General features: G+C 39.1%; 2 protein-coding genes and 2 long non-coding RNA genes across 6 annotated transcripts; 3 read left to right on the forward strand and 1 right to left on the reverse strand.

Moving 5' to 3' along the window:
* Positions 1 to 2,636: 2,636 nt before the first annotated feature.
* On the reverse strand, positions 2,637 to 8,099 carry FOXA1 (forkhead box A1). Its single transcript, XM_051621575.1, has 2 exons — positions 7,703 to 8,099; positions 2,637 to 5,235 (listed from the first exon to the last, which is right to left on the reverse strand). The coding sequence occupies exons 1-2, from the start codon at positions 7,772 to 7,774 to the stop codon at positions 3,982 to 3,984; spliced, it is 1,326 nt and encodes a 441-aa protein (XP_051477535.1). The 5' UTR covers positions 7,775 to 8,099; the 3' UTR covers positions 2,637 to 3,981.
* A 6-nt stretch (positions 8,100 to 8,105) lies between these two features.
* Positions 8,106 to 9,944, forward strand: LOC127385653 (uncharacterized). Of its 2 annotated transcripts, XR_007889719.1 has the most exons (3): positions 8,106 to 8,305; positions 8,671 to 8,835; positions 9,724 to 9,944. It is a non-coding gene; the product is annotated as an uncharacterized LOC127385653 (long non-coding RNA). The 2 variants fall into 2 exon arrangements; XR_007889718.1 differs by having other exon boundaries at positions 8,671 to 9,944.
* A 248-nt stretch (positions 9,945 to 10,192) lies between these two features.
* On the forward strand, positions 10,193 to 19,053 carry LOC127385655 (uncharacterized). 2 transcript variants are annotated; one of them, XR_007889721.1, is made up of 2 exons: positions 10,193 to 10,427; positions 15,120 to 19,053. It is a non-coding gene; the product is annotated as an uncharacterized LOC127385655 (long non-coding RNA). The 2 variants fall into 2 exon arrangements; XR_007889720.1 differs by lacking the exon at positions 10,193 to 10,427 and adding an exon at positions 11,682 to 12,367.
* Positions 19,054 to 20,873: 1,820 nt separating this feature from the next.
* Positions 20,874 to 79,593, forward strand: TTC6 (tetratricopeptide repeat domain 6). Its single transcript, XM_051622026.1, has 30 exons — positions 20,874 to 21,683; positions 27,638 to 27,706; positions 32,053 to 32,183; positions 35,502 to 35,711; positions 42,351 to 42,510; positions 43,022 to 43,126; positions 46,173 to 46,271; positions 47,411 to 47,473; positions 49,547 to 49,977; positions 50,988 to 51,468; positions 53,815 to 53,944; positions 55,174 to 55,349; positions 55,755 to 55,891; positions 57,922 to 58,091; positions 58,526 to 58,646; positions 59,965 to 60,115; positions 60,540 to 60,622; positions 61,735 to 61,816; positions 62,644 to 62,802; positions 63,285 to 63,419; positions 64,532 to 64,681; positions 64,945 to 65,085; positions 65,679 to 65,792; positions 67,300 to 67,419; positions 70,259 to 70,332; positions 72,185 to 72,395; positions 74,003 to 74,155; positions 74,355 to 74,525; positions 76,812 to 77,037; positions 79,407 to 79,593. Exons 1-30 carry the CDS (start codon positions 20,874 to 20,876, stop codon positions 79,541 to 79,543), a joined length of 5,400 nt encoding a protein of 1,799 aa, XP_051477986.1. The 3' UTR covers positions 79,544 to 79,593.
* Positions 79,594 to 144,179: the final 64,586 nt, after the last annotated feature.

Genomic DNA, 144,179 nt, shown 5'->3' on the forward strand with positions numbered 1-144,179 from the left:
CCCAATAAATGTACACCTTCCGATTGTTTGCCGATGTAGATGTCATTGTTGTCCGTTCGAGTTCAGAAAACAACGCAGGAGATACTTGTGATTTTATTTCTCCCCCCCGCCCGCCGATGTGGGCGGCTGAAGTTGTTTTGATTCCATCGACTTTCCGGAGGAAAAGTGCTGTTCGCAGGTGCTCCTAGGAGGTGCCACGGGAGAGAGCCCCATCCTGCCCCCCTTGCCAGGGGCCGCAGGGCCACCAGTCTCCGTCGCACAGGAGGGCCACACTGTGCCAGGGCAGGGCAGGACCCGCCGCGGCTCCTCGCGCCCGGACCGCAGGGGCTGCCCATGCCCACCCCTACGGGGTGGCGGCCGCCCCGCTGCCCACCTTGACGGCCCCAGCGCCGCCGGTGCGTCCTAAAAACGCCCCAGACACCCCACCCTCTTCAGGCCGGGGGCCTCCTTACCGCCCAAACTCGGCATAAATCTTTACAGAGATACCCCTCCACTCTGAATTACTCCCCTCTTGTACTTAATTACGTTAAATGAGCCGTTTTCTCTCCCTCGCACGTGGCCGGTCGGAGATAATTGCCGTGTAGGAAAAGGCGAAGTTCCCCTATAAACTGAGGTGATGGCCGGAGCCTTCAGCACGCCGGGCCCCCGCTTTGCCCGTGTCTCCGACGCAGGGCTGAGATACCACCTCCTTCATGGGCAAAACTCCCGTACCTTCCAACTCCGTCTCTCCCTACACGGAGTGAGCCGTCCGGGTGGGAAGAGATGCTCTTAAGCTCCTTTATACAAATTGTGGGGCTGGTGGATGCACCCTAGTCGTATGGAGCCTACTTTTAGTGTATTTTTGCACTGTGGCTGGGGGCATCTTGGGCACAGGATTCAAGCAGCAGCAGGGCAACTAGGGGTGCGACACAAAGCAGGGGATTCTTCTCCCCTCTGTTAACTTCCGAGTCTTAAATTGATCACAGAAATCTGCACTCGCTGCAGCGGAGATCCGCATTTTTAACATAAGCCGCATCCCTGTTATGTCAGTGGATCATTGCCCACCGCAGCAACTATTTGCCTTCGAGACGAAAGGAAAGAAATATAATCTTGACGGCGAGTGGCGAAAGGGCATGGGCTGTATCCGTGACAGGCTCCACTCCTTATCTATGAGAGGTTTGGAGCCGCGTCGGTCCGCTTAAACCCTTTTATTACCCACGCCCCGAATATTTCCATTACACACGGTCTGTGCTCCTCAGCTGATACGTGAAACCTGCTGCCTTATCGCTGTAGGTCGATGGATATTTTCTGTGTACAAGCCCAAGGCATTAAATCAATGTCTCCACGCTGCAGTGGCATATTCTCTATAGACTAATCTGTGGGAGACAAGTGAAGTCCTGGTGAAAACGGGCTTCATCCTGTCTCGATTCGCAAGAAGCTCCTTTTGGCAGAAGAAGAGGGACTTTAAAGAGGATCCACCTGCCCGGACTTGGTGCCGAGCAACCCCGAGCTGCCCCGGGCTTCAGGGGATCTGTTGGTGTTTGCCAGCTCAGGAAACACAGCGCGTAGGGGCCGCACAGCCGGGGCAGGGGGTACACGGCCAAGCCCGGCGCCCCGGGCACGACTCCCCGCTCCCTCCCGCTACCGGACACTGCGGGCGGAACCCGCGGTAGATCTCCGCCCGGCCGAGCGCAGCCGCGTAGAACAACGCCGGAGCCGGCTCTGTCTCCGCGGGAGAGCCGTGCTCGCACCTCGGTCCCTCGCGGCCCCGCCGCCAGCCGCCCCACCTGCGAAGCCGGCGGCTCGGCGGCTCTCCCAGTATTTTTTCTTCCATTTTTCTCTGGGTGCTGGAGGAATTTGGTGAGATTTTTGGGACGCTGGTTTGGCTTTTCTTTTCTAAATCCACCCTAAAATTCAGTTTGTCGCAGCTGTCCTTAACCCGTCAGGGGGCAATTATGTGATAATTATGAGAATTACACAGTTCTTTTGTCCGGCGGCCGTGCACGAAGGGGGCTGAGCACAGCGAAATCTGTTCACGTTTAACACAAACACGCATATCCCCTCTGACGGTGCCGCTTGCTGGCTACCAGCGCGGCTACTGCTGTTACCGGGGTCTATCCGAGTCGGGGCTAGAAAGCGGGAGGTGGGCTGGCAGCTCGGTCCAGACTTTCCAGCGGCGCGGGGCGAGGTGGAGCAACGCTGGAGATGCTTCCCTCGGGTGTCCGCTGGAGGAAATCAAGTTTTAGCTGCCGCCGCCCCTGCAGCCCCGGCCACAGAGCACCCAGGACGTTATAACGCCTCGGGTGGCTTTTTTTATTCCCTCCCTCAACCTACCCCGGCACAGTGAATTAAAAAACAAAAACAAAAACAAAACCACCAAAACACAAACAAAACAATAAAAGAAAAGACACAACCACGTACACACCTGCACATCACACATCGGTGACATCGCAGCGCCCCGCAGATACCCCTCACAGGCGAGTCCCCTTCCCGCAGCAATGATGCCCTCCCCCACCCCAGCCCCGGGGCCCTCCGCACAAGCTTGGTCCTACAAATGGTTCTTCACATCCACCCTTTAGCTCTACTTTTGTTTTTCTGGCACATGGCTCCGTCCTCCCAACTCGCCCCTAAAATTTTAAAAGAAAATAGCAGAAGCCTTTCATTGTTAACACTTGATTTATTTAAATCCTTAACTGCAAATGATCAAAAACATACTTCACGCATTAAATTCTCAGTTATCGTTTTAAATCAAAATATTTTTCAATTACAATCACATTTATAAAATTAACAAAATTTCACGTGTAATTTTTTTTTTTAACTGTCATTTAAAGCAATTTCCAGCTGTAAAGAAAGAAAAATATAAACCATGCAATAAATTAAGAACATTGAGACAGCGAACAGGAATAATAATAAAACCCGTCTGGCTATGCTAACACCGTGTAAAACTGTGGAAAGTGCATTAACACTGGATGAAACAAGCTGACGATGGCGATAATTAAAGGGCCACAAAATAAAAAAATTGATGTGGAATTTATTAAACATGTTGGAAAAGGGGAGGGAGAAAGAGCTCTCCTCTTTTCCTTGCGTTGGTGTAATAGTCAACGTTTCCTGGGGAAGGTGGGAAATAACCTTGTTATACATACACAGTTCTAGCTGGTACACAATGAAGAGACACTTAAATTAAATAAGCAAGTCATCCACATGTTGATGAGAGTTCCTGATGAACGGCAATCTTTAGTAACAGATGGGAAGGAAAAAAAAATATATCCAACTGGCTGTGACCTCTTGTAACTTTATATTACATCCCAAGACAGGTAACACTTGGAAGAAAATCAGGGTCGCATCCTGCACTCCAAAGCTCCAGTTGGTCCCCTCGGGAGTGTAGGATCCGGCCCGCAGCATCTGGGTGTACGCGTGTTGTACTAGCCGAAGGTTTATTTTGCAAGTATCAAAAGGATGATCCAAGAAAGTAAATAGTCCTCTTGTTGCTTAGAGATTCTCTTAGTGTTTTGCTACTTCACAGCAGTATTGTCCTTCAAAGCCTTTTTAATTAAAAAAAGCCTTAAATGTCTACTCGCTTCTTCATCTCCGTATTGTTAAAGTATTGCCACATACCTGTAAACTTACATGAGATTATAGAGCACAGAAGGGAGAAGGACGAGGGGGCGGAAAGCACAAACAAGTAGTTTACAAGCTCAACAATTTTTTCTTCTTTTTTAGAAACACCCTGCAAAGGCTTGGGGCGATCTCCGGGAAGCGGGGCTGGGCGGCGGGGGCGCGGGGAGGGGTATGTACAAGTGGGACGCAGCCGGCTTTGCAGGAGGTCGTGGTGGTTTGTAACAACACACAACGCTTTGCGAGACAATCAGAAAGTAACAGTCCTTTGCACGCAGAGTGCGGAAACACTTCGGGTTTTGCAGGGAGAGGGAAAAAGAGAAGATAAGCCAGGAAAGGGGAAGGGAGGAGAGGAAGAGGGGGTCGGCCTCGGCGGGGGATGCAGAGCTAGGAGGTGTTTAGCACAGGTCTGGAATACACACCTTGGTAGTAGGAGGGCTCTAGGGCCGAGGGCTCGATGCTGCTCCGGCCCGCCATGGAGGCACTGCCCAGGGGCAGCCCGCCGGGGATGCTGGCCCCATAGGAGGAATATTGCAGCGCCTGCTCGTAGGCTTTAAAGTCCAGCTTGTGCTGCTGCTCCGAGGAGGACATGAGGTTGTTGATGGAAAAGGGGTGGTTGAAGGAGTAGTGGGGATCTCCCTTGAGGTGGAGCTGGGGTTCGTGGGCTAAGGAGTGAGGGGGGTGAGGGACAGAGGCCAAGGCGGGGACGGAGCTGATGGTGGAGGAAGCGGCCGAGGCCGAGGTCTTTAGCTCCGTGCTCGATCCGCTCTGGTCCATAGACTGGGGGCTGGTGGACGGGTTGGAGCTGGAGAGTGAAGTGGCGGTGTCCAGCTGCGAGGGTTTATTATGGCCTCTGTGCAGGGGGGAGTTGGAGCTGGAACTGGAGGCCCCAGCCTGATCTTTCCTGCCCTCCTGAGGGGCTTTGCTGTTAGCCGGCTTCTCGCACTTGAAGCGCTTTTGCCGGCGGAGGTAGCAGCCGTTTTCAAACATGTTGCCGGAGTCGGGATGCAGGGTCCAGTAGGAGCCCTTGCCGGGCTTGTCGGGGGAGCGGGCTACCTTGACGAAGCAGTCGTTGAAGGAGAGCGAGTGGCGGATGCTGTTCTGCCAGCGCTGCTGGTTCTGTCGGTAATAGGGGAAAAGGTCCATGATCCACTGGTAGATCTCGCTTAGCGTCAGCATCTTGCTGGGCGCCTGCTGGATGGCCATGGTGATGAGCGAGATGTAGGAGTAGGGTGGCTTGGCGTGGGGGTAGCTGCGCTTGAAGGTCTTGGCGTCCCGCGTTCTGCCGAGGTTGGACTGGGTGTAGGCCATGGGGCTCATGCAGGGGTTCATGCCGCCATAGGGGCTCAGCCCATTCATGGGGGCCGGCTGGGCCGACATGGCGTTGATGCCGCCAGGGCTCAGCGCCGTGCCCATGGCGGCCACGCCGGCTGGCATGCCGTTCACCGGCCCCGCAGAGCCCGCTGGCATGCCGGCCACGGCGCCGGGGCTCAGCCCGGCCCCCAGCCCCGTGTTGGCGTAGGACATGTTGAAGGAACTGGAGGTCATGTTGCCGCTCGTTGTCATGGTGTTCATGGTCATGTAGGTGTTCATGGAGCCCAGCCCCGAGTTCATGTTGCTCACGGGCACCGAGGAATAGACCTAGGACAGCGAGACGGAGAGAGGGGATTAGGGGAGATAGAAAGACAGGCAGGACCCCTGCGGGACCGGATCCGCCCGTCCTGCCCCTCCTGCCCAGCGAGCCGTGCAAACGTCCTGCCGCCGGACACCTTCCGCTTCCCCGACCCCGGGAAAGCACTTTCCAGAAGCCGCACGGAAAGGCCGCTGGCGCGATGAAAACGTCTAATTAATATACATACGTGTTTATAGATAGACATGGAGAGGGGCTGCTCGATCCCATTTTACCGGCGAGTATCGGCCTGCGCCTGCTACCGCGGGGCCCCCGGGGTTCGCGGAGCGACGGCCTTCCCGGGGCAGCACCGCAGAGCCGGGCTGAGGGCTTTATCTGCCCCGGGAGGAGGTTTCCTCCCGAAGCGTTCGCGAGCTTTTGCAGCTTTTGTGTCCCTCCTCGCTAGCTAAATATTTAAGTAATTAGTTCATTGAAATTTACTGATGTACAATGTCTGCGCCGAGGATAAATTAAACTTTTTTATAATGATCTCATGCATCTCTCCCACCTTGCACTGATTTAAATTTCTGTTCTTCCACAAGATGCGATAATGTCATAATGAGAAAAAAAAAAAAAAAAAGGTAAAAATAAACAGCTCACGTGGCCGCTTTTTATCTGTGGAAAGCTTGCTCCTTGCCTGCATTTTCTATCAAGTCAGTATTTAAACCAAAGGAAAAAAACCCAAATCAACCAACAAACAAACCAAAACAAGCAAAAAGAAAACTTTTCCAAAGTATGAAAAGCCTGAACTTTCCTGCCCGAGATTTTCTACAATTGCTCGACGTGAAAAAAATTGTAGCACCCAACCACATAACGCAACTCTTAAAGAAGACAGAATCGGAGAGCCTGAAATTGTGCTTTCCAGTACGGCATCTGAATTAACAGGAAGAAGGAAGACATTCCTGTTTACCTTGAAGAAAGGCAATACAGTGAAGAAAAGGATGTGTATGTGACAGGTAACTGTATACAACTCATTACTGTTCAGTACAAATTCCACGAGCTTATAAATGTGCTTTTAATGTAGAGGATCACATTAATTATTTGAAATGATAGAACGCGGATGGGTTTCCCACCTTGCAGCCATGCACTGATGTAAATTAAATAGCAGGGGAGGAGAAAACATTGAGGAAAAAACAAACAAACAAAACCAGAAAAAGCGAACATCCCTTAACTTTATGTTCGTGGGTAATGAATATGGGGAAGATAAATGAATGTGGAAACGGCTCATAATTAGGATGGCCCTAATTTGCCCTTAGCCGACTTTCCTCTGTTAAATAAGATGTCAGCAGGGTGACACGTATCTGCCTGTGCCCGCGTGTGTGCCAGCTCCGGGGTGGAGGGACGAGGCGTGAGGACTGTGGAGCCGTGTGTCCGGGTGTGCTGATGCAATGCCCGGGTGCGCACACCTAGGTGCCTGCCTCGCCAACATACTTCCTTAAAACGGCTCCTTCCCGGGCGGGAATCCCAGGGGCTGCTGGCGGGGCTGCTCTAGGCGCTGGCTTCTCTCACAGAACCCCCCTGCAGAGCCGTAGAGGCACAGTGCGAACTCCGGACCCCCGCAGGGCCGACGCGCCCCGCAGGCAGGGCTCCGGGCTCTTCCGTGCCCCTCTGCCGGAGTTGTTGGCGCTTCTTGGGTGGTTCTCTCCCCCTCGCTTCGCACCGTGTTTTCAAACAGGAGCGGGGAGCGGAAGGGCCTGCCAGGGAGCCTCGGGCCGGCAGGATCGGGCCGGTGAGGTGAGTCCGGTGCGGGCCGGGCAGCGGGGCCGGTGCGGGCCCCCTCCCGGCCTGGCTCCCCAGGCCGCTCCCGGCAGCGCCGCCCGCCGGCCCGCGGCAGCAGCGCACGCCGCGGCAGCCCCTCTTGGCAAAGTACGAACAAACGGCTATTTTTCACCCCCCTCCATTTTTTTTCGCCCGGATTTAATAGGTCAGGCCCCCGGCGACGGCGAGCAGAGAGGCCGGCGGCCCCGCCGAGGAGCCCGGGGAAAGCGCTGCCCCCGCCCCGGGAAGCGCCGGCCAGCGGCTCCCTCGTCCCTTGCCATCTGCCGGGAAGGAGCCCAGAGCCGGCAGCGCAGCTAGTCCTCTGCCCCAAGCCAAGAGTTTTCGGGGCACTTTTGTGGGCGCCGCAAGCGGAGATTACGCCTTTTAGATGAGATCAGGGGCTACCCCGGCTCCCCCCTCAGAGGGCCCGCAGACTCCCCGGGTCTCCCTCAAAAGCCGCCGGCGCTCTCTGAAGCCGTGTTTTTCTCGGGAAGCCTAGCCAGCTTCAGCGCCGGAGGGAGGGGGAAGGCACGTTTGCTCTGGCAGGACCTGGAGCATAAACCGATTCCTACGATTGCTGCCCCCGGCCAGATCCCCAGTCCCCCCCCTCCTCCCCACCGCCGACTCCCCCTCCCTCGTGGATAGGGACAGCAGCGGAGCCAGACCCCGGGATTTACTCACCTCCTGAGTGTCGGCGTAGTAGCTGTTCCAGTCGCTGGTTTCATGCCCTTCCATTTTCACAGTCCCTAACATTATGGAGCCAACCTGCCCGGTGTAACCATCCAGCCCTCTTGCAAGCAAGCGACGGGCAGCAGGAAAAGAGCCCGAAAGCCCGACCTAGCAGGAAGCCAGCTCTCGGGAGGGGCGGGGGGTGCTGAATCCTCCTCTATAACCAGCCAAAAAGCAGGCAGGGAGCGGTGTGGGGCGAGACAGTTGAGAAAGTGAGGAAGTGCCGGCTGGGATGTGAGTGGAGTTGAGCTGATGTGGATCTTACGTCGCAGAAGTACCCACCTCCTCCTCCTCCTCTCCCCATTTGTCCGTCGCACAAAGGCGTTCGCACCTACAAAGCTGGAGATGCACCTGCAAACAAGGCAGTTCCCCTTGCCTGCAACTCCCCCTGGGGCGGCACTTTATTTGCAAAGCGGTGTAATTGGTTTAAGCTTGTGGGGAAGGAAGGAGAGACAGAGATGGCAGAGGGGGGCAGACTAAGAAAAGGAGGGCGGGGAACCCCCCTTCCAGATGGACAGGACAAATGCTAGGAGGGATCGGTGGAAATTAAATGAGGTAGGTAAGGGAAGGGCAGCCCCCTCTGTTTGAAAGGAATGCAAAAGGCCATCCAGCCTTAAACCCCTGAGATTAAGGGCAGTATTTACTGAAGTCCAGTAGATACTCCTTTAACTCAGGACGTGCTCCAAAGTCCCGAGTCCTGCAGCCCACACGCTTCGCCCACTCCCTCCCTTAGCTTCAAAACTGTTTCCCGCGCAACTACCTCCGCGGCGCCCCCTGCCCCTGCCGCGGAGCCCCCCGCTCCCGGCGCCCTCGGGGAGGGGGATCACACTCGGTGCTGGGGCTGCCAGCAGGAGAGCTCGGCTCCGCTGTCCCCAAAGCCCTCCGACCCCCTCATGTACTGAACCTAGTCCTTCTAACAGGGCTGCTGTCCGATGTGGATGGTCATGATATTTTCTCTGGTGCCTTACGATTAGAAACCATGTGAGTCACCGCGCTGAGACATAACACTACCAGCCACCCAATAAATGCGGACAGAGGCTTGAATGCGGATCCACCGATATTAACCTCCACTTGGCAAACATCAGGTGAGTCACTGGAACCATTTTATATCTTTACTGTGGAAAGCCTCCAGTCCAGAAGGCTCCGTGGAAGCCTTCCCTGGTGCCAGGCGCCCAGGAGCAGCAATAATAAGTAGCGGGTATTTCGTTACCAACTTCTTGCTCACTAACCCGATTTTTCGCAAAGAACAGGGGAGGAGGAATCTACATGGGCTGGTAAAAGCTGAAAAGGGGCAACATTAGGGGAGAAAAAAGGAATAAAAAAGAAAAAAAAAAGGAAAAAAAAAAGGAAAAAAGGTCATTGAGCAACGTTCTTTATTATTATGGAGAGAACCTCTCAGTCTTTGTAGATGGATCGAACATTTTCTCTTTCTGCTCCTGCCCTGTCTTTGGCTCTTAATGTCAAAACCACAAACTTTTTTGGTTTTCTTTGGTCTACTCTGTAGTTTGTTACTATTCAGCTACTAGAACTTTTGTCACCTGGTATTAAAAAAAGAGGGGACCCCAGCAAATGCACCACCAAACAACCAAATAAAAACCCGCAAACCCAAATAACTTTCCAGGAAATAGGAATTGGAAAGGGAAATAAAGTTTCTTGGGATTTTGAAAAAAGACTCGAACATCACATCACAGAAACTAAAATACACATCTGGGTATGAGTTTCTGCCTGGAATGTTTATCGTTCAGCAGGATCACAATTGCTTCCACAGTGGTTTGTCCTCGAATGGTCTGCGAAAACGTCACCCTCAGAAACACGATTTTAATGGTTCTTATACAGAGACCCAGGATTCAAGTGACGAGATATAGCATATCTCCGACTCGACAAATATGTTCCAACTTGTCCTCTAAATGCGTTTTCTGTTATCCCTTTCTTTGTTCTTTCCCTCATCCTTCTTTCTTTAAATCTGGCAACAGAATTAAGTCAAATCCTCGAAACAAACAAAACTCTGGAATCAGCAGATGAGAACAAGAAAATGTGTATTGAAAGGAAGAAAATAGATAAAAGCACTGGATTAAAACCCTGCTTTCTCAAAAAGTCAAACTACACCCACGAATTCTAAGAGATACTACCACTGCGGTCTTCATCTCTACACGCTCCTTCTTTCACTAATAAAAGCGGTCTGTAAGTCTGAAAATAGAGACTCTTCGGTGGTGGCTTGCTCATTTCAGTACTTGAGGTCTGTGGGGTTCCCTACAGAGGTTCAGCTGCATGGGGAGGTGCTAGGAGGGGTGCAGCGGTCCCAGCGACCCCGCTGGCGGCACCTTCTCGCCGGGTGACCTAGGGCGGTGCTGCCCCGCTTCCCAGAGCCCAGCCCCCCGGGAGCAACACCCCCCGGGGCGTTGGGCAGCCCACGCAGGGGCTCACTTCGTACCTGGAAAAAAAAAGAGCACACTTCTCGGATGCTGCTACTAACGGCGGAGGCGTTTCTCCGGGCGGAGCAGACGTGGCGCCCAGCAAAGCCGCTGTCCGCGCCGGCCGCGCCCCGGGCCGCCCCCGCCGGGATGCACCGGGCCGGGCGGGGAGGTCAGGAGGGCTAGGCCGGGGGTTGTGCAAAGCCGCAGCGCCTCCTGTTGTCCGGCCGCTGCTCGGCTCCCTCGTTCTAAGGCTGCTCCTAGAGGTGAGAGCACAGACGGGTCCTCCTGTCTGTAATCTTCTTAGAGAGCGTTTCGGCTTGGTTTACAAATCAGCAAGCTCAAGGCAGAGTCAGTCGGTGTTGGAAATTCCCTTCAGGCCTCGTTGCGGGGTTTGCAGCCCTGGAGGAGGAAAGCCTTGTGTGAAGAAGCGGGTCACGGAGGCTCTGCCCACGACCCCAGAAAAAAGGAGGGTATTTCGGCAATTGCTCTTGCTCCGCAGTTGAGCCTCTGCGAAACCCTATGTGGGATGCTTCGAGAGTCCAGCGCGATTTGTCCTTACTCTTTGCAGCAAGTTCAGTGGGAAGGGAAGGACTCTCCTAGGATGGACGGCATGTGATGGCAGGGGGAAGCTCTCCACACGCCTCTAGCCACTTAAGGTTTTTCTGGAGTTCAGGGCTATAGCCCTGGCCCGATTTACACAGAGCCTTTCCTCAGCTTTCGTTAAAGTAGCACGAGTTTTTGATCAAGCTGTGCCTTGGAATTTTTTGTTCGCTTGTTTGTTTTTCTTTTTCTGGGGAAGCTGTTTGTGCAGTCTAGAGAAAAGAGCAGGCTAAGGTATGCGGGCTGTATTTTCCCCGTCTAAACTGGAGAAGGGTTTCAGCTCCTGGCTCCACTGGTGTGTGCTGCCAAGGAGGGAAACATAATAACTGACCTAAAAGAGGACTCTATGTATGGGTGGTTTGGGGGTGTGTGGAGCCGGGGGAGGACGTCCACTGGAACCCGTTTTACCGAAGTGAGAGTTGGGCCCCGCAAAGGCCACTCAGCAAGCGGCCGCTTTTTGGGAAGCGCATCGCAGCGGGATCCCTACTGTCAGGTTGGGCCGAGGGGCCTCACCCGTGGGCAGAGGCCAGCGGCAGCGGCGCGGGGAGCGGAGCCGGCAGGCGGGGGGCAGCCTCGGCCCAGTCTCCGGCCCCGTCCCTGGCCAGCGATCCTTGCCCGGCTCCGCTCGGGAGCGCCGCCCGCAGGCACCGTCCCAGCCGGGGCCGGGCAGCCGATGAAGTCAGCGCGGGCTTTAATTTTAACTGTGGGGTGTTGTTCAGTTCGTTCCATCGTAACAGCTCCTTTCCCCTACCAGGGGCAAAGCCTGCCGGCCACCCCTTCGGTTTAGTCTGCAGGTTTTTATTTGATTTTACCCAAATCTCATCGTCTCGTGGCAGGGAATCTCTCGACAGTGCTTGTGCAGGGCAGGTGTCTAGTTCGGGAAGGAGCTGCGAAGGTATTTTTGCATCAGGATGCCTTCCCGGCTCCTCACTGTACAGTCTTCTTTTCTTTTCCCTGGGTCTGTCTCCTGCAGAGGGTCGCTGGTACTCGGCTTTTCAGACGGGCCCAGCTCTCCGCAGCGTATGGCCTCAGACGTTGTGGGACTCCTCATCCTCTCCTACTATCTCCTTGTCCTTATTCATCCACCCCTCCCGATACTGGGAAATCCCTCTTCCCATCTGTTTCCAACCCGGAATCTTCCCCTAACTCAAGCGGGCGAACAGTAATCCCTGCCCAAAGCAGAATCCTTTGGACGGGGTGGGATCCCGGCCGGCCCTGGGGTCCCCCGCCAGAGCAGGGGTCGGTGACTGCCGGGAGGGGCTCTATCTCCATGGGGAGCCCGTCGACACGGCGTCGTAGTCGGGGTGCTTATTTTCCCACCCTCACACAGGCAGAGGAGCCCTGTCTCTGTGCTCCTGCCCTCAATGAGATGAGCCTTCGGCGTCCTCCCCACCCTCCCGGTCTCCCGCTGCCCGGAGGACCCCCCGGCGGGGCGGTCGCTCCCGTGTCTCCAGTTCCCGGCGTTCACTACCCAGTGCGTTGGGATCTGGTGATATTTACCTTCCTCTCGCACGGGGTCAGCCCCTGCTTTGGAGCCTTTGCTGCGTCAACTTGTCTTTTCTCCGTGACGACCAAGCGGCCCCCTTCCCCCTGCCGATCCGAGGTATGAGGGGGCACCCCCTTTTCTTCCTGCACTTCCCCCTCCCTAGGACCTGTGGGAATCCTCCTGGGTGGACTAAACATGCCCTCCAGCTGCCCCGTTCCTAGCAGGAAGGGCTGGGGGGATGCACCCCTCACGGCCGGGCCCTGCCTCCCCGCTACCTGCTTTTGGGCCGCGGGTTGTCCGACCCTTCAGCCGCCGCCGCCGGGAGTGGGGGGCTCCGGAGCGGCTGGGCAGAGGGCAGTGCCGGCCCGCTGCTAGAGGGAGCACGGCGGGTGGGCGCCCCTCCGGAGACCCAGTCTGGGCATCGGGAGCCCACCCTGGCTTATTTTATTTTATTATTAATTTTTATTATATTATTTTTTATGGCGCTTTTTAAAAAAAAAATTCTGTGCAATTCATTGCATTTCATTTTTTCTGGGCATCATTTCGTGTACATGTAGCGACTTAGCACCACTCCTGACATAAGAGATAATACTTCTCCCTTGAAAATACTAATGTATCACACTAGTTAATGGAGAAAGAAGGACAAGTAATGAAATAAAAAATTATTAATAATTAACATCCAGTGGTGGTAGGGATGAGGGCAAGGGAGCCTCTGGGTTTATTTTGTTTACTTTTTCTTTAGTGTAACAAAATAATTTTTAACTAGGTAAATCATGACCCACTGGATACAGACATTTTATTTTTGCTAATACAGTTAGATGTGTGGACACTGTTTGCAAAGCTCCAGTTGGCAGGATGCCCACACTGCAGTGTGTGGTTGGCCAAGTGTCTTTTATTTTCTTAATGTAAAAATAATATTTCTTATTTTATTTGAGAGCAGCCTTGTAGGTATTTATTTCAATTATTGGGTGTTTTATTTACTTATTATTTACTGAAACATACATGGAAATGGTTCTGGTTTTTATTTCAGTCAGTGTATCAATTCTAATGCAATTACTCTTTTTGAAATTTTGTTTAGTCTGTTTTGTTTTAAAAGGTGTTTTGTTTTAAAGTTTCTGCAGTAATATGGCATGAAAGAAACAGTGTCAGAGGAGATAAGAATTTGATTATGCACAGAGATAAACCTGAATGCATAAACGGCACCCACTTTGTAGAATCTCACCCAAACTGCAAAAATGGTATTTCAGGACATAAACAGATTTTTGCAATATGCATATAAGGAAGCAAGAAAGCAACTAAGACAGTGCGTGTGGTTAATCTATACAAACCATAATAAGCTTGGTAGGAGACACGCTTTCTCCTGAATTCTAGAATTTCTGGTTAAAGTTGCCCAGGTAATTTAATGGATCAAAATATGTCTTTTTCCCCTGCCCCAGCAATATCTGCCCATTGCACAAAGGGTATTTCCGTTCTCCATGAGTCTTGCTTCTCCAAAACCTGCAGTGAGTACTCTGAAAACATCTGTTTTACTCATGTAAACAAAACGTTGCTGTATTGGACAACAGATGCAGAACTGATCAACTTCTTGTGGTGTGCATGTCAATATAATACACCAGTTCTTCCGCAAACTGATCTTCCTTTGCAGAAGCTGGCCATGGTTTGGTAACTTCTATTCTTTCACTGCGCAGCATCATATTTTTAAACTGTTTGTGCTGTTCTTCTTTAGCTGCAAAGAATTATTCATTCCCCTGGCTCTGTCCCTACAGCAGTTTTAAAGAAAAGAATGGGAGAGAGCTGCATCCATCATAAATGGCTTTCCTGGCTGGTTTCAGCTCCAAAGAATCAAATGTACAAAATCAAGACTAGCTTATTTAAACTCCTCTCCAGGGAGCGGTTTCACAGTTTTACCCAGCTTGCAGTTCCTAGAGCGTAAATGAATTCAGGCTGCATTAACTGCATATTTTCTTGAGCTGTATTAACATGGACAGCCAGCAATTGAGGGATGTGTGGTAACATGAACACACATATTCCATCAGGGAACATACTTTAATCTGTGTATAGCAAAAATTATGGTTGTCCTGGAAAAGGGTGCCCAGAGGCCCTGTGTAACACATCCCATAGTTTTACAGTGAAATGTGAGAATGTGAGTATCAACTGGTAATACTCTAACATCATAAGCAAGACCTATAAAATAGCATAATCAACTAGTGTCGATGGGAAAGTAAAGGAAGGTCTGGATTTGGTAACATTTTAGGACTCTTCAGGGGCAGCAGCTGCTCAGAATTTTGGAGAGTGGTTGTTACTTCTAGCAGTTGGCCTAAGCTTCTGCTGCTGCTTTAAGGATTTCAAGGGTGAATCTCCCCACTGAGCAGATTTAAGGGAATGGCATCAGGAAGGTTACCTAGCTCACTGTGTGCCTTCCCTTTTGCTGTCATGTGAGCTTGATTCTCTGTGCGACTACTTGTGAGACAAGGAAGAACCACATAGAATTCACTTCTCCGCCACCCCTCCCCAGCCAACAAGGCAGCTGATGAAGTATTTCTACAGTGCACAGAAATTTCAGGTTTACTTCTTTTTAGGCAGTGATGTGAAGTGGGATGATTGGGTGGGAATCCAACACCTGACTTTTCCCTCAGTTCTCTAAAAGAGATAGATCCTCTCTTCCATCCCCAAAATTTCATAGCTCATCAGGTGGCTTTCCTATTAGCCATTAAATGAACAATCATCTTCCTCTTTTCAGGATCAGTATCTAGGAATATTCCCTCCACCATTCATCTTTTGCCAGAAATCCTTTAAGTCTTTTGTAACATTACCCTTAGAGGCAGCTGGAACTTCAGCCTCCACAGACATGTCTCCTCACCCTTTGCAGGGAATTTCCATTTGCTGAAGAAACTGATCAGATATGAAGATCTTTCCTGTGATTAAATGGGATTTCTGTGTCCTTCAACAGAGTCTTCAGCAGTGAAATCTATGAGATCTGCAAACATTCAGGTATATATCTACACCTATGTATCCACAGTCAAGCTGTTGGTTTAAGAGAAGAGAAGAGTTGGACTGGAATAACGGACTGGAAAATCTGCTGTATTAATTGAAAGACAACAGAGAGGAGAGATAATATGAACAAATTTTATAACTAAAGCAAGCAAAGGGCTGAGCCTAGCAATGGCTTTGGCAGGTGTTTAGCTGTAATTTCTTCACTGATTGCTTACATCCTTCTTCAAACCTAGGAGTGTCTCTGACCATGTGCCTGTACTAAAGGTTATGTGTGATGGGCTTCTAGAGGTAACTAATTTAATTCTCTTGGGTTGTATAATGAAATGGCACATATCTGGAAATATTATAGTTATGTCATACTAAAAAATGAATCTGGGATTCATGATCACTCAAAATGACTAAGTAATTTTTAAATTATAATGATTTTCTCATTATAAATATGGTTTTAAATAAAAGGGCTCCAACTTGTTTCCAACTTTTAATTTATTTTTATTTTGAATTATAAACCAGATACCATTATTTAAATAATACGTTTCGATTGGAAGTAAAAGAAGCAAAGCCTGAAATTATAGGAGGTAGAAAAAATTTAACTATTTCTGCTGGCATAGTACTGGCAAATACAGATATCTCACAATCATAATGGAGATTAGTAGAGCTGGATGTGCATATTTGTTATGGATCAAAGATAGGATATAGTGATTAGAAGAATGACAATACTTTCAACACTCACAAAGGGATTGAATGTGTAATTTATAATACTAATTCCACAAAACCTTTCTAGGGCTGCTTACTGCACACGGGATTCAATATGGATTGATCCCAGAAAAAAAAAATTCCTTCAGATCAGCTGGATCAAACCCTTGCAACCCACCAAAAAACTTTTTGGCATTGACACTGTGATTTAAGAGATTATTTCCCCCTCACCGGTTTACTCCATGTTTCTGCCACAGATAATGACCCCCAATGTGTCAGAGAAGTTTGTGTGCTACATGCCCAGTGGCCACGCTTTACAGTTCAGTATTTTAGCTTGTAATACATTGATTTTATCTGAGTACTTAAGGTTATTTTTTATATATGCATGGAATAAACATTAAAACAAAGATGCTGATGCTCTGAAAGAGCCAACAGTAGCCTGTAGCCTGTGGATACATACCTCTGATTTTCTATTTACTAGCAGTCAGAAGCACTGACTCAGTTACCAACCTGCCACTGGTTCTACTAGGGGACTTGGTAAAGTCATTCTAAGTCTCTTTGTTTTAGCTTCTGGACTTAAAATGAGGTAATGCTGCTTGGGCATCTTGGTGAAGCCATATTTGTAAATATACTCTTATCCTTGCTAGAACTATTGCATCGGTGCCTAGTTTTGAGCACGCATACTGACATTTTGAGGCAGAATAGACTAGTGTTTCAGCTGGAGACCAGCATCCCCCAACAGGGCTGGGGGGCTTTGGATGTTTTCATGTGAAAAGAGTTTCACAGCCAGCTGGAAAAGGATACCAACGCAAGTGACGAACTAGGCGTAAGCCACAGAAAAACTAGCAAAGTAGTTATCCTCTTATTTCTCTTTTTCTACAAGTGATTGCTATTGAGATTTCCAAGGACTCCTTCTGGCATTGCTGGAGGTCCATACAATTCTGCCATGATTCCTGATTGCCTAGATGAAGGTGAGCACTGGAGAGCACCATAACTCCTCCTAAATGTACTGCAGTTTCCTCCTAAAGCTGGCGGGCCATTATGTGCATCTCAATCTCATTCTAGCATCAACTTGGATCATATTAATGTGCACTGGGAGTGAGGCTTCCTCCAAGGCATGGACTCAGTCAATTTAGGAGAAAAGAAACTGCATTTTCAGATCTTCTCCAACTAACTGAACAATTTTTTAATGATCATTTTTCTTTCTAAGAAGAAAAACCCTTTATTGTAACATTAATAGACTAATACCTTAGATTATACAATTTATATGATATTAGAAAGCTTAGTCATCTGGTGAAACCTAATTAAGGAAAATAAATGTGTAGCCAGGGACTAAAACTGCACAGGATTTTCTGAGTCTAGATCCATTTGCTAAGTATAAGGATTCATCTAGCGATGAAATTTTGGAATTTGCAAACTACAGAGATGCGGCTTAACCTATTTAACTAAATACGTCACGTTAATAAAAAAAAACACCACACCACCTCCAGGCTTCAAGCATCACTGTGATCATTCAGCAAGGGGCACATGATGATAATAACAAGGGAAAGGGGAAAAAACTTTCTCTGTTTTCATGAGTATCAGAGACAGGAATCTCTGCACCTGTCATCTCCAGAGTTTAAGCTGAGGATCTAGAGGATATATCGTCAACACTTACTCCTGGAATGACTGCTAAGCAATGCATGTGGCTTAGCAGAAGAAATATGTAGCATTTGGGATTTAACTTGATATCAGCTCCCTTTGGGTACTTACTCCCTTTGCTTACTAGACCTAGAATCTAAATGCTGTAAAACAGGAAAAAGTTGGTGAAACAAGTCTTGAACCTTTCCTGCAACCTAGTTACTTAATCCAGGAGCCAGCCCCTGGTTTGCAGCAAGAAGACCTGGCACACAACAGGTGCCTTAAGAAAACACCAACATACTAATTTTCCACTTTACCACAACTATTAACCTAAGGAGGAAACACATGTCTAATGATTTTCCTTCTTCCTCATTTTTTTTTTTTTTTAAATGCAAATACTTCTTGCCATTCAGCAGCTTCTTACTGGAACTTCCTGATGCAAATAACTCTTCACATGCAGGGCCTTTTCTTCCACATCCCATTGTGACTCCTGCAGAGAGGGACTATTCTAGGTAAATTAAATTGTTGAAGCTTTACTTATTATTTAACTAGTTTGAAATGGATCTGCTTTCTAGGCTTACAACTACATTAAACTGCTAAGAGGATGCATCTTCAATGAGGCAATTGAACACTTCTAATGGCTTGGGCAGCTAATGGGAATCCTTCCATACAAATCAGCTGCTTCATATTCCACCCTCTGGTCCTCCAGCTACTCTGAGATTCCTGCTAAAGAGAGGGAGAAGCAAATTAGTCACCAAATAGATAGGCTTCCTAGGATGTATTACAGGGCTTTAATCAGATGTCTCACTGTCAGAAGAAGAAAAGCTGCTATTAATTGGGATGTAATATGACTGGCTAATAAGTTTTTCATTTTCAACAAGTTTTTAGGTGCATTAGCAAGCTAAAAGTTGGCCATCTAGCCTAGTGTAAGAAGCATTGTTTCCAAGAAGTACACTGGCTACCCCCTTGAACTCCAGGAATACAATTAGGTAGGAAAAAAAAGCTACAAAGCTGTAGCTGAAAGCTAGAAAGAAAGGAGAGGATAATAGAAGACATCTGCTTGTTAGATCAGTGGAGCCTTTCAATCAGTGGAGTGACATATTTGAATCCAATATATGCAGTTAGTGCCTGCAGTTCCTTGTTATCACACAGGTGTTTGGGGACCCAAACTGAAGGAAAAAAAAACACTTTATTTTTATCCACCATGAGAGACTTAAGTGAATTACAAACATAATGTTGTGAACTGTTGTGGTCCAGAGAGTCATAGAAATCCCAGTGCTTTGAGTTCAGATTATATGTGGGAAACTTTTTTTCCCTCTTAACGCTACAAGCTGCTCTGCTTTGCCTGTGCTTTCGACAGCCAGACTCCTTGGGGACCCAGTCAATGTGACCTTGTAGTTTTGTGCCATAGTTATGAATGTCTTGAAAGATTAACTTTGACTTTTGACATTGTGTTTTAATATATAAGTTCCTTTAAATAAAATTTCTTTCCTGAAGTTTGGTGATTTTTTAGTGTGTTATCGTCCCTGTATTTGTTGAACATAGAAATGGTCATACATTTTCTTTGTCTATTTATACTTCATGTGTGAAAAGAACTACTGTTAAAATTTAACTTTCACCAGACAGCTGTCCAATTTAATTGATACCTCTGTTCTCTGAAGGACAGGCTAATGAAACTGTAAGACACAGAGTCAGGACTCCTCCCAGAGAGCTGGTTTCAGATTTTTTGCTCATGTTCACACTGCAAAGTTTATTTAGGTCAGTTTATTGAGTCTGAGATGGAGTCTATCCTGTTGCAGGCAGTCCCTGGTATTGTAAATTACATCCTGAGGACAGAAACTTTATTGATGATGTTAAACGAGTCTCACAGCTTAAGTGGGCTTTCATCTCCACGCTGACTCTTTGATAATTAGGAAAATTAGTCTCACAGGAAAAATCCATCTGCAATTGCATCCAGGAAGCGGCTGCATTGCACTACACACAGATTCCCAGCGATGCCATTCTTACATTTGGTTTTCAGGGAAAAGTTTTACAGCCCGTGACTGACAGCAGAGGAAGGGCTGTCCTATGCAGAGGAGAAACCAGGCTGCGATGGTACAACCAGCCTCTCCGGCACCGTGGCCTTCGGAAACCCCTGGCTGAGCTCGGACGTTTCTCACGACGTCCTTGCATGGCGCCGAAGCTCGCCAGCCTTCAGATGCAACCCGTCTCAAGGCGGTACGTTCCCACCGACCCCCGCACGCCCCCGCCTCCTACGGGGACGGACGGGGGCGCGGGAGCCGCCTGCGGGGCACGGGGCGGCCCTCCCCGCCCACAGGGGGCGCGCGCGAGGCGCGGCAGCCGGAGCTGGGAGCCCCGTTGCTGGGTTACGGAGCGCGCGCTTCCTCGCCCGCCTGCTCGAGAGGAACCGGCGGCGGCTGCTCCCGGCGTTGCGGGCCCGGCTGCTCCCGTTGGGCCTCGCCCCGAGGCCGCCGGCGCCTGCGGCCGAGACCAGCAGCCCTCCTGCCCCGGGGTCTGTGTCGGTTGGCGGCGGGGGCGCTGCCCCGTGCCGTGCCTCTCCTGCCGGCGGCCCGGCGGTGGGGTCAGTCTGTGAGGGACGCCTCTGAGGGGAGGGAGGCCTTTTGCCTGCCCGAGGGGGAGGCGTGGAGCTCGGAGGAGCCCGAGGTCGCTAGTTTTTGTAGGTGGAAGGCTTTAGCAGTTACTTCGAGAAAGCTCTGGGCTTTATCCCTTCTCAATTTTCTTCTCTCTTGGGTGTTTCTGCCCAACTCTCAGTTTATGCTCCCAAAGATAGAAATGATTCCATTGTTTCCTCAGATAAAACGCTGGTAGCCAGTGCTGGTGCTTAATTATATGTGTTCAGACCAATCTTGTTAAAATCGATGGGGCACTTAGCAAAATGAAGTTGTCTTTGCAAGATTTGGTTCAGTGATGGTTTATTAAATCCAAAACCTCCTTTCTGTTTGAATTTACAGGGTGCATACAGTAGGAGAAAATTGCTGGAGAACATGAGCACTTTGGATGGAGTTATGTGAAAGAGCTGAATATGGTTAAGGGATGTGAGAATATATGCAGGAAATCTCAATGGGATAGTCTGAAGATCAAATAAGCAATAGTTGCTGCTCCTAGGAACGTGAGCAGTTAGCCCTTATTGGAAGATTTAACACCAGATCAATTGCATCGGTTAAGAACATTATCCTCTCCAGAGGTCAAAGATTCCACTTAAGCCTGTCATGAATATAAATAAAAATATTCCCAATTAATTCATTGGGTGTTCTGAACTTCACAGAAAGTAAAGGTATCTTCTGAACTAAGAGCCATGAAAAAACAAATCCCTGATCTCAGGGTGATGACTCAAATAAATAAATCTGTGGAAAAAGACAGTGCTGACAAAAATCAGAGAAGTTGCTCTGAGAAAGTTAACAGAGAAAATACCACTCGCAGTCATGAAAGTACCATTGTGAAACTACCGGTAATAGCATCATTTGCAGGTACCACTAAAAAAGCTGTAATGGCAAAGCGCCCAGCACCACCTCAGAAGCCAAGTTCCTGCAGATGTAATTCTGATGTATGTAGCTCCCCTACCTCCGTAGAAAAGACAAAACCTGTTAGTAAAGGAAAGGATAGAGTGTGTATGCTACAGATGGATGCCCAGAAATTAAAAAGAAGTAAAACTGAGGAAATAAAGACTGTGATTAAAAACAGTGATGAATTGAGCTCTACAGATTCTGATACAAGTAAAAGAGTTTCAAGAAAGGGAGAAATAACCAGGGAAAGCTGTACGAAGAGAAGCAAATCAATTTCAAAAGCAAAGCAAGAAGATTTAAATGTTGAATCAGGAAGAGTGCTGAGAAAAGGAAGCAAGCAGCCAAGTGTGAGGTCTGCTCAAGAACAGTTGGAAGAGGCAGGATATGTGACTAGACCAGACACTTCAAAAATATATAAGAACTTCCAGCAGAGCAAACCTGAAGAGCCTACTTCCACACCAGCATCGCCTGTGAAAGTGGTTGCAAGGTCTATTGATGAAATAATTGCTTCCCCGCAGTCTACTTCTCCATCTCCCTCAGACCAGATGATCAAAGAACTCCCGGAGAGTGTTCTTGGCCAGAACTACAACATAAAAATGGAAGTAGGTGAACCAGAACGAGAGCAATGTTTTTTTCTTGGGTAAATATTACTTTTATAAGAGTTGTATATTTTTTTTCCAGTTCCTACAATGTGTTACAACACAGAAGCCAGACAAAACAAATGGATAAAGGCACAAATGTATCATAGAATATTCTTCACTGTTTCTTCTGCCAGGTTTTTTGATGTCCCTTAAAAAAAGAAGAAGAAAAAAAAAAGAGCCAAAATCAAAATATATTAGAACATAAGCTCTTTTGGTGTGTTATTTTACTATATCGCTTATACATGTTTTTCTGTACTCTCCCTTCTTTAAAGAAGACATATTCCAGTCTGACAAATGAGAAAGTGCATTAGATACATTTGTGACATTGTTGGAAGTATTGCTTCTTTTAGTTATTGTTTAGCTTGTGAAGTTTCACTGAGACAAATTCTTTATTGTCACCGTTAGGCAGATTGTGTAAGCAGCTGCAAGAGAGTCTCTTCAATTAAATACAGCAGGAGATGCCAGTAATACTAGGCAGCAGGTAGATGCTACAGAAAACTTTCCTAGATCTTCACCAGAGGGTTGCTGATTAATTTAACTAGGCTAGTAACTTACTATCAGATGGCTCTTTGTCCTCTCTTAGCAAGACTGATAGTTTTGTTATGGTTCTAAGAGGGCTGACACTTTCATCACAAACATCACTTGGTGTTCATGCTGGTGCTTATTAGTGATGCCATGGAATGACTAGACCTATGGAAACTGAGCTACTTTTCAGCAGCAGCAGCTTCTGCAAAGAAGTTTGGAATACTGGTGAAAAGCATACAAACCTGTATTTTAGGAGATGAGAAAGAATGTTGTTTCCTCCAACTGTCAAATTACTTTTGTCAAGTCATTGACAGAAATGTCAAATGCTACCTTTTGTGATCATACAGTCTGTGTCATAGAATGCAAGTGGTAAGAAAGTAAGAATCCTGAATTGAGTTAATTTAAATATGTAAGTCCACAAGAAGCAGTAGTTTTAAATTGCATTTCCACTAGATGTATGCCCTCTGGTGAGATTTTCTTCTGAGAGCTATTTGTATCGTACAGGCATTCAGAGTCTCTCCCAGCTCTCTGTATATTTTCTGGTGTATTTCTCTTGGGATTGAAATCAGAGAAGACTTTCCTCCATGTGGCAGCTTTGAGGTGATCACTCTTCACTATTTGACTTGTATTTTAGGAATGTAATAATTTGGGACTGTTCCCTTTGTCTGGTTGAAATGAGTTACGTGGTTTTTCTTACTCTTTTATAAGCATGTCTTATGTTCTAGGTAAGATTATTAAAGATTTGCCTCTAGCAAGTCCTGAAATTCTAAAGTTGAAGAGGACTGATTTCCTTTTGTTTGTAGTGGAAGCTGCTGGGCTCCGAGCTTTGAAAATCTGACCTCTGGAGTACTGTGATATTTAATTCTGTATTTCCAAAACTTACATCAGTCGGGTTTTAAGTAAAATGAAAATTAGAACTTGCTGATGACATTCTGGTCCAGCTGCTTGTTGTTTAATGTGGTTTTTTTTTCGGTATGGACATATGGACATTAGTAAGGATGAATGAGAACCTTGCTGATGACATGTATGTATGTATTTATTTATTTATTTATTTACTTACTTACTTATTTATTTATTTATTTTTATATATTAAAGGCATTTGCAGCAAGTGTCTTTTGAACTTATGTGGCCTTTTAAAAGGGTGAAGATTCTAGCAATTCTTTATTATTTTTATACATGGTCTATTTACTTTGCATTGAGCTTCAAGGTCTGGCTTCTCTAATGAAGTAAGAAATGAATTCTTTTAAATGAAATAGAGGTACCTAGGAAAGGAACAGAGCTACTAAAATGAAAACAAGGTCTCAGAATTAAATGTATTTTTAATTTATTAAAAAATTAACAGCTCTGTTCTCTTTATCTTATTCTTGATCTTGCATTAATGACTGGTTACCATTTGTAGTTTATGATATTGCTGTGGAGGCTGAGTGCTGTTTTCCCTCCCACATCCAAAAGAGCATTATTTGGGAAATGGAATGCCAACTCTGTGGGATGTAAGTACTTAGGTCTGTTTTCTTGGAGGGAAATCACTTATGAGTAATGATTCGTATGACATTTTAAATTAAAAAATAGAATTTTTATTATAAGAATGATATATTTTCAATGCCTGGAGTAATTTTATTGCCTTGAGGTTTGTTGCTACTTCTGAAGTATATTCTGTGAATTTATATGTTGGATTTAGTATCCATAGGAGAGTTTTTATATTATTTTCAGAAATGCATTTTCTTGGTATGCAGCTTGATCTTCAGCTTTTTTGGTGATGAACCTCCAGCTCATCTTTTGTTAGTTACTGTTTTCAGCAGATCAGTTCTTTGGTACATCAGACAAGCTAGTGAGGGTGATAATTAAATGAACGACATTTTTGTTCTTGAAAAATAACATCAAATTTGAATACATCAAATTAAACAAGGACTATATAGGGCAGCATACTAATAGCAATCCAACATAAATATACTTTTATTAAAAAAAAAATATCTCTAGCTCTTCTCATCTACTCTTAATAGTGAGGCCTTGAGAGGATTTTCTTTGTAACATTTAAACACTCTCTCAAAACTGGTTTGATGGAGACTAATTATTGTGATATTATTATTGTTATTGAGGTAGACTTGTATTTCTTTTGTACCTATAAGTAAATACAATCAAGTATTTGCTTTTAACAACAGTATCTCAATTATTATTTGCTCTATATGTTCTTTTTATTTCAGCTGACATGAAAATATTATGTGGGGAAGAAGAAGAACCGTTTCAGACATCTTATTGAATTTTTAAAAATTATTATTAGTTTTATTTACTTTATTTTTTCCTCTTTAGGTGCTATAAGGTGTATTCTGAGTGTCATGGAAGTGAGCATTTAGTTCTCTTTAAGTAGGAAAATCCTAACTCATTCTGTTGTTTTTCTTATTTTCTGCTTACAGATGGCTCATGGAATGTTCTTCTCATGGTCTTAGCATCTATTAAAATGTGGCTACATCAACACTGATACTTTTTATTATGAGCTTGCTATTATGTTGTTAGTTCAGGAAGCTGTGCTCAATAAGGTCAATCATGGCAGAGAAAAGTGTATGGCACTTCCTGCCACTTGCTGAAGGGAAATGCCTAGTCTTTGAGGGGACACTGCCACTCTGGATACATGAACAGGTTTTTTCTAGAACAGTTCCCTCATTTTTATTTATTTATTTATTTATTTATTTATTTATTTATTTATTTATTTTAAAGGGTGCTTTCATATTGTTGGAAGAAGCTGCCTAGGGAGAGATGTTGGGTAGATGATGTACATGTGGGGACTTGCAAAATCTGTTTATTTCTTCAAAGTTAGCAGTGCAAGTAACTAAAACCAATCAAGTTGTCCAATTTGTTACATTTTGTCAACAACCACTTTCCAGCTTCTTGTGATCCTTAAGCCCACATCATTTATGCCTGTCTTAAAAATGCTACAGGCTTCAAGGGTCAAGGACCATCTTTTTTACCTTGAAGTCTGACAAAATGGAAGACTAATCCTCATTAGGCCAGTAAGCTGCTGTTATGTTAACAAATTGTTTTTAATAAGATAAATTGTAAACTCCCACAATTTCAAGCTTTGTCAAAGCTTTGTGGTGTAGGGTGATTAGCTATGCCTGTGTATAAATAATTTCTATAAATACACTATGTTAAAATAATGTTTTAAAATATTTGTATATCCACACATCTACATTGGTTTTGTTTTGTCACTTATCAGGGTCTTTTCTGCACTGGTGATAGAGACTTTTCTTGTCAAACAGAGAGGAAAATAACATATTTTAATAGTGTGTAAGTACCAAATGAGGAATCAAAGAAATATCACATGAAAATATTTAAGTAAGATAAAATTAAATATATTTTTTTTAAACAAACACCCTACCAACAACAAATTTTAATTTACTATATGTCAAGACTTATAATGAGTCTTTGCATCTACAGAGGATACCACAGACATACCAAAATGACTGAAAATGTCAAAATGTTTTCAAGTGAGTTATTGTGGTATCTGGGTACCTAAATAGTTTTCTACACCTGCATGAGGAAGGCTATGGCTAATAAAGCTGTTTTTTAAAGGTGTGGTGGAAGTTTCTATCTTAAGGTTAAAATTTCAGTGCAGGAAACAGCTTCCTCAAGAATGGGCAGAACACTCAAGAACAGATTCCCACAGGAATTAAGAGTAGCCAGAGTTCTCAACACTTCTGTTTCCCAAAGTTAGATCACACCTCTTTGGCCTTGTTTTTGTTAATGCAAACACACAGCCTGTAGTACATATATACACAGTACATATCTTTTTATTAAAATAACACAATAGCATTGTGCCTGTGATTCTCCCATGGGAAGTGGACAAAAGAGAAAACACCACACCCAGCAAAGGAAAGCAATCTTATTAGATGTACAGGTGTCTAAAATGAAATTAAGATAATATTTGCTCATATAATTATGTTGGTTTTGACAGAACAGGAAAATTAATATGTAAAATTATAATTTACGTATTATGTCATAGTTTAGTGATGTAACTTGAGCCAGTCTGGTTGAATGAAAGGTTTTGTGGAAAGTTCTCTTCTATTCCATACATTGGATAATAAATTGCATGGGGAAGAACTACAGTTGGCTAAGTTGGACTGTAATAATTAAAAGTCCATGGTGATCACCATGTTTGAATATATGGATGTGTTGCAAAAAAGAAGGTTATTTGGTGTATCTTGAGAAGATCCTGCTGAATCTCTTCCTTTTAGTCTGAGTTGTTACTACATTCATTAGTTCCTTACCCTCATGGTGATGAAAAAATATGTAACAGGAATTCTTTTTTCTTAAGCTGTCTTTTCTCTCAAAGGTGCATAAACTGCTGAGACTTTGGTTAAAAGCAAAACACTGGTGGGTGCAATCTTCTGCAAGGTCATAGCATTTTATTACTTTATAGTTCCGATTTTCTTAAGTGGTAAGATTAAATGTAGTGCTATGTGCAAAAATCCTAGGCATTAAAAAATTAAGATTTTTTGATTGCTCGGTGGACAGTACACTCAATGGAATAAAAATTCTACTGTATGGAAGATTCTTACATGCAAAGAGCAATGGACACTTGGCAGTGTCAGCAAAGAACTGTTTCGTAAAGTGGAAGACTGTTTCTATCACATATTCAGCTGAAAGCTTTAATGACACATTTAATGCATTCTGGCATCCATTTGTGGCTCTGGAATATTTTCCTCAGAAAAATTTGACATTTCTGTAGCATTTTTTGAGAACTGAATTCTAAACTTGATTGCAGTTTACATGAGGTACTTCTGTTTGTTCCTGTTATCTTAAAAGCTTGGTTCCTCAAGCCCGTATATGGCACAAAGGGAAAAGTATGTGTGTGCCGAGTTACATGCACATATGCTACCCTGGTGCTTAGAAAGCACACTGTCCTTAACACTTATTTCTGCTTTTCTTGGATGGATATACTGTAACCAAATGGGGACTTGTTGAACTGTTCCTTTGATGAGAAAGAATAGTTTGTCTGGGAAGAGAGAACAACTTTACATTTTGTACTAGCTTTTCTGCTAGTGGAGCAAGGATAATTTTCTCCTGTGAAGAAGATACCTAACTGAAAATTGCATTCAGTTTTTAAACTTCTCTACTATAAGCAGATCCATGGAGTAATTATTTATACTGAACAGATAAACACGTGCGTAAATGTCTGCAAAAGATGAGCCTAAGATCATTTGTCTTTCACAGTGCTTGTTGCTTTCAAATTACTTTGTGTAATGATGACCCAAACATTAATTTATGCATGTATATTGCTTTGATGTTGTTTTGTTCTGTAAGGTATATGAATAATTTTTTCTTTTTTCTTTTTTTTTATTTTTTTTTTTTTGGCATACTTGTTTGACATTAATTTTCTTCTCTTGCTTATACAGGCACCAATTGAACATGAGGAAATAAAAACTGAATGTCAAGCCCTGCCAAGTTTTCACCAAGCAAGCCTGGTAACATTCTGCATTATCTAGGAATGTTAAAATATAATAAGTTAATAATGCTTCTATTTACTTGCGGAGTTGTTAAGATAGTTCATATTTTAAACTGATAAAACTGGAAAGGAAACGAAATAGTCCTTGAAAACATTTTGGTGCTTCATAAATTATAAGTATACCTTTATTTTTCTCTTTTTCCCCTTTATGTTTCTTGTTAATTTCTTTTCATATGGGGGTTCATTCTCCAATTTCTGGATATGAAGAATTTCACTTGTGTTAAGTAGCATGCTGAATAGGGCAAGGGAATCATAAGACATTAATCTATATTCATATATATTAGTGCTCATCATTCTATGCCTTTCATTCACAATTTTTTAAAAATTTAAATATTTAAACTTAGATATGGTTGGGTGTGCAGAAAATTAGTCTTGGCCTAAAAGATCAGGTGAAGCAAGTAAGCAGGTTAGTATTATTGTGAGATAGTATTAGTTTTCCCATGCTTAAGGTTTTGATGCTTTAGAGAATGCAGAGATCTGCAAGCTGTTTCCTTACCACCTGCCCTTTGAAAGGTGATTTTCTATAAAACAAGTCTTCATACTGGTCTTGCAGCTTAAGGTTAGAGGGAAAGGCAAATTAGGTTCATTCGGTCAGATGTTGGGTTAGGCTTTTCTTTATGAGATTGGAAAGAAGATTACAAATGAAACAACATATAAATAGAATCCTAATCTACATTTAACAAGTGGATATCTTCCTGGAAAATGTTGTAATGTTCAGTATCCTTTTGGTTTTGTGATATTTCAAACATGGCAAAAACTGTCATTAGGATATCAACTCTACAAAGCTCATACTTTTAGTAGAGAACACATATCCAGTTTATAGAGACAGTACTACAGAGGACAAAATTGTTGCCGGGACCAAATGTTTTTTTCCCATACGTTCTCAGTTTCTAGGGAAGGACAACCTAGAATGGGATGTTTCCACTAGGCAGTGCTATGTAGAGAGATACCAAGTAGCCTTGGTCTGAACTTAAATAAATGAGATGAACACAAGGTTGGATAATTTACATGGGAATAATCTACATGCCACCTGTACTTGGCTAGAATGTTTTATATAATTAATATGAATAATGATCTGTTGGTTACTAAACTAATTACACTAAGTGATGTGTAAATAGTACACAGTACAATGTTGCTGATGGTAGTTTTTGTAATATTCAATAATATAATAAGATTATTTCTTGTTTCTGAATTATTGGATGTTTTCAAGGCCAGGCTGGATGGAGCTCTGAGCAACCTGGTCTGGTGGGAGGTGTCCCTGCCCATGCAGGAATGTTGGAATTAGATTATCTGTAAGGTCTTTTCCAACCCAAAACATTCTATGATGATTCTATGATATACTATTTGCCAACAGAACAGTTTCCCGTTTATTTAAACAGTACTGGGATACTGATTTGTTTTGAAACATTATTATTTTGGGCAGCATGCCACTTCTGTAATGCACTGATGGCATTGGTGCAGCAACAGTGTATGTTCACCGATTGTACAACACCAAGTAAATTGCAAGATTGGCACCTGAAAAGACAACATATATTTGGTTCTATTTAACATACATACTACATAATTTAAATATATTATTTAATTTGAAAGTGCAAGCTTTCAGTTTTACACATAGGAAAAGTAAAGGAGATACAACTTTAAAATGAGAAATAGTTTTCAGAACCCATATGTTTTGGCTAAATGCTCTATTGCATCCTTATGAGAACTATCTCTCTGCAGAGTAACGGCAATGTTCTGTATATTAGTATTTCTATAGAACACGTTTCACTGGCATGTTTTGGTGACATCTTATTTTTGAAATTATTTTCTTTTGTATAGTGGGCTGCAGGGCCCATGCAATTTCAAGATAAATTGATTGTTGTGCAGATGATCTCGCAAATTTTGGTATACAAAAATAGATGAAAACCCATGGATAGTTGCTTTAGTTATTAATTTTTTAATGTTACATCTCTAACTAAATTAAATTAATATTTTTATTAAAAAGTTGTATGCTAGTTAAATGGTATTTTTACAAAGAAAATGTACAAAAAATACAATATAATACAAAATAACATATGTACAACATGGTACAAAAATAAAATATGATATTATGCATTTTAAATATCCATCTAATGGTAAGTGTGTTGTCTCAGGTTCTCCGATTTTAGACTTAAAGGAACTCCCCTTGACTTAGTATAGTCTGCATTATTCATTAGCAAGAGTGTGCTGTACTGCTCCTTGATTCACAAAAAAAATGAGATCACAGAATTTAGTCTTATGATTTTTAAAAAGTAATTGCTGTAATTTTAGTTTTGGTGGTTTTCATTAGCCATATTGGTGTTTAAGATATCAACAGATGTTGAGTATCTTCTATTACTTCAGATATCACATTTTTCAAATTTCTTTTTTCAAATTATTTGAGTACCTGGGCATTCCAAAAGCTGGTGATGACAATGCATCCAATCAAGTTACATTCTGTCTTTATATTGGATGAGAGATTATGACAGGAACTTTTACCTGACATTCAAAAGCAACAAATAATAGTTGTATTTGGCTCATTTTAATGATACGTTTTCAGGTAGACTTCTTACTTGCAAACTTTTCTGCATTTCGTATTTTTGTTAGCCTATGTATTCTGTGTAGAATTTTGATTCACTTCTGGTTTCTCTGGTAAACACCAAATATCTGATTTTGGTCCTTCATATTTTTTCATATATGTGCAGATGTTGGTGTGTGTTGGTTTCAAAAATAAACTAGCAATATATGAAACCATTTTAGCCTTTTTAGAAGGCAGTGACTCATTTAGGTATCTTCTACAGTTCTCAGTATATTTTACTTGGTGGTTAATATACTTATTTATGAACTATAACCTTCCATATTCATTTCATGTGGTGATTTCTTCTAGAGAACGTAAATACTGCTGAAGTTATCAGCAGACAAAGACATTGTGTCCAGTTTTGTTCTGGGATAAACAAAGCAAATGAGTGGACTAATAAGAGTAAAATCCTATGCTTTTGTGGTTGATTTTACCAGATATGTGACTGAAAATCTTTATTAAAAAATTATTTAGCCAAGACAGTTGTGTTCCTTGGGTTCCTATAAGCTAAGCTAGCCAGCCTTACAGAAGTAATTACCATGATGTATCAGGAAGAGTTGGGCAAAAAGGTGGACTTTTCATATTGAGAGAGAAATTTTTCAAGACAAAGCACTTTAAAATTTGTTTTTCCCCACTGTGGTGTTCTGTTTCTGTCTTCACTATTTTATGATTGTGCCTCTTAATTTTCTTGAACATGTTTTGATGTGTTATGTGTGCATGTTTTAAAGTGGATTTCAGAAGAACCCTTTTTATTAATGGCACTGATAATCTGTTTTAAGTTTTTAATTTTTAAGTTTGTAGGAAACAGAATGGTGGAATGATTGAGGGTTTCTGGAGGAAAAAGCAGCACACGGGTATAGATTCTGAAGCTGTTTTATAAAAACACTTAAACACTTTAGCAGCAATGATTACTTCAGTAGGTTTGGTTGTTTTGGGTTTTTTTTGTGTTTTTTTTTGTTTTTGTTTTCTGTTTGCTATTGCTTCTGGATTACAGTGAGTGGCCCCTGACAAAATTTCTATGTTGGGACACTCTACAAAGGGAATTAGAATTCTGGATTAATTTCTGCCTTTCTTCCATGCTTATTTTTCACTATTTTTTCTAAAATGGATCCATTATCTGATCTATTTCACAGTGTGAAAAAATAATTTTTTTGCACAACTGAGAAGGTGGTGCTCTAATAAATAGGAATGAGCAGCTGTGGGTGGAAACAGTAGGAATTCCTTACATCTGTATTCCTGCTGAGTTTCCTGTACTTACTAAACATAGCCTTGAAGTCTTTTAAAAGCATCATCCTTTACACCATGTGTATCAGTTTTAATCTGCATAAGAAAATAATAAAAATGTTAAATGTGTTCATGGTCTTCTAAGTTGAGTAGTTCTGAATAGCAACAATATTATTATTTTTATGTTTGTTTTATCATTCTCTTCATACCCTATTGAAATACACTCATCTTACACACTGTCCAGAAATTCAATTTAGGTTGAGCTATTGGAAATTTTGTTTTATCATACTTACCTGCTTATTCTATATCTGGAATAGCTGTGGGTGTTTCTGTGATCTGTGAGAGTAGATAGGAGTTCTTAAGTACTGTGGTTTCATTGGATTACATTTCCGATGGTCAGAGTTGCTTGTGTGCCATTGCTCCTTGTTCAAGAGTGCATGTGAAAATATCCATATAATTTACCAGCTTGCAACACTGTCTTTATCTTCTGTCCATGAACATTTTAGGCTCTATCCTTGGATGTGCTACAGGTGGAAGGAAAAGCAATACCAAAAATTAAACAGGATGAAGTTCAGAAAGAGCAGCAAGAGGAACACAACACACAACGATCTTTGTCTCTTCAGGCTTCAAATGTCAAGTAATTTTAAAATTGTATTTTATTATTATAAGAAAACACCTGCAAATATATGAAGTTATTAGTGCATGGCATGGTATGTAAGTTTGGAGAAGAAATAATGTCATTCCCTCAGCTGTGGATCTGAACACTTGTAATTTCAGGTCTAAATTATCAAGTTTAGTTTGGTATCTCTAGTTTGCTATTTATCTCCTTGAAACAGTTTTGATTTATGGTTTTTAAAATCCAAAGGACCCCTATTCAGTCATCCTATATGCAGATGAAACTTCTCTTGACTGCAGCAGAAACTGAAGTTGCTTATATGGGGGTTGAATTTGTCCATACAATTCCAAGCATAATCTAATCAAAATAATTAAAAACAAACAATGGAAAATACCACAAATTTAATATAAGCAATGCCAGCTGCAAGTCATCATCTTTAAATAGAGAAGATGTATTAAAAATTCATTAAGTTGAATTTGTATTACAGTCAGTGCTTGTCTGAAATTCAGTAGATTTTACCTGGAGAGCTGTAATTTAAGGACAGCTGCTTATTTCCCTGCTCTTGTCATAGGTTGTATCTATCATTCTGTAGTAGGAGTGAAGATTACAAAAGTAGTACAGACCACATCCTGTCCATTCCATGTCAAGTGAGACTCTTCAATTTTATGGTTTGACTGCTAATAAGATCTTTATGGATGCTTTTGTTTAGATGTACCATAGGTTGCTTCTTCACTTCTCTATTGAGTTTAAAAAAAAGGGGGGGGGGGGGAAGAGAAGAAGCTTTAATTATTAGCTTTTGTTGTTCTTAGGGTCCTGAAAGGTCTATTGGATATAGAAGAGAGCCTTTTTATGGCAGGCCTGAAGTTTGTAAATGGATAATACTTTCAATTAAGTAGCTGAGAATAGTCATGGGAAAAGAATGCTTAAGTTTATGAAACAGTCAAATTGGCATTTAAGTGACCCTTTGCATGCCATTGCTTATCTGCATTGCTTAAAGATCATTTGGTTAGCAAGATTATATATTAAAACAAATAGTGTCAACAGACAATGAGTGTTTTACCTTCAATAAATACTTACTGTCAGATTATCAATGGTGCAGTAACTGCATGATTTTCTAAAAAACCTGTATTTAGTGCATTAAGTGAAGGTAATGTAGGCCACACACATGGTACTGTTTTTTCTTGTCCCCTTTTTTCAAAGAGTGATAAATAGTCTGTTTTAGGAGAGTGTGTGCTGTAAAAACATTCACCTTTACCTGCAGCATGCCCCAAATATTTCAGTTTGCAATGATAAAGCATTCAGTTAGTTCCTTCAATGAAAAGATAAACTTCTATACAAAAGCAGTAACTACAATAACAATGAAATTGTTTTTTATTTATTTAAATTATATCACAAAACTTTGAGAAAATGTTCCTAGAGAATTTAAAAATTACTTTCCTTGCCTTCATTTGCAGAAATCACTCAAAATGATGTAAGATCTAAGTTAAACTGCCCTCTATTTATTTATTTTTTAAAAACAGTGTAGTAATTGCATTGCGGAAGTAGTGAACTATTTTAGAGCATCCTCAGGTAAATAATACAAATATTTATGAAGATTAAATAATCTCTATTGAGTTAAAAAAAAAAAAAGGAGTGTGAAATATTTTTTTTTAATTTTAAATTAATGTGATCTGCTGGTTGAAAGACTGATCTCTGATTTCACATTCCAAAAGAGTTATTCATTTCCACATACACTGGAAATATATTGAATTAATTAAAAAAAAAAAAATCCTTTACAATAAATGGGGTTGCTGTAAGCATGCCTTAAACCCTAATCAGTCTTGTGTTTTGTGGGATTGAGTTGCTTTTCAAACATGAGATTTAATTTTTGTGTTTGACTTTCACATTTTATTTCATCACCTTGACCCTGTTCTCATTCAGGCAAAAATGCTACTGATTTCAGTAGAGACTTGGGATTGTAAGATCTGGTGAAAACTGTCTTGTTGAAGCATAAAGTAACTAGGCTTTTCTGTATATTAAAGTTTTATGACTTGACAAAAAGCATTTTGGGCAGTTTTAATTAAAAGAAAAAGACTTATTGACACTTTTTCGTGCTGGGTTTTCATGTGGCTATAAACTGAGGGACTCAAACTATATTAACATCATGGAGAAGTATCTCGTCTGTAGTCGATGTGTTAATTTCTTGACTGTGAGTAAAATTTCAATTATATTGCACTGATTTTACTTATTTTTTTCTTCATCTGTGTTGTTTTAATCTTGTACCTTTATGCTGTTGTTATTTTTCAGAAAACATAAGTAAATATAAAATATTATTTTTGTAACTTGAATATGTATTGCATGATAAACAAATCTTGTGTTTTTCCTTACTTAATTTTGTAGTTCTTGCTGATTTCCCCTGTGTAATATGTGTTTATATAGTTCTCAGTAAAACAAAAATCAAAGTTGTTTGAAGTGTCACTGTCTCAGGAGAACCTTAGAAAAATAGTTCAACCCAAAAGCTATTCAGCGTAATTCCAAAGTGGAATTTTAACAATTTTCATTTGGGATATTGTCTTAAGATATGAAGGCACTTATGAACTTTAATTTAAAATAGCATATATTTGGGGAGCCATTTCTGAGTTTTTCACATCTCGAACATTTTCCATATGCTGCTCTTCACATTACAACTCTCAGCACGTTAGACATTTATTAACTTTGTAGAGTTCGTACAGTAGCCGGGGACTGTTTTTAGAATCTGATCCATGGCTTGTGGAAGTCAATAGGTTTTCATCACCTTCAGGACGACAACTTAGAATGGTAGAATTTTTTAGTCATTAGCTTTTCAAAGGTAGTCAGAGACCCAGTGTTTCCTCTAAAATCAACGGCTGAATTTAAAAACTAAAGAAGTTCAAGTGTTAGCATATCAGAAAACTCATTCAGAGTTTTAAGGGTATTTACAAGGTACTCTGTCATGGAGGGAATTTGTGGATGAGTGTACATGTAACATTTTAACATAACATTAATTCACATAACCAGTTTAAACTGTTAATCAGCATTACTTAAGCTTTCAGTGCAGTATGTGAAAGCTCTGCTTAAGTTGAGAGTGGAACTGTGACCACTGCACTTAATTTTTACTTTAACATGATTGGCAAAATTTTAGCTTTTACCTGCTTTTCTTTTCTAAATAATACAATTTGTACTTTTAGTAGAAATTATCAGGCACTTTATGCAACGTATTTATGTTAGAAATTTATATCCTATGGTCTGATGTATATCATGATGTAGTACTAGCTAAAATGCATACTTTACAATACAGAGAATGGGAACTTAAATTATTAATTTATTTGTTTTGCTTTTTAGAGATCAACATTATCCAGACATTCATCAACTATGTACTGCTTCTCCTAGATTTGTAGTGCCTCCGTATTTACATCTGGTTTGCAGAGTTCATCATACTTTGGACAGAATAGGTGATAATATGTTATTTACAGCAGAGGACATGGACAATAAAGAGGAAGAATCAATGTATTCCAAATATAATTATTTGAAAGAGCAAGTTGAAAGAAAAAGGTATGAACTTACTCATTTTCAGAGTGAATATGATTTAATTAATTATGTAAGTTAGAGGATTATGTGTTGAGAAATAACTTGTATGGTGTTTCAGTATTTGGTAGTTTCAAAGAAGTGGCAAAGAAAAATTTGCCTTATTTGGTAGATATAATTAGAGATAATTAGAATAAGGGTACTAAAAGCCTTGTGTCTTGCTTATAATGTAAAATCTAGTTTATGTTTTAAAATAAGTTGCATTTTGTAGACATATTTGAAGTTATATATCACGATTTAGTTTATAAATATACGTATTTTTTTACTTCATCCTACTCACATCAGATGTACTACTGAAATAATAAAAATACTGAGCAAATAGAGTAGTCTTCCTGTGAATGTAAAATTCTGCAATACTAAAAGGTTTAAAGTGCACACGCACTGGCCCTTTATCACAGAGACAATCTTACCTCAATCCTCTTTCTACAAGCACTTAGGAACAAGCAAAACTTTTAAGTAACTCAGTGTAGTTCTGTTAAGCTCAATGCATGCACGAAGTTAAGAACATGCAGAACTGGGACCTAGAATAAACTTGTAGTCAAAAGTATTCACTGTATATCTAAAAGGTATTAATGTGATAACTGCAGGATCTGGCATCTTTGATGAATGAGGAGCTGAAGTAGAACAAAATGCATAAGTTAATTTTTCTGATATTGTTGCAGCATGTAAAAACAGATCTGTCAAAAATTTGTCCCGTAAGGAGTACTGAGGAAATGTAAATGGATTTTTAAATAAGCCTGCTCAGTTTTATCACGTTAGTATAGTGCCAGTTTTTATATTTGATGATAGTGAATTCCTACATCTTTGTTTAGTTTATTGGGTTGTTTTTGTTTTTTTTTTTTAATGCATTTTGCAGTAAAATAATGCGCATGTGAATGAATATGAGGAGTATTCTATTTTCATTGCTTATTACTTCAGTTACATTTTTGCTTTTTTTTTTTTGTGCCTTTCTAGTTCATGTAGTTATGTCAAGAAAGATCATAATTGGATGCTTAATACTTTAAAGTTTTTCCTCGTTTTTTTTTGGACTGGCGGTTTCCTAGTTACAGTTTCTGTATATTACCAGCTCCAGAAATATAAAATTAGTGTTTATAAAGTCTGTAGTGATCTAAAGAATGGTAGAGTGGTAAATTAGGATAAGGCTAGGCCAGTTTTACAGGGCAATTTGTGTAGCTTGTTAACTTGGGCTCACTTGAAAAACATGTGTTTTAGTACAGCCAAATGCAAGGTCATAAGGATAAGAATAGGGAATTAGGGTCACCCTTTGTAGGAAGGGAGATTGTATCCTGAAAAGCAGTAACTCTGAAAGGAGCTTTACAGTCTTGAAAGATAAGTAACAGTAGATGGCTGTGTAGTACTCTCTGAACTTTAAATTAAACATGTTTACCTTAAAATAAAGGAGGTGGGACATTAGCAATAATATAGAAAAAATGTTTTGGGATTAGAAATATTATACAGACCTTTATTTTTCATGTAAGCACTCTGACATAGTCATGTCACCACTTGTTCTCTCTCCTCTGCATGACTTCAACATTCTTTTCTGCTCAACAGCACAACTTCCTGTACCCAGAATGGTTAAATAATCTAATGGTGAGTGGGGTTTGAATCCTCAGATAAGTGATGAATTTCCTGGCTTTGTGCTTCAATAACTATTATCATAAAGCGATGGAAATCACCACTCTGCTTTTTTTTCTGTCTTATAAAATAATAGTAATAGTGATGATGATGATGATAACGATAACAATAATAATAATAACAATAATAATAACAATAACAATAACAATAATAATAATAATAATAATAATAATAATAATAATAATAATAATAACAACTCTTACCCTTCATTGAAAAAATGGATGCATTCACCCTTAGAAGAGGGCTTCATGTTCTGGATTTGAAATGGAGGGACATTTCTGCCTGCAGCCCCCAAAAATCTAAGTTCCAGAGGGTGGCAGCAGATTCCTGCTAGCTAAATCTGTGATGATTCTTCCATATGAAGGTCTGTAGGAATGTTGTGCGCTTAATGCACTTAACAGAGTGTTCCAAATACCATTCTAAGGGAGCAAGCAGAAGTGTCAATCCCTGTATACGATCTCTTTTTCTTGAATACCACTTCTGTATGAAGATATTTCAAAAGATCACTCTGTTGGTTTTACACACAAGATACGGAGTTGCTTTGAATATGTTAGCTGTAAGATTTTAATGTATAGCAATGAAAGTAGCAGCTTATGAAGTTATCCATTACTTATAGTCTTTAAATTGAAAGTGGATTTCTTTTTGAGGTGTATCCTGAGTTTCACCCAGCAAATTGTGAGCTTGATGCAGGAATGCCGATGACATTTTATTATCTGTATTAATTAGAATGTGAGGTTACATAATCATGATGCATCCCTCTGACCTTAAAATATGAATCCATAAAATGCTTTATGAAAGTTTTTAGGATTTTAATTATTTTGATGTATTCAATATTACCCTTACCATCAAGGATGGCATTATTTCAGAGTATAGGATGAGGCTCTCATTTCTCCTCTTGGTTTTTGTGAGCTCCTGCTTCAGTCAGGAATTTGGGTAGCTTATGCATATCATTCACGACCAAAATTGGAGTTTGCCTTAAAAGACTCTTTGTTTAGACTTATGTGGGGAAGAAGAAGAACCGTTTCCCACAGCTTTTGATTCAGCAACGCTTCTGTCTGTTGGACAGATACAGACAGAGAATATAAGAACTCATTGAGAATAAGGACACTGATAGGTGTTGTAAACAGGGGTTTTAGCATATTAGTCACCCAGCCATTAACTGTCCTGCAGGTCATGGTGGAAGAGAATTTAAGGAAATGCTGAGAGAATAAACTGATACGTGTAGTGAGCTTTTCTCAGATGTCAGAGGCAGCATGAGAATGGGAAAAAATATGTTCAACAAGGAAAAAAAAACACAAAGCAACCTTAGGAAGACAGTGATGGAGTAAGAAATCACAAAAGTAGTTGTTACTGCTTTACTGATTAAGGGATGACAAAAAAGGAAAGGCTGTGAAGGCTTTGAAAGCAGAGGAGCATCTCATATTTGAATGAGCTTCTCTTTTTCTGTTTCTTCAGAGAATGGGATAACACTCAAAACAAGCAACTATGATCTTTGCAGTAGGGCTTTAACTGAAGGTGAACGGAACAAAGTGATGCTTGTCTAGCTGAAGGAATGAATGAATGCCATAGCAAGTGAGATATGAAATTAGATACCAGACTTGGGCTTCGTAGAAAGATTAGAAAAATACTATAATTTTAAGAGTATTTTGAATTATACCTGTGTTCTGTGTCTGTGTGAATGATGGGATGCTAGCTATAGTGATGAAGAGAGCAAGTAGTGGGGAGGCCATGGAGGTTGAAAAGGTAAAGACTCATAGATTCTTACCTCTCAGCCTTGCTGAGCTAGCACTGGCAGCTTGACATCTCTAAGAGGAAGATGATCTGATATTTTTTGTTGATGGAGAACAGAGTGATGAATCACATTCTGATTCATTACCATGGAGAGGAAACCTGTACATGGTCTTTGGCTAGAACATTACCAGAAATAGAGTAGATGAAGAAGATCAGAGTGTAGCTGACAGAACCCCTTGAAATACCTAGGAAGCCGAAGGAATTAGATGAGAGTGGAACTAGGAGAGATTAATTATAGAAGCTATGGATAGGATCTGAAGAAGACAATGGCTTGGTTTTCAAGAAGTAGCAAATAGGTTGAGGAAATGAGTCTGAGTTTTATGAATAAGTAGAAATTTTTGGGAGGAAATTTTCACATTGAGCGTTACATTCCTGGGAGATGAAGATAATTAAAGTTTAAAAAGAAGCCTATACCAAAATTCTTTGCTGAATTCGTTTAATCCTTGAAATCTAGAAAACTAAATTCTTTGGAGCACTGCCATCTAGTGGCATCATCTATCATGTTCTGGTTTTAATTTTTTAAACTGGTTGCCTTATGTGAGCCTTGAAAGTCAAAGGTATCATTTACCTCACCGATTTAGGTTTGCTTAAGCTGTTCACATTTCATTATTGACCAATTCTCTGCATTTATCTATTTTCACAGATGTAAATGATCTGTGTGGGGATTAGCACAATTTCAGTGTAATGGAGAGTAAAATTCAAATTACTTTGTCAACTGTTTAAATAGCAATGCAATTTTTTTCTTTTTCTTTTTCTTTTTTTTTAACTAATTCTGAGTTCTGTGGAAGAATCTTGTTTGTAACAAAGCCCAAAGACACCTGTAGTGGTAGGATTTTATGGTAGTTCTGTTCAAGAAAATAATACTTTTCTTGCTTTAAAGGCTTGTCTTCACTATGAAAAGTATTCCCAGGCTTAAAAATATGCATAACTTTTCATTCCTTTCTACAAAAACATCTTGCAGAGCAGGGTGTATCAATTTGTCAAAATGTAAACTTCCCAAGCTCATCTGCAGCTCTCCCTGGGTTTAACTGTATAACGTTTATTCATCAGGTAGCAAAGGTGCCTTGCATTTGCTGTCCTGTTTAATCTTGGCATACTCTGCAGGCATCAGTTATCTGAGAGTTGAAAAAGCTACTTTTTTAGCCATGAAGTGTCAAGCTAAATATATTTTTATGAAGGTTATATGTGGATAGTCAAACCTGTTTCTGGCAGATATTCTACAAAAATTTTAACAGGGTTTGTGGCTTCTCTCTTCCAGAAGTGAAAAGTCTGAATATTGTTTCACATTAACTCACAGTTGATTACTTAGTATAAAGTCCTTGAATTGAAAAGCAGTTATAATAAAATTAACCTAAAAGAGGAACAGCTCTTTTTACATTGTTCACTTAGAACATTTCTAACTGCCATATGCTAAGGAATATTTTTATTGGTTTTATATCTTTTTTTAATCTTGTATAACTTCACTTGACATTCCTTTTGTGCAGATACTCACCTTAAAGGGTCAGAACCACCAAGTACTTAAATGTGAAGAAAAATTAGGAAGGCCAAACACCTGTCAAAAGTTAGGTTTTCTGTTCTTGTTTTTGTTCTCTTTAAGAAATAGGTCTTTTGACAAAGCTTCCACTTGAAGGAAGGAACATTCCAGAAAGAGTTCAAGAACTACTCCCGGCCTATAATCTTTCTGTGTAAGAACTACAACTTCTAGGCTAGTGCTGCATTTTAAAGATTCCTTTTTAACATCCAAATATACTTCAGAAGGCATTTGTTTGCTAAATCGGTGTCTGGTTCTCAGTTGTGTTGAGACCCCACCATTTACACAGTATTCTAATAACTTAAATAGGTCTTAAAATAGAAATACATAATCACAAATTAGAATCAAGTCCACTGTAGAAGATAAACGACTCAGACTGAAATTGCAAGTAACAGTTTACACACTGAAACTCAAGTTTACACATTTTAGTTCCATGAGTGCACAAAGGAACTTCATTATTAATTTAATGGTTGTAGAAAAACTACCCCAAACCTGACTAACACCAGTAGGTGTCAGTATTGGCATATACCAATGTGGCAACGCGTTGAGAAAAGTCGTGTTCTGTGTAATGTGCATTTTAATTTGCATACATATATGGATACCTAATTATATGAAAATGAGTGTTTGTCTTGTTTTGTGGGGTTTTTTTGTTTGTTTTGTTTTGTTTCTATGTTACTTATTTCAACTTTGCTTGTAATTGCTAGAAAATATGAACTATTGAGTGAGACCTTAAGTAATTAATGTACTGCAAAACAAGCTACAAGAATAGCAAAACGTCTAAGTGTAACTTCTACTCCCTGTTAAGTAAAAATATCTATTATAATTTTATATCTAAATCCTGTAAAATATCTGTTTAAGTGATATATATTAACAGCTTTTGCTACTAATCTCTAAAATAGTTTCAGTAGTAGTTGTAGAAGTAAAGTATTCTTAAAATCTGAATTTCCCTTTAGGGATGCCAGGAAAAAAGTAAATAGAACAGTTACTACAGGATTTTATATATATATGCATGTCCACATGCACATATAAACATACTTAGGAGTTTACATGTAAAAGTGTGGGTTTTTTTGGAAACTGAAACTGTAGATAGATAGGAATTTGGGATGTATAATTACTTCAGACTGCAGCTTCCCTAAGTGAAATGTTCCTTTTGCAAGGTATTTGCTATAGGTAGATTAATTGTAAAAAAGGACAAACAAAAAACTATCAGAATTCAACCCCCAAGTAATCACATAATGTGCTGTTCAAAACCAGCCAGACATTCCTGCTGAAATCAGTTCTCTTTGGCATTTAAGTGTATCTGACTGTAAGCACAGCACTTGAGTGGTGTATTTGCCATGCATGAAGTTATGCACGTAATGCATTTCATACTAATGTAGAGCTCAGTGTTGTAATTTTCCTGTGACTTGTATAACATGCACCAGGGACCTGATCCCTAAAAAATTACAAGTTTGGCACCAGGCTTCCATTTTATATTAAATAATTTCAAGCTTTAGTTTAGAAAAAAACCCCACAGTTTTATTCATAATCTATTTCCAATTTGTTTTAAATTTCATGCTATTTTCTTTGTATTTAACAACCCAGCTATTTCTGTGCTGGTAATACCTGACATAATCAGAGTAATTTATTCATCTTTTATATTGCTGCAGAATTTGTCATGAAACTGTGCCTATTTCAGAGCAATTCCAGAATAAGCAGAAAGATGGGATATACTTTCTTTCCTGTCATATGTCAAAAAGTCCAACTGAAGACCAGAAATTAGCTGGATATTGTCTTAAAAAGCCACAACTGCAACTGATTGGAGAGAAAGTAAGAAATAATTTTAATAAATGTGTGCTTTACATGCACAGTCCTACAAATTACAGAAATTCTGGGGAAGAAATGAAAAAAAAGATGTTTTTTAAAAAATATGTATTGTGTCATGCAACCAAAGAACAGAATACTTTGAAATAATGTTCTGTTTTGCTGATTTTTCAATGTTTGATACCATGCAATATAAAGATGTATATGGAGTTTTTAACTAACGGGGAGTGTTGTACAGAAACGTCATGTCTCAGTTCTTAATTCCTTCTCTGAGGTAATAAAATATGGTAACATGCTAATTAATAACAAACAAAAACACTAAAAGAGCAAACCAAGTAGTTAATTCAGACTGAGAAGCCCTGTACTTCTTAGGATTTTTTTGTATTTGATGGAGTTATTTTTGACAAAATCTTGTTTGGCAGAAAATAACAGTTTATCATCTAATAGTTCAGATTCAGTACAGACATTTATAAACTGGGTTTATGTTAGTTGGTAACTGAATTTCTTGGTTTTGAAGGTTTCCATGTATCCACAAGCTTTAAAAATGCTCTGGGCTCCAGCTCCACCAAAATTCTCTGCTCCAATTAGTTCATTAAATGAAATTTTATTTCCTAAATGTGAGGTAAGTATTTTAAAGGTATTTTTAGTTTTCCCTCCTCTTTTGCAGAAATATAAATATTTTTCTAACATTATATTTGTTAACTGTAATATTTGTATTTTATGCTGCTTATTAACATTTCTGTCTCTTGCAAGCACAGTATATAAGTGATAGTATAGTTTGTGGTACTATGTATAAAAAGTGTTGTTTAATTTTCTATAATAATAAAGTTTCAGGTAGTAATTATTCTTAATTACCACTTGCTATTGTATTATCTTGCTTATTGCCCTCATGTTTCTGTTGAAAGCTACTTTTGCTTAGTTTTTCTTCTGCTCTTTTATGCTGGCAATGATTTCTATTGAAATATAATAAAATATTTCTTAGATTTGAGAAAGTAAATTTCAGAAAATGCCAATGTTTTTTAAGTTTTGAAATGTTTTGAGTGTAAAATCTCTGCTGTGATTGCAGTATTTCAAGGTTTGAGCCATTCATGTAGAAGGGCATGCCTATTTTATGCTCTTATTTGCAGTACTTTGCAAATTCATATAGCAAATGTTACAGAGAATCTGTAATTTCCTGACCAGTTCACATTCCTGTGTAAGAGATAAAGCACAATTATGCATGGATTAATTGATAGCAGGAATAAACCTGACGTAGTTCCCCACATCCTAGCCTTGAGACCTGTGTTCTTGTTACTGTATGGCCTGCTGTGACCTGACATGATTTACCCAAGCTAAAGATAAAAACTTCAGAGAATCAGGTAGCAATTTGTTCAGCCTTGAGAAAAGAAGGCTTAGGGGAAACTTCATTACCATTTTCCAGTACTTAAAGGATGGCTACCAAAAGATGGAGATTCCCAATTTACAAGGAGTCACATGGAAAAAATGAGAGGTAATGGGCACAAGTTGCTCCTGGGGAGAGCCTGATAGGACACAAGAGGTAAATGTTTCACCATGAGGACAGTCAAACATTGGAATAGTCTCCCAAGGGAAGTGGTAGATTCCCCCACATTGGATAGTTTTAAGTCTCGGCTTGACAAGGTGCTGAACCTTCTCATATAAACTATAGTTAGTACCTGGAAAGATTGGACCAGATGATCCTTGAGGTCCCTTCCAACCTGGCATTCTATGATTCTGTGATTCTATGATATGATTCTGCCCTTTTTGCACCATGATTTCTTGATCTTGTGAAAGAACATGGTCCATCAGAAGCCTGGGATAAATGGCTTCTGTGATGTCAGTCTTGGTCATAATAATCTTTAGCTCAAATATGTAACAGGCTTTATTTAATCATAGAATCATAGAATCATCAAAGTTGGAAAAGACCTTCAAGATCATCAAGTCCAACCATCCAACATACAACCACTGACCACTAAACCATCTTGTGAAACACCATGTCTACCCTTGTTTTGAACATCTCCAGGGATGGAGCCTCCACCACCTCCCTGGGCAGCCTGCTCCAATGCCTCACCACTCTTTCTGTGAAGAAATTGTTCCTAATATCCAGTCTGAGCCTCCCCTGCTGCAACTTGGCCCCATTTCCTCTTGTCCTATTGATGATCACCAGGGAGAAGTGGCCAACACCTACCTCACTACAACCTCCTTTAAGGTAGCTGTAGAGGGCAATGAGGTCTCCCCTCAGCCTCCTCTTCTCCAGGCTGACCAGCCCCAGCTCCCTCAGCCTTTCCTTATAAGGCTGGTTCCCAAGACCCCTGATCAGCCTAGTTTCCCGTCTCTACACCCTCTCCAGTAACTCGATGTCTTTCCTATATTGTGGTGCCCAAAATTGCACACAGTGCTCAAGATGTGGCCTCACAAAGGCTAAGTACAGGGGCAGGATCACCTTCCTGGTCCTGTTAGCCACGCTATTCCTGATGCAGGCCAGGATGGTGCTGGCCTTCTTGGCCACCTGGGCACACTGCTGGCTCCTGTTCAGGCTGCTGTCATTCAGCACCCCCAGATCTCTCTCTGCTGGGCAGCTCTCCAGCCACTCCTCCCCAAGCCTGTAGCACTGTCAGGCGTTCTTGTGGCCAAAGTGCAGGACTCAACACTCGGCCTTATTGAAACTCGTGCCATTGGCCTTGGCCCAAAGGTCAAGCCTGTCCAGATCTTTCTGCAGAGCCCCCCTGCCCTCAAGCAGATCGACACTTCCACCCAGCTTAGTGTCATCTCCAAACTTACTGAGGATGCACTTGATCCCCTCATCCAAATCATCAATAAAGATGTTAAACAGGAGCAGCCCCAGCACTGAGCCCTGGGGAACACCACTCGTGACTGGTCACCAACTGGATTTAACTCTATTCAACACAACTCTTTGGACCCAGCCATCCAACCAGTTTTTTATCCAGCAAAGTGTGTGCACATCCAAGCCATGAACTGCCAGCTTCTCTAGGAGAATGGTCTGGGAAAACTTGTCAAAGGCCTTGCTAAAGTCAGGTTGGACAACATCCACAGCCCATCTCTCATCCAATTAGTGAGTCACCCTGTCATAGAAGGAGATGAGGTTAGCCAGACAGGACCTACCTTTCATGAACCCATGCTGACTGGGCCTGATCACCTGGATGTTCTGCGTGCACCACAGGATCCACTCAGGATGACCTGCTCCATCCATCCATCAGCTTCTCTGGTACTGAAGCCAAACAAATAGGCCTATAATTTCCCAGATCATCCTTCTGTCCTTTCTTGTATATGGGGGCAATGCTGGCTGATTTCCAGTCTGCTGGTACATCTCCAGTCAGCCAGGACTGCTGATAAATGATAGAAAGTGGCTTGGTGAGCATCCCCACCAGCTCTTTCAGCACTCTTGGGTGGATTCCATCCAGCCAGCCCTATAGATTTGTGCATGTCTATGTGATGCAGCAGGTCACTGACCTCCTCCTCCTGGATTGTGGGGGGATCACTCTGCTTCCGGTCCCTGTCCCCTAGCTTAGGAAGTTTGATTCCCTCAATATAACTGTGGAGGGAGTAACAGTTTTGTTCCCTCAATATAATCACCTGTTACTATGTTACAATGGCTGACTAAAATAATAATATTGCACATATTCAGATATGTAAATATATTAATATTTCAGAGAAATGTTATTGAAGATGATGTATTTGAAGACTTTTTCATTGATGATGAAGAGTTAGAAGCTGAGCAAGATGATAGTATCTTGCAGGATTATGGACTGGTGAGTATTATGATACAGGGTTTTTTGTGTAACTCTTAAGGTTATCAAAACAATTCATAGTTTGAAGATCTAGTCAGAAGACAAATTATTTCTGCATATTTTAGAGATGCTTCTTATTTTGCATTATTATAGCACTTGGTGATGATTTAGGAGAGGGCCTGTCATATAAAGAAAAGGTTTTGAGTAATATGACAGATCTCAAAGGAGCAGTTTATTGGATGTTCCACTATGCCCAGACATCTGAAAAACTGCAGGAGGCAAGAAGCAGAATAGGGGAAAAGAGATGTTTCTAAGTGTGTGAATTTTTTATCTAAAATTTCTCTGAATGGCTGTATATGTAACTATAAACTGCCTTGGAATTATCTAGCAGTTATGAAGAATGCTGATAGTCCCTTGTCTACAGGTTGACTGGGCAGTTTAGATGTTATAATTGGAATTAATAAAGTCCGCAGTTACTAAAATACTAGATTTTAATCTGTGTTTACTTGTGAACCTATTGAGAACCTCTCTTTTACTGAAAGACTGTTACAAGTAGGTCTTATAACAACAATTAAAAACAGATGAAGCACAGATAAATTATCAGGAAAAAGTAACATTCTCATTGGAAATTATGATTGTAGTGATGTTATGTAGCCATTTTTTTGTCTGGGATTCCCAAGACAGGAATATATGTGTGATGTAATTTTATATGAAGTGAATATGACACAAGAAGTGTCCAGCTTAAAATATGTTAATTGGAAAGACAGCTCCATACACTTGGTAAATTCATTAGATGATTGACAGTGTGGCATATCTACAGTATGTTCTGAGATTGAAGCATCTACAGCTCATGCATAGAGCATGTCCACTGGCTGCTTGCTCTTTAGCAATAATCTGCACATGCACCGTGAACGTATCTCAGATTTTTGGACATCTGGCAGTGGAAAGCCTTTTAGACATCCAGAGATCCAGACAAATGCAGTCCTTACTTCACTCTGGCAAAAGTGGAATTCTTTTTTATTGGTGCAAATACATATTTCTTCAGACATTAGCTCTATTTTTGGCAGTATCTACTTTTAAAAGCAAAACGTATCTGAAAGGTCTATTACTATGAGGCTTGGACTTATTCAGACTTATTTTTCTTTTTGTTTTATCTATAGGCAAAAGGTTTTCTGAGAAGATGCCAATCCTTGCCTGATTTTCCTCAGAGTGAGAGCTCAGAGGTATTATTTTATATTTACTTGTAGTTCCTGAAGGGTGATTTTGTGTAAAAAATTCTTCCACTGAACTGATTCAAACTTAGTATTTTCCTATTAGATGCAAAAGTGAGTCCCAAAAGACTTTTTTAGGTGGATTGGTTACATTAAATAGGAGAACACAACTCTGAAATGAGAACCCTTGTTAACTTTACAGGCACTTGGACAGAGATAAGTATGAGTAGTCTGTGCTCTGGCTAACCTGAAATGAATGGATCAACATATCTGAGTGAAGATTTGCAGTACCGGGGCCTTGGATTTCAGACGTATCAAGGCATCAATGTTGTCAAATTTCCAATCTGTAAAGTCCTATGTACTTTTATGGCTATTGAAGTTATGTTAGCTGTTTCACTAAATACACCAAGCAGCAATAAACTGTGCAAATTTTAAATTTGTGCAAAGATGACCTCGATAGTATTATATAAGTAATATTTTAAACAAATTTGATTTTGGACAAGCACTTGAGGACTGTATATATGTATTTAAACTTCTATATACTCCATAAAGACCTGTTTAAAATGTTATGACCGTGTTATTTTAAATATGAAGTATGGCAGCAGTTTGTATGCAATGATAAAGAAAACATCAGATTTGCAGTTTTATCTAAGCATTGGTGCTGATTTTTGGCAGTATTATGTTCATATTCAAATAGACACAGTCTTGTTGAATTAAGCTAGCAAAACTGTGTAGTTCATTGCAAGAATTTATCAAGTAACAAATATTTATCCTATTTAAATTCAAACTACTTGATTTGGGGTTAAATGACAGCAAATGATAGATACATATGGTGATAAATGATAGCTTTGCATTGACTTTCAGCTTTTTAATCAGTGTAAAGCTTAGCTTTTTATAAAGAAGTATAATTTTACTAAAGAAAATCAGCACACTTGTTACACTGAAATTTTTAAAAAATCTTTTCAAAACTTCAAAAGGTATAATACATGACCACTAATCAGGAATGAAAAGTATTTAGTTAGTTCAGTGGAAGGCTTTAAATTATTAAAATAAACTAAAGGCTGATGCAGTGTCTTTCTAATAGATACATAAATTACATAATTCTTAGTAAATGTAACCGAGCACTGAAAAAGTGCTTCTTTGAGTCTAGTTAATTTTTTTTTCAAAATTACTCAACTTAAGCTTTTTTTCATTTATTTTATTTATTACTAACGAGTGTTTCCATCTGTAAGTTTCATGCAGTCTACATGAAATTACATTTTAATTTCTTTGACAAAAATGTGTTATGCCTAGTATTATAGTGCAAGTCAGTGAACTGAAATTAACAAAAAGATTGAGAAGTAATACATTTGTTATTGCAAAGAGCAATTCATTATTGCTTAATAACGAATAACAATTAAACACCAAAGAAAAACAGTTATTCTTTTAGGTTTTATTTCATCAGGTGGTTTAACAATGGGGGCATAAAGTATGAGGGTGTATAATTCCATTCATTAACTGTGTTTCCATGTAATACAGTTGTGGTTCCAAATATTATACTGTGTCATCTTGTCTTTTCTTCTGAGTTCATGAATATACCTGAGTTCATCTTTTTCTAAATGTCACCTCCAGTGACTTACATTTTTTATTTAAAAATATAACTTTCCTACAAGGACTGTGGGTATTTAATTCAAATTTCTATGTTACTCTTCAGAGAAAATTGATTTTAACCCTTTTTGAGCTTCACATAACTTTGAATTAATGTTTCAGATCTCTTTGCTTTGATGGATATCCTGAGGTATGCAGATCTTTTTTCCCCATTAAATGCTACATATATATATATATGTATATATATATGTGTATATATATATGTATATATATGTATATATATATATGTGTGTATATATATGTATATATATGTATATATATGTATATATATGTATATGCATGTATATATATATTTGACAGTGTAGTCCCTATATTGCTATTTTTGTTCTTTACAGATTCTGTAAAATAAAATCCAGTCCATTAAACCTAAGAAAATTTGATATATAAATCTGACTTGAAATGAACTTCTAAATAAATTAGGTTTCCTTTTTTTAACAGATGAGTTTGATGAAAAGATCAGTCTCAGCTCTGGAGATGACTGCGTTCAAAGATAAAGCTACATTAACTATGTCAGCTAGTTTCAAAACCAGCATGAGAGAGTTGAAGATTATGAAGCAACGGAGAGCTGAGCCAGAGGCTGAGGCAGAGATCAAGAAAAGCTCCCCTACCAAGCACTTGTTGAATCAAATCTGTGCTGTTACTCAGTCAATGCAGACAGACATACCAGCAGAAAAAATGCCTACTTTGACTGGGCAAGAGGATAGTGGGAATGACGTTCTTGTGGAGCAACCTCAAAAATCTAGGGTTAAACACACTGGTTTCCAAAGAAGAAGGAAAAGGAAAAAAAAGAAATCAAAGAAAAGAATAAACACTAGACAATTAGAAGCTGTGATTAAGAGATTAAATCTACCTCCAAAGATTCTTAAAAGGTTCTCTTTAATTAATGTATATTACCTTTTTAAAGAATGTTTTAGTTTGTAGCTATATTATCTTATTATAGGTTTTAACTTTTAAAATATTAAGTATTGCTCTGAAATGAGGTAATAATAGTCTAGTTATTTAGGAATAATATATTTATTTTTAATGCAAAGAAAAATATATACTGCTCAGGTATTTTTAGGACATTTAGTATGCACTGCACTTTAGCTGGGATCCATGTTGCTTCATGCCACAACAGAAAAAGTATAAATGCCTGATTAAGTGGTCAGACTTCTTTCTTCTGAAAGTCAAGAGGGAAATTCTGAGTTCTTAGGAAACTGAAAAGCTAGGCTATACTAATGTCCTTTTTATCATGAACCTTGTAGATTCCATCAATTAGTTTGCTTTTTGCTTTTTGTTCTCATGTATCATTCTAAATACTTTTCCATTGAATGCTTATTATTTACTTACTTCAGTCTATATAAATGAAAAAAAGAAAATAAATTAATGTTTTTGCTAGTTTTTTAATATTTCTTAAATAATCTTGAAGTGTGATCTGCAAAATGTACTTGTAAATGCAAGTGCCTTTTTGGCACTGGGTGGTGCTGCTTCTGCTTATATTCTCATGGCCTCCTCCTAATAGCATTGGAATCTTTCGTTGGCATATTTATCCACTAGGATTGATCATCATTTAGCCAGGCTGCTAATTGTCCAATCTGAAATATTGTCCTTTCTTAGGTTTAGCATTGTCCTTGTAAACCTAATTAGAAGCTTTTGGAGGAAATAAGGATGCAACTGTGACTAAGTGCTGAGTGTTGCAGGAACATGAATTATTCAGAACAGTTCTGCTTACCTGCTGCTTCAGTAATGGTTTTTTGATAAATGGCTGATGAGTTAAAAATTTATCATTAACAAGAGAGCTAACAATAGGATTTTAAGTAGTTGCTGACCGGGAGATTGCAATTTGATATAATTAATTAATCTGTGAATCTTTAATTAATTTTAATACATTTTTCCTCAGGTCTGTGTCTCTGGGAAGGCTTCCTATTCATGATAAATTCAGTATCAAGGTGTCTTCAGCAATCAAACAATATCAGAGCCCCAGCATCCCTCTTTTGCTAGATTTTGAAAAGTTTGCAAAAGTGAGGGGTGGAATTCCAAAAGAAACTTCTACTCGCATGTGGGTCAGTGAGATATGGAACTGCTGGTTGGATGAAACTTTCCCTTCTTGTGGGACTGCTTCTGAGGATAAGGATGCTGAATTACTAAAAGGAACTGAGCCAGCAGACTCTCAAGAAGCAAATTTACAAATAGAACTAGTTGACTCAATACAGCCTGTTCTTCCTGAAGGTACAACAGTTAGTATTGAAGATTTAGAAAAAGAAGTAAGACAACTGACTGAGCTAATTGAAGAGCATCCTTCAGCTTTTCACTATTGCAGACGTGGAGCAATACAAAGAAAGTTAGGCAAGTTAAAATCAGCTATGGATGATTTGGAAAAAGTAAGTTTAATGCCAGATTTTACTCCATCAAGCCTGCTTTTCTTTTTAATTTTTTTTTTAGCTGAGTTCTTCAACAGGTGAAGAACTAGAAGCAGGAGAGCTGATAATTAGCTGAACACAGCCACCTTTTATCTTTGTATGACAGCACAACCCAAGTTTAGTCCAGCAAGAATGAAGATGCAGGCTCTTAATAAACTATCATTATTTACCCTAGTGTTCTCCAAGCAGCATAGTGTTTCTTTGGAGACCCTTGCTTGGGATACAACACTCGTAAGTGGAGCTGGAGACAGAATAGACAAAAAGCACAGAAAGTCTTTTGCTTCATGTTTTGCTGCTGGCAAATCTGACAAATATATTTTTAATTTTTGCTAAGGGATAGTGAGCAAATACATTGAAAAGTCATGTATTTCCTGTGTATAATTAAACTATCATCTGACACTAAGATTTTATACAATATTATCAGTGTTCTTCTGTGTAGTGTTATTTTATCAACACTTTAAATTTTGCCTTATAATGCTACAAACCTGACATTATTTCTGCCCAAGACCCTGCACAACTAGAAAGACATAATGAAAAGAGAATAAAAACATTGCTGAAAAAAGCAAACAAACAAAAATTAAAAGAAAATTGATAAAGTCTATAATTTAGAAGTAGGTGCTGTAAAAGCTTTCAAAGGCATTCTTTAAGCAATGGCATACTTCTGTATGTTTCTGAAACTTGGGTAGAGACACAGTTTGTGCTTTGGGTATAGTATTTTCATTGTCATTTAACATCTATATTACACACAGCTAGGCCTAACCAAGCTGGAACCCACAGTACTTAATTATATGTTTAATGTCATACAGCAAAATATGTCCTTTCCTTAACCAACATCTCACCACTTAACACAGCATTTGGAATTTGGAGGAGTAATCCTCAGCAGATGCTTTGAGGTTCATGATCCTTTTACTGGAGTGCTTAATAATGCCAGATTTTGTGTCGGTATTGTTTTGTGGCAGTAGAACACGAGCAGTCTGCCATTGTCCCTGAAAACAGTCTTAACAATAGGCACCTTTAAATAATGTAAGTAGCATTTACTTTTATAAAGTGCAAAGCTCAGCTGGAATATTTGGAAATGTGCAAAGGAACAAAGCAATGAAGTACAAAAGGTCTTCATATTGGTTTCTGCATTCCTTTCAGCTTTTCAGTCTCAAGCCATAATAAATCTTAAAGACGCTCACAGTATGTCTTATGAAATCCACCCTTCTGATTTGTCTTTATTTCTAGAGTTTGCATTTCCTAAGATGCATATTGCCCTAGGGTGAGATTTCCTTTTATAATACCATTCCTGTTAATGTGTCTCTTGGGGATAAATCTATGTGTTTTTTATTTTTAATGGACATAGGTACCTGTTTTATGCATCTGCATATTACCTTTAACACTTCATAAATTATCTGAATGGAAAACTGACCACATTAATAGAAACTTTATTATTATTTTTTTGTATTTTTTATTCACCCCAGACTTTAAAAACAGACGTGTCAAGGATCTGAAAGGCTAAAAATTCCACACCCTGGCAAAATGTTTAATCAACCAATGGGCTGATATCAACTGTCAAAATTGCTTTTTATTGCTATTGCATATTTTAGTGAAAACATTATTGATTATTCTCTTTAAGATCTGTCAACACCATTCCTATGTAGTTTATGGATCCTAGTAATAGTTAGTAGACCAAAATTTGAGTATTACTGTTGTAGCAAACCAGTCTCAGATTTGTATCCATCTCTATCTTTATTTCCACATGGCTGTTAAGTGTGTGTTATATGTCGTGTGTCACATGAATACATGTGAAATACCTTATTTGTTTGGTAATATCTGTCAAGTGATTTTTTTAGGGAATGTAAAGTGCTTTCTATAGGATTCATAACAGCATGGTTCGAAAAGCTGACTCCTTTTTCACAGGGAGAGCTTAATTATTTCTCACTTCCAAATGGAAGAGCAACAAACAAGATTGTTTCTAAGCATCTTTTCCCTGGGGTTCACCTAGAGCTAATCCCAACATCTAGAAAGAGTTCAGATAACTATTTTAAAGGAATCATAAAAAATGATAATACCCTAGCTGATTAATATTTTGTGCTGAATATTCTGGTAGCTTATACTCTGTGCATATGTGTAAGTACATGATACTTTAGTCTAATTTTGCAGATTTTTAGGTTAAATAAGTGTTTGTCAGTTTAGGAATTTTCTTAAAATATAATATTAATAATTTAAGTTCAAAATTTTTCTCATTTCTTCTGTGCTACTGTTAGCACATTTGACAAGTTCCTTCTGCAATATAAATAAGTTATTTGCTTATTTTGTTTATAGGCTATACACTTAGAACCACTACTGCTTAATGCTTACTGGCACAGACATTTGATTTACCTATTTCAAGACAGAATTTCTGCTGCTTTAGATGATCTGAATTTTATAATTAAATGGAGCAAAAATAAAGCTGGTAGGTATTTATTGAAGTGTAACTAAACAGTAACAGACAGTAACTGAACAGTAGCAGACAGTACAGGTCTGATAACAGACCCCTAATGGGGAGAGTGCACTAATGTGCTTCAGTCCATCCTGTTCTGATGCACTTAAAACTGGGAAGGGGGAACTTAAAAGGGAAAGATATACTACCTGGTTGACAGACCAGGCTCTGGAGGCCAGGGAAAGTGATTCATCCCCCTCTACCTGGTTGTGATGCTGTGCCTCCAATACTGTGTCCGATTTTGGAACTCCTGGTATGAGAGAGACAAGCTTGAGAGAATCCACTGGAAATCCATTAAGATAGTCTGAGGTCTGAAGCATAAATTGTATAAGGAAAGGCTTAGGGAGATGAGTTACTTAGTCTGGAGAAGGTAAGGCTAAGAGGGAAATCTGTCCTGAGCCACACAATGGGTGGTAACAGAGAAGACAGGCACTTCTGAGAGATGCACAGCAAAACAGGAAGCAATGGTCACAAGTTGTAACAATAGAAATTTCAATTGAACTTGGAAGACAGTGCCCTTCCCACCTTCCCCCCGGCTTACTCCTCTACCCCAACTTTTTTTGTTGCTGAGCATGATGTTATATGGTATGGAACATCCCTCTGCCCTCCTTAAGTCAGCTGTTCCAGCTGTGAACCCTCCCAGCTTCTTGCCCATCCCCATAGTGGAAGGGAAAGAAACAAAACCAACAACAACAGAACAAAAAACACGCTTGACACTCTGCAAACATTGTTAAGCAAGAGCTAAAACATTGTGTAATCAACACTGTTTTAGACACAAATCTGAAATATGGCACAGTATTGGCTATTATAAAGAAAGTTAACTCTATCCTGACCAGCCCCAATTCAGTGGGATAAATACTATGTGGGCCCATTTAAACTGCATCTGTTTATATTTGTTTGTGATCAACAGGTCTATACTGAATGGCATGATGGCCTGTTTCTGCAGGGCTCTACAGAGAGCAAAGATTTTTAGTACCTGTGGATCTGACATGAGCTGTCAGTTCTCAGCTGCATGGGCTCCATAACTGTGCAAACAGCCACAGGGCTAAACTTTTGAGTTCTGTTGCTCAGATTGAAAAGGTCAGGACTTCCTGACTTTTTGCATCATCTACTGTTTAATTTCTACTGCTTGTGTTAATTGCCCTATAAGAAGGGGATGACTTGCTGAATAGTGTCTTTTCTATTTTGGGTGTTTGTTTCAGATACATACCTGTCAATGGCTGAAATTTATAGGAAACAGGGTGATAATAAATTGGCAATCATCAGTTATAGCTCTGCAATACAATGCAGCCCTACAGATGATGACATTTATTTTAGGAGAGCTGAGTTGTATTTTGAGGAAAATAAATTGTTATTGGCCATGGATGATTATGCGAAGGTAAGTCCCCTTCTTTGTATTGTTACAATAATGTAGTAACTTTGTGTAACTTTAGTAAAATTAAATGGTATTTTGATATATCTGCTAAGCAGCTTGGACAACAGATAACCTTTTGAAGAAATCATGTTTAAAAAAATCAGTGCCATGGAATAATCTGTTACTCCTGCCAGCTAATTCAATAAATTGCTGAATGTCTACAATTTGTCAGCCACTAATAAGCTTGTATCACTGCTTTTCTTATTTCACTTTACAGTTTATGGAAATTACAACAGACATTAAAGAACAAGGGAATAATAAGGAAAATCTGAGAATAAAATATTTTTTTTTTGCTTGGTTAAGACTTTTGATCATTAGAAATAATAAGAATGTGGAATAACGTAATGTACTTAATTTTTTTCATTATAGTGTTTCCAGTATAACCCAAAAAGAACAGATGCGCTTATGAAACATGGGTTACATTTCTTAAACTGTTCAGTTGTGTCTACAGCTATTCAGGATTTTACAGCTGTGATCAAGGAAGACCCCAGCAATGCTCGGGCGAGGTAGAATATGTAGTTTAACAAAAGTATTTGAATTTTAAGTGGATTATTGAAATAATATTAATATGTAAAAGACTGAATATGCATTACACAATAATAAAGCAATTGCGTTTCCAAAGAGGTGTCTAATGGAAATAGACTAAGACTTCTAGGCCATGATATCCATTGGGGAATCTTTGTATTGCTTTAATGACTTTGGATTAGTCCCTAGACCTTAATTTAGCTAAGCACAGAACCATGTGCTCATATCTCACTGAAGTAATGCAAATATAGTTAGCTGAACTTAAGCACGTGCATATGTGCTTTGCTATAAAGAGCTGGATTTAAATACATGCTCAAAATGAACAATGTCCTTAAGGATTACATCGTTCTATGCCTCATTTCCATTGGTTGCCTTGACACTTCTAGTTTTAACATTGTGCTGAATTATTTTTTGTATGAAAAAATTTAATTAGGAATGAGAAGCATATTTATTTTTTAATTATAACAATGATTTTGAGATTTGACTTACAAAGACTGAAATTTATATGATTTCCCTTCTAGAAAATGTAACGACTTTTTAATATCATTCCTACAAAGATTTAAATTCTTTTTACACTCTGTTCTGGATTAATGAAAATATATGTAAAATAAAAGCAGATATTCAATACCATATTATGATACTTGAATCTAGGTGTCAGGCTCCTGTGTTCCTGGGATGTAGGTGTCTGAGCAGGAATTATTGCCAAGGACAATCTAATCAATACACTTAGCAGACTCTAGGTAGTCTGAATATAGACTCTTCTATAAAGCCTAGGGATCTATTCAGCTAAACAGTCAGTAATTGTGTATTTTTGGATTAAACGGATTGGGTTGGATGATTTGCTCTCATCTGCTTGGATTGTATTGACTAGATCTTTCTTCGTCAACTGAAATGGGAAGTCAGACACCTGACATTTGTTGCAGACATCTACAAATAGACACTTACTTTCAAATGTCTTATTCAGGAACTGATTCCCATCTGAACTGAATAGAAAATGCGAGGGAAGGATGCCCCTCTATGTATCTTCTACCTGTCAGTCCATCTCCTTCATTACAGGGAACCACAGAATCATGTAAATCTTTCTTATAACAATAGGTGCATGTGCTTCCAAAGAAATTTACAGATGTTCTATAAAACTCTGACTTTGAAATACAATTTTGAAGCAGCATAAAGCTGCATTTGGTTTCCTGAAGTCCACTAGTTTTTTGAGGCTCAGAAGTTGGTGAGTGAGCTCTGTGAATAGTCCTAGTGAGTAGGACTAGCATCAGTGCCTTGTGCTTGTTCAGAGTTAAGCACATGATTTAAATTCTTGAGAAACTGACTTTACTGTGTTAGATTTAAAAAGGAATAGTATATATTTTGCATGATAAACTGGATAACTGCATAGATAGAAAATATTATTTCACCTACACTTCTGATTTATCTTATCTAAATATATTGCTAGCTTCCTGAATTTGAGGGAGGAATAATGGAAAATAGTAGTATATCATTTTGTAAACTCATCTGTTTTAAAAAAATATTAAGAGAATGGATGATTTCAGAAAGCTTTCATAATAATGAGGACAGTTGTGTTTTTTTTTTCCTTTTAAATCAGATTTGGCAAAATTGGGTATTTCCCATACAGAACCTGCTGCACCAATAAATTATGGAACTTGGAGAGAGTTACATTCAATTCTGTGATGCCCAAAGATGATACAGGGTTTTATTATATTGAACTGACTTTATGCAAGTGATCTGCCTATATGGTATAGACTACAGGACATTGCTCCTTCAGACTTTTTTTATTAAATTCAGAAATAAAACTGAATGTTTATTCTATTTTTCAACATTTTTTCCTGAATAATTACTTCAAGGCTGCAAGACAAAAACAATGGAAGAGCTCTTGATATTAAGCTGACTCAACCTGTTAATATCATAAATATTAGCCTATGACTTCACACTATGACTTTATTCTGTAGGTATAATTTTCTAAGGGAAATTATATTTAAAAAGAAACTTTGCTCCTGATTAGGCTGTATCGAGGAAGAGCATATGCTAAGCAGCAACAGTATGGAGATGCAGTACAAGACTTAGAAGCAGCAATTCATCTAGATCCTTCTTGTTGGTTAGCATTCTACTATAGAGGTTGCATACTACGACAGATTGATCCCAAAAGAGCTGTGCAGGACTTCAGTGTTTCTGGTATTGTTTTTTTTTCTCTTACTGGTGTGTATATTTATAATAAAAAAGAGGAATGACCATTCACCAGTAATTATTATACTGCAATACAACACAGATACTTCATGTTGCAAATATCAAACACATGATTGTTGTTTAGTGTTTGGTAATATTTTGCACCTTTTCACTTCTATTAAGTTTGCTATTAGATAATTACTCTTACTGCTGTTTTGACTCTTAGCTCTACTTCCGAAGCTTTTCTGCTTCCCTTTTAACAATTTGGGTGGGTGCAACTGAGAATTATATATATGTCTTGAAGGTATCTTGTTCCACAATGAACATTTTATAAAAAAACTAAGAAAACTAGAGTGAAAAATAATGTGCAAATAGGTTATACGAAGTAACTGAGATATATGTGAATAACTGAACAGCTGAATTTTATTCTCTCTCTCCCACAGTACTCATCAATGACACTCAGGAAAATTTTCTTTCTTTTCTTCATCGTGGGATGGTTTACTCAGAACAGCATCAATGGTCCCTTGCAATCTGTGACTTTCAAAGTGTCTTAGCTTTGGACAGGTGATTGGACTTGGGAATTTTAATATATTTTGTTTACATTCTCGTTACCTGCAGACATAAAAATACGAATAAAGAAAAGTAGAATCAGAACTGTTATTCAGCAAATAGGAATTAAACCACAAAACCCCATAATGTAGTCTTCTTTTAGTATCTTTTGCCTGATTTGCTATAGTCTGAGTATAATAAAAATAATTATTAATGTCTTTCCAAATTAAATTTTGTTTCGCCTTACATGGCAATAAGGCAGATAAATTATTCAGGTTTGGCAGACAAAAGATGAAAATTAAGTCCTAATTAAAGTTGACTGCTCATGCCATAATAATTTTATTAGTCTTCTGGGAGGGATTCTGTCCACAGTGCAGCTAGATAATCAAACTATTTTTTTTTCTTCAGAAGAAAATGGAAAATGTTTCCTTTAGCAGAAGCCAGTCAATAATGTCCCTGAAATAAAATAACATTTCAAAAGCAATTTGTGGTCTTTCACAGTTGATGACTGAAGCTGATGTGGTTTCTTTGACTTTTGTTTCTTCCTACCACTTAAAAATACTTAAGAAACCAATACCTGTAGCAGCTCTGCCATGCAAAAGGTCTTAGAATATGCAACAAACCTTCCATACCAGTATAGCTGAGTTAATTACCTTACTCTAAGCTAACGAGTTCTTGTTCAGCCTCAGGCAATCTCAACAGTCTTGTCTTGAGCAAAGGGTTCCAATCTGATCTGTGACAGGTCTAAAGACCCCTCAACTTTTTCTTTGTCTTGGCTCTCCTATAGGAAGTCTTGAACTTTGCCTAGAAACAGCCTGTAAGAACAGGCTGCACAAGGTATTGCAGATCTTGGAAACACAAGTCTCCCTAGTAGCTAACCAGTTGAAATGACAGAGAATAAGGGAGCAGACCAGATGGAAAACATGTAAGCCTTGTCAGTCTTTCAAAACAACAGTGTGGTTTCAGTGCTGAACAATTCAGTATTTCAGTATTTCTTGGTGTATTCAGTATATACAAAATTGCTAGCTGGTTCTATTTCTAGTCCAACTTCTAAAATTGAGACTTTTAATAATTTCTCCACAATTCCCATTTGGAGTGCTGTTTTTGCTGATTAGAGAGTGTCTAGTGTGCAGCCAAACACGACAAGCTACGGAAAAGAAGTTTTTTAAAGAGCTATCACCTCTGCTAGCAGTTAAATTCTTTAGCTCAGTGTGTTTGTGAAATAGATATGTGGTAAGCATCACAAAAAGAGATAAAGATTGTGTAAGTTGTGTTTACTACAATGACATATTTTATGCAATAACCAAAAGAAAAAAATATAATCTGTTTTTAGCTCTGTCACCTTTGCTTACCTAAATATTGGTTTAATACTGCTGCTGCATCTCGATCAATACTATGAAGCCATTCGACAATTTAGTAATGCCATTGAAACTGATCCTCACTATGTTCGAGCCTATGTACTGAGAGCACAAGCATATCATAAGGTAATTCCTTTTGCTTTTGTTTGCCACTTAATATAGCTCTATTTTTATTGAACACTCCCAGGGATGGGGCATTCACAACTTCCCTAGGCCATGTGTTCCAGTGTCTCAGCACCCTCATAGCGAAGAATTTCTTCCTAATGTCTTATGAATTAGACATCCAAATGTCTTTGGATTTTAGAAAAGTAAAGAAACTGTCTGGAGTTTGATTCTGCCCTGTGGGAGAGTATGGAAATATGTAGGGTAAATGTTTCAGACTTTTATTAAAAACATGTGGAGGTCCTTTACAGAGAGTTTATGTGCCTTGTGAGTTGTTGCTCTGTGGACATTACACCCTGCAGAACCATATTTATAGATGTAGTAATTGTGTCTCTGAATTGTGTTCATATTAGCAATTAAATTGCTGTTTTTTCTTGATAAATTACAGATTCATAATTTACCAAATGCTGTGAAGGATATAAATCGAGTCATTCATCTTTACCCTAATAAGTCACCACTTTGCCTATTAAGGTAGGAAAGCGGTTAGTTGAGAACTTCACAGGTATCTCACTTTAAAAAAAAAAAAAAAAAAAAAAAAAAAATTGAAATGGTGTTGGTAGATACCCTTGTATTCTTTGAAACCTGCTGTGAAAGAGAGTTTAAAAATGTAGTATTTTCATAGCATTTTCAAACCTGAAGAACTTTATCTGCATAGCATCATGCAGCTACTGTAATTATTAACTTAAAGGGAGCAACATTTTATTTCATATACAGGATTCTGCTCTTTGTGGAACACACAGTTTCAGGGAAGAAAGAACTAAATAGGTGCCATGACAAAAATGCAGGTCTAAACTTAAAAAAAAAAATAAAATTTTAAATGTTTTCCCCAAATGGATGTGTTCTTCACTGATTTGTCAGCAGAATTCACATAATGCAAAGGCTGTGAAGGATTGAGTCTGGGCAAATTTAGTTCTGAACTGTTCTTCCACATCTTCAGACCAGTGAGAAGTAGTGACCCTGTCCAAGGCTAAACAATAAATTACTAGATAAAGCTGTTTTCTCCCCTGAAAAGTCGTAAAAATGAAGGAGAAGAGGATAGGATATTATTCCTCAAGTGTATGAGGAGAATTAGTCACTATGTTCCTCTCAATAGTACAATATTTTCCATGTTTTAAGAATGGGTTTGCTCAGCTTGTGCCTCAGAGTTTGGGTTGGCCAGCATGACCTATTATACTGATGTTGACATCTGAAGAGGCAAAAAATTGTCCTTGAAAACAGGATGTGTCTATCAGCTGTTGGTCTGTGGTGGATTTATATACAATGTTTTTAAGATTATTGTTGTGGTTTTTGAGACTGTAAGGATTGCTGTCTCTGGAATTCAAAGAAAATGTATTTTTGTAATTCCTAAAATATGAAGAGAGGTAAGCATGAAATTTCTTGATACTGTGGTGTGAAAAAAAAATAAATTTAGAGATACTTCTGAAAAAAAAATTGAAAAACTTTGGATTTTTTAATTGGAAGGCATTACTTTTCCTTTTCCTCTTTTTTGTACTAATGAAGGCATATTTCAGTAGTATTTGCACTTTGAAAGAAATGCCTGGAAATAGTTTTGCTAATTACATCCAACAAATATTTGATTACAGGGGACAGTATTTAATGGAGCTGAAGAAATATGAGCTAGCAAGTTTATGTATTCACCAACTTGCAGAAATCAATGAAGGTAACATCAGTTTGCCATCAATTTTCCTAGAAAGTTGTGAACCATGGCAAAAGTCTGTAAACAAGGAATTGTTCAAAAAGTTAAACATGTAAATAGGTTAGCTACCATGAATCAGCTAAAATATAGGAACTTATTATCTAGAGTATTTTGTTTGCATGTCTGAAACTTTTACAGGTAATAGTGATGTATACTATTACCTGTACTTTCACCTGTGATTTTGGAATTTCCTTTATCTTTTGAGTTCTTGTTGTTTTTTATTTCTGCCTTTCAACATTGGTAATATCTGCTTTAAAGGAATATTGAGCAAGGATTCTATTCTGTACTTATGTACAGTCTTTCCAAACAAAATATCAAATAGCTTTAGAACTGAACCTTATCAATGTGTTTGAAGAGTAAAAATGCTGGAGTATAGTAGTTCCTTGTTATATGCTGCGCATAAAATGGCAGCCCCAAAACTTTTGGTGAATCCATACGAATAGCCATGCTATGAGATTGCTTTCCTGTCTTTGGTTGTGACCAAGAGTGGGTACACAGGGCACAAGAATATAAAAACAAAGCAGGCATGTGGTGATGGTTCATGTGGGGAGGGGAAGGTAAATATTTCCAGATATTTAGAAAACTATGCTCATTGATAAATAACTGTTTGACTTCAGACTTCTGTAGGAATTTAGTTTATTTTTGTACTTTTATGGATGTTAAAACAAGCTTTAATACTCCAAAAATTTAAATAGCATTTTAAGGTTTGCGTAACATTTACAAGTATTTTATCTTGAAAAACACATAGGTTGAAGTAAGAGAGATGATTGTTTTTCCTGGTGGTTTCCTTCCAGACTCCTTTCTGTCTCAGCCTGTTCAGCAAGCACTCATTCAGTCATATTGTCAAAATCACCATAAGGCCATAGACTGCTTATGTGAAGCGACTGCAACTCAGCCTGAGCCTTCGATGCTTGTTCTTTTAGGGAAAATAGAAATGAAAGCCAAGAAAACAAAGGTTAGAGAAGTTTGCATTATATATATGCCAAGCAAGACAAAGCTTTTATTTCTGTATTCTTTTACCACTTAATGAAATGTATTAGTATATAAAGAAGACTTCAAAGTATGTCATTGCTTAAATTATAAGAAGACCTGAGTAAGAATTTTCAACAGCAGCAGCACTCATAGTTCAGCATAAATTAGTTTTAAGACATTTAAGATGATAAATTAAAAGATCCAATTATATAGACTGAGGTCCCTGGTATGTAATAATTTTGCTTGTTCAGGAAAATTTATCTGTTTTTCTAGTCTGTTATTAATATGAACCGTTCAAAGATCAAGTGTGTGTTTAACTCCAGCAACATCAAAGAACACTTGACCAGCCATTTTTAGTGTAGTGTTCTGAAGACTAAGAAAAAAACACTGAAAATTAATTTAAAATGTCTAACAGATTTTGCAGATTTTAAGTTAAGTCCTTTTCTATTATTATCTGTTTTGTAGGATGCTGTGAGAACTTTTAAAAAAGCTATGAACCTACTGATGGCCTCAGCAAAAATCCTACCTAATACATTTGAGGCTGCAGAAATGTATTATCTCACAGGCCTGTGTTACATGGAGCAAAAACGTTTGTCACGGGTTGGTATTAATTACATAGAATATATTAACCTTTGACTTCACTGCTTGTAAGCAATTGTGATAACATTGAATTATTTAAATATTTTAAGCTGCCTCCTCTCTCTTTTGCAATTTTATTTTGAATTAATTTTGTACACTAAACTGTCTTGCAAGTTTGTGAGTAATTTTTCCAGTGCTAATACTATTTTTTAAATGTATGTCATCAATTACTATTCTGATGAAATTACAAACTAGATGAATTTCTTAGCTGTTCATCAATGTCTTCACAGATCTCATAGAAAAACAACACTCATGTAGGACTACCAGTGGCTTAGTGAACTGATAGTAAATCTGGACAAGGAGATTCATTCTCACTAGTTAAAACACTCACTAATGTCAGTTCATGCAAATGTTTTCTGTTTTGATATTTTAGAAAATATGTTTCAATTTTTGATTTGCTAAAAGGCTCAAGACAGAAGCTACAAACGTATGAAATATCAGAATTTCACAGGGAAGTGAAAAATGTCTTGGCTTGTCTGCTTCTGTGGTGGGTTGACCCTGCCTGGATATCAGGTGCCCATTAAAGCCACTCTATCACTCCCCTTCTCAGCTGGACAGGAGAAAGAAAATACAATTAAAAGCTTGTGGGTCAAGAGAAGGACAGGGAGATGACTCAGCAATTGCTATTATGGGCAAAACAGACTTGACTTGGGGAAAATTAATTAAATGTATTCTCAATCAAATCAGAGTAGGGTAATGAGAAAATAAAAACAAATATTAAAGCGCCTTTCCCCTGTCCCTCCCCCTTCTTTCCAGGCTTAACTTTACTTCTGAATTCTTTATCTAGTTCCCTGCAAACTCTACCTGAAAACTTCTGTAGTCTCACCGGAGAAATGAGTTTACTGAATTAGATTATATCTGCTTGAGGTTATGATTGCATTAGGTAGGGCATTAAGCATTACACCATTTTAAGTAGCAGTTAACGGATGAAATTGATAAAAAACAATGCAGGTACATGGTGGGCTCCAACTGCAAAAATAGGTCATACCTAGCCGTACAAAGAATCAGTTAGTTAGCCTATGGTTTCAGCTGAACAGACCGTATTTAACCCAGATCATATGTCATCCTTTTAGGCCACTGATGCTTTTGGTATGGCTATCAGACTACATTCAAATTACCCTGATGCTTTTTATTGGCGAGGGCTGTGTAGAATGAATCTCAGAAATGCTAAGTGCATCCAAGATTTCAATCGAGCACTTGCCCTTTGTCCGTCACATTTCCAGGTAATATAAATATTCCTGATAATTTGTTTCTGTGAGGGATTTTTGGATGGGTCCAAAGTTTGTCAGATTTTGCATTTATGGATGTATAACCTTGTAATCTGCCAGCAAACACACGGCAAGCATTAAATAGAAGAAATTACAAGCTTTGTAAGATGTGTGTTTTTATAAAGCTTGTAATTTCTGTCTTCTGTTTAAAACTTGTTTTATGATGCTAAACAAAGCTCATTTTATACCAAGTCATCATTCTATCTTCATCTCTACAGGCATATATGGGTCGTGCTGCTTACTATGGAAGTAAAGGCAGATATTCTAAGGCAATTCTGAATTGCAATGAGGCAATCAAAATTCTTCCTAACAGCGTGCGTGCTCATTTTTACCGAGGAACTTTAAAGTATCAAAATAAGGTGGGACTGTTTTTATTGTTGCACTTTTGCATTCTCCCTCAACACATAGTGCATCTTACTTGACACTTTATCACAGTGAAATAATTGTAAAAGTATTGCTGTTTGAACCTAGGAATTACACTTCTCATTCCCATTGAAGCTACTGTCTTGTTGTTCAATGTAACTGAAAACAATTGATGGACTGGGGAAGCTACTGAGCAGTTATTCTCCTCTGAAGTTTCACAGAACAGATTCTTACCTATTGATACACAGAAGAACCAAAACTCCACAAAAGATGTGTTCTATAAGATACAAAATGTAATTTAGTAAAATTAAGGATTGATTATGTATTGCAGTATATGAATGTGATGTAAGAAAACACAAAAAATGTTGTTCGCCCAGTCTTTGCCCAATTAGGGCTTCTGAAGAAGTGTTCCCACTGCAGTAAGGACACAGAGGATGTAGTGAACTGGTTGGATGCCTTCCAGTACAGATGAAGATCCAAAATGTAAAACTGTGAAATAAGATTTTCCAATAGGCTATTATTTGAGGAAGAATATGTAGTGCCATGGACACTGAATTGCAATATATACCTAGTGGTTTTTAATCTGCAGACATTTAAAGCTGCCATTGAAGATCTTTCGAAAACTATTGACCTCAACGAGACCTGCATTGTGGCATATTATAACAGAGCCATCTGTTATCATCAAATAAAGGACTTCAGAAAGGTATGGTATTAATTTTTTTTCAACATCATGTGACCACTAGGTTGTTCATATTAGTTAGTAACTTGCTATTGACAGTCAAAATTTCTGACCTCTTGCAATGTCTTCCTGAATTATTGTGCTCTTCAGTAAATTGTTTTGTTTGGTTTTTTAAAAACTGGATTTCTAGTCCCTACTGTCATTATTAATTTTATTTGAGATCCCTTTGAAAAGTTAAGAAGAAGACTACATCAAAACAGGGATTTGGACTACACCCAACTCTTGTTCCCAGCCATGTTTTTCTGGATGTGTTTACACTTATGTTATCTTGCCTGTGACCCATCTCAAAGTGTTTTTGCTTTCTGCCTATGTTATAAAGCAAAGGCACAACTGGGTGCACAAAAGCACCATGCACCTTCAGACTACAAACACAGTCATGCTGAACTGTCTTTTTGATGACACCTATTTTCTGAGACAGGGCTAGTTCCTATGTATTTGAGCTTGAATTTCTTAAGTCAAATTGACATTGGGCAAATGCCATTTGTACTTAGAGCTTAATTGATCAAGAACCATGCAAATGGGAAAAGGAAAATAGGTGATTACAGTAACTGAAGGTAGAAGTTTAAGATGTGAATGTGATAGTTCCTTCATAAATAAGGTATTATAAAAGTTGCTTTGTTATCACTCTCCAGAAAAGCCACTTAAAGTACAAAGGATGTTGCAGAAAAAATTTATTGTATCATTGACAGGAGAACCTTACCAGATCTAACAAGAACTGAATTGTTTTCTTTAAAGCTGTTTCTAATATCAAGCTTAGTTCAGAAGTGACAAAGAATAGGACTTCTCCTAAGTGGCTAGCATATGGAATACTGCAATCAATTACATCTTTGTCATATTAGCTCTGAACTCTCTACTACATAAATTCATTCTGCACGTGAAAAAGGAGTTGGGCTAGAATTTTGTTAGATCAAGCATTGTTGAAATACTGTTCAGTTTTGATAAAGTTGAGAACTGAGGCTTCTTCAGCCTACCTAATCATGTTGCTATTTGCTCCTTTACAAAATTCACACCCAAATTTAGTTAATACAACTAATGCTTGGATTTTTCAATAATATATTATATTTGAAGATACTTAATTTTAAAAGTACCTTCCTTTGACACTAATTCATGAATAATTAATCTGGATTTTTTTAAAAAAATAAGAATTGGACATAAAATGTAGCAGTAGAAGTAATGATTTATTTCTAACTCTGAAATGTAAGTAATGGCAAAATAAGTTTTAATTATTTATATTTAATATATTTGCCTTATCTTTGCTTATGTAGTCTAGGAATGGCTATCTATGTACTTACAGAGAGTCCCAAATTTGGTTAAATTCAATGTGGAACAGTTAAACGTAGGAAAAGCTACACTGAAATCTGTGCCTATGCACATGATTTGTAGGAATTTAAAAGCATGTCTTTTGAATGTTTAGGTATGATTGTATCTCTCTGAACAAATTATGGTTTAAAACACATTTATGTTTTTGTAGGCTTTGAAAGATTATGGAATTCTTCTTCGGCTTGAACTGAGTAAGGAAATAGCTTTTAAAGTGTTAGTAAATCGTGGACTGCTCTACATGGAACTTGAGGATTACACTAATGCATGTCAGGTACAAAATCCTTGTTTGAGTAAAGGAAATTTAGAATTTTCTTTTGAATATAAGCCATTGCTGATATAGAATCACAGAATCACAGAATCATTAAGGTTGTAAGGGACCTTAAAGATCATTAAGTTCCAACATTCCTGCCATGAGCAGGGAACCCTACCGCTAGATCAGGTTGCACAAAACTTCATCCAACCTGGCCTTAAAAACCTCCAGGAATGGAGCATCAGCAACCTCCCTGGGCAACCCATTCCAGTTCCTCACCACCCTTATAGTGAAGAATTTCTTCCTAATATCTAACCTAAATCTCTTCTCTCTCAGTTTAAAACGGTTACCCCTTGTCCTATCACTATCTTCTCTGATGAAAAGCCCCTCCCCAGCTTTCCTGTAGGCCCTTTCAAGTACTGGAAGGCTGCTATAAGGTCTCCCTGGAGCCTTCTCTTCTCTACACTGAACAGCCCCAATTCTCTTAGCCTGTCTTCATAGCAGAGGTTCTCCAGGCCTTTGATCATCTTGATGGCCCTTCTCTGGACCCTCTCCAACAGGTCTATATCTTTCTTGTGCTGAGGGCCCCAGAACTGTACACAGTACTCCAGGTGGGGTCCCACCAGAGCAGAGCAGAGGGGCAGAATCACCTCCCTGGCCCTTCTGGCCACACTTCTTTTGATGCAGTCCAGGTCACAATCGGCCTTCTGGGCTCCAGCGCACACTGGCGGCTCGTGTCGAGCTTCTCATCAACTACCACCCCAAGTCCTTCTACTCAGGACTGTTGTCCAGCCATTCTTCCCCCAGCCTGTATTTGTGCCTGGGGTTGTGCCAAACCAGGTGCAGGACCCTGCACTTGGCCTTGTTGAACTTCATGAAGTTAGCCCAGCTCTCCAGCCTGTCAAGGTCTCTCTGGATGGCATCCCTTCCCTCTAGGGTGTCAACCACACCACACAGCTTGGTATCATCAGCAGACTTGATGAGGATACACTCAATCTCACTGTCCATGTCTCCAACAAGGATGTTAAACAGCACTGGTCCCAATACTGACCCCTGAGGGACACCACTCGTCACCTGCCTCTACTTGGACACTGAGCCATTGACCACAACTCTCTGGGTGTGGCCATCTAGCCAATCTCTTATCCACTGAGTGGTCCATCTGTCAAATCCATGCCTTGTCAGTTTGGAGACCAGGATGTCATGTGGGACAGTGTCAAAAGCCTTGCACAAATCCAGGTAGATGATGTCAGTTGTTCTGCCATTATCCACCGTCTTTGTAGCCTTGTAATAGAAGGCCACCAAATTTGTCAGGCATGACTTGCCCTTAGTGAAGCCATGTTGGCTGTCACCAATGACCTCTTTATTTTCCATGTGCCTTAGCAGACTTTCCAGGAGGATCTGCTCCATGGCCTTGCCAGGCACAGAGGTGAGACTGACCAGCCTGTAGTTCCCTGGGTCTTCATTTTTCCCCTTTTTAAAAATAGGGGCTATAAAGACGAGCTTGACAGTTTTTTTATTCTCCTGAATTAGTTTGTGCCCAGTTCTCATTTGGTCAACACTTACTACCAGTCTGGCAGTGAAGTTGTTAATAACATACAGTTTTACTTGTTTTACAGTTTTATGCTGCCAGAGTTAAACATGAGAATTGCACAAAATTTTATAAGCAAGAACCTGATTTTTCCTTATTTTTTCTCCATGAAGTAATTTATCTTGGGTCTAAATGAGTGCAGAAATCTAAGTAAATGTAGGTTCTAATTCAGTGGGCTTGTTTTGTTCCTCTGTGTGTGCATGTGTGTGTGTGTAAATGACCATTTTTGTTGAAAGGCCAGGAAGGGCCAGACCTTAGGACAGACCTAATTTTATTCATAGTAAGAACATAGTATGTGTTTCTGACACTGATTCACAGTGCAGATGACTCTCCTATTCCATGGGACTCCTGTAGCAATATCAGGCTTGAATTCTAACAGTGTTTAAAATTACTCTTTAACACACGTTTTTTATTTTTGAATTTCAAATAGTTTTAAAGTTTTCAAAAAGTTTTTGTTTTTCTTGCCTTAAAAGCAGAGGTATTTATTGTCATGATAACTGGTGCGTTCGTTGCTTCCAGACTCATGAATGACCCATTAGCTAAACCACTCCTACTACATACCGATTACTTTCCCATCCAGAAGCTTTAAGTCCTTCCTTACATCGTAACTGAAATGATTGTGTTTGATTTAAAAGCACCTGTACACTTTTTACAGTTGAACCACATATGTCAAAACCACAAGCATTTTGTAAAACATTCTGAATGTTAGTAAAAGGCAAAAGCTCCATGTCTTTCACTGGATCATTGTGCGTAGAGCCTTCCAATGCAAATACGAGTTTGGCTTACTACATTTGTCAAAGTAATAACAGAAAATAACTAGATAATTTTATTACTGGAAGAATTCTACCAAAATTGCATACAGAAGAATATATTTTCAGTATGTATGTCTTTATTAATAGCAGCTGAAGTACAGTACATCTATTAAATAAAAACCAGTAAGAACTAAACAAAACAACCCCCTCAAAAAAACCCAACCCAAAAAACAACAAAACAAAACAAAACAAAACAAAACAAACGCAACCCCCCCCCCCCCCAAATCTCTCTGGAAGTGTCCCCTCCAGCTTTTTAGGAAATACTATTATACCGCATACCTCTGTAGATTTTATTCTGTTGAAGTAAGAAAACAGTTTAACACATTTCTAGTACTTCTGAATTTGTAATGCCTTTGTCAGAATTAATGTCTTTTTTTATACAGAAGTATAAAATTGTTTACCTAAATCCACAGCTGTAGTGAAGTGAAACAATAGCCATTTGCATGTGTGTTCTTTTCAGGACTTTAAAGAAGCAACATTGCTTAGTCTAGCTGACAACCAGATCTTTCAAGCTTTGGGAATCTGCTACTATAGGTAAGATACATAGTTTTGTTTAATGCAGAGTAGAAAAATGAAATAATTAATGAGCTTGATATTCCTGTTTACCTTTTCATATTGAGTACACTGAGAACTGGGGAGCTCAAAATTGTAAAGACAAATGGAAAAAAGAAAATTACGTATTTTTCAAGTGTTACAACTGGTTTTAAAATCTTTTGGCCTCAAGCAACTATGATTCATGACCGCATCAGGAGGAAATAGTAAGACGCAAAATAGAACTGAGAGAAGGAGTGAAGGACAAAGAATTATGAGATAAACAAAGATACTATTCCACACCGTCAGGTGGAACTTGAAGTAGCTATAAAGTCGTGTTGATTTGTTCAGAATTAGTTAGGATACAATTTCTGTTTAAATATGCACTTTGTCCTTTAAACAAAAGCAAAAGCCTTCACGGTCTTCCTTCCTTGTCTGATTTTTTTAATTTGAATTTCTAAAGTGTCATTTCATCAAAATGAGATTTATTCATAAGGACTAAATTACATCTGTTAATCACTTAACTAGATATAAATTCAAAGAAACAAGATCTGCACTTAGTCTGTTTACCTTAGTGGCACTTGGACTTGATAGCTCCTATTTCATGCAAATATCACCTATGATAAAAGGGAAATTTTAGTAGCTATCTGCCTATTAGTTTAGTCAAATCTATTTTATTCTACAGTTACTCTGCCATCTATCACTGATTAACCTTGTTGCTATCAAGGCAGTGTGAAGGTGGATGTCTTCAGTATTGTAACATCAAAACTTCTTGTATTACTATGGCTGTAGTTAGGGCATAATTGGCTCCATCTTTCAGTGTCTGGATGATGTAGAACTCACACAGGAATGCTGAATCCTGCTTCTAAGAACTAAGTGTATGATTTTGGTACCCATGTCTGTATTCAATTGTTAAAAGGAGTCACTAGTAACTATATAACTCAGCTGTATAACCTGGTTTAAGATGCATTTTGGATCCATCCTGCAGTCTCTAACCTCATGGCTTCCTATCATACAACTGGAGTCAGGCCCTCATTTGTTTTTGCAACCAGTGTGCTTTTAAAAAGCTTTTGGTTTACAACCATTAAAGATATTTGCTAGCTAAATATAGTTAATTTTTCTTCTTTTGGTAAAGAAATCAGGCTGTGGTTCAGGTAGACACTGGTACCTTATAGTCAGATGATATATATTTTTTCAGTATCATCTTGGTAAAATAATCTTGTACTATATCGTGTTAAAGTTTATGCTTTATGTGTAAAGATATTTAATAGCATTTCTTGACTTTTCAGGTATTTAATCCTTTTTATTTCCAGTAATTATACTTCAGATACATCAATTTTTATCTAAGGATGGAGTTCCATGGTTGGCTTACTTTTAGACCAGAATATCAACACTTTTTACCCTGCAAGTTTAGTGTAGTTTGGATAAGTTCAAGAATTCGTATGAGAAAAGCAGAGAGAAGGCCTGTATTAAAAGTAAATTATTTATGGCTGAAACGTCTGTGCCTGAACAGACTACCAAAATCATGTTTGGTCATGGCTTTTGTACAGCATGAATTACTCAGTCTCTCTTCTGACTACAACTGTTGAAAAGGTGAAATCTTGTCCAGAAAAAGTTAATGAAAGTTTTGCTGTTTACTTCCTTAGGCTAAGGAATTCAAACTGAGGTCTACAAGGTCTTACACTGACTATTTTCCCTGTAGTGGCTGTTACAGCCATCAGGAAGCACATACAGAAAGCAAACAGAATTTAACTACTTTTAACGGGTATTTTTAATGGGGTGGTATTTCCTGATCACACTGAGAATTTTATTTATAGAATTTTTAAACAGCAAACATGAATATCTCTATTTTTAGACTTCGTGAATTTGAAGAAGCTGTGAGATCATTTGACCAGGTTCTCAAACTAGATCCTCTTTCTGTGGATGCCTATGTTGCACGAGGAATTTCATACATGGAATGTGGCCATGAAGATGGCTGTAAACAAGCACAGAAAGATTTCTTGAGAGCAGTTCACCTGAATCCAAATTGTATAAAAGCTAGAATTTGTTTAGGATACAACTTGCAGGTAACACCACAAAATTTGTCAATGCTATGTTTGATTAAATAAAATGACATCAATCTTATATGCATACATTTATATAATGCAGACAACAATTGTAATAAACATACAATAATCCATATACTTAAGAAAAGCCTTATGGCATCTTATTTCTTTGGAAGCAAATTGATAGACCATTATTTTCTTTTCACATTTGTGCTCAGTCTTGTTGGAAGTACATAGAATCATAGAATGGTTAAGGTTGGAAGGGACCTTAAAGATCATCAGGTTCCAAACCCCCTGCCATGAACAGGGACACCTCACACTAGACCAGGCTGCACAAAGCCTCATCCAACCTGGCCTTAAACACCTCCAGGGAGTGGGCATCCACAACCTCCCTGGGCAACCTATTCCAGCACCTTACTACCCTCGTAGAGAAGAATTTCCTTCTGATGTCTAACCTAAATTTACCCTCATTCAGTTTAAAACCATTACCCCTTGTCCTGTCACTGCCCTCTCTGGTGAAAAGCCCCTCTCCCGCCTTCCTGTAGGCCCTTCACGTACTGGAAGACCACTCTAAGATCTCCCTGGAGCCCCCTCTTCTCCAGGCTGAATAGCCCCAACTCCCTCAGCCTGTCTTCATAGCAGAGATGCTGTGCTCCAGCCTTTGATCATCTTCATCATGAAGTACAACAAAGGGAAGTGAGAAGTTCAGCATGTAAGGAGGAATAACCTTATGCACCAGTACAGGCTGGAGGCTGACTGGCTGAAAAGCAGCTTTGCAGAAAAGGACTTGGGGGTCCAGTTGGACAACAAGCTGAAGACATGTCCTTGCGGTAAAGAAGGCCAGTGGCACCTTGGGCTATGTTAGGAGTAACACTGCTTGAGGGAGATGATCCTTCTCCTATAGCTGGTGCTGCTGAGGCCACATCTGGAGTGCTGTGTCCAGTTCTGGGCTCCTCATTACAAAATACATGAATGTACTGGCACTCATCCAGTGAAGGACCAGTAAGGTGATTTAGGGCTTAAAGCATATGTCATACAAGGAGAAAGAAGAGTGAGTTGAAAGCTCAAGGGGAAATCTTACACATGGATTTAAACATCTGATGGAAGAATGCAAAGAAAATAGATCCAAGCTCTTCTTTATGGTGCTCAGTGAGAGGAAAGGAAGTAATGGACCCAGACTGAAATACAGGAAATTCCATTTAAACATCAGAATTAATTTTCCCTTTTTTGTACTGTGAGGATTAGCACTGGAACAGATTGTGCACAAAGGTTGTGGAATCTCCATCCTTGTACATAGTCCTGGGCAACCTGCTCTAACTGACCCTGCTTGGAGCAGGGAGTTGGCCTAGATGATTTTCAGAGATCCCTTCAAACTCAGCCATTCTATGATTCAGTAATGTAGAAGCAGTAATACTTGCACCTAAAATAATTGTGCCAGATATGTTACATAGTTGCAAAGAAAACGAGTATCGTATAATTAACAGAATATTTCAATTACATTTTCTGTAATGTACTTAACTACATTTTTAAATATAAGCATGCTTCCATTCTCTGCTGTGACTTTTTTAAGTGGGGGCCATTCATATATTTGGTGTTTCTTGCTGTAGTTACATTGCAATTAATTTTAGGCCCTTGGAAAGCTTCAGAGAGCTTGGAGCCAGTTTACAGTTGCCATTTGCATTGACCCAGATTGCCGTGCTGCATATGATGGACGAGCTTCAATCTGTCTTCAAATGGGTGAAACTTTTGCTGCATTTCAAGATACAAATGCTGCATTAAAGGTAGATGTTAGCTTACAGTGCTTCTGCTAAAATCAACCTATTGCTATGAAGCCAACAAATACTGTACATGCATAGTTGCCAATTCAGATTAGAAGATAATTTTTTTTTTAAAGGTAAATGTATATTTGCAAAACAGAATAAATTACTGTAGAAGTGTGAATTTTCACTGAATAAGAAGGCAACTTCTGTTTCCTTTCAGCTTACTACCACTGCTCCACTGCTAACAAATCGAGGTGTCATTAATCAGTTAATGGGACATCTGCCCTGTGCCATGAAGGACTATCAACAAGCAATTTCTGTTGACCCCAGCTATGCATTAGCTTATTTCAATGCAGCCAATATCTACTTCCACAATAGGCAGTTTACACAAGTAAGTCTACAGTGTGTTTTTGTACTGTATTCAGAACTTTTTTCCTGAATAAATACTGTTGGTATAAAACTTTCTTTAAGTATACTTAACATGAAGCTTTCTAACATTGAATTTCATGATTCTCTACCAGGAGATGAATTAATCTGTAGTAATTAACAACAAGAATTGCCCTACTATTTTATCATTGATATGAATTACCTAAGATTCATGATAGCAAGGATACACATAACAAAAACTTGTAAATAAATGAGATACCAAAATCCCACTGATGTTCAGTAACTCTACTCCGGTCTATCTCCTATACATTTAATAACTTGCTCAGGTTAACTATAGCACTATGACGAGGAAAGTGAAAAGAATCTCCTGCTGATGAACTTTGATCAAGAAGTTAGATCTTCTTCCTGTTACATCAGTAACATCAGAGTTTTAAATCATCTCATTCTGCTTTAATACAGTGCATATCTTCAAATACAAAACATCTGGATACAGAAATTTCTCTTGTGAACTTGAAATCTGCTTGAAGGCAAGGTCCATGGATTTTTCTCTCTGTGAGGAGACCCCCACAATGACTTTTCCTTTGGTCTTCCAGTCACACTTCTTGGGCAAAGGCTCAAGCTTTTATTTGGTTGGACATTTATGGTCCAGCAGCTGTAGAAACCCAGAAACAGTATGGATGTTTTAGTGCATTAAATCTTGAATTAATCCTCTCCTAGAGTCGCATCTGAAAACACTTCAGTTTGCAGTTCACTTATTGAGGAATTCATCATGTATTGTACAGGTTTGGCATATAATTTTAAACTTAGATAGTTTGGACTATATACAGTACAAGAAATAGATCATTTAAGAAAACAACTTCATATTATTGTATAGAATCATAGAATATCTCAAGTTGAAAGGAGCCCATAAGCAATCATCAAGTCCAACTCCTTTTGCAGGACTACCTAAAAGTAAACCATATGATGAAAAGTGTCATCCAGATGGTCCTTGAACTCTGATAGGCTTTGTGCCATGATCAGTTTCCTGGGAAGCCAGTTCTAGTGACCAAACACCCTCTCAGTGAAGAACCTTTTCCTAACTCCCAGTCTGAACTTCCCCTCATGCATCTTCATTCCATTTCCTTGTGTCCCATCACTGGTCACCAGAGAGAGGAGATCAGAACCTCCTTGTTCACTGCCCTGCTTGAGGAAGTTGTAGACTGCAAAGTGGACACCTCTCAGCCTTCTGTTCTGTCAGCTGAACTAACCAAGTTACATCAGCTCCTAAGTCTTGGCCTGGAAACCTTTCACCATCTTGGTCATCCTTCTCTGGGCATACTCTAAGAGTTTGATGTCTTCCTTATATTGAGGTGCCCAAACCTGCACACGGTTGTCAAGGTGGGGCTGCATGAGTGCAGTGCCAGAGAGAGACAGTCACCTCCCTTGACTGGCTAGCTATGCTGTGGTTAATGCACCTCAGGACACAGCCCTTTTGGCTGCCAGAGTGTGCTGCTGACTCATATTCAACTAGCCATCAACCCAAAGCCCCAAATCTCTTTCTGTGGGGCTGCTCTCCAGCCTCCTGTCCTTCCCTTTGTATCTATAACCCATCTAATTAACCCATCTCCAGTTATTAACCCATAACTCTGGCACTTACTCTTGTTAAATTTCATATGGTTGATGATTGCCCAGCTCTCTAGTCTATCCAGATCATCTGTAAGGCCTCTCTGCTGTCAAGGGGGTCTACAGCTCTCTCAATTAGATTTCTTGTTGCTCTTGAGCATTAGTTAGACTTGAATTGGGAATTCCTTAGGAGTTCAAGGTCAGTGGCATGAATATGACTTCTCCTTTGTGCATGTAATCTCTTTTCTTATGCATCTAGTATTGTTCTTCTATGACTGGTCTTGCATAGGTGGTTCTTCCTCCTAACTTTGTTTCTCTGACTCCTTACTCTGTTTTACAGAGGTTGTCTGATTATGAAGAAAGGAGTTCAAGAGTAGATGTTGCATGATAAACTGTTTTCTATGTTAATTCAAGCTGACTTTTGTGTGTAGCTAATTTCTTCTGTGCTATAATTGCAATTCAGCATAAACAGCTGTTCATTTTTCCAAAGTCAGTCTGGGTGGTATTTGACCTATTTGTGGATAAACATGCTGGTGCTATGTCTCTTTTCTAGGCACAAAGAACATTAAACAGAATGAGTTAAGACTTAAGAATACTAACAGCTTAGAGAAACAAACTGGAGTTTACAAGTTGTACATAAGCCATTTCCTCAAATTTTAAGTGTCCTTTGTCTTCATGTATTTTTTAGGCCTATTGCTATTATTCCAAGGTATTACAACTTGACCCAATAAATGAATCTGCTATTCTGAATCGTGCTATTACAAATACATTACTGAACAATATTGAAGAAGCAAAAGAAGACTTTGAGAAAGCAATTTGTCTCTGCCCATCCTCTGCAGTAGTGTATTTTAACAGAGCCAACTTCTATAATGGATTAAAGCAATATAAACTAGCTGAGGAAGACATTTCAACAGGTAATAATTATTTACTTGTTATGAATATGGCTGGTAGTATGTTAAAAATTATTATAACAAATTACTTGGCTTTATTTCATAATTCAGAGTTAAGTATATATTTTTCCTAGCATATTTTCTCCCTAATTTGATCAGATATTATGGCGTGATTAAAAACAAGAGGTTAATTAATTGTGTAGGATTTTTTGAGAATGGATTCTCAATATTGTAAATTGTTTCATATATTGTGTGTTGTTAGCAGCTGAACAGAGCTACATTCTAAATGAAATTGTAGCAAGAAGTTGTGTGAAAATACTGCACGTCCTAAGACTAAAATATTTTTGAGAGTGTCTGTGTGTATGTGTTAAGATATCTTAAGGTGCCTAGAAAATGGCACTCAGGTAGCTTATTTTATTTATAAATATGAAATTTAATGAACGTGCTCTTTGTAGAATCAGACTTGAAGCAGTATTTGGCTTCTATAAGCTTTTCTATTAGGAATACAGTTCATAGAGCTGAACTCAACTTTCATCTTGATCTTTGTAAGAAACAAATCTTTTGTTCAGTTTCAAAACATCTGAACTCTGTCACTCCATTGTTACTTTGGTCCTTGCTATTAACATGGGATTCAGCAACTTGGGACACAGACAAACTTGTTCCAGTAACTAAAGTTACGAGATTTTAGAATTAATTTTATAATAATGTGGATGTTGTCTACCTAGACTTTAGTAAAGCATTTCACACAGTTTCTCATAGCACTCTCCTGGAGAAACTGGCTGCTCATGGCTTGGATGGGTGCACTGGTAAAAAACTGGCTGGATGGCTGGGCCCAAAGGGTTGTGGTGAATGGAGTCAAATCCAGTTTGCAGGTGGTCACAAGTGGTGTTCCCCAGGGCTCAGTATTTGGGCCAGTTTTCTTTAATATCTTTATCAATGATCTGGACAAGGGGATTGAGTGCACTCCGAGTAAGTTAGCAGGTGATACTAAGTTGGGCAGAGTGTTGATCTGCTTGAGGGTAGGAAGACTCTGCAGAGGGACCTGGACAGGCTGGATCAATGGGCTGAGGCCAAGTGTATGAGGTTCCAGAAGGCCAAGTGCTGGGTCCTGCACTCAGGACACAACAAACCCCAGCAGAGCTACAGTCCTGGGGAAGAGTGGCTGGAAAGCTGTCTCCTGGAAAAAGATCTGAGGGTGGTGGTCAACAGCTGGCTGAACATTAGCCAGTTGTGTGCTCAGATGGCCAAGAAGGCCAATGGCATCCTGGTTTGTATCAGAAATAGTGTGACTAGCAGGACAAGGGAAGGGATTGTTGCCCTGTGCTCGGCACTGGAGAGGCTGCCCCTTAAATATTGTGTTCGGTTTGGGGCTCCCCACTACTAGAAAAACACTGAGGCACTGGAGTGTGTCCAGAGAAGGGAAACAAAGCTGGTGAAGTCTTAACAGGAGCATCTAAGGTAACTGGTGAAAAGGAGGCTGAGGAGACCTTATAGCTCTCTACAACTGCCTGAAAGGAAGTTTTAGCAAGGTGGGGGTTGGTCCCTTCTCCCAGGTAACAAGTGACAGAACAAGAGGAAATGGACTCAAGTTGTACCAGGGAGGTATAGATTAGATATTAGGAAAAATTTATTTACTGAAAGGATTGTCAGGCAGTGGGACAGGCTGCCCAGGGAAGTACTGGAGTCACCATCTCTGGAGGTATTGAAAAGATATGTAGATGAGAAATGTAAGGACATTGTTTAGTGGTGAATTTGGCAGTGTCAAGATAATGATTGGACTTTATTATATTAAATTGTTCATGACCTAAATTATTCTATGATTCTATAAAAGAAAATTCAGTAGTGTGATTTTAATTTGAGAAGACTTGATTGTACAGGTAATGATCTTTACAGAAAGAGTAATTCTCTTTAGTTTTTTTTTTTTTTTTTTAATTAGTTTACCTTTCGAGTGGAATGTATCAAAATGGGATTTTTACTTTGTGGCTTTCATGACTAATTAAATTAACTTTTCCAAGGGGTACCTAGATCTTTTTGTCCAAATGAGAAGCTGAGTAAGGTATTGGGGTCATTGGCATGTTCCAAAAGTTTGATGGTGATAGTTATCTTTTAGATTTTGCTTATGTTTCAGAGGAAAACATAGTTTCTGGTGTTGGATCAAAATTAAAGTAGGATTCATAGATGTCATAAAAAGAGAAGAAAAATCTGAAGTATAAATAACAACAAAGTTACCTACCTCTTGATGTAAAATTAATGTATGTAATATGTTTTCTCTTGTTAAAGCATATCTGGGTAAGACTTTGAGCACTGAAAACAAGTTTTGGACCATGCTTCCATTTATAGTCATGTGATAACGATTGAAAAAACATCTAACATTCTATTTCTTATTTTTACAGCATTGTCAATTCAGCCTGATGATGCCTTGATGTATAAATTTAGAGCTGATATTCGTGGTAAACTTGGTTTCAATAAAGAGGCTGTAGAAGACTACAAACAAGCAATCAGCATTGAAGAACAGATTGGTTCCACGTGAAAAGCTACCAGTTCTCATGCTACTTGGCTTCTAATAACAGAATTCCCAGACAGATATCTTTAATTAAAAAGAAGTTAAACATGCAAGAAGCTAGAACTTATCTTCATTTTTATATATTCTACACACATTTTGTACACTTAAATAATATAATTACCTTGATTCCGCATAACTAGCCAAAGTTATTTAAGAATAAAATGCCACATTTAATTTTTACAAGTTACAGGTTATTCTTTATTTCTTAGTATAATGAGATAATTTTTTGTGTTGTGTGCAAAATGAAGGACTGAGAAGAGGAATTTCTAGGTGAAAAACCTCAACCATATTGGTTATAGAAGGATAAAAGAGACGATACTCTCCCTTCCCCCTAAATATAAATGCTTCAGTGATGCTAATTATATGTCACCTGGACCATCTGGGACGTAACCCTAAGATTGCTACCAAATGCCTGTAACTGCTAGCTAGGTCTCACTCCCTGATCTTCCTTCCACACCTCTTTGTAAGTTTTCCTATTCCCAGTCAGTCACACAGTAAGGGAAGGTCATTGTGCAAGGGCTCATGTGTTGCAGTGTGTGAGAACTACTCCAAGAACTGAAATTTGAGAACAATTAAGTTTGTGAGTAAAGCATTGAGGTTACTTTCTTCCACTTAAGTACATGGCATTGTTCCAACTTGAAGATGCAGGTAAGAATGCATAAATAATAGACCATAGTTTTGTGTTGTGAGCTGGCAAAATGGGCTTAAGAACAGGCTTTCACCTAAACATGGAGATTGAAGTGTGAATCTGTGGGACTAAAATTTCAAAATTGTCAGGCCTAATCTCAGAAGAGATAAAAAGAAGGAATCTTACGGTCTTATTCAGCATGCAAACAGTCCTGTGGTTTGAAACAGTGGAAAGATTTCCACTGCATAAATGGCACTTCAATGCATAATCCCAGTGGTATAGGAATTATATATGTAATTTCAGTTTAGTTTAGATGCAAAATGCTATCAATTTTCCTCTTGAAAAAGGGCAAAAGGAAAATGTACCTTTACAAAAACATAGACCTAACTGATGCTAATATGTGCCAGTAACTACCTAATATTCTGTATGTGGGATGATCTCTAGATAGTAGAGAATAATCCAGAATAGAACAAAATTTAAAAATTTATTTAAAATTAGCATATAGAATGACATTGGTCCATTTACTTTGTATGGTACTCCTAGAGTTAAATGATTTTTTCATTTATGTGCAATTGAGATGACAGTAAAAAATGTCATAGATTTGCCTCAAAGAATTGCAGTGTATTTTCTGAGCACATAATGCATTGCTATACACTATTTCTGTAAAAACCTGCTCTTGCACACCTATGCAGTGGATGTTTAGCCAGTGTGATAGACAGTGACTGGAATTTTAGCTTTGTTCTGGTATCTAAATTTTTGCACTTGTAATATCACATTACATTGTAAAAATTTCTGTGCTTGCCACCTTATGATATTTGGGCTAAAAAAAGTATGGTGGAAAAGAAATTCAGAGTATCACAGCTAAAAGCAGTTATCTCAGTAAAGCATTTAACTCCATCTGTACTCTCCTTGACTATCCTCTTACCGGGTTTAATACCTAGCATAATGAGACTTTGCAGTTACAAGTTCTGTGCTAATAAGATTGACTGATATAGGTGCATAATAGTTAACATATAAAAGAAGTGCAAAAAAACCCCCACTACTCTGCCCTGGTGAGGCCACATCTAGAATACTGGGTCTAGTTCTGGGCTCTCCAGTTCAAGAGAGATTGGGAACTCCTAGAGAGAGTCCAGAGAAGGGTGACAAAGATGACTGGGAGATTGGAGCATCTCCCTTATGAGGAAAGGCTGAGAGAGCTGGGGCTCTTTAGCCTGGAGAAGAGAAGGCTGAGGGGAGACCTTAGTAATGCCTACAAGTATCTAAAGGGTGGGTGCAGGGAGGTTGGAGCCAGACTCTTTTCAGTAGTTCCCAGTCATAGGACAAGGGGCAAGGGGCACAAGCTGGAACACAGGAAGTTCCATTTAAATATAAGAAAAAACTTCTTTACTGTGAACGTGACGGAGCACTGGAACAGGCTGCCCGGGGAGGTTGTGGAGTCCCCTTCTCTGGAGATACTAAAGATCTGCCTGGATCCATTCCTGAGTAATGTGCTCTAGGGGATCCTGCTTTAGTGGGGCTGTTGGACTAGATGATCTCTAGAGGTCCCTTCCAACTCTGACAGTTCCGTGATTACGTTGTTCTGTAAAACTAAATTCCATAAAGTCATATAATAGTTTAGCTTGGAAAAGACCTTTAAGATCTAGGTTAGACTAGATGATCTTTTGAGGTCCCTTCCAACCCCTAAAATTCTGTGATTCTGTGATCATTGACTCCGTTAGCCTAACACTGCCAAGTCCACCACTAAACCATGTCCTTAAGTGCCACATCTGCAAGTCTTTTGAATATCTCCAGGGATGGTGTCTCAAATACTTCCTTGGGCAGCCTGTTCCAATGCTCAATAACCCTTTTAGTGAAGAAATATTTCCTAATATCCAACCTAAAGCTCTCCAGGCATGTCTTGAGGCCATTTTCTCTCATATCATTTGTGAAGTCCAAGGTGACTGAATTATTATTTACTGCTTTTCCCTTCTTTTTTCTTATTTATTTTCCTTACTTATTTTTTGCAGTGTCAGCACCTACCCAAGTGATTCAAGCATAATGTACAAAGTATAAATATACATCTGACAGTGTTTCCATGCAGGAATATCATGGTTGTTGATGCAAATCGAGAACTATTTACTTAGTTTCCTGTATGCACACAAAGTTGAAGTTTGCTTGGAAGAGAGTGTTGGTGGTATTTTTGTTCCTTTTCTCCTTTCCCTTGTGCCTCTTTCAGGGCTCTTCTTTACTATCTGAAGAATTGTTTATTAATGAAATTGCTGAATTATGCATGATTCTTTGGCCTTTTCCTTTCTTTGACCTCCTTATGAATTATCTGCTGATGGGTTGTGTGATAGTGGTACCCTCATGTATAGTGCATCATCAAACTTAAATCAGAGTGAAAAGAGGTCAAACCTTTCCCTTGGATGCTTTTCTTGCAGTATTCACTGTAAATTTTCTTTAGTTTAACCTGTCTTGCATGTCAAGCAGAAATAGACACTTAAAAGATGTTTATCTTCACATTTAGAAACTGAAGCCAAATACAATCAGTTATGACTCACTATTGATTTAGTGGCTTGGCATAAGTAATGTGGACTATTGTAATCTCTCTTGTGCTAGTAATGTTTTTATTCTGGATGGTTTAGATTTATTTTTCTTAATCCTTAAAAACGGAATATTTGTTAGTTGTCTGCATGGAACTGGATTTTCAGAGCTTTTAATCTGTTACACAACGCTTAGGAAAGGGGTGCACAATTCAGGGACCAGGTTAGAAGCTTTTTAAAGAAAATGTGAAGTAGAGGCAACTATAATGCCAAATATTCTTGTGGCTGTTGCTAGGAGATTGTCACTGGACAGCAGTTTTAAAGCAGAGCAGTCAGGTCCTGGTCTTGTCTTTCCAGGTGTGCATACGAAAGCGAATTTTCTTTTTGAGTGGTCAGGTATATGAATAAAATCTTAGTTTCTGTCTTATTTTTATCTCAACACTTTTTGCCTAAAAACATGTCTCAGAAGTGTATTTTGTTCCAAAGACTGGGTCAAATGTTAGCAGATTTGTCATTTTCAGCAGACTAAAACAAATGCAATACAACTTGGTAGAAGGGAAAAAAAAATCTGTGAGTAATGTGCTTCTGATTTCAATGAGAAAGACATACTTTTTTTCATGTTATTTATGTATATGCCACACTGGTAATGCATTTTATGACTGAGCCAAAACCAGGTTCCAGCCTGACCTTAAAGCTTCTTGAACTCTGTATGAGCACATTGTGAGAAGCAGCACTGGACCACAAGGGCAGGTGGAACACCAGGTGGTTTTGGTTGGTACGGTGAGCCATGGTATGCCTGGGCCATCTACTGTGCTTAAGGTAAGAGCATTCCTGGGTAGAAGCAATAGTAGTTCAAGTTATCTGTTACATCTTCCACCCAAATCCAAGCCTTAGGCCAGTGCTTGGGCACGAGCTTGTTTGGACACAAATCAAATACAGATTTGAGTTGGCTGTGGACCAAACTTTGAAAAGCAAAGCCTGAGCCATTCCGTGGGATATCAGGAAAAAAAAAATAAATTAAAATTGAATAAGCGTGCTTGCAAAATGTGTTCTGAAAAAGACAATGTGAATAAAGGTGATGTTTAAAGTGACGTTATTCAAAAGACAACTCTCTTGCAAAGCTTGACTTTAAGTAGGACCACCAGAAGATGGCAGTCTGGAATCTTGAGTGGAACAGATCTGCTCCCCGGTAACAAACCAGCGACACACACCAGCGGGCGCAGGCTCTGATCACTTCTTGTAAGGAGGTATTACGGTATTCTGGTGTTTTGCAATGCCTTTGTTACCAGTATTGTTCTTTCACTTCCATTTTGATATACAGTTATTTTATAAGACAATTATAATGGAGATTATTATACATCACAAGCTCTTATGTAACATAAAACTGTAATATTATAATGTAAACATATGGATATGAACACATACACAAGCACATCCTCATGTATATATGCATGCAATAATATGGGTTATAAACAGCACAAACTCTGAATAACACCTCATTTCCTTTCCTGACCTGATGTTTTTCTCATCTGACAAATGAGGCAATCAGAAAAAAAAGGCAAACTGTGTGGACTCTTTTAACTGCTCCCAGCAGTTACATTTTACAGCATGTTTCTTTTTATTCAGTCTACCCAGTCAGTAAATTCTTTTTGTTGCAAAGGAAAAAGGCTTATCATTGCTCTCTGCTGGAAATCAAACAAGAAAACTAAACAGTGGCCACATGTCATTTCATGAGACATTCCTCCTCTCTGTCTTTTTTTGTCCCGTTCTCAAAATGGACACAAAGCTTTGTTTGTGGAAAGTGGAAAAGGTAACCTGCTTTCTGTAAAAAATACACAACAGCACCTGAAGTTTAGCAGAACAAGCAGAGGTTGTGACCTTCCAGAACAAGTCTCTGTCAACTCTAATAAAAAGAAGGCAGGCGTCAGGCATTCTCAAAGCTGCAAGTCTGGTTTCACTGCTGGGTAAGATTCTTAATTTAATTGCAGTCTTCTGTTTTTTTGTGACAAGATGCACATGTGTATATAATGGTAATGAAAATTCTGATTTAAAATTAATTAAATTCAGGGAAAGGAGCTTGACTAAGTTCTGAGTAAAACCTACAAGCTACAGAAGAATGACAAATACTCCCTTGCCATTACTTTTTCCCTTGTTTAAGAAAACTAGAAGGGTGTGATTTATCTGTTATTGGAAAAGATAGTGTTATTTATCAACTTTTCCTGATCTGTTTCATAGTGATGCAGTGTGGCAAAGGACTTAGTTAAAATTCCTAAAAAGTAAATTTATAGCATAAGAACAACTTTGCAGAGAAGAGTTTTTGTCAATTATTATGGGCAGTGTCATTTAGTGGTCTCATAAGTGTACTGCTTCCTAAGGCTGTTCCCATGGAGAGATAATATGAAACAAAAAAACTACACTGAAGACCTATATGCTTCTTTGTTTCAGAGTAACTTCCCAAATACACCAGTGTGGTGTAGAGCTCTCTGTCTACAGAGGTTCATCTCTATTAGCTGGATGTTGCCTCTACTGTTTTTAACCAGAAATGTCTGCTGTAAAGGAAGGGAAAACATGTCTCAAGGGCATGGCAAAGCAGCCATGTTCTACCTCCTCTCAGTTGTTCCTCTTCCCAAAATATGTTAGGGGCTTATGAATATTGGAGAGATATTCTAAGCTTTTTGTGCTGGGATGAGCCTTTTTCTTGTCTGCACTGCAAAGAGCAGGAGACATTTATTCAAAAGGTGATGTACATGGGGATCCTTTGTCCTGAAGTGTAGATTCCTTTCTTCTCTACCACCACACCTAAAAGAGAGGGGAATGGTCCAAGAGCTGTGCCAGGCTGACCCATGGTCCCTCCAGCCTGGCTGTCCTTTGAGCTCCTATTGTCAGGGCCCTGATGGCACCTCCAGGTCTTCCTGCTCCTGGCAGGCCCTGGGGCCTCCTGGTGCAAGGAGCCATAATCGTGGCCTGATAAGATGGGGAAAATTACTGAATGGAAGAAATGGATGCATTCCCCATCTCTGTCTCTAGTCACTAATCCTTTTGGAATGATCATCTTCCATGCTAACTGGATAAAACATTGATACGATAAGTGATAACACTTATATTTCATGTTAATGAAATATATTTCATGTTAATGCTGATTCTTTTAAAATCCATATAGAAAGGAGCAGACAAGTTTAGCCTTACTCATTTGGTTGTATTTTCCCAGACTTTGTAACAGACTTTTTCCTCATAAACCTTGATGAGAAATTCTTCTAAGAATTCTTTGTATATTGAACATTGCCCTTACTGAAGTAAGCTGCACTCAGATGTATTGAGGTGGTCTGAAACTGAAAAAAACTCGAGGTAGAACTAGATGGATGAGGAGAGATGGTCATTTTAGAAATGTGTTTTGTAGGTTGCCAGGAACTGGGACAACATGCAAAGCAGCCAGCTTAGTCCAGCCAGGGAGCTTGAGGCAACTGCAGCTCCCTAGCTCTGGTTATTAGCTCCTCCTCTAAGTTGTGGAAAATAACAACAGATGGATTACTTGTTTAAAACAAGTAAGGCAGCCAAGAGTAGAGCAGGGTCGACCGTGCTGCTATGCCAGTCCTCCCCAATGATTCATTAGTCCAGATACTGATGTGACTGTGTTTTCACACAGGAATGAGCAAATGCAGTCCAGCATCAACGATGAAGCTTTCCTAACTGCTGTTCTAGGAAAAAATTGTCAGGATTTCCAAAAACAATTTTACTTGACACAAAATATAATTAAAATTTAAACTGTTGAACTTAAAATGAGAGTTTTCTAAATATTGTCTAAGAAAGAAGGGAATAAGGGTAGTTCAAAATGTGTTACCAAAATTAGATTTAAATTAATTTCTCAGAAGTATCTGAAAGGATTTGAAGGCTAATTCTCATTTCTCAGAAGCAATGTGTATATTTACTCACCTTAAAATACTCCAGTTGGGAATTGTCTGCATTTAGGTATCTATATAAATTTTAAACCCTGGAATGTAACTGATTACTAATTCAGCTTTCATTTAATGACAGTATGATTAATGTTACTCAGAAATTTTCTGACAAAAGATTTTTCTGTTGGTTTTGTTAAATCCAGATGTTTTGTGGAAGCATGCCCATGTCAGCGAATTCTTGTTTAGACAAAAGTCCAGCAAAATAAAACAATTCATTTGCATTCTGTTTTGGTGTTTACAGAGCAGGATGCTTTGACTTTGCTTTGAAACTCCTCTCTTCTGTTTTGAGAAGTTGTGTCTTACTTTACCCAATAAGCTGAAAGGAGTTTAAATGAGGCAATAACATTATAATTAGTTTAAAATAAAATCTTAGTCTATAAAAAACAAAATTTCATTTGGAATATCACTTCTCAAGGGTGTTTAAATTTCCTGTTTACTCTCTGATCTGTAGAAAGTTTTCAGCTTAATTTCATTCTCTGTAAAAACAAAAAGTCTGGTTCTCCTCTCAATCAATGTGAGACTACTCAAACTTGTGATTTTTCTTGTGCCATCTTGCCAGTAAGTGATGAATGCTTTATTGGTGTTTTGAATGTGGTTTTTGTGTGTGCTTGTAGTTATTATATCTAGAACCTATTGGTAATTATGAAATGTACATTTATGTTTTCTTGTGTGTACTTTGTTTTATTGAAACAGAACATAGCTCTGGTGAAAGAGAGAAATTCAAACAAAACACTGTCTGAAGTTCATTCCACTGTTGTGTGCCTGCACCTGCCTTAGTGAACTCTTGCACATGGAGTGGTGAGGGAGCAAGCTGAAGAAACAGAAGCTTTGGAAACCATCACCTGAGAAATGGCATGACTGGTGTTAGAAATGCTAGCTGACATCAGTGACCCCACTCAAAGCGTCCCCCCACTGAGTTTTCTGGCACTCTGGATCATAAGAACACTGTGCTGAAGTCCGCATAAAGCCCCCTGGATCAGCTCTGGTTCCGCCTCATTGGAAAGGATCTGAGTCTACTGTGGAAGCAACGAAAGTGTGTTTTCAAAGCAGTGTGCCTAAACTAAGCTCAAGTTACTTAAACTGCTTCACTTCCAAGGCAATGTGCTGCTTAAAAATGAGACCATCCCTCCTCAGCCTGTGAGGTGCATCAGAAGCTTCCATTGTTTTGCTAGCAGAAGTAGGTGGTGGGAGGGCTTCCTCTGCTGCTTTGGGTAGACCTGGTAATTTCAGCTACAGCATTCTGACTTGCATTGTTTGCAGGTGGGATACCCTGTCCAAACAGAGCTGAAGAGGTATGTTAGTGAGGGCAGGAATGGTTTACTGCAGCTTTGCTGGGTATGAATGAAGATGACTGGCCATGCTATGAAATCAGAACCAATAAGAAAAAGGAGGGTCCTCATGAGCTACATCAGCAGATGCAGTAGGGGCGGTTTGGCTGTACTGGCAGAAAGTATTCCTTGATTATTCGGCTTATTTGAAATTCATATTTATTGTTCTGGGAAATTTATACCACACTATGTTAGACATAGATGATGTTAAGTAGTCTTTTAATCAAATAACAGTTTTGCAAATGATGTTATGCAAAATGAAAGGTCATCTTTTAACCTTTGCTTTGGAATAAAATAATGCATTATCATTTTTATTTGCAGTTCTATGTATATTCTGCATTCTGTGTAATGATTGTCAAGGGTGAGATTTTCAAAGCCATTTAGGAGGCATTAATTTTGGTAAGTGAGTAGCTCTTGCCCTAGATAGCTGTTAAAATTTGTCAGGTTCCTTTTAGATACTACAGATTTTTTGAGGGACAGAATCATTGATGCTTTGGTGACCAACAGGTATTTTTATTCCTCTAGTAAACTGGGTGCAGACACTGAATTTTGGAGTTGAAATCAGAATTATTTATGCCATTCTTTCTAATGTTCACTCTTCATTTCACTATCGATCTAGCATATTAATATTTGTGGGTGGTCCAAATGTTCATGAAGATTCATGCCAAAAGTATCTTGGTACCAATTTTTATAAATATTTTAATTTCCAAAGTGTAAGTTTTTTTCAAGTAACTATGAATGTCTGTGGATATCTTTAAAAAGTCTCACAGCAGAGACAATACCAGATAATAAGCTTATTTTAGGTTGCTCTTTGCAAAATACTACATCAAATCACATCACACAGCAATTGTCCTTCAGATGTTGAACCTAATTACATAAATCAAATCAGCATCAAGTATATTTTTCTGAAGTTTGTGAAAATATATTCCAAGAATAATTTCAGTAAAAACTATTTAATATTCAATCCTTATACACTGGTAAAAAGAAGTATACTTTCAGAATTTCCATACCTATTCTTAAGTCCTGCTTATTTGCACACACGTTACTGTTTATTCTGTGAATAGCTTTCATAAAAGAACATGAAAGATATTTCTCCAACAATACCTAATTAACTTTTTCAAATGCATACGATTAACTCCTTTGTTCTTGGCTAGTCCCACTAACATAAGGGCATGATTTCATTGTAATGACAGAGGTACCACATCTAAATTGGAAATTTCTTTAAAGTGTAAATGTGTCTGGATGACTCAAAAAGGCAGGAACGCAAAACCTTAGCACAGGTCAGAAATAATTAGTTTGCCAAAGTCTTTGGTTTTGCTCTTCCTTCCACAGGACTTTCATAGAATCATAGAATGGTTAAAGTTGGAAGGGACCTTAAAGATCATCAGATTCCAAAGCCCCTGCCATGAACAGGGACACCTCACACTAGACCTGACAGCACAAAGCCTCATCCAACCTGGCCTTGAACACCCCAGGGAGGGGACATCAACAACCTCCCTGGGCAACCTATTCCAGCACCTTACTACCCTCATAGTGAAGAATTTGTTCCTGATGTCTAACCTAAATCTACTCTCCTTCAGTTTAAAACTATTAGCCCTTGTCCTATCACTGCCCTCTCTGGTGAAATGCCCCTCCTCAGCTTTCCTGTAGGCCCCTTCTGGTAGTGGAATGTGCTATAAGGTCACCCTGGAGCCTCCCCTTCTCCAGGCTGAACAGCTACCAGCTCTCTGTCTTCAGGGCAAAGATGCTCCAGCCCTCTTTCAGATGTTTTGGATTCCTTGTGCTCATGCCTAGAGACGTACCAAAAACTCCTCCTGTAGCTAATTTCTGTTTTTCATTAAGCTTGTTACATTACCTGGTAACTTCTTAAATATTAGTGAGGATTTGGAGAAATCAGCTAGTGTGTTAATTAGGTGGAAATTGGAGCCTTTTCAAATAATACTTCTGCCATAAGCAGCATTTGGGGCACTACTAATTTAGAAGAGTCTCAGAGTCTCATACATGCAGATAGAACTTCAGGGAAGTGCAGTCATATGTGCAATTCAATAAACATATTATTTATGTACTGTGCAAAATTATATTTTGTCTTTAGAGTCTAAATGTGATATTACTGGAGAGCTTCCAATTTTTAAGATGTCACAAGCAGACACAATGTAACAGTCTTTCTTTGAAAAGTGTTTCTTCCTTTTAAAACTTCTTTAAGATATTACAGCATCTTTTCTAGCTAAGGTGCTCTACATCTGATCATGTGTTGATTGTAGTTGATCTTCTGATACAAAGCATGCATATATTATAGTTGAAGAGCTTCAAACATCAGAACAATTTAATCAAAACTCTGCCAATGCTGAGAGTTGTGGGGTTTTATTTCAGCCCCTCCTTTTCAGTCTACTAAACAACAAAGCAGTGATTGCAATTGCATTTGAAGATTATGTGCAAAATCAAGTATGGCAGTGATCTGAAGAACCACTCTGCCTGGAAAAAAAATGGAAAAACAAGAGAGAGAAAGCTCTGCCTTTATACTGTGCCTTGTTCTTAACTGAATCCAGAGGGTTGTTGGATTAATCTTTGGGTCTCAGTGCAATTTTCTCTCCCTCAGTAAAGAAACTTGTCAGGTGTTGTGCAGTCTGTGTGAAATGCATCAGATAACTTGCTTCTCCCTTTAGCTACATCTTTGGTGTTTTCCCTGCTAGTCTAGAGTCTCCTTGCAGTGCTTCCAGTGCCAGATGCACCTTGTTGGCAGCTGGGTTCTTGCATCCCTCCGGAAGGCACCTGCTCCCACAAAAGCCTAGTGTCATGTGGTAGTTACAGGAGTAGTATTAGGATAAATATTCAAAACAGGCTGTAAAAAAATATATTTTACCAGAGACTGTATAAGTCTTGTGAAAATGTGTGAGCTAATTTTCCCTTAGAATGTAAAATTTTGGAACATAGATTTCTCTTTTCAGTGTGTTTATAGAAAAAATATAGGGAGCCTATTGCAATTACTGCCTGGCTTTGTAAGCTGCTGTAATAGAAACAGTAAAAATAATATCTGTCTGCAATAAAAGATTTGAGGAAAGTATTTGTTCATGGTGTATATTGTAGAAACAGTTAATTATTTGCTTCTATATGGAATTGCTCACTAGATGTCCTCATAGGATCAGAACTCATTGAATAATTTCTGTAGTCAAGTTTGAAAATGGTTATATTTGCCTAACCCTAAATTATTATGAGCTATTAAAGGTAGATTAATGTTGCATATCTCTCTCTGACTCAACCGGGAGATTAAGACAGACAGATGGAGGTGGCCAGCTTTATGTCCATTTTTATATTTCAGGTTCAAAACTCTTCCAGTTTTTTCTGGCTTTGTACAGAATCCATCCAGGATACTGAGCTAATATAAATAATAAGTTATTATGTAAGTAAAAGTTAATGCAATAATCTTTTGACAGGAGAGAAAAAAGTGTGGAGTAATTAACAGCACAGAAACAAGGACTTGATCATTAATTGAAAGCCTAACTATTCCACAAACATATTTCAGGTAATCACAAAGAATATGAGAATGATGACAGTCTCAGATGAAACTTCTTATTTTTCCAGGAAAATGTTTGGTGTTCCTCTGAAGTAAGTGTAACAGATTTACTTGATATTGAATTAATAATTGTTTACATATATCCGTGTCTTCTGATTTTGGAATACTTTCTATCAGTACAGCTGAACTCCCACTGCAAAGCAGGTTGTCTTTTACCTGATTTTATGCCTGTTGTTAGTCTTGTTGGGAGGCTGCTGTCTTTTCTAAGCTAGTTTGTTAACATAGATTTTGCAGTTGTAACATCAAAACTGACCATGACATACATCTAATTTAACCCCCTCTATAACACAGGCCATAGATGTTCAATTAAAAAATATAAGTATTCATGGGCAGTTACAACATCTAGAGCTGTTGCTTGTGGAAAGTGTGGAACATACCTCAGGCAGATTTTTGGCTACAGCATGTTGCAGTCAGCTAAAGGCTAATTTATCCTTGCTACTGATTCATGCTAACTGGGTTCTTTTTCCTTGAAGAGGACCTAGGAATAGGGTTGCTATGGTGCTGCTAGACTGGCTTGGTACTATACAAATTAACACATTTTTTCCATTTTATTTGCATTTCTGAAACAAGGATCTGAACTGCACTTTAAGTGACCACTTTTTTGGGGGATCATCTATCCATAATACAGTCAGGAGTAATGCAGTAAAATTGCCTTTACTTGTGTTCTTCACTATTTAAACTGATCAAGTTGTTTTGACAGTGTCCTGGTTTGAGCCAGGATGAAGCCAATTTTCTTTTTTACTGATTTTTTTTTCTTCAGTGAGCTTTCTTTTAGCTAGCAACATTCTGTTCTAGCTAGGCTGATAAGACATTGGAATGTTTTTCTAACTGCTGGGGCTTCAAGGTCTCACCTTCACTCTGCCGGCTCAGACACTACGGGGAGATCTGTGACCTCCCCGTAGGAAGCCGAGTTAGACAGACAGCAGAATTGGCCAGAGATATTCCATTCCATATATCTAGGTAAGCTCAGAGGAAGGTCAGAGATCACAGAAGACAACTTCTTTCCTGCTTCTTCTTCCCTTCTCTTCCATCCACGGCCGGCGTCTGGGGAGGACTCCGTCCATCCATCACCATCGACCCTTAGGCTCGAGCTCTCCTGACCCTCATCACTCTCCGCTTCCTCCAGCAGCAGCTCCGGGATTCCTTGGGACTGTTTCCAGTTCAGGGGAGTGCTGTGGGAGTTGCTGGGGGTGGGGGGAGGCAAGAGGCTTTTGCCCATACCTGAACATATTGTATATAATTATATATATATTTTCTTATATAATTCATTAGTGTTTAATTAAAGCTGTGTAGTTTAGTTTTCAATCCAGCCAAGTCTCTCTCTTTTTCTCTCTCTCCTTCCCTACCTGGGTGGGAGGGGATCGAGAGCATTGTTGTCAGACCTGAGTCAAACGTTGACAGACGGGCACTAGAGGTGCCATTAGTAAAATGTAACACACAAACATCTGTTAATGGAACATAAGTTTGACATGGTGGAGTAGCAAATCAATTGGGCCTTCAATAGGTGCAACTACACCAAGGATAGTTTTGGCTGGGAAAAAAACCATGGAAATTCATGGAAAACACTAATAAGCAGGTGTTTTGAAACTCAGTAAAGAAATCCAGCTCAACTAATACCTAACTGGGAGATAAGCTGTCAGATAATCTTAGTATGTGAACTACTTTGAGGTAATTGCTTGTGTGTAACCAGAAATGAGCAGCAAGTGTTTGAATTGCTTTGCATTCTTACATGGACTTGCTGATCTCTGAAATGCGAGTTCCACTCTGGCTAAGAAGTGTTAACTCATTACCCTCATTGCATCTGCCTGTTTCCTGTTAGTCCATGCTTCATCTGGAACTTTTAAAATGAATACCTCAGAATTTTCTCCATAAATTTTGTACCTTGTTCATGAATCACTTACGCACTGTACTGCTCTCAGCTTCCCAGTTTGACCTAAATTCTCCACTTGCCATCTTCCTTGTCTCTTGTATCAGTCGTATGGCTGATGGCCTCCACCCTAATGAAGTTCCTTCCAATGTGGCAGTTCTTTGCCTTGTAAACATCCTGGGCCACTCAAAGATAGGTTTGGGATCTAGGAACCAGCATGTTCATACATACTGTTTTTCAGATATGTTTATTTTTCTTTTCTTTTAAGGGTTAATGCACAGAGATACTGAATGTAAAAACACCTGGCAAGTTAAAGCAATAGTATAAGGTCTTGTACAGTATAATAGAAGTGATAAATGGAGGTACCTACTTCGTGGAAAATGTACCGACTGAAAAATAACAGGATGCGCATTGAAATAGCAGTACCTGGAAAGCAGTTATGCTAAATTAAAACTAGAATTCATAGTGCCTTATAATTTAATGGTGACTACGAGTAAAAGGGAAAAGCAGTGGCAAACCTGAGGGGTAACTACTAAACACCCAGCTTAGACTGACGTGGGCTGTAACACCCGTGGTGCTTGACAATGAAGAGGTTTTTAGGTTTAATTGAAACCTGTGGGAAAATAACAGGAAAAGATCAAAGGTCAAGCAGAGCAGAAATATATAGAAAATTATTTTTAAAAAAGGCTTTAAATTGTACAGTAGCTGACTGTGAAGGTCTCTACAAAATATGACCTATATCCCCGCAATATATTTTAGTTTAGGAAGCCTCATCTACCTATGATCTCACTGGAGTCAAGTAGAGGAGATGAGTTTTTGCAGAGCCCTTTCAAATTAGACTCGTGCTGAGTGCTGCCTGAGGAATTTTATCTTCATTCACCAGAGCAGACACCTATCTTCCCCAGTATTTGTGACTCTCTCTTTGTGTGATGACAACCAACCTGGTGCCCATAAACATAAATTAATTGTCTCAAGTAATGCAATGGAGAAGAATGCAATCGGTAAAATGAACCACAAAAAATCCCAACAACAATCCTTGAAAGAAATTTGGGTGAACTGTTAATGAATAGTATTATATCAGTAATGGCTACTTCAAGACGAGACACTCTTAAAAATAATGGATGGAATTCCTACTTTCTTGAACTGCTTAAAACTTTCTAGTGAGTAAGTGCTTTGAGACTGAACTACAGGGCAATGTGCTGCTCTGACAAGAGCATAGACTTACCTGATACAATGTCGTTGGATCTTTTCTAACGCTCATCCACAAATTTAAGCATATTTAGTGCCATGCAGTGAGCATTTAGCACATAAATGACAAAATAAATCTGATTTTCTAATAAAAGGCATTGACTGTGATCCAAATTCCCCAGATAAAACTGTGCTTATGTGTCAATCATGTTTTCAAAAATTTGGAAAGGAATGTTAAGAATTTCTCTAGAAGGAATAAATGTGACAAACATTTCAGTTGCTGAACTCCTAAGTGAGGTTGGAAGAGGGGAAACTGTTATCTATGAAGTGCTAAGTCAGTGTATGTGATCCCTAAATTATCCTGGCAACGGGGACAGCAGAATCCTGGTCTAGAGAAAGGCCAAGATGTTATTTTCCCATTCTACTGGAAGGGCAGTGTTTTCAAAGCAGAAATGGGAAGAAAAAGAGCCTGTAGGTACATTGCAGAACTCTCTGTCATATGCCTGTCTGAGAAATCAACATGGGAGTTGTAGAGTTCTGAAAAAGAAATTAGAGTTTACAGAAAAGAAGCTGGAAAAGATATGGAAGGAAGACTTCAGGTAGGTGCAAGCCGAAGAAGTGGTGTTAGGAAGGCCAAGAATAAACTGACAGATTTAAAAAAAGGGAAGAATAAAAGTTTTCAAAGTGTGTGTATATTGCTATGTTAGCAAATACAAGTGAAAGAAAGAAGCTGAGTAGTTGCTGGAGCAACTCTGAGTTGAGTGTGCATTAGCAGCATACTGTGGGAAAGGCAGAAGTAAAGCCAACTAAATTCTGTTTTACATTCTCTATAACTGAAGGACTCTACAAAAGCAAGCACTGGGATCTCTCAGTGGTGGAAATCCTTGGTGGCCAGCATCCTTGGGACTTTAAAAATCTGTTTGCATCTTCCTGGCAGTAGAAGCAGAATTTTGCCTACACCATCCAGGCTCCTGTTCAAAAACTAGGAGCTTTGCTATCTTCTATTCTATATTGTGCCCAAAAGTTTTTGCCTGCTGGTGCATCATCTCTGATATCTGTTACAGTGACAACATGACCCAGTAGCTGCCTTTTCAAAACAGAAGCTAAAAAAGTAATGTATTTTCTGTGGATAGCAGTATTTGTGGGTAATTGCTTAAAGATCATAGGAACTTCTCCACAGAATTTCTTTTCATGGTATTTTATTCTCTAAAGTATGCTTTCATCAGTGTCTTCTGAACAAGCTGGTTAGGTCAGCTCTGCTTAGCTGCTGTTCTGCTTGGAAAATCACAGGAGAGGCTGGACATGCAAAGATAGCTTAGTTCCCCATGTGTGCTCATGATTGCAGACACTGCAAGAGGCTCATTCAGCCTCTACTGTAATTTAGAAGTGTCTCTAGAGTTTCTCTAAATCATAGATAGCAGCACACTTAGTATAGTGTCATTTTACAAATGAAAATTGTCAGAATGGAACACCTGTGTGATTCTCAATACCTTCTGTGTGAGAAATCCTGGCAGACTGAGACAAAAGGAGCCAAGTATCCAGTTCCTTATGATTATGAATACAAAGCATATGAAAAAAAAAAAAGTGTTATTACTAAATGTTTTTTTCTAATAATCTTCCATATTATCTAGTCAGCTTTCAAATATGTCTAATAACTAATTGAATTACAATCCTTAATATCTGTATTTTCCTTACCAGTGCAGTGTGCCTGAGTTAGGGCATGGAGGATACTATGCAATTTTCTGTCAAAGCCCAGAAAATGCATGAGTTGTGCTCTTAGTCTGGTTGGTAAAAACCTGTTTATCATGATGCATGATTTGGCATTTGTAATCCCTCAAGGGCTCCCAAAATGAACTTTGTGGGCAAAATAAGTTTGCAGGCAGAGGGCTGCTAAAGCCTTTAGAGAGCAGAAGTAGCTGCAATGACCCCATCTATTATGGGTTACTGAAAAATCAACAGTTCAAACTTGACTTTCCCTGTTTTGTGTGGACTACCAGTTAACTCCAAAACTTCTTTACTCTATAATGTCTCCATCTCAGTGTTGGAGGATACCTGGGCTATGCCTTTGTCTGTTCCTATTTAGCTCCCCCTGCCTTAGGTAATACAGTGATTTTTTCAAGCATGACTTTTGCTTACATCATACTGAACTCCACCACTGCCCCACTCTCCGTCTCTCACTTGTTTAGACCAGGACTGTGGCTGCCTGTAATTCTGTTGGGACAATATCCAGCGTGGTGAATGCAAAGCAGCTGGCATGGAGAAACAAGCACCATAAATGAAATTACAGCAAATAACATTGAAATAGGATTGACTGGTAAATTTGAATCTGGCACTAAGGTAGAAGTCTAATTTTTTATATAGACTTTTTGTTTCCAAAAACATAACCAGATATTAAAGAAACAAAGAATATCCAGTTGCAACATTACATTATTTGCATTTTCTCTCCATTTGCTCCTGCTGAAAAGTTTGTGACCTCCACTATAGTCAGCAAGGTGGTTTAAAACTTCAGGCAGCAGCAGTAAGTTGAACTGACAGTTGAAAACCTGAAATAACTCTTTAGGTAAGAAATGGCATGAGGAATTAGTCTGAGGTTTATTTGTAAAACTGTTATCATGCTTATGCTTCTCTTTTATGATGCTGTAAAAGTCCAGTATCAGGAGAGCCATGAAGCCTGAACAGTCTTTACTGGTTATGCACTGACATGGCTAAGAGACCTCCTGAAGAACCCAAATAAGACCACAAAGTGCACCCTAGACAATGGTGATGTGAGAACATGAGATTGTATGTTACCTGGACTGTACCATCTTCTACTGGGTGTTCACCAGTATGCTAGAGCTGGGGTGGGGTGTGAGGGCATCAGTACAGAGCCTAGGTCCTATGGACTACATTTTATTTTATGTTTTAAAATTTCTTTCCAAATAAGGCTAGATGAAAGCTGCTAATCTAACAAATATTGTATCTGCTGGTGTGTTTTTTCCACTTTGAAGTAGACTTAGCAGAATATATGGTACTGGAAATAATTTAAATTACCACTCTAATGGCCACATTAATGTTGTGTCAAATAGAATGATCTTTCCTAAGGGCCTCAGTGTGAAGCTTGCCATAACACTGATGTTTTGGTACATTATTTCATTTTAAGGTTTTCATCTTTTTGTCATCATTGCCATCATTATCATCATTAATACATGAGTTTCTCAGCCAATACAACAGATCTTTTAACATCTACTACACAATATTCAGTGTGAAAGCTGAGATACTGGGATTAAAAAGCTGGTTTTCAAGTGGAGGTGCTTAAACTTTAGACTTTTAGTTTTGTATTTGAGGTGTCAAAAGCAGTGACTGTCAGACCTGCGGAAGTATTTACACTGGTCAAACATTGAAATTTAATGCACAAATATTAGTATCCACCTTTGAATATTTTGGTCCATTTAACTAGTCCAAAGTTATTCAGGACATCCATGGCTGAGTTGAAAAGTGACCTTGAATATTTCACCTCCCATCCTTGTAGTTTATTTACAGCAGTTGTCTCGTCCTCCATTCAGGTTTTCTAAGCAGTTATTTCAGATTCATATCATTGCACCCCATCCTCTATTTTGCTAATTAGTCTCAATTTTTTCTCAGTGATGGTCTTTCATGTACAGGCTAAATGTGCCCGTCATGTTACTGCAACCCTGATATATGGGATACATGTTGGGCCATGAGCCAGGAATGGGCTTTGGAGCTCTGCACACCACATCACAGATGAAGGAAGATTGAGGAGCTGGAGAGAAGCAAGAGGGTAGCAGTGCCAGTGTTTAAGACTTGAAAGGACAGCTGAAGAGCTGAATTATTATTATACATTTATTTTTCCCAGTCTATGAAGTATGTTCCAATTCTGTGGATTAAATTCACAGGCAGTTTGTCACATCTTCCAAATTACTAATAAAGACAGTAATCTGAGCTTAATGCAATGGGTAAACCAGACCAGGGTTTCAAATGAGAACTTCTCTGGAATGAGTTTCTAGGGTACTGTGAAGGTCCCTGGGAGCTCATGAATACTAATGAATTAGGATTCATTTGACTGGGGGTTTGTAGAGGGTTTTAGAGAACAATTTTGATTTTATGTTATTATTGTTATTACTATTATTACTGATAATAATAGTAATAATAATATTTTTTATTTTCATGATAGTTTTCCAAATTATGAGTGATGTTGCTTTGTTTGCCTTCAAGAAAGCTATTTCTTGAAGATGAATGCCTAAATTTAGAGGAATGATGACTATTTTGGCATAGTGACTGTAATTAAAGAAAAAAAAGAAAAACAGAAAAAAATATTTGTCTTGGTCTATGATGGATTTATTTTCTTTTTAAGAAACAAATTAAATTTCAGAAAAATCCAAGCAAATCCTTGCACAACAGATATCTTTATTTCAAGGATAATGTTAACCCTTCAAGACCCTTATATCTTTAGAAAATTACAGAAATTTTTAAATTAACTTGGAAAACGTATTTTTAAATAACTGAAAGCCATACATCTCCTGTTCTACCTGGTCACACTAGAATAGAAATCCTTTCTTTCCCTTTTCATACACTGCATGCAGGAAGAAAGTAAGATAGACATAGTGAACAAAAGTAATTACCAAGCTCTTTCCACATTGGAATGTGAAATAAATTAGAAGGTGACCTGGCAGTAGGAAGTACTTCTGGTAGGTCTTTCACATGTTGAAAAATCAGGTCAGCTTGCTCAGCTTTCTGTCACGTTACTGTAACATGGAAAAGAAAGTACAAACGTAGCACACAAATGGTGTTGAAAAGACATTCTTGTCACATATCCACACTTTTGCCATGTAACCTGCTTAGAACATGGCACAACCTGGGCATGGATGCACTCAGAAATGAGTTGTGCTGGGGCATGCCATGAGAAGCAAAGTAATACTAAATGTATCATCAACCTGCTTGCACAATTTATTTGCTTTCCTTTCTAGGCGCCAGAGGCCCGTGCTGCCATTCAGGGTGACCTGAACAGACTGGAGAATTAGGCAGAGGGGAACCTCATGAGGTTCAATAAGAGCAAGTGTAGGGTCCTGTACCTGGGAAGAAAGAACCCCAAGCACCAATGGGGTCGATCTGCTGGAAAGCAGCTTGGAGGAGAAGGATCTTGGAGTCCTGATAGACAATAAGTTAACCATGAGCCAGTAGTGTGCCCTTGCTGCCAAGAAGGCCAATGGAATCCTAGGTTGCATAAAGAAGAGTGTGGCCAGTAGGTCAAGGGAGGTCATTCTCCCACTCTACTCTGCCCTGGTGAAGTCACAACTGGAATACTGCATCCAGTTCTTGGCTCCACAGTTCAAGAGAGAACAGGGAGCTACTGGAGAGAGTCCGGAGGAGGGCGACAAAGATCATGGGGGGATTGGAGCATCTCTCTTATGAGGAAAGGCTGAGAGAACCAGGTCTCTTTAGCCTGGAGATGAGAAGGCTGAGAGGAGACCTTATCAATGTATTTAAGTATCTAAAGGGTGGGTGCAAGGAAGATGGAGACAGGCTCTTCTCAGCAGCCTGAGAAGCTCTGGTGGTGTTGGACTAGACGATCTCTAGAGGTCCCTTTCAACTCCAGCAATTCTGTGATTCTGTGATTCTAACACACACTTGTATCTGCTCTACTTAAGTCGTATAAAGCCTTATGCAAGGTACTTGAGGTATTTGTTGAGGGATTCAGAGTGTTTATCTGTGAGTCTGAAGTGAGACCATCTTGGTTACAATAAAAACATTTTTTCTTTGCATTGCATTGTCTGTGTAGAAGGAAGGTGGAACGTTAGACAAAGACACTTCTTCTACCCATGAACTGATGTTTCTTCTTCTGAGGGGTACAGCTGTTGAGTTAAAGAATGTTTTAGAGCAAAGACAAAAGGCTGAAGATAAATAATTCACAGGGAGCAAAACTGGACAGAACATAGCTGTATACCATACCTGCTCTTGCTGAAATTGCATCAAAATGTTCTATGGTTGCAAAGAATCACAAGGTGTGCCATCACACTCCTGAAAAATTGCAGGACATGGTAAAGCTGTCTCATGGCATTAGAAGACAGAGTGCCAGTTGCAGGTATGCAGAGTCTTGGGGTTTCCAAAGAGCAGCTGACATTAGTCATTGGTTGTGTTATCTGACAAGGTCAAATTCTGAAGTGGTTGACAATTTTGGAAACAACTCCAAGGGCAGAGTAGGCAGATGGGAAGATAAAATAAATTTTTAATGCATATTGCAGTATTTCTGTTCAATTGCTTAAAAATGTCGTTTTGAGAGCAGTAATGACATAAAAGGCAATGCTGAAATCTGAAATGGTCACTTAGCAAATTAGCATTATTATTCTTACTGTGCTTGGGTACAGTGAACAGTTTTTCTCTGTTGCTCTAATTTTAATCTCTTACTGTTTTAGAGTACTTTTATTTATTTTAGTTCTGCAGTGTTTAATGAATTGGTACCCCTTAGTCCTCAGCCTGGCTGCAGATCTGTGAGAAAAGGGAACCAGCCTCTCCAACACTCTGCTGAACCTGACCTTTATGCTTTGCTGTAGGCTGAATGTATTACCAGACTTCACTGGAACTTTTTGAATACATCTGTCCTCATATGTTCTGCAAGGCTTCCTGGAGCCTTGTGATATCTTTTGATACACACAATCTCTGAGGGAACTGTTCACCGTGCCAGCATCCATGCTTTGATCTGAAGTTCAGTGTCAGTAGTTTGGTGCTTTAACCTGCAGTGTACAAAGACCAGTTGTGACGAATATGGAGAAACTCTGGTCACAGCAATCCACCTGCCTTTCTTTTAAGGGGAATAACTCTTTTTTTGCACAAAGAATACTTAACTTTAAGCAAGAGACATGATCAAAACCTCCATCCACATGAGATTACGTTAGTGATTTTAAAGTGATTTTTTAACTTCCAAGCACCGCAATTTCACTAAAAATCAAATACAAAATCCTCTGAGAGTTTAGGTGCTTGAAAATAAACAAAGAACCTAACTTTAGTTGGTGTAGTATGTTGTTATTTCACATTATATCTAGTATTGCAACAATCTCATTGGGGTGATGCTGGTTTTTGTTTCAGGAGAGATGCCCTACCTACATACACCACTTTGATTTCTCTGTACCAGTATAATTTTTGCCATTGGACTAAGGAGGAGCTCTAGAAGAAACACCTGTGTACATCTGAAGTAAACTTCTGGGTAACATTCACAATCTTCTATTTTTCCACTTCAATGAATTATGTAGTTGGGAACCCAGTAAATTTTGTTGAATTGTTTATTATGGAAGGGGTATTTTCATGTAAATCATTGGAGATTTTTTTTTCTTCCAGGAAGAATTTTCTGTCAGGCATTTCTTTTCTATGTTACAGTCAGTAGAAATATGTTTAATTTAATTTCTTTGGTTTTATATTTGCTGCTGACTTTGAAAATGAATCACTGAATTATTTCAATAATAAATATCCAAATGTGGAGTGTGCATGTACAAATGGAGAGGAAAGGAGGAAACTGGAAGCAGGTGTATTTAGATTAGACATTAGGAAGAAATTCTTGATAGTGGGACCCTGGAACAGATTGCCCAGGGAAACTATGGATGCCCCAGTACTGGAAGTGCTCAATGCCAACTTAATGAGGCTCTACGCAACCTGGTCTGGTGAGAGGTGTCCTTGCCCATGGCAAGAGGATTTAAGCTAGATGATCATTAAGGTTGCTTCCAACCCAAACCATTCCATGGTTCCATGATTCTAAAGACAGGGTTTAACTGCTGTGCAACTGTGAGCATGCAAGGGAAGTGCCAGGATGGTAATAACTGGTTCTTGGGCTAATTGAACATTTTATGAAATCAGTGGCAATGTCCTTATTGAATTAGAGATGGAACTGACTCACATTTTAGCAGGTTCAAATTTCCTGTCACTAGGGCTTCCTGAATAGCTTAGTTTATGTTTATGTGGAGGTCAAACACCAACAATATCACCTTAAAAATACAAACAAACAGGGAGCAGATGAAGACAAGAAAGAGCAAGTCTGTTATTTGAGAAGATCTGGCATGAGGCAAGGACGGGATCTAATTTCTGATTTTCTGTGACTTGTGAATCATCTATGTAAATTTTATTTATAAATAAAGGAAAATAATTTGTAATGGCTAACTGTTGATTGATCCTTTGAGTTGTTCCAGACAGGCCCCAAAGACATTAGAGTCTGTAGCTGGCAAAATGATAAACAATGATTGCTTAAAATTCTATTTAGAAATCAGCTTTGTGCTGTACTTTGTCTAGGTCTACTTATTGACTGTCTGGGCAATGTACTTTACATCTTCTGCAAGCCAATGAATCACAACATGTTATTGAAAATCAGTGTTTCTTCTTACCATCTCTCATCTCCTAATTGTTTCAAGCTAAGTGGCAGGTATGATGATTCTGAGAGGCTTAGGTAGTTTCTATGTTGCTGTTAGACTGCATCCACCCTTGGGTCTTGATGTATTTCTCTGCAGAAGATAGAGAAATAGAGAGCATGGCATCCTAGTGTGTTTTGCAGACAGCTCAGGCAGCAGAGAGGAGGAGAAGAACACAATGATGAAGGCACTGTTCTAGCCATATCACTGTAGACTTTTCTTTCAGCCTCAAGAGGAAAGAGAGGAAAACTGCTAAGTGGTTAAGGCATGTGAAGTATGTAAGAGAAAATTCCAGGTATACTGATGTGACAAACTTAAGGAAATAATGGAAAATAGATATATATATATACATATATATGGAAATATCTATATACATATATATGTAAAATATATAGATAAGACACGTATGTGTATAAAACAGGTTTATATGTGCTTCTGTAATAAAATATTTTTATTATAAAGTATTTTCAATAAAGGATAATCATAAAGAGGAAAAGTCCGCTTATTTCATTTTTTAAAAAAATCTTATCAGGCCAAGGATTTCCCAGGTTCCGAAAATTTTCTGAAGGAAGGAACTCCGTGGGTCAAGACATTAGGATTAGATAGTGACTTATAGATCCGTTCATCTGTAGGATTAGGAAATTAAGCTGTGAACACAAAAGAGCAACATGTTCTCACACAGATATTTCTATCCCTCTCAGGAAAGCTTTAATCCTGTGCCTAAGTCCTAGTGAAGTCTGTGAGATTTGTTTGATAGTGATGATGCAATTTCTGATAATATTATAGCACAGAATAAGCGCAGTGAAATTCAACCTTGTGCTGTGGCAAGACACGAGAAGAGACATTTCTTCATATCTCTGGGGGAACCATTTGCTAGAATGGTAATTTCTCTCTTGACATACCTAGTGGTAATTTTTACATCTTTTTTTGTGCTTTTTTACTTGATTATAAAGTAGAAAAATTGAAAGTGACACACCAGTCATTCGAAAAAAAAACCCTGAAAACCAACTATGTGAGAATTGAATTTATAACTCTCATCCAAGATTATTTTATAGGCATTCAGCCTTACTAAGTCAACCTCGGTGAGAGTTGTGTTTTAAACCCTCTAATATATTTAATTGTATCAACTATTTTACTATGAACACTTGTAAAGCTCTGTTTTTTAAAATAAAATGGTTCCAGAGACACAATATATCTCCACAATTTCCAAGCTAATCTTGTTTCTATGATACTGCTCCTGCCCATCCCTTAGTGAGTTACTGGCATGGCAGATGGGTCAAGCAAATAATTTAACATTGTAAAAAGCCTTAATCTGAATATTCCAGTGGAGAAAAGTTTGAAAAATAATCCTTTCATTTCATTATTATTGATGATGTCTCACTGATGTCTTGTGGGGTTACTCCAAGATCAGATTCTCCATCTGTTGGGATTTAGAGTGATGTAAAGCATACCAAATGCAGTGGGAATCCTCTCCTTTGACTTGTGCTGATTTTTACTGAGTTCAGAATGAATCACACAAGATGATCCCTTGAACTTTGTTTGTAAATCAGTGTCCTTCAATGCAATCAAGTGTTGGAACTTTCCTTCTCTGAACTAGCTATAGAAAAGAAAGCTACTTAAGAAAGATAAATGAATGGCTAGCGTATTTCTGCCACTAGAAAATTCTAGACAGTTTTCTCACTATCATATTGCTCTATTTTCCACATTAAAACACAGAATATGGAATATTTTGCACATGACAATGATTTTTATACTACTGCTGATTACCTTATTATCCTATAATCTTCCTTAAATAATTTGATTTTACACTTGGCTGGTTTGCCTCAGCAAATTAAGTAAATGCGCGAAGAATGAAGATGGGTAATAAACTCCTCTCCACACATGAAATGAAAATTGACTCATGTTCTGAGGTAAATTGTAATTATAGCACTCCCTTGTAAAGATGTCCTCTGAGTTTGGTAAATTTGGGAAAGATTCAGAAAGACAGGTCAGAGGACCTGAAAGTGTAGATGACAAAACACCACAGGCTGCTTTCTGGATTTCTCTGCAAGTTATGCTTGTGTAGAAAGGCTTGCTTTGAAACTTATGGGAATTGTACAGATTGGAAAAAGGCAAAGAAAAACAAGTAAAAAGGAGAAAACAAAAGGGCACCAAGAGGATATGACTTCCTGAAAGTTTTCTGAAAGCCAAATTGTTGCAGAGGATTTTCTCAGCTACTCACTCATGCATTTTTATATGGGAGGAATAGTGTTTACAAAAATGTGTTGATATGTCTGTCAGGATGTTAAATAATTCCACCCCCCCCCCCCCCCATTTTTATTTTTAATTACCAGTTTGCTTTCAAATTAGGTTCACAGCCCTCAGAACAGATTAACATAAACACATGGTCCCATCCTGCACCTTCAGTGCAGCCCATCAGAGGAAGTGTACCACGCCACACAGCGCTGTCTCTCTACAGCAACCATTTAATCAGAAGCACAACAATCTATCATCTCTGCATAGGCAAGGATCATAGCCCAATTCAGAGCATTACTAATGACAAGAGTATATATAATGAGAAGCTGATGAACAGGATTTCAGACAGGAATGGAGGTGAGCTGACAGTGTCTATTCTGTCCATCAGGACCCTGTTTCCTTCACAGAAACACAACCTCAGTCGTGTCTTTCCTGAAAGTTTTCCTCTTTTCTGTTTTTTGTTTGCTTGTTTGGGGGTTTTTTTGGTTTTTTGTTTTTTTTCTAAGGAGGGGGAAACACACAAGAGACTAAGTTAAGAGAAGTTCTTTAAGACTGCAGCCTTCAGAAGGCTTTTTTTTTTTTTTTTTCCCCAACAGTCTCAGTCACTGCATGCCAGGCAGCAGTGGGGTTTTACACTGCAGCCTCCTCTGCTGTTGGCAGGCAGGAGGTTTACACTTCCGATGTGGTCACATTTTGACTAAAGTTGTGGCTGAAATGAATGAAGCAGCCCTACGACAGGGGTCGTCTGGACTGAAGCATAGAGGTCACTGCTCCTGGTACCTGCCAAGTGGAAATGATCAGGTAACCCCAGAAAAGAACAAGGTGCCCAAAAAATCTGAGCGCTGCAGTGGAGGTAAAACAAGCCAGGTCAGGGCAGAGGTAACAGCTGAAGGAAGAGGCACCATATTTTGTGCATAGTTCTTCTCTGTTTTGGGAAGCAGGGAAGCTTCCTTGGTTCATCTGTGTGTCCATGTCCTAAGTCAATTTTAAATTGCAATATTCCTCAACTACAGCTGGACTTACAGAATTCGGTTATACTCAATGCCAACAAGGGGAGGAAACTCGATCATTAGATACAGAAATTTAGCAGCTTATGTTTCTTTTTGGATATATTTCATATCCTTGCAATAGAATTAGGTCTTCAATGTCAACTCAAATTTAGGCAATAAGTTTCAAAGACTCCAAGGTTCTGAAACACAGTTTTATGTATATCTGCTATTTTGCTGACTTCATGGATGCGCATTTTAAAGCATGGTCTATAGTAGACATATGCCTGATTTTTTGTTGAATAGTAATATTTTTTTAATCCAGTTGTAATATACTGGGAAAAAATAGGGAGTGCTATGAACATTTTGGGGATTATTTTTTTCTGTGAAGCTGCCTTCTGAGTAATATGGCTTGGGTTTTGTCACCGTTTGACTCAGGTCCGACAACAATGCTCTCGATCCCCTCCCCCCCCCACCCAGGTAGGGAAGGAGAGAGAGAAAAAGAGAGAGACTTGGCTGGATTGAAAACTAAACTACACAGCTTTAATTAAAACACTAATGAATCATACAAGAAAATATATACAATTATATACAGATATATTCAGATATGGGCAAAAGCCTCTCGCCTCCCCCCACCCCCAGCAACTCCCACAGCACTCCCCTGAACTGGGAAGAGTCCCGAGGAATCCCGGAGCTGCTGCTGGAGAAAGCAGAGAGTTATGAGGGTCAGGAGAGCTCGAGCCTAAGGGTCGACAGTGATGGATGAACAGAGTCCTCCCCGGACGCTGGCCATGGACGGAAGAGAAGCGAAGCAGAAGAAGGAAGGAAGTTGTCCTCTAAGATCTCTGTCCTTCCTTTGAGCTTACGTAGATATATGGAATGGAATATCTTTGGCCAATTTTGCTGTCTGTCTAACTCAGCCTCCCACGGGGGGGGTCAGAGATCTCCCCATAGTGTCTGAGCCGGCGGAGTGAAGGTGTAACCTTGAAACCTCAGTAGTTAGAAAAACATTCCACTGTCTTATCAGCCTAGCAGAACACACAGTTGCTAGTTAAAAGAAAGCTTACTGAAGGAAAAAAAAATCAGTGAAAAGAAAAATTGGCTTAATCCTGGCTCAAACCAGGACAGGTTTACAACCCTTTAGGAAGCAAAACTATAAAATTATTTTCATAACATGTTTATAATTGTAATGTTATTTCTCTCGTTGAAACATAACATTTAGAAATCTTATTTTTAGACATGAGAGTAAAAAAATACGCTTTTTTGAAAGGAATAGTTAGACTGGGTAGATCATGATTGAGTTAAGATGTATAACAGTTGATAGATTGTTGGAACGGAGCAGCTGAAACATACAGCTTCCTGCAAAGAAGGATTTATGAAATGCTTCAGTGGACATGGAAGGAGACATTACAATATGGCCTTTCCCACCGAGAGGAATCTTGCAGAAATCTAAGGTAAAATTCTCTAGCTCTTATAGACATCTAAAATGAAGCACACCTCATTTACCTGCAGAAGGTGTCTGAACTCTTTGCTTTTCCCCAGAGAAACTGCAGAGAAAACCCAAAAGAAATCCTGTATCCTTTATGTATGACTGGCTACTTTGGAATTTACTACATTCAGCCAACTGTTTCAGGTGGAAATCTTATCCTCTGCTCTATTTTTCAGCAGATCTTTTTTGAAAAGACCTTGTAGACAGTGGATTCCCCTGCACCTAATTAACCAAATAGCTTTAACCGGAGCAGCTGAGGAAGCAGTGCTCTTTTTCACTGGGAGAGAAGAACTGAAAACCATTGAAGTGGCAAGATATTACCAGGTTTTTAGGCTAGCTTCATTTGCATCTATGTTATTTTGAAGAGCGTCTGAGGGGAAATAAAAGCTTGTAGGTAGGATGCTGTACTGACCCTTTCCACGTGAACGTAGTAGATTGCTCCTATGATTGCCAGAAATATTATTGCTGCATTAAGACCTTCTCATTATTCCTCATACTGTCTCCATGTTAGGAGACTCCTCACTGTGGTTTCAGCCCAGTTTTGAGCTTTAGATTTAGGTCTCCTGTCTGTTGACTTGCTATAGTAGTGTTCATAGTGGTGACACTGCAGCACATACTCAGGGGAAATACTTCTGTGATTTGAGTCTTTTTACCTCCTCGTTCCTGGGCTTTGGTGTCAACTGAACACGGGTGACTGGCAGAAAGGACTAGGAGACACTCAGTCCATCCTTCGGCTCTAACTTGCCTCTGTCTTGAACCCGTAGTAGAGGTGACCCCCTAATACTATATGTATTTTTCATTAGGACCCACACAAACTCCTTCTGGGTTGTTCCCAATAATAATTTTACCAGTGCTAATTGGAGTATGCTGATTAGGTGTCAGTGTTGCACACTGATTGGTTGTTATGCTTCTGTGCACAGAAATTATTGACTAAGTTTGTCAGAGGATTCAAATGGCTATTAACTGCTTCCTTGTGCACTGCACTCTGGGTATTTCTAATGTATATATATAAAAAAAATCAAAACTAAAGAATGAAAGGAGGGGAGCAATGAGAGGAATGATTCTTCTGGCAGCTGTGCGCATGGCACTTGAATACGAGAACCTGCTATAACACCACCCTCAGGATTTGCAAGTGTAACACTGTGAGAGCAACAGTAAGAGTACAATACACTGGGAACAATAACGGGAAAAAGTTCACACAGAAATGTTGGAAATGCTGCCTCAGTGGCTTAGGTACCAGGTTACAGAGTTGTAAATAGCAAGATCTTAGCATTGCTAAGGCTAAGGCACTAAAATACCTAAGACACAGTGGAACATGATAGGTTTGGCTTTTATTACATCTGCATCCTTGAAAGTAAACAGACACACTTGGAAGGCAGGTATGGGGAGTCTGAGAACATTTGTCAAGGCTCAATTTAGCCGAGCATTTAAGTGCAGGGTTGTTGTTATCCATATACTCAGCTGGTTTTCCAGGGCTCTGTGAGGATGTTCCATGTTCATAGGAGGAAAGAGAGCTATCAGCAGTAGCCAGTATGCCTGTTGGCATCTATCATCGATTTGTTGGTGTTGTTTTTCTGTCATATGGGGCTCTGCAAGCAGAAGTGCCTGGAAGATTCACCTCTTTAGTGCTTGTGTAGCAACAGATTTGGATACTGTAGAGATGGCATGCATGGTTATAATCTGAGTAGCTGAGACTGGAATAGAAACACAACAGAGAACTGAAGGACACAAGCCGTCAAGATCTAGAATGGGATAAAAAAAAAGTTAGCATGCCATCCCACCAAGATTTCCAGTTTTAGAACAGATGACTCTGACTCAGCAAAATGTGTGGTAGTCCAGTGTCTGTGACTGACTTAGCCATGCAGAAACATCCAGGGAATTCAAAGTGACTCACCCCCAGCTTTAACAATTACAGATGTTGTTTGGCTTTGAGTAACTCCTCTCATACAGCTGACCTTAAGGCATTAAGGTGACCCTTAAGGACGTATGAGAACACTCTGTCTTTTTGTGAAATGTTTTAGAAAAATATTGCTTGTTTTCTATTTAGATGCACAGTTTTCCATAAAGTGAGGTGAGATGCTGAACTTCCAGTTCCTTTCTTCCCTGAGTGCTGAGAGAAATTATCTTGTGTAATCTCCATAGTGCCTCCCCAACACCGAATGAGTTTTAGAACAGCAAAATAAAATATTTTCCCAATTCAGTTATGAATGCTTAGTAATAAACCACTATTGTGTCAGTTCTGCCTTTCCCTTGCAGGCACTCTGTTTTACAGGAGTGCTGTGTGTCACAGCAAGCACGGCTGGTTCTGTGTGTGGAGCTGAATCTGAGCTGTCCGCAGGGACGCAGCAGCACAGCAGCTGTACAGCTCTTCTTGTTTGCACACAAAGCTTCCAGCTTGCAAAATATAGAAGAGGGGGAAAGATGACGGATCTGAATGTACTAATACCTCTCTTGGGTAGTCTCTGAGGCCACTGAGAATGATTTCTCCTGTGAATAAATTATTTTAGCTGGGCATTTCTATTCTTTGTGTTATTTTTCTTGCACTGGCATTGTTCTGATTTACAGTGGGGAATGGGTTTGTTCTTATTTTTTTAGCACTTAGTTCAGTAGATGCTGGCTCATGACAGGGGCTCCTATCTGCTGATAACGATGGAAGATCTGGATAGGCTTTGGACTAATTGAAGATGAAAGGCTATGAAGGGCCATTCTGCCCCATGGAGACTCACTCTGACTGGCTGCTGTCCACAAGATGCTTATGTTGCTCCAGATACATAGCAAATCTCAGCCCCGGACTTGTGTCAGACACTGATGTCTTGGGGAAAGCATTTTATGGAGGTAAAGAGGACATTAGCCTCTGTTTCTTGATTTTTTTCTGTAGTCAGTGGCAATTCACATACTCCCTAGCTGCAGCACAGCACCATAGTTTCTCTGCAGCTCCATTGGCATGTCCTGCCATGGGGACAAACCTCTGTCTTCAGGCTCAGGAAGATGAAAGGCACACTCGTGTGTGGCCCCCTCCTCTTGACTGACATTGGGGTTATGTCTTCCCCTGGTTCCCAGGACAAGGAAAATCTAGAAAGGCCTAGACTTAGGAAGAGCTAGAAACCACACAAATCCACAGAAGCAGCCCAGGTCTGAGGGTGCTCTTGAATAAGTAAGTCCTTGAAGGAGCGGTGTTGGAGGACCTGTGGGCTTGGGTGACTCAGAGCTGGTTAGAATCAAATGAAAACAGAGGTACTTTCTTGGCTACCTCAGTGCAGAGTCCTGTGTATCTTTCTCAGTTGGATTGACCAGCTATTTCCTCAGCTTGTAGTGTCAGAATTTCTCATCCCTGGTTTCCCTCTTTTGCAGTAGTGATGACTTAAGAGTATTTGGCTTTCTTAATAGTCACTGTATCCAAGTTAGATAACAACTGCCCGGATTTAAATGTAAATGTAATGGATCAGTCTAAGAAAGTACAATAATATTTCTATTTTTCTTGGGAATTCTGAGGAATTCTAACCAACATGCTTTAGAAAGTCACACTGAAGCATTTATTTTAACAAATAGGTATTTACCAGTACGAAAATTCAACTGATTTTTTTTTTTTTCCTAAGCAGCAATTAAATACGTTAAGGGATTTAATGTCTCATATTTTATGTTTATGCATCAGAGACTCATTCCTAATCTCATTGTTCCCAGCCATAAACTGAACATCAGGTAACAATTTTGTGGAACAATTCTAAGCATGTAAAGAAGACAAGTTTATAATCCAAATACAAAATAATCAAAGCATTGCACCACCTGGCAAATGTTATTGGAATGAAGCTGGATTTCATTTAGGTAGATACAGCATAATAGTCGTTTTCAAGGCTGTGTGATATATTAGCATCCATCTGTTTAAAGAAAAGTTAATTGTCATAAAATAAAAATGCAGTCCAGCAAATTACGTAAAGCAACTGGTAATTAATCAGAGCATGTTTTAGAGTGAAAAGCAATTGGAAATTATTCTAAGAACTGTTCTCCCAGCCACATAATAGAGCCAAATTTTATTAAAGGCCAGAGAAAGAGATAAATTAATAACTGCATCTCAGTAGCTGTAAAACTGAGGTGAAAGAAAAAGGTTTTCATGCTTGTTTAAAGCATACAGCTCCATTTTAAACTTTTTGGAAAAGACTTATTTTCAATGTGGCCTAAAGTAACATCTTTAAATAACTCACGAGATGCAAGGAGACTAACACTAAAAATGGGTACTCAGCCAGGGGTTGCAAGAAGGTATCATGATTAGGAAGTGTCTAAATCTTAAAAAAAAAAAACAAAAACAACAACAACAACAAAAAAAAAAAAAACACAAACACAAACAAACAACAACATAAAAAAACCCCCCCCCTTCTAATTCCTTCATACTTGACTAGTTCATTTTAAAAGCTGGATTTAAAAGTCATCTAATTAAAGAATCAAATAAAATACCAGAATATTAGTGACATAAAGAGGCTAGTAAGGTTTGAAACAGAATATTTCTTGTGTAAAGTGCAGATGTATAGAGAGGTGTCAAAAATCTCTAAGGCACACCATGTTGACTTTGCTTCTGCACAGTTCTCCTTGTGGAAAATTAAGACTGGAATGAGAAGAAAAACACAAATTAGAGATCTTTGCTAATTTATAATGTTTCATCTGCCTGACCACCTTGCAGGGAAAACTTTACTTTTTAACGTATCATTAGCATAGACCTCAGATTCCTAACTACCAACCATGTCTGCTTAATCTCTGATGTCAAAGTTTTTCACAATGTGAGCAATCTCTTTTGGATCTTCAAGGATACCTGGTGTGGGAAACTGTTCTTTTCTTCCCCACATAAGTCTAAACAAAATGTCTTTTAAGCCAGCGAAGGCCTCTCCTGATTATCCCCAGCTAACGAACTAAAACAGACTCGCTTCTCAAGGACAACTGAACCCAAAACAACAGCTGTGGTCCGGGACAGAAAGGATGGGCGACAAGCCATCCTGTGCCCCTGGCAGTCACCGCCTTAAAGTGGGGCTCACGGACGCTCATTGGCTCTGGACAGTGACACTGACTGGACAGGTGGGTCAGGGGGTATCAAAGGCGGCAAGTACAGCAGGTGGGCCCTTCCCTCCTCCCTGAGGCCCGTTCGGACGCTTTCTGCGTGGGACACCCCCCTGCTGCGGACACTGGTGCTGGGACCCTGCCTGCCTGCCTGCCCCGGGTCCAGCCTGAGCCTCAGCGCCGAGCGTGCCGGGGTCCCGAGCCCTGGGGTCGGGGCCGGAGCCCCCTCCCCGTGTTGCTGCCGCTGGAGAGGAAACCGACGGGCGCTGCACCCGCTGCCGAGAGGCTGCCCCTCCGACACCACGGACCTGCCGCCCTGCCTTCTGGCCACCGACCGACGCTGGACAAGCCGCCGGAGGGTAACATCACCTCACACACACACACACATACCCACACACACATATTCCTTTCCTCATACTTGCACACACAGCGCGACCTCTTAAGGAGGACCGGCGTCGGGTTTCCTTCCCTCCTCCCTCCTCCCTTTGATCCTTAATCCTCTCCCTTAAAAGCACCTTTGCATTGCCTCCCTAAAGGACACTTTCTCACCACATACATATTGATATCCCTGGTAGCCATTCACACCTGCATTGTCCCTGAACATCATCCCTCGGTTTGTGTTAACCCTTAATAAACCTATTAGTTTGTGGAGTAAATCTTGGCTTTAGAGGCAATCTCTGAGCGTGGTGGGGTGGGGGTGCTCTCTAGCTACCACCCGGAAATACGGTCCCGCGGCCGTTGCTCCGTGAGAGGCAGCGCCGCGTGTGACCCTCGGGCTCATTCACAAACCCCTCCACACTGAGAGGGGGAGTCGCAAAAGTATCCTGACAGCCGGTAGCCCCCCGGTACCGGCTTGCGACACCTGGGAAGCTTTTTATTGTCACTGCAAAGCTCAGTGTCTTGTGACTCTTGTGTTGCTTAGGGTTTATATGTAAGAAGTAATACCCTAACAAGTCAGCAAAAGGATACCTAAATCTTGTAAACAACATAAGCAAAATCTTTTCTGTGCATGTATTCTCCATTTTCTATCAATACAATCTATTCCATGTAAATGATAAAAGATGCAAAATCCAGTAAAGTAACTTTTTCCATCTCCTCTTCCTTTAGAGGAAGTTTTCTCCTCTTTAGAGGAGTTTTTCTCCTCTTCCTTTAGAGCAAATTTTGTTCATGCCTCCGAAGCCAAGTTTCTCAGGAGCAGGTGTAAACTTATTACTCCATATACATCCATGCTGAGAAGTATATGAAGTAGAACAGATGCATTATCCATGAGAAATGCTATATTCAGGCAATACTTTTGTTCATAAAATATTTCAGCTGTTAGTGCTGCTTCTTATCTAAGAAATTCAGAAAAGTGTGTCAGTGTTCACTTTGCTCGTCAATTTCTTTCCAGTTTTATTAGGCAGGGAACTGGGTTTGTTTCCAAACAGAAAACTCCTTGTAGAAGCCAGGAACCTGCAGTTGTGCAGAGCGTACGGCTTGTAAAAGGTTTTTCAGGGTGTTACTTTCCCATATGGAGCACTGCAGTTTGAGTGCCTGTTTTTCACTGCTCTTGTTATATTTTCATAACTGCAGCATATCCTATTCTGAACTGCAGGTTCATATTACAACACGTTTGGGAAAAGTAGATATAGAGGATGAATCTGTCTCATAATTTGGGATCTCATTCCTCAGATGGTGCATGATTGCATGGCAGTCAGCCAGCTACCACCCTAGTGGCAAAAAAATATCTCTTTTTCTGCTTCTAGCTTCTAACTCTATAAAAGATTTCTTGAAAACAGTCTTAGATTCCCTATAGGTGAACAGTTTTTTGAGCGATGTATTACTTTTGTCTTTGTAATCTTTCAGTCTAGAAGAACTTGAAAGATGGAGTAACAATAAAGGATCTCACTTCTCACACATTGGAGGACTGTGATGTCATGAATTTTAAAACCCTGGAGCCTGATTTTACTGAGATTTTTATAGAGTTGCCTGTACTTCATCAAGCACAATAACTCTTGCTGATTTTGCAGGGAAATTTTTTCATTGCAAAGCACAGGAACTGAATAAACTGCACAGCAGTTCTTTGTAAAAAGGCAGTGAAATTATTGTTGCCAGGCATAAGACTACTGCAGGCTTAGACCAGTTTCTGATGTAGCCTTTTATTCTGCCTTTGACAGAGTCCATGGAAAGGGCTTGCACTTCTCTGGAGGAGTGCTCCTCTTGCAGGGTTTGTCTGCTTAAAACTGTAAGTTGCCCTGAGAAGGACAACTGGCCCTGCTACCAACAGCAGTCTCTGAGTCTCCATTTTTTCTCTTTGGCATCTCTGTGCTACATCTGCAAATGCTGCATGTACACAGACACACAAGCTTCAGCTTACATGAAAATGCCAGTACAGATATAGAAGTTCCTCAGAGGTGCTTTTAAAATTAGTTGGTTTATGCTTATCTAGTACAGGATGTATAACTAAACCAACTTCTCTGCTTAAATGTGATAGCTTTAGGATTGAAAGAGATCTCTTTTATCAATGAATCAAGTCCTCTGCTAATTTAGCTAAGTTATTTCATAAGTCCCTAATAATATAAAATTGTTTTTATATATTTGATAATATCTAGATCTAACATCTTTGCTCTCACAGCTCCTACCAACAGGCTCTTTTAGAGCCAATGTCTGTCAATGTTTATTTTTGAGCCTGTGTTTATTCACAAACAATTTATACCTATCAGTATTTGAGATTATGTTTCTTCACTTCTATAGCTAAATCTTTTCTGGTTTCCTCCTGTTAAAAAGCCTCTACAGTCTCTTGATTATGCTACAAATGCATTTCTGCAGCTGTTCTTTTCTAGATTAATGTATCTTATCTTGAACAGAAGTTGTTTATGTTATGGAAATATTTCATGTTTTTTTCACAGCCATATCATGTTGGTGGCTAATGATCATCCTGTAACTAAGCAAAACACACAAGCTTGCTTTCTGTAATTCCAAATCGATAAGCTCCAGAATTTCTTGCTGTTCAATCCAAAACATACATCATACAACAAAAGTTTAATGTTCAGGTCTATATGGAACCATTAAAAACTGCTTCTGTCAACCACAAATAGCCCCCACCAGGAAACAGGAAAGTAGGTTGTGCAATATAAAAGTAGCCTCTCATGTTTCAGGTTAATCTGAGTGTATCTGTGCATGTCAGAAGTTATTTGTAACCAGGGACAGTACAGGTGAACAACTGGCATATAGATGAATATTATGCATAGTCAATTAGACAGCTTCAAGGTCCAAATTTAAATCCTGCTAATATACATAGTAACAGCAGTGTTCTGTAACTTGCATGACCTCTTTTGCTGTCACCTTCATGGCTCGCCCTGAAGGTTTCAGAAATCTTTTGTAGATTCAGAAAAAAAAAAGAAGTTTTCTGAACTGCTTAAATTATTTTATTCATGTTTTCTAGATTCTTACATTTACAACTGGTATGTGCTATGGCTTTCTCTGGTGCTCAAAAGGATCACCAGACACAATCAATGGTTAATTTATGTGGTATTTGTACAATAAGAGTGGCTTGAAGTCTATCCTTGCAGTTTCAATTATTTTTGCAATTCTGTGTTTAGAAGGGTCATAGATATCATTTTACACTGTACACTAAACAGTGTACACTAAAACAGGATTGTTTGCTGAAATCTGCTTCACAGAGTCATACCTAGGTCTGCAGAATAGTTTGGGGTGACAGAGAAAGGTTCTGCAAGGTTCCTCATAATCATATTTGAAAAGCGATGGGTATTTCCCAGACACTGCTCAGGGAAAGGGCTCTCCCTTCAAACTCTTCCTTTTCCTTTCCAGGGTCCTGGGCAATACCAGGGTCAGCCAGGACAAGAGCAGAAGTATTTGAGCAACCTGATAGATGCCTGTGGAGCTGGGCAGCCTGGAATTTGTGTTTCAGAGCTCATCTGCTGTTACCAAGAGCTACCCAAGTACTTTGTGGATGACTGCAACTTGGGGCTATCTCTCTTCTGAAATAGTATTATTGGGAACTGCCTACTTCACTGTTGCTTACAGTACTTAAAGTAATCCCTGGTTCCAGAGAAGTGGCTAACTACCTTTTTCCGCCCTCTTTCCCCACTCAGATTTTCAGCTGACCTTGAAGAAAAACTGTAGCATACCTTCATGAGTACAGAATACATACTTCCTGCTCTGTGGTGGAAAGCTCAGAGTGCCTTTACCTTCTCCACCACCCAGCTCTGCCAGCAGATTCTGAGAGGTAACTGGGGGATGGCATTTAGTCATATGTGTGAATGACATGAATTAAGGAGATATCCCTTACTATAGCCAGATTCTGAAAAGTAGTTTTGTTGATGATAAGGTATTTATCATTTCCTCTGACTCAAAAACTAGGTTAAAAAATACTGGCATTCTAGTATTTTGCTTGTGTGGTTGCTATGCTGGTACAGAAGAGCACCAGATTCTAAAACACACATTGTGACAAGAAGTAACTGCAAGCCATAATGAGTGCCCTCTGCAGAACAGGGTCTGCTGGGCAGTGCTGTAGTTGTGGTTGATCAAAGCTGGATGTGTTATCTGAATGGAACTGTTGTGCTTAGTGCTGGTACTGTTCCCCATCCTGCTTTGGAAAGAAGGCAGAGGCAGAAAGCTGATCCAGAAAGTACTTGGAACAGCCTAAGTGTGCCAGTGCTTCCATGTGAGAAAGCTGTGGCTGTAGGAAGCTTTTTGCAAGGAATTTAAATTCTTATTACTACACCTTATCCAGGCTGTCTCATGAAGTTACTTTCCCTTGCCTGCAGGGCTAAGGATGAATGGGAAACCTGAATATATTAGGAAATGTGCTAAGCTTTTGCTGACTTCAAGATGCTCTGAAAGTAGAAATGGAAGGAGCAGTTCCAGGTTACAGCTGGGGTCTATAAAATTACTGTACCCTACCAAGCTTCATACTGATGGGTAGTCAGTGTTTCTCTTGCTTTGCAGGAGCACAACATCTAAAAATTAGTAGACAAACTACTCTATTTCAGCCATGTGCCAGGTTTTAATTTTTTTAACTAAGGGAAAATTTGAGCAGTTTGAAGTATACGCAGGCCAGTGGAAAAAACCCCAAGCAGTCCCATTTCTCTGCAGTATGAGAAACTGGCTTTAACATTACTGCTCTCTCCTGATAGTCACAGGAATCTAGGCAAAATCCCATGGTAGCTATAAGCACTTCTTTCTTATTTCTCATCTTGAAAATAGTACAGAAATCAGAAAACTGGTAGAATTATTTGAAACTATATTTTCACAGACATTTAAAAGTATGCCATTTATGAAAAAAATATGCATCTTTTTTTAAAACTTGGCTCTGATGACTCATTAATTGGTTTGAAAGAAGTATTGAAAAGCTACTCTGTGGAGTCCTGTACACATCTTTGCATTTTAAAATGTCTCTGTGTGTGTGTTTATGGAACACAAAGGTAATACAAAATATCTTGCCAGTTGTCTCTGTGAGACCTCAGTGCAGAGGCCCTTAGGCTGAGAATATACATTTACAGACTGGACACCTCCCACACTCTCTAAAGTTATCAATGGGTTAAGGTACTAATCATGTACTAGATTTTCAGCAATGACTCATGTTCCCCTGACTGAAACTGGTGATGTGCTCTGGCATTATTTGGAAGTCTATGCCACAACTGAAAGCCTTCTGCATTCCCAGATCCTAAAACAAACTGTGACTGCATATAAAACAAAACACAAACTTATTAAATTTTCCCATAAATTATTTCCCACATGCCTTTATATATTCCAATAAATCAGGTAGAAATGGGCTTCCTCAGTTTACCATTTTAAATTTTTGAGTCGACACTTATGCTTTTCTAACAATTTGTTTTCAGCTTTTGTATTTGAATTCTGACAATTATGAAGTTGTCTTTTCTCATTCATGTAAATCATTAAAACAGTGCCCTTTCCTGCCGCTGGTACAGTGGACATTGACCAAAGGTTTCCTCCCAATTACACGTCTCACTGAGCCCTTCCTGATTTAAATAGTCTCTCATTTTTCCTTTGTTCTAAGTTATTAATGTTGCTGCTTGGTGAAGTCAAGTTGTGTCAGGAATCATAGTGTCTGCTCCCACCAGATGTTTGTGCTTTTTGAAATGCTGAAGTCTGAAAATCAATTTGTTTTGTAAAAGGGATAATGGAGGGGTTTTGTGTGATTCTCCACCTCTGAAAGGGATTCTGTGTGGGTGTTCTGGTTTTTATGTAGCTATAAATGTAGTTACTCAGCAACACAACCTGGGACTTACCCTTCCTTTTTTTGTCAGTGTTTATTGCTCACAATCACAGGGGAAGGTTTTGTTTTACCAGACACTGTGCAAACAAAGCCTGAGCTCCACAAATGTCCATCTCCATATCCTGAAGCTGACCAAGCAGTCAAGCAAGAGGTGAAAAAACGTCTGCTGTGAAACTTGGTTACCCACTAGTAAGTTGGCTAAATTCACCTCAATGTCAAACAATCAAAACTTTAGGAAGTATTTGGGTAGTCCATACGTCAATGGAGGTTATTCATCTAGGATTAACAGTTGATCAGCTAATATAGGTGTTTGCTGTTCTTAAGAAGCTTCTCTTTCTGGGGTAGCAGAGCACAGTGCATCACTTCTCACATCATTAAGGGTTTGTGTCTGAAAGAGCTAGATTTCAGCTGGATATTATAACAAAAATGGAGATTAACATCCTGAAAAAACTTTCCTACATTCTAGAAGCCTTTTGAAACACAACTAAAGTAAGTTCTTTGTGATTCATGGAAGTGTTAATTATGTATCTTATTATTTGTAATTTCTAAAGTTTTAATTTATTACTGAACTGCTTTTGAAATGTACTTCATGGGGAGGGACAGACAGGTGCCCCGATCAGGGGACTTCTGAGGCATTAAAATGCACTCTGGAAGGGATCATTCACCACCTTTCTGTGGAGAATGGAGCCTTCCTGTGTGCTTGCTATAAACTAGCAAGCACAGTTTTAAGACTCATCTTGACAGGGAGCTGAGCCATCTCATATAAACTATAGTAGTACCTAAAAAGGTTGGACCAGATGATCCTTGAGGTCCCATCCAACTTGGCATTCTATGATTCTACAATTCTATGAACAACAAACTGCAGCAGTTTTACTAAACACAGTCCTTCAGGGCATACAGCGAATTTTTCAGCATGTTGATTGTTGCCATATTACACAGGCTGTCTGGGCCCTCTGGATTACATGGCACTAAAAACCAAGTTCAGCCTCAGACGTGCCTGCGGGAGAGTAAGGGCTGACTCCAAGGTCCAGGGTCCTTATGTGGCATCTAAGAATTACTGTTGTTGTCCATGTCTCCAGGACTGTATTTAAATCAATTGCTTGTTATCTCTAAGTCTGGGACAGACACCCTATGTGATGATTTCATATTGCTTGTTATATCACTTTCATGCCCCATCCTCTTCAGGACAACACAAATGTTTTGAGTTATTCTGATGTCAGGGGATTCAAAATCAAATTTGCAACATATTTTCTTTGGGGCTGGATAGAAAACTTCAGAAGTTTTTTTCACCTGAGGTTAAAGGTATAATTGAATTGTCCTACCCAGTAGCGCTGTTCTTTTTTTATCTTCTTAATAGGGGAACAAAGTCAAGCTTCTACATACAGTTCAAAATCAAATGTTCACAAGGCCTTGACAACTGAACTTTATTATGGAGATGGAAACCTGCCAGCACAAAGTCAGAGTTAGCCGATGTTAGTTTGCCTGAAGTATTAGAGTCACCTTCACAGTGGTTGGGATCTATGTTTTTGAGCACTAAGAGGAACATGATTCTTTCTTAAAAGAAGAATGTGAAGGCTTTATACAGGGACAGCCAATCATGCAATTTACTCAAAGATGAGCCAATCATTCATTTCAATGAAGAGAATTTCAACTTAGACATAAGTATGTCCTCGACGTTTTTAGTAGCAGTGACATTATCTGAGCAGCTTGTTCCAAAAGAAGCATCAGACACACACAAGTACATCTACCTCCATAGGGGAAAACACTAAGCAACTTGACTTGCTTAGCAAAACTGGTAACAGCTCAGGACCTCTGAACATGTAATCCCATTAGGATTCTGTTCAGCAGTGCTACCTCTTGGAAGTCTCTGAAATTTGTGTTGTCAAATGGCAAAATTCTTCTAATTTCAGCCAAATCCTGAGAAAACAGTTATCAGTTTACCTGGGACATTCAGGACAAAGTCTGATACTGAATGCAGTTTGCTGACCATCCCAAGCTAGTGACACAAATATTCTTTGTTACTGAAGTTGCATAACCTCCAAAAAAGATCCTACCATTGGACACTCACATTTTCAGTAATATTAACATATAATGAAAGCTATGAGAGCCTTTTTTCACTTATGCTGCCCAAACTGCATGTAAAAATTGGAGTCTAGTATACCTGCCACTAAATAAAGGCAGTTGTATAGTTTTAGGAGGAAAGGTTTGGCAGTTCTCATGAAATTAATGGGTCAAAATCTGCTTTTCAGTAATTGTGATTATTCCATGCACATGGCTATAAGCTAGATCTGCAATCTGACCTCAGTGTGCCTTTTCCCTAGCTAGACAGAGGCTGCTTTTCCTGTGCTAAGTGTGTGTACTTTATTTGAGACCATCTGAAGGTCTGAGACTTGGCAGAGGCTTGAGTTTTGTGTCTGAATCTAGTATGTTTTATTAAACAATGTTAGCTGTGATATGATTCTGGAGGTGAGGTAATCCACATCACTGAGACAGACCCAAATGGCATTGAATATCAAACATATATTTGAGTCTCCTGTGCTTCTCCATCTGTAAACATTGTGACTAGTTGTTCCAATTCTGCTGGATTAATTACTTTTAGGTTTAGGACATATGTTGACAGTCTTACTTAAACATACCTGCTAAGGCAAATAATTCAATTAGTAACAGGCAGATTCTGTATTTAAAATTAGCTTTCTTGAACTGTTAAAAATTTCATCTTGAACTGTTATTGGACTGAAATATTTTCTCTGTAGTGCTTGCTGGTGAAATGAGTTTTTTTCTAAACCTCAGCTATTGCAAACAGCAAGAACTGTGTACCATTCCTCATGATCTTCAGTTCTTTTTTCAGCCCTGTGGGCCATTTTATCTTTTATGAATAGTCTTGATGGTTTTCCAATCCTGTTTCCTGAAGATGTTTCTGGGGTCTCCATGCCATACACCTTTTCTTCATTTGTGAGTCAGGAAATGGAAACAGAATTGCATGTATGATGGTATTTCATGATCTGAAAGTTTTGGTTTCCCATGGCCTTTAGCAATATATGTAGTAATTTCTGCTCTTGAAAAGTATCAGATATCAATCTGATGTTGAATGTCTTTGACTTGGTTTGGTGAGAATGGAAAAAATTGCCATTATTTTTCATTTTCAGGTTCTGAATTTGTTCTCAAGATCTGGACTAGTTGGAAAGAGGTAATTTTTTATTTCTGTGTGGAGAGTTTCTTGTACTGTAGAATCCATGGACTTTCCTGTGCAACTTAATATTTCCCTTGATATTCCCCTATACTGACAGATTTTTCATCTCTTCCTCTGAACACTCTGCCAGACTTCATATTTGTTGTAAACATTTCCATAGCATAAGATATACCTAGCACAGCATAATTTTTGTGTTTGACTTATGTAGTTCCTCTAATTACTTCTCTAGTGGTATGGAGTGAATGACCTTACAAAGCTAAGAGACTACACCTCACCTGAGAATGTATGTTCTTCATTTTGGAGCTGCATCACAACACAGGCCACTGAAACCTCAACCTCAAAACCTCACCAGTTTACACCTGTCCTTTGGCAAATGGGGCCATATTTAGGAGGGTTATGACAATACCATTGTTTCAGGAAGGGAATCAACTTTTTAACCAATATAGCTTGACACTGTGAGCCTCAGCAGGGAGCAGCTACAAAATTCTGTTTGCTGCTGATGTAGCTTGCCTCTTCCTCAAAGCAGATTCAACCATCTGAGGCACCGAGGGGAACATGGCCTCCCTTCCACCTTGCCAAGGAGCTCACTCTCTTTTAAGATGGTTCAAAAGGAAAGCTTCTGATTTCCTTTTCACATTTTCCTGTGAATAGCAACCCTGGTCTACTTCTTTTAGAAAGATAAGCATAATTTTTTTTTTGAAACAAATATGACAAGGTTGGTGGGTTAGCTTTGGGTTGGAATCCCTGTTTTCTGCTTCCTTCTGGCATAAATGAGCTTATAGAGAATCATGGCAGAAAGCCCAGAAGCCCAGTTCCAACTAGCAAGATTTCCAAGGTTCCTCATTTGACAGAAAATTTGTGGTTTTTTCACCAGACAAACCAGTAATAAAAGATATATATAATACTGACTCAGGCTTGCTGAGACTCTGCTTTCCAACGCAACCATCAGAAAATGTCAGTGCCATGTTGGACACCAAGTGCACACCTCATTGCACTGTGCTGTACTAAATGTGGCAGAAAATTCTGATGTAAATGAGTTGACTTGGCCAAGGAAAATACTTTTCCACCAAACCTTTCCTATCACCTGGTGGATGTAACCCCACTCTCTGGACAGCCTTTATCTGAGCATCTCCCACTGGCTGATTTGCAGGAAGCCTGAGATACATATATATGGCAGCTTTAACCCTATTGTGGTGCTAATTTATCTTTATAGGACACTTAGTTGCTCTAGTTTGACAATTAAAAAAGGAGATAGGCAGGCAAAACCAGTAGAAATTAAAGACAAACCAATTCCTCTGAAGTATAATGAAGCAGTATACGTTGCCTTCAAATGAACAGAAAGGCATATTGTGCAAATTGAAAATAAATTCTCTGAAAGCTGCAAGTAGAAAACTATGATGCATTTGTAATTAAAAAAACACAACCCTTAGTTGTCATATTCTTTCATTGCTTCAAAACAATCCATTAATAATTTATAAACATTTGACTAATATTCAAAATCATTTATAGGAATAGCACAAGTGTGTAAATTTCTCAGTAAAGCTCACTTAAAATATTCAGTACTTCTAAGCCACTGATTGTACTTTTTGTTTCACCACTTCAAGCACATTGCATTGTTTTTCCTTAAAATTCACAGTTTCAGTCTTAGCTGATCAGCTTGTATAAATGAATAATCATGCAAATAGATACTTGTGTGCATTTACCATTTTCCTCCCCTCAAAAAATGCTCTTATTACAAAAACCATATTTATATGAGGATTCCCCTAAAGGGTGAGCAATATTAGTCAGAAATGCCTTCAGATCATGTTTGATTTTTATTTGAATCAATGTTTCTAAAATAGTTTTCATGCTAAAGTAAGTTTGAGGGGTGATTAACATGCAATAACCGAGCTTTCATGAGCTATCTTTGTCAATTTCAGTTTATTGGCCACTGAGTTTTACACTGGGAATATCTTCTGCCTTTTAATTAGGTCTTTAATATGGGAACAGAACAATCTGGCAGACTACAGCCAGAACTAACAAAAGTAAACACAGACAACATTCCAGGTCCTAGCTTCTAATAAAAAAAGGATGATGAGAAATATGATTTCATGTGCATGTCAAACTATGGATCAGCAAACTATGTCTGCTTCTTGTGGTCTACACCATACACGCTCAAGTTCAGGGTTTTTTCCGAAGGGTGAACTAGCAAACAACCTTTGAACACCTCAGAAGGGCTTGTTATAGCTACCCAATAATTTAAAATTCTATTGTTTTCCTAGAACATCTTTCCCACATGCATTGCAAAGCATTTTTTGTGTCTTGGTTTTTTTTGTGTTTTTTTTTTTTGTTTGTTTGTTTTTTAATCTTTTACTGTAACAGGCTTTTCAAGGTCTTAAATGACCAAGGTCTTGTGTGCCACTGGCATCTATGACAGGAGTAGAACAGCGTGGCACAGGCACCTATGGAAAAGATGTTATGAAGGCTTCAGGCATTTATCTGAGACATCTAATAGAAGAATGTAATAATTTCAGCCACCTGGTCTAGTGGAAGGTGTCCCTGCCCATGGCAGGGGGGCTGGAATGAGACAATCTCTAAGATCCCTTCCAACCTAAACCATCCTATGATTCTATGATCATAGAAACCTTCTGTAGTCAACAAAGACAGAAGCCTTCCTAGCTGCTGAACCAACTACTCTGCTACACATCCCTTTCACTGCATGTTTTGCTTCAGAGCAATCCAATCCTTTTACAATTATGCTGGCTGTGGATTTCACTTTTACTAAAAAAGTAAATTTGCCTTGGAATCAGCTGGTGTCCTACAGAAACCCTGCAAGGGATGCAGACAGTAGGCACTGAGAACAGAAACAATTGTCAAGTAGAGAAGAGTCACTGGGAGAGTGTTTCAGATGGCACTGCTGGGATTTCCTCCTGCTCTCTGATGGCCAAACACTGCAGAAGGTTATGAGAGTGAAATTTACTTAGTGCTACTTTACCATAGCACAATTGCTATTTCTCAGCAGCATCAGAACATGAAAATAAAGCAGAGAGTCATGCACAAGATTGCTAAGAAGGCCATTTTGAAGACCTTCATGTTTTTATTGCTAATAATGAAACATTGTTCTTCATACAAATGCCTCATCAACTCATTATCCAGGCAAGGGACAAGTTCATATAATGCACAAATTATGTTATTTCAATAATAGCTGTGGATGCTAGAATGGAAACACGTTAATCTTGCACAGGGAAATGTCATGACAACAGTCACTAATGCAGTCTTCACTGCATTAAGCCAAAAGCTACGCTGGAAAATGAATATGCTCCATATGCTGGTAGGCATGCCAAGTGCCACAAGCAGCAATCTTTTTTAAAGAAGGTTTTAAGGGTGACATTTATGCAAACTCTTTTTTTTTTAACTAAAAATTTCGTTATAAAACTTTCAGCATATTTTGCAGATAAGTGAAGACTTTTTTTTTGATCCAAAATTGTGAGCTTTTGGACCCAAATACCACAAGTTCAGTTTCTATGGCTCGTATTTTGTATTTTACAGATTTATAATCCTGCATAGATCCTGTTCATGTTTCTAGAGTTTTCATTATGAGAATCTTTGAACACAGAAATTAATAATAAAGAAGAAAATCTGGAATGTTTTGGCTTTTATTTTGTCCTCTTGGACCAGGTCACTTTCTCTTATCCTCACTTAGATCATTCTTTATTTTCCATTTATAATTGTGTCTATTTCTGTCAAAAATGATTTTGGGAATTTATTTTGTGGATGTTGGGATACGCTAACACTTCCATAGCATTCTACAGCTTGACCTGGTCCATGGTTTCATTGCAAACTTCCCTGATAATGTGGCACACCTCAGAACCCAGCTTCTCTCTCCCAGCAGCAAATGATTCTCTGGATAGATAAAGTCTGGAATTCTGTGTATCCACCTGGTTACAGGCAAATACTGTTGGATTTTGAAGTCTGCTGTCCAATATGCATGTATTTAAAGCTGGTGTTTTTCAGAGTAAAAGGGTCAAATTCCTGTGGTTATTAGGACACTGCATGGGCTATGATGCCATCTTAGCTGAAAAGTTTCCTACTATTTGCTATCAAACTTAACACAACACTAAATTATGCATGGTTATGCTCAGTTAAGACATGTTTTTTCTAGACAGAGGCACCTGACCAGAGGACTACAACAGTGGCATGCAAGGGCCAGAAACATTACACTGCAGGCCTAGGTTTGTTGGTCTAGGCAGCCACAGCCAGCACAATACAAACAATGTCCTTCTCACCACACCCTTCAGCCAAGCAGTGCCTTCCTTTCCTGGAAAATGGCACAATCTTTGTCCTACCAGATGAAGCAAAACACCCTAGTGAGTAGTAAGTACTACACTATACGAATATTTGTTTTTTATGTTTAAACACAATGATTGAGATCTAATGTTTTAAATCCTGGAAAATGCTGTATGTGCAAAATATGATGCTAAATGGCAGTGTTGGGAAGCTGTCAATAAAAATCTAGTGTGTTCTGCTAGTAAAAGATTCAGGGATTTCTTATTTCCAGTTTAAAGTATGACCCAGGTGACTACACTTATCACTACTGATTTTTTGGTCTTAATACATAGTATTGATAGTGTGAGGACTGGAAGCAGATCCAACTATACAGTAAAACTTGCGAAGAATCACAGAATCATAGAATGCCAAGTTGGAAGGCACTTCAAGGATCTTCCTGTCCAATATTTTTAATTAATACTATAGTTTATATAAGGTGGCTCAGCACCCTGTCAAGTTGAGACTTATAACTGTCCAGTGTGGGAGAATCTACTTCTTCCCTTGGGAGACCATTGCAATGTTTGACTGTCCTCATGGTGAAAAACTTATCTCTTGCGTCCAAACACAATCTCCCCAGGAGGAACTTGTGCCTGTGACCCCTTGTCTTTTCCATGTGAATCTTTGTAAACTGGGAATTTCCATCTTCTTGGTAGCCACCCTTTAAGTACTGGAATATGGTAATACGGTCTCCCCTAAGCCTTCTTTTCTCAAGGCTGAACAAACCCAGTTTTCTCAGCCTCTCCTCATATGGCAGGTCCTCCAGTCCTCTCTCCATCCTTGTGGCCCTTCTATGGACCCTCTCCATCCTGTCTGCATCCTCTTTGTAGAGCAGGGACCAAAACTGAATGCAAGGCTCCAGGCGTGGTCTGACAAGTAACAAGTAGAGCAGATGATGACTTCTTTATCTCTGCTGGTGATGCCCTTGTTGATGCAGCTCAGCATCCTGTTGGCTTTCTTTGCTGCAGCAGCACACTGTTCACTCATGTTGAGCCTGTTATCCATCAAGACCCTCAGGTCCCTTTCCACAGGGCTGCTTTCCAGCCAAGTGGATCCCAGTCTGAACTGCACTCCTGGGTTACTGTTCCCAGGTGCGAGACCTTACACTTCTCCCCACAGAACTTCATAAAGTTTCTGTTAGCCCACTCCTCCAGCTGGTCTAGGTCTTCCTGGAGGGTGGTTCGCCCTTCTGGAGTGTCAACCTCTCCACTCATCTTGGTATTGTAAGCAAAATTCCTCAGGGTGCTCTTGATCCCAACATCCAGGTCACTTCTGAAGATGTTAAACAGCATTGGGCCCAATCATGATCCCTGGGGGACCCCACTTGTGACTGGTTGCCTGTTTGAAGAGGAACTATTAGCTATCACCCTCTGGGAATTGTCCGTCAACCAGTTCCCCACCCACTGTACAGATCACTTGTCAAGGCTGTACTGAGTCAGTTTCTCCAGGAGGAGACTGTGGGGGAACTTATCAAAAGCCTTGGAGAAGTCCAGGTGCATAATGTCAACTGCTCGCCCTGCATCAACCAAGCAGGTTACTTTGTCGTAGAAGGCAATCAGGTTTGTCAAGCAGGATTTGCCCCTGGTAAATCCATGTCGGCTTTTCTCAGTCACATGCTTCAATTGACTTGTGACAGTCCCCAGGAGGATTTGCTCCATGACTTTCCCAGGCACTGAAATGAGACTAATGGGTCTGTAATTACCCGGGTCCTCCTTTAGACCTTCTTATAGGTGGTGGTGACATCATCCTTCCTCCAGTCCTCAGGGATGTCTCCCAATCTCCATGACTTCTCAAAGATTATGGAGACCGGCTTTGCAATGACATCAGCCAGCTATCCCAGCACCCTCGGGTGGATGGCATCCCAACCCATCAATTTGTACAGGTCAGTCTCCTGTATGTATCTGTATCTGTATCTGTACCAAGCCATCAGTAGTAATGGGAAAGAAAGGAATGGTAGAAAATTTGTAGGAGGAATGACAATGGACTTTTGGATAGTTTACAGAAAGTATTGTATTTACTAAAGAAAGAAAACCAATGTTAGACTTAAGTAAGAAACTATAATCTCAAATAATTTTTATGAGCTCTGTCAGCAGGACAAGTTGTGCTGAACAAAAATGGGGAGACCTGAAGGCTGCGTTATCATGAAGGTAGGCATGAATCCGAGAGCTGGCAGCTTACAGAAGAGTTACTCAGGTACAAGCACTGCTTCACATCCCATGCTTGGTCGCACCTGGTGTATTTGTGCTCCTGCCTTGGAGAAACTGGGCCCATGCAGCATGTACTCAGGGGGTACATGATTCTCTGATTCTCTGAAGACTGAGATTGCCAGCTGGATCTCAGTGATAAGTACTTCTAGGCAACCCTTCTTTACAATGTTGGGAACCGAGCCATTAAAACCCTTAATTCTTAATTCTTTCTCTTGAGATAGTGACATCCAGCTAATACACTTGAAAGAAGGATTTAAGCGAAGTGATAAGCTGCTGGCATTTGACTAGCCTGTTACTTTTGAACACTACAGGTTAATCTCTTTGATTGCAAAGCTTCAGCAATCACTTCCCGGTGGGAATCAATAGAAAAGTAAAACCCACTCAAATTGTATCTCCTGAAAGCCTGAAATGGATGAAGAACACGCCCTGAAATCTGCACCTGAAAGAATACAGCAAAAAAGAAGGAAAAAAGTAAACAGTCATGTTTTCTTTATAGTTTTTATCAGCAAGCTATGAATTCCTTTTTACAAAAAGCTGAGTTTAGGTGTAAAAAACTAAAGCAGAATTTGTATTAAAAATGCTATTGGAATTTGAGGGAAACTTCCACTCAGCTGCAGTAAGAAAGGCATCCTTATGAGCTAGGAATAGATTCTTTATGTGTCCTTAACAAATCTGATTCTCAGAGGCTTGTTAAAATGAGAGTTTGAAGGGAAATTCAAGGCTGTACACCAGAGGAATCTAACGCAGACATTTTAAAGTACTAATAAATCAAGTTAAAGAAGGCAAAAACTTTTCCTCAATGATAAAAAAAACGTGCTTCAAATATCCTGCATGCCTTTTAATCTTTGGATGTAAAATGTTATGGGGATTTGGACCCTATTTCCAAGTAGATTAGAGTAAATCTTATAACAGGTCAGCAAGTTATTAGAATATAATTTAACTAGATTAAACATTGCCCAATAGTTAGAAGGCTGTATATCTTCAGTTTTTTGTCTGTATGCATCTTCAGCTGTGATCAATTTTATAATCCCCAGTACCCATGACAAACTAAAATATTTGACATCCATCCTTTGTATTCTCTCTAGAGGTACTCCTGAAACCTTTATAATGATGGCATTATGGTCACATGAAGTAAACTCGAAACTTTGAACCGAAATATGTGTGAAAAGAATTTGTAGTCCCTAAAATAGAGAATGCTTGCTAGAGACAAACTTTTTTTATTTTACAAACACAATATTTAACATGTGGTCAAGCATTGACTTTTGCAGCCATGTAAATGTTCTGTGGATACAAGATGTTTTGCTTTTATGTTAGTTGCTGTGTACCTGGAGCCACACATTTCCTCTATGTACATTAAAAAAAAGTGCTTCCCCTTTCTATCTCAATTGCCACTTATGTCCCTGGGTCATATTAAAAATACAAATGGAATCACTCATGCTGCTGATGAGAGGAAATGTAGTGGTGATAAATACATATCCATTGACTTTCAGTTGCTGTTCTGGAGAGGAAACAAATTGAGTGACAACCTAAATGCATCCTAACAATGCACCAAGGAAATAAATGTAGCTGACATACCACCCACAACAAATGTACTGTGCTCAATAGAAAGGATAGGTTTTACACACTTCCTGGCATATTAATTAGGAGTTGTAGTATCTTTCCCAGATAGCTGTGTTAAGCTTATGACATGGTCATATGGTATCTGCTGAACTTAAATATGTGCTAAAAACTAATGCCAACCACTCACACACTAACCAATCTGGCAGTGTAGGCAAATTGCAGATTTATCTAATCTAAAATATCTAACTCCAGGGATAATAATCCTCTTGAGAAGGTATTTTCACATTTTTAAGATGTATATGATTCCTGTCTCTCCCTTTGAGCAGAGTGTGGTGAAAGGTTAACAAATATCGGTCTTTGGCAACCTTGCTGCTAACAAGTTGCTTTAAAGCAAAAGTGAATATGGACTTAGCACTGCTTTCTGATGACATGGAAATGTGTCTTTGTACATTCATAGTCTTTCTTTAAAGTACTTCACACGATTTTAAAGATACAAAATCTATGTAGAGTATAAGTGTATGCATTTTCTTTCCTACTTCCTAGGAAAGATTCAAGTGATAAGTAACAAATGAGGAGATGACAATCCATGCAACAAATCTACAGATAATGCAGATAAGTAACAAATTACTGGGAATCCTTTTATTGAAATTTGATTTTATTTTCATTATTTAAGTCCTATGGCACACAAATGTTAGTTTTGTGGTGAGAGTAAGATCAAACAGAAATTGAAAAAGCAAAGAGAAACTTTCAACTGCCTTGATAATCACAGGTTAATGGCAGGGAAAACTCATGATACTAGGTTTCTGTTTTAACACAGACTTTATTTTTTCCCCTTCTACCCTTACCTTAGACTTAGTGTCAGTCCAGAGGTCCTGTGTTCCCTCTTACTACTTGGACATTTCTTCTCCTCAATGATAGCTGCACTTTTTGAGTCTTTATGCCTTCCCTTCTTTGTAGGGATGCTAAAAAATTTTCATTTTTCTGAACAGAGAAGGCAGCTGTGTCTGTATCAGAAACAGACTAAGGATTTGTGACTCAAGTGACTGTGGACAGAAACTATAAGAGGTGTGAAAGGTGGAAGTGGATGTTGTAGAATCTGAGAAAGGAAGATGTGAAAGATATGAAGAAGAAAAGAGTAGTCAGGGAAGTATCCTTCAGCATCATGACTCAGACACTCCTAAGCCGGTGCTATCTCTCCAAGTATGGCAGGCAGGAGGTAGTTTAATGCCAGAGGGGTTGCAATAAAACTTTCAGCTACCCCAGGTAATAATAGTCTTCATCAGTGTCATGCAGTGACAAGATAGAGTGCCATCAAGCTGGATTTCACGGACTTTACAATGCAGTACCATACATGCTGGGAACAAACTGAAATGTTCAAAAGGGCAAGAAAAGTTCACAGAATTCATATGCATTTTTTGGTTTAAAGTTACATGAAGGAGGTGAGATTCTCAGTGTAAATGTAAACCAGTATCATTCTAGTGAGTCCAGTAAAACTCTGTTGTCAGTTGCAAAGTCAAAATCAGCAGCCACATTTGCAATGACATTTATGCATCTGGTTCCCATTAAAGAAAAAAAGATGCCTAAGTGCCTTTAAAATCTGTTATTTGGGCTTTTAAAACAGAATTATCTCTGAAAAGGCAGTGCCTTTTCAAAGTACTTTTACTTCTATGGAATGGATTCTGTATAAAGCAGTGGAAAAGCAAACTTTGGAAATTAAGATTACGAACTGCAAACACATTAGCTTTTAGTGTTTCCTGTAATTTAGAGATTCCTAGGACAGAGTGACCTATTTTTTAGCTTTAAAGGAAAAAAAATGCCAAGTCCTGTCAAGATTAAAACTAATTTATGTGTTATTATCTTTTTCTTAACAAACACACTGATCATCTTTTTTTGTGATCTTGCCTACAGTCCTCGAAAGTCACATGGAGAGGAGGAGATGATGCACAGGTACATGTACACACATGGATATTGTCTATCAAAAAATCTCCCTGCTGAGTGCATTAGTATACTGCTGGTTTCTGTATTTTCCAACTGCCAGTAATGGTCTAAATGTATGTGTTACATTGAGAAGTATGTGCTCTGTCAAGATGTGTTTTGATTTCTCTGTGCTTTTGTTAAATTATTTCTTCTTTCTCAGCCCTGCACAATAAGCCATGCAAGTAGTTCAGGGTTTGATTTACTTCCCAGCCCCCTTCCTTTTCCACACCCACAAGCCTGCCTTTGGATTTTCCAGCACTGAGTTTCATTTCTGTGAGAAATGGACATTTTAGAAGGTAATTGGAAAAAATATATTTAAAAACAATCGAACAAAGCAGACAGTCTGTACTCTTAAATCTCATTAGAGGTGTTCCAGGCTGTGCCATAGTGGCCTGGAAGTCCCTGATGCACAGCTCTAACTGTGATCAAGGAGGAAATAACATACAGACACATTTTATTTGGCTTTTACATATAAAATACATAGAAGAGTAGAATGTGGTTGCCTCCTCTTAAATGCAATTCTGTTAGTAAAAATCAAAGAAACAACTGAAATTTCTTTCCAGTTACTAGCAATTATTATTATTTATTATTTCCCTTTCTCTTCTTGTATTATCTTGCATGACCTAAAGAACTCAGAACAGCTATAAAAATCATAAATGAAGCCTTAAGAGCAGATAACAGTTTAGCAACAGGGAGTTGAAGTTAAGGTGGTTGCTGGGAATAATATCACAAGTAGTAGATCTGGGTGCTTGATCTTCTGTTTTAATCTTTCCTAAACTATAGAAAGTGTTAAAGTGTTGTTTTCAAAAATATACATTAAAGATCCATTCAACAGTGTGTTGATAAAACAATCTCTAAATGCTCTCGGCTTAGTGGCAGGTTTTGCTGTATTCGTTATGATTCTCACATGGGATAGGGTTCATTACATCTATCTTTGACCATGTCAAAATTACATGTTGTCACTGTTTGAATCAGGTACAACAACAATGCTCTTGATCCCCATCCAGGTAGGGAAGGAGAGAGAGAGAGAGAGAAAGTAAGAGTCTTTGCTGGATTGAAAACCAAACTGCACAGCTTTCTTTAAACACCGATGATGAAATATATACAATTATATAAAAATATGTTCAGGTATGTGCAAAAGCATCTCCCCTCCCCCCCAGCAACTCCCACAGCATCTCCTTAGCTTTGAACAGTCCTGAGAAATTCCAGACTGCTGCTGGAGAGAGCACAAAGTGATGAGGGTCAGGAGAGCTTGAGCCTGGGGGTTGACAGTGATGGATGGATGGATGGATGGATGGATGGATGGATGGATGGATGGATGGATGGAGTCCTTCCTGGATGCCGGCCATGGACTGAAGAGAAGGGAAGAAGAAGCAGGAAGGAAGTTGTCTTCTGTGATCTCTGACCTTCCTCTGAGCTTACGTAGATATATGGAATGGAATATCTCTGGCCAATTTTGCTGTCTGTCTAACTCAGCCTCCTACGGGGGGGTCATAGATCTCCCTGTAGTGTCTGAGCCGGCAGAGTGAAGGTGCGACCTTGAAGACCCAGCAGTTAGTAAAACATTCCACTGTCTTATCAGCTTTAGAAAAACACACTGTTGCTAGTTAAAAGAAAGCTTACTGAAAGGGGAAAAAAAAAAAAAAAAAAAAAGCAGTAAAAGGAAAATTGGGTTCATCCTGGCTCAAACCAGGACACATGTCTAGTCTAAGCTGGTTGTCCAAGATCCCTTTCTGTTCAGTGAAGAGAAGCAGACATTTCCAGGAAGTGGCTCACCCTACCTGAAGATAAGTATCCATGCTAATGGATCAACTCACTCTGGGGAGTACCTGTCTCTCTTGACTGCAGTCCTGACTGTGGACTTACATACTGGAGTCCTGAGGGAGGAGTCACTTCCTTAGGTGAGGGCATTCGTGTCCCAAATGAAAATTGTCCATAGACATTGTTTCAGTTATTTCTCTCCACTGAGTCAGGTTGATGCTCAAGCACTTAGGAAGAAAGCAACTAGATCAGAATCATAGAATGATAGAATCATCCAGGTTGGAAAAGACCTTCAGGATCATCAAGTCTAACCATCCACCCTACAACCTTTAACCACTAAACCATCTTATGAAACACTGTGTCTATCCCTTTTTCTAACATCTCCAGGGACGTCTCCACCACCTCCTTGGGCAGCTTGTTCCAATGTCTCACCACTCTTTCTGTGAAGAATTTTTTTTTTAAAATCCAGCCTGAACCTCCCCTGGTGCAGCTTTACCCCATTTCCTCTTATTGCTGGCCATCAGGGAAAAGAGGCCAACACCCACCTCACTACAACCTCCTTTCAGGTAGTTGTAGAGGACGGTTTTTACTAACACAATTCAAATGTCTGCAGGAAAGCAGCGTCCTGAGCTATGTTTGACTAACACTCAAATTTAATTTCATTATGTTAAAGAGATGGCTCAACAAAACTTAGAGCCTCCAAAAGAGGACTAAGGAAAGTCTGGAATTATTTAGTCACAGCAGTTGCTATAATGAGGGGAATATTATCACTTCCAGTTTTCCTAAATCTGTCTGTCAATGACATCCCAGCTAGAAACTTCTTTCAGCTCTATACAGTGTGGTGGCTGCAATTCTCATGATACATAAAGCCAGTCGTACCCTGGGCATCATGGTGGAACAATGTAAAATTTCTCTGAGGATAAGTACACAGCAGACAAGAGCTGTTTGAGGCTTGGAGAGTTGGTGTTCTCCATGTTCTATTATGATCTTCCAAAGTTATGCTTACAAATTCAGGCTTATTATTTTAAAAAGTTTTTTTAAACTTGATTTAAAATTTAGCTTAGGAGGCTTAGAATCTAAGAAATTAATCATAAGGAAAAATTTCTGAAAGGGGAAGAATTGATAAGGCTGCTACAAATCTAGGAAATCTGCATTTCTAGTTAAAATATCCAAGTGCTGGCACTTAGCCTGCATATTATAACCAGCTGGTTGGCAGCCATAGGAATCATCTCATTTCATAACAAATCTGAAAACTTGGAAATTTTCTTTTTAACCGAAATAATTAAATCACCTTATTTCTGAACAAAATTTTCACCTTCCAGGTCTCCTGGTTTGAAATTACATTAGCTTAGGACACTGCCATTTAATAGCAACTTTCGCATAAAAACACAATAAGGTCTGAGAACCTTGCTTTTGTTACCTATCCATGATGCAATTTTAATTACTAGAAAAATACACTACTTCAGACTTGTAAAACAAAAACTTGTGCTTTCCTATGGAAACAGATGTCAGCTTCAATTTTCCAGACTGTAATGGTTATTTAAGACAGGGGGACAGTGTGATTTTAATTTCTCATTAGGTTATTTTATGCTAGCCAAGGCAAGATTATCCCTGTAAACTGCCACAAGGGATGTCTTTGTTTAAGAAAGATTTCAGTTGTCATGAGTGTCATTGCGTGTGTCCCACAGAGCCATTCAAGATGATTACAACTATCGCAGCCTGACCCCTGATTCGCCTTCCTCTTTCCCCCACCTGTTCTTCTGTCTCTCCCCCTCTTTTTGTTCATCAGGAACCGCTTGGAAGTTTTCTAAAGTTAAGGGGCTGGCTCCAGCTGTGTGAAGTGTTGTTAAATAACAAAGAAAATAGTGAGCACTGCAGCTTTGAATTCTGTTTTGGGAGGCCTATGTTTAACTTTAGAATATCCTTATCCTTTTTATCCAAGCATGTTATTTAGTTCTTTTGGCTTATTCCAAATCTGTGTAAAAAAATGTATGACTCAATTATTTGAAGATTTATTGTTTTAGCACTTCCATGTACATACTAGATTGTGACTCCTGACTATCATCTTCTTAAGTCCTGTACTTAAGTACTGTACTGTACTTAAGTACCTAGGTACTTGAGTATTTTGCAAAATTTGGTAAAATAGCACATTCTGATTATTTACTTTTCACCTTTGTCAGACAGCAAAATATAAAGCAAGGCTCCAACATTTCCCTTCTGAATCTGGCCTTAATTACCAGCGTGATGACATATAAAGTATTTCTGTCCAGTAACATAACTATATTCAGTAGAATCTTTGAAATTATATTTATTAATAAAAAAATAAAATGTTAACATTTAAAAAGCCAATTATGACATATTTTAACAATTATAATTATTTTAATAACAAGTTATGTGCTTGTCAAAAAAGCTTTCCTCTGTCATTTAAGTAGTCTTTATTTTCCATTTTAATTACTTATTTAAGGCAATACTTCACAATATTCTAGGGCGGAGTGATATATTTGTTAAATGAGCACGAGTTCAGTGCATCACAGTGAATCATCTGTGGTTGCTCCTGTCCCTGCCTTTGGATAATCTCCTTCCTATGCTTTAAAGCTGTTTTTTGAGAGCACTGTGTCTTTCTGGGAATGTCATTTTCTACTGGGTGTTGAAGGTTATACTTAAGAGGGAGGTGTCCCTGTCTGTGGCAGAAGGGTTGGAACTAGAAGATCTTTAAGGTCCCTTCCAACCCAAATCGTTCTATGATTCTATGATGTAGCATATGACCAGGGCAGTTGGAAATGTAATGTACATGCAAGTCTTTAGAGGAAAGGAAGTGTCAGAGGCTATGATTGTGTGGGTGTCAATGCAGAAGCTCTTGTTCCAGAGGTAGGTGGGAGGTTTCCTAAACACTGAGGTTTGGAAGCTAAGGGAGTAAAAGGATCAGCATTTCTGAGCAATGCTGTTGACAAATAACTCTCCAGTGGGGGATGAAACCCAAACAGTACATATAGTCCTTCCTTGGATCTCCCTGCTTGGAAGTAAAGCAGCAGAAAAATAGTTTTCTCACTTAAAAATGAGTTTTAAGTTATGAAGTTTTCACCCTCCTAGCAAAAGAAGGCAATTGTGAATCTCTAGTTTTCACAGGTAGTTAATTAGAGCCAGAGAGAGCTGACCCTAGGGATCTGAAAATTTTACTGTACTTTTGATCTGAGGTAATTGCCTCTTTCTTTTCATTTATCTAGAAAAAATACAATCCAAAATCATAGTCTTTCTTAAATGAGGAACAGAATCTTCATTCTGAAAATGTCCATATTGGTTGTTTTGACCACATAAACACTTTTGCTCAAGTTTTATTAAATTGTAAGTTCAATTGATTTTTCTTCTACAAGAAGGTTTAATCTTTATGAACTGTGCTTTACAAAGTGTCTAGACATCTTTTTTGTTTGTCTGTTCTGTTAGTCTAGATTTCTCTTTCCTTGGAAATCCCTTGTTACCAATCTCATTTTTTTATGCTTTCTCTTTCCTGCCTACATTCTTCTTACTACTCAATGAGTCTTCACACTCTAAAACTTTCTGCAAATATTTTGAAATTCTGTTGGTGCCTCAGTGTGACTTATTTTAAATTAAAATATTAATATATTTGCTTCAGAAAAGCAATTTAAGGTAAAAAAAAAAATACAAAACCCCCCATATTGGAACAATATATTCTTTTTTTTCCAGGTATAAGACAACATTCTGATTCACTTCCCATAAAGTTTCATATGCAATATAGTTACACATTACTTACCCTGGTCCCCTGAGTGCAGTGATTATATTAATTTACCTGCAGAGCTGAATTAACAACAAAATAAAAAATAATGAGGTCAGAGGAACCAATAACCAAGCTATTTTTGCTGTGGGCTGTCAAATTGATTTTCTTTTAGTATTTCTAATAGATTTTTCTCTAAAACATAGATTTTTCTCTAATTCTTATGATGTAGTCAGGTTTCAGTGTCTTCATTAGAAATCCTGTATTAGCAAAGAGACCAGGAACTTTTTTGACAAGAAAGCTGGATCAGCCAGAAAAAATGGACAGGAGGTATTGAAGTTGCTTTCAAGTATATTTTCCAAATCTGCTCTTGCATAAAAGGAACATTTGCCTTACAACAGCAAGGTGAGAGATTCAAAGCAATATGTAGTGGGATTCATATCTATACCACATAAATCCACAGTGAGGACACAGAATAATGGACCAAATAGTATCAACAGCCTAATCTGAATCTTGTTAAAGTCCATGAGGTCTTGTTATTGACTTCAGTGAGCTTTGAATCAGGACCATAAGAAATGTGTTCCTCTTGCCATCTCTTCACAACTTAGAACATGGCATTTTAATGTGGAATATATAGTTACAAAAAAAAAAAAAAATCTCTACATTTTACCCTTCCTGCTTCTTCCATTTCTCTGTCCTTAAGCCAACACAAATGGAAAAGATGATTATGGGGCCCCTGCTGCCTGTGTGCAATGAGGATTCAGGGGCTCTACAGCAGCACTTGCTTTGGGTTCAGGTGTTGGGGTGCACAACTTATCCCGAACACATGCATCAACTGAATGGTTGATAGATGGGGAATATACATTAGAGTTCAATGATGCAAGGCTGGAGTGATTTCACAAGGAGCAAACGCTGCTGTCCGGACCAACACCTGTACTGCTAGGCAGTTGGTCAGCATGGAGCTGGGGGATCAGGATTATAGCGCTATGCGTATCTTGTTCAATACAGAGTCTTGCCAATAACCAATAGTTTCCATAGTCTTAAATTGCATACCTGCTTTAGGAGATTTGAACTTTGACTACAGAAGGTGTGACTGGAGTTACTGAATTTGGAAAAGCAGAATGATTTCTGCAGGGAGATAGTACAGTGTTCAAGGAGTAGTGTAAACATGATCTGTACATGTTGCCTCTCTGGGTACAATGGGGGGTTAGAAATGTCCAGTGATATATTATGCAAAAGATGAACACTCAGAAGTGGGGGAAGGTATTTTTATTTTGGAAAAAAAAAAATAAATAAAAAATGAGGTAGCTATTAACATGGCTTTGATTACCCATGGCTGCATCATTGAACCTCTTGATATTTTCTTCATGTTCTAACCTTGCCTCCATCTCCAAATCAAGCAGGAGAGAGAGACTGTCTTTCACTGAGGAACAGAAAATTAGATGGAATGCAGTTTAGCATAAAGCTATTTCTCTTTGCTCCTTTCCTTGTCTTTTCCCTGGTTTTAAACATCAACCAGTGCCTAAATGTTTAAAATATATATCTCTAAGTATCAGATTATTTAGCAGCTGAACATGCACGTAACTAATTCTGTACGTTCATCAAACTTACCAGGTTACCAGCTGCCCCTTAGGAACGCACACCTAGCAGATGGACAACACCACAAAGATATGAAACTCAACAGGAGAAAAAAAGACTTCTCTGATGGGCAGGGCCTTCTTTGCAAGCTTTTCGGCCAATATGTCACCCTCTGTAAAAAAGCCCCAAACCTCTAAACCCAGTTAAAACCTGCTAAACACTTTGTCGCTGTTTGACTCAGGATTGGCAATTAAACGAATGACTACAATGCTCTTGATCCCCTCCCCCTCCCACCTAGGTAGGGAAGGAGACAGAGAAAGAGAGAGAGACTTTCCGGTTTGAAAACTAAACTAGACAGCTTTAATTAGACACTAATGATAAAGTAAATACGTACAATTATATACAAATGTATTCAGGAATGTGCAAAACCCTTGTTAACTTCCCTCACCCCCAGCAACTCCCATGGCATCTCCTGAGCTGCGAGCAGTCCTGAAATGTCCCAAAGCTGCCAGAGAGAACAGCAGAGCAGACAGGAGCTGAGGGGAATGCATGAGCCTGGGGATCAACGGTGATGAACAGATGGAGTCCTCCCTGGACACTGACAATAGGTGGAAGAGAAGAGAAGAAGAAGAAGAAGGAAGGAAGAGGCTTGACTTCTGTGATCCCTGACTTTATACAGAGTCTTATGTGTATATAGACGTATAGAATATCTCTGGCAAAATATGCTAGTCCATTCCTCTCCACGGGAGGACTGCAGATATAACTCGTCTGCTTCTTTAACATCTGAGGCCACAGATTCAACAAGCAGAGCAAAGTGTCCTTGATGTCTCACCAGTAACATAAACATTCCAGTGTCATCAGTCCACTAGTTGGAAAAGTTGTGTGCTTAAAAGAGTACACTGAAGAAAAAAAATCAGTAAAATGAAAATTTGCTTCATCCTGGCAAACGAGGACACATATCTACATTAGGACTGAGATCACTGAAGCCTTTTTAGCTATGGTGTGTGATTTCATGATGGAGGTAACTGAATCCTTTTCCATAGACTGAACTCACATTGCAGGCGTCCTTCCCATTGTCAGTGCCTTGTTCTATAAACACAGCACCCTCTATTCTGCCTGTTTTGCTCTATATGCACTCTCCTACAACCTTTATCACCACAGTATTTGAGCACCATTCACCAGTGCTTTAAGCATCATAACTGCCATATATCATATATTTGCCCTCTGGCCCACCCTGTAAGGAGTGTAATGTGCTGAATAAAGTGCCTTGTTTTGATAGGATTCTCGTTGTGATAGATTTTTACAGGTATGTAAATGTAGATGGAAATCTGTGTTGACCTTAGAGCAGAAGGTGAGGATGTCAGTGATATTCTAGGTTTCCCATTCATGGGAGAGTTTACCCCACAGACTGGACCAGCCTCTGAGAAAATGATGTTTTCCTGAGAGGACAATATGCACTTGTAGAGGGTACTGCTGGGTCTTTCAAAATCTTGGTAGACAGTTTAGATATCCTGGGCCCAAACCAAAATGCACTTCAAATAAAAAATTCAAGACTTTCAATTTGAAATGTGTGCTTTTGAGATCCTACAGCTCAACTTTGCAGTGCTCCTGGTAGCTCTTGTTCCTGAAGAGACAGTTCTTACTCTTGGCTCTTTCTTCTGTCCCAGACTAGTGGTCCAGCTGAGTTTGCCAATCTGACAGGACACTTTTAAGTGCTACCTTAATAACAAAGAATCATAGAATCATAGAATCCTAGGGGCTGGAAGGGACCTTGAAAGATCATCTACTCCAACCCCCCTGCCAGAGCAGGGTGACCTAGAGCACATCACACAGGAATGTGTCCAGGCGGGTTTTGAATGTCTCCAGTGAAGGAGACTCCAAGACCTCTCTGGGCAGCCTGTTCCAGTGCTCTGTCACTCTCACAGTTCCACTCCAGACAAAAGGCATTGCTTTTGTCTGCAATCTATCAGCCAGGTCTTTTTAGGGAAACATCAAGTATTTTCATTCCTTTTCAGAAGCCTCCAGTACTTTTTAAAAACTTTTCTCTAGTCTTGCCCAAGTTCCCATTGGTCATCTTTGATTCCAGAATATGCTTTCATTACACATTTTGTTTTGGTTTGAGAGAACTTCAGAAACTCCAGAAATGTAAAAGTAATGTTTGGTAATGCTCTGATAGATTCCTGTTTGTTAATATCAGAGTGTGTGATGTGTTTCATTCTCTAGCTAAATGATATTTTTTTAGTTTTTTCTGTAGCATAGACAGATATGCAAAGAACTGAAATCCTTCATTTATCATAAAAAAATTCCATGACCTGCAAAGACCATCTAGTGAGTAAACTTACACAAGTTAGTTGATGAATAGTGGTTTTGCATGTTTTTGTCTCTAAACTAAAGGTTTGTACTGTTCCCTTCAGCAGCCTGTCACTAAGGCACCTGCTATAATGAATAGCTTTGAAGTGGGGTAATTGATTTTAGTCTGAAGAAGTAATGGGTGAATGAATAAGGTAATAAAAGAAAAGTACACATCTAGAGGTGAGGTGAAGCATAGAGTTTAAAAACCTACAAGTTGCAAGGTTTGCTGTAAGATTCCTGATGCTAGATGGAAGAAAAGTATGTTCCATGACTGTTAAAAAAAACCAACAGAAGAATCTTGAAGAACTAATACTGGGGGTTCTTATTATACCTTCAGGTAGTTATGACCCTCTGAACCTTCTGACAGGTTTCTCTAAGGATGCGGTTCTTAAACCTATGTAGTGAAACCTGACAATACAAGCAGGGCAAATTTGTCCTAATTTTTTAATTAAACTGATAAAGTTGACAAGTTGACATTCATAACACCAGCTGATCTCCAGTGTTGAAGAACACAGTGCCCAGCCTGGCCACAACTAGGCCCAAAACAGATTCAAAGCAAGAATGAACAGATAAACAAAAAAGTTTGCTTGGTGGGAACACAGCCTTCATGGGTTTTCTACTGTTTTCCTTTCTTTCTCCAACGAGAGATTTTGGAGTTACGGCTAAATGGTTAACTGACAGCAGTCAATCCACTTTATTCTGTAAAAGCCTGGTCCCATCTTTGATTGAGAGGACTTCCTGTACACTTTCCCAGGAGGTTGCTGGACCTTCTCCTTTCCAGTGGGGACACCTGCCAGAGACACTAATTCTCAAGAATTATGATCCACCCAGGGACACCAAACTGTGTCTGGGAAGGGTGACAGATACTGTCTTTGTTAGCGAAGTTAATGTTAAGTAATTTTCATCATTAAGTTTAAAGATTATAGCATCCTTAAAGATTGATAATTAATGTTCTAGGCCTAGTATTAAACTTGATAATAAGCAAGTTTCTAGCATTTAAATGGTTAATTTTTGTTGTCTGATCTAACTACAAGCAGTAAATTCCATTGTTAAGATATGTTTTGTATTCAAACTTCAACTTCTATTCTGATCTCCCAACTTCCCTACAATTTGACTGTGCTTGTGTCTTCTACTTTAAGGAGCTAAGACCCCAACGTTATGTGCAATACATCCTGATCTGTGTATGTACGTCTCATCTGCCATCCTGTCCCATTCCTGACAGGTGAGTGAAGTGCACATTGATGGCTACTCTGGAGGATAAGAGATGTGATCTGGAAGTTCAGCTTAGTGCAGAATTAAATAACTCCTTTTCTGACAACGAGATCTGGAATTCCTTGCCACAGGCTCCAAAAGAAAAGGGTTAGTGGCAAGAGAATTTATTAGGTTGTAAATTGAGTCAGTTGATTAGTGATCTGTAACTAAGAGATGTTTTATCCAACTAATGGTATTGTCTCAACATCAGTTCTCTGTTGAGTCACCTGCTGAGAAACAGAGTACAAATTTAGAGGGACTTCTCCAACAAGCGTCCTTACTACAGGAAATAAACTGGAACAAAGAGCTTCTTAGGATGTTTTAAATGGAAAGAGATGCTGCCCATAGTCTAAAAATAGCTATGAAGAGAATCAATAAAGGAAGGAGGGACAAAAATTGTCCTGTTTGCCACTTGTAAAAGCATGGAAATGTAAGAGTATTTTTGGATGGGATGATCAGTAAGGCAAATCTTGCTCTGCTGAAAATACACATTAGAACTGAAAACATTATGTGGAACAGTACAAATAAAGGTGTGGAAGGTGGAGAAGGTAAGCAAAGAAGAGAAAAGTTCAAGTGATCTTTATGGTTTTATGAGTAACAGATGAGAGAACATCTTGGAGATGGGTGGTTGGACAGCTGACTGGTGGAAACAGAAGGTTTTGGATTTGTGGAGCACTGAATTTTGTCATAGCTTACTTGGAATTGGTGCCACCACCCAGAACAGGCTGTATCTTATGGATAGGGAGCTAGTTTTCCCAGCTGGAGACCAGCTTGAAAAAGTAGGAACTGAAGTAGCAATATGAACCAGGGGTATAAAGACAGCAAAAGCAGTACCCTTATAAACTCAATTTGTCATTAAAAAACTGGTCTGATGTGGAAAGGAATCTGCAGACAAGATATTTTTTCACTAAATCATTTACCCATTCTACAAGACTGATTAATGAGCAAGAGTAACAGGTAATTTTCACTGATGAGCAGAAATTTGATTTAACTGGCATTACTAAAAGCAGGTGGGAGGGAGGACCTGCACACCTAGAATGCTAAAATCTCTGTCTGTAACCTGTTTAGGAAATAAAAATAAAATTAAATTATATACTAAAGATACATTTTATAACTCAGAACTACAGCATCTTGAATGCATATTAATTCAAATGCTCAGGAGGAAGTACAGGTGGGCTCTGCAATAGATCATAAATCTGCATCAACGAATTAGATGAATGTCTGCGTGTGCACTTGCTTTGATAATATGTGGATAGA

Source organism: Apus apus, chromosome 5 (genome assembly GCF_020740795.1).
Source record: "Apus apus isolate bApuApu2 chromosome 5, bApuApu2.pri.cur, whole genome shotgun sequence".
NCBI classification, from domain to species: domain Eukaryota; kingdom Metazoa; phylum Chordata; class Aves; order Apodiformes; family Apodidae; genus Apus; species Apus apus.

What these genes read in the sequence shown, in the direction of transcription:
- FOXA1 (XM_051621575.1), bottom strand. Translation starts at nt 7,774, where the DNA reads ATGTTAGGGACTGTGAAAATGGAAGGGCATGAAACCAGCGACTGGAAC. An exon ending in ACTACGCCGACACTCAGGAG is followed by an intron (nt 5,236 to 7,702) that starts GTGAGTAAATCC and finishes TCGCTGTCCTAG; the next exon opens with GTCTATTCCTCGGTGCCCGT.
- TTC6 (XM_051622026.1), top strand. Translation starts at nt 20,874, where the DNA reads ATGAAAAAACAAATCCCTGATCTCAGGGTGATGACTCAAATAAATAAA. An exon ending in GAGCAAGTTGAAAGAAAAAG is followed by an intron (nt 35,712 to 42,350) that starts GTATGAACTTAC and finishes ATATTGCTGCAG; the next exon opens with AATTTGTCATGAAACTGTGC. An exon ending in AGTGTCTTAGCTTTGGACAG is followed by an intron (nt 58,647 to 59,964) that starts GTGATTGGACTT and finishes ATCTGTTTTTAG; the next exon opens with CTCTGTCACCTTTGCTTACC.